Raw genomic sequence first — 144,179 nt, 5'->3', positions numbered from 1 at the left:
GTAAGCAAGCGACCGAAAATGTCGAAAAACTAGTTTCTGATGCTCAAATCTTTCTTGATTCTCTTCAAGCTGCTGCTCAGAAGAATGCTCAAACAATGAATGCTTCTGTTGATAATCTTACGTATTCACTAAAGGCTGAAAAGAAGCATTTTGAGGAAGCACGCCAAGCAATTCAGGCCGTTAACACTGAGCTTCACACTTCAGTTGATGCTCGTCTCACTCAACTTGAAGCTGAACTTGCTGTCGAAAACAGGATTGACAAATTAAAATCTGAGCGTGCAGTGGTTAAAAGTTCGGTTGGTGATGTGCATTCCATTCTTCTACACCTTCTGGAAGCCCATGACTCGATCCTTACCATCTCAATTCGACGCCACTTGGCTGAGAAATTGAGACCTTGTCTGGATATTTTAAGCAGGATTGAGGGTGTTCCGGAGCCCGTTGTCCCTCCGAAACAAGGGGGAGAAAATGTTAGTCAGGGCCAAGGTCAATCTCAACCACCTCCAAAAAGTAAACCTTTCACCCAACCGAAAGTCACTACTGAGCCAAAGGGTAATGAAGCTTCGGGCAGTATGAAGGACAAACGAAAGAAGAAGATTGGTGATGATGATGAGGATGAAAACGATGATGAAACTGATACAGGAGAAAAAGGCTCTAAAACCAAAAGTCTCAAAGTTGAGCCTGATGATCGAGAGATTGAGGCAAAGGTTCGAAAAGCGAAGGAAATGCTTGATAAAGAGAGGAAAGCGAACGAAATGCTAGAACAGAGGAAGTCTATGTTTCCTCTATGGTCTATGGAAACGCTTCAGAGGGAGGTAATTGAAGCTCCAAGCACTCATTGGCTCGAGCGCTTGAGAATTCTAAGGACTCACAATTTGATATGCCAATCACCCGAAAGGCATTCATTTTTCATTGTTTTGAGTCAACGGCTGGCATTTCTTCCCCGGACCCGAAAGTTGATCGAGATCTGCTTAATTATTATCTTGAGTCCGCTCAGCCTCAGTACCTGACTTGGAGTAATCAGAAAATCACAACTGTCAAGGTGTTGAAACCCACATGAACATGGAAGTTCATCAACATTAAGTTTAAAGTGACCCGAGGCTTTGATAGTTCAGTTCATATGATTTCCCAGGCTGATCTGCCAAATTTAAATCCTCATGATTGGATTCTCCTGAACAGAATCTTGAAGACTAATCAAAAGGAGTATGAGCCTATTATAGATCACATCAAGCGAATGCTGGTGTGTTACATTCTTCAAGTCGCAAAGATGGATCAGGAAATCGCCTCTGCAATAAAGAAGAAGCCCACTATGAAGCCAATTGGGAAGGCAAGCGACATCAATGTGATGGTTAAGGGTAAAATTGACCCCAAGTTTCATACGGTCATGTTCATTAGGGGCGAAGGTCAAAAGTGCCTGTTCGCTCTTATTGACAAACACATGTTCTCCACTGCTTGCTTGGAGCATATTCTCGATATTATACACGGGTGTAATTAGAACAGTGAAGCCGACAAGAAGATGTTTAATGATATGCTTCGGTGGTATATTATTTTCTGTCAAAATCTTCTTGCTATCATCCCCAAGCTGTTCAAGACTGTGAGGAAACTACAGTTACTCAATCGAAGTAGTCTCTCGCCTCAATTGGCGCAAAAGAGGGAGATTGTTGGGTTTAAAGGGTTGCGCCATTGGGCCTTAGTAGTTCGGTCCATTATGTACTCTCGGTTTGGGCCTGTCCAACCGTGCTTATCTTTCTAGGGTTTAGTATATAAGGTGCATGCATGCATCCTTGTCATCAACGCTATTATTGATTATCTCATTGATTGTACTGTAACCCTAGCACACCTCTATAGAGGAAGTTCTTAGTCGAGCTCTTATGATGTGTGACTATATTTTAATCATTCCACATACGGATTGATTCATTGAGTGTTTCAGTATTTGTTAATCTTATTGTTTTATCTGTTGAAGGTCTAATCGATCTAAAGAGTTCTCAACTGATCAAGATTGATGATATGAATTGCTTTATTTGATTATTATGATTAATTGAACCAATGATGTATGTGTTTTGATGCAGTCCATAATTTGTCCTCAACTTATGGATTACCAAAGGTCTTTTTTTTAAAAGAGTAGTTAAAGAAATCATAGGTTATAGAAATGAAGAGTCTTCATTTTAATAGGCCATTAAACTCACAAGTTATGGAGTTGAAAAGTTTTGAAGAGTTTCAAAACTTGCACTCAAGTTTTGGAATTTGTAAAGTCTCATACACTAATACTTTATTTCCAATCCCTAGAATTTTAAAAGTTTAAAATTCAACCCTTATACTATTATAATATTATAAGTTTGATAATATATATATATATATATATATATATATATATATATATGTATATATATATATATATATATATATATATATGTATATATATATATATATATATATATATATATATATATATATATATATATATATGTATAAGAACAAGTCAGTCTTACCGTTAATAGGCCTCATTCATGAAGCCGGTCTATAAGGGGGTATAAGGTTGTTGCCTATAAAATGACAACTTAATTGGTGTCCACTCACACCCACCGCTTCCTTGACTGGTGGAGGGTCGGTAGCCGAACGAGTAGGACAAAGACTATAATTCTCATTAAAAGTATAATGATAAATATAAAGTAACTAAACCTTTTATAAATTCCCGAGCTTAGTTACTTTTGGAAAATGTGAATTTGGTGCTAACCCATGAAATTATACTTTGCACCTTGTTAAGTCGTTAGTGGAGCGTGTGTGGTTAACCGTCAAACTAATCTGGGACTGAGAATGTGTGGCAAATGGTAGCTTGATGCTAATCATAGATCAAGGGAGCGTGTGTGGTTAACTGATATATTGATTAGATGGTTGTAACATTAAGTTTACCAAATTGATTTGCATGGTTATTCACTCCTTGTTTGTGATCCTCGGCATCCCAGTCACAAACTTTAAGGGCACAATCGAGATTTAAACATGCCATTGAAATGTTCAATGAATCTCAAAAGTATCTAGGAATTTCAATTCATTTAAAAATTAATGATATTTCGTTTTCATGGTGGAAATCGGTAAATCGTCATTTACCTACCTTCAAATATTTTGTGGCTTGGATTACGACATACCACTTCCAAGTTATAGAATATTTTGTTGGGTCCTAGCCTTAATATTTCATATTGGGTGTTATATTAAGGACTTAAATCAACTAAACTTGAATTTCTCCCTCATAGATGTCTAGTTATGACAACTATGGTATTCCTTATCCTTTTGGATAAAGCTATCCTAATGAAGATGACATCCCAAATGGCGATCATGGTGAAAGATTAATCCATTTGATATGCATTAATGGGACTGGAAATCATACTTCACTTCCTCCACCTCCTCCAATTATTCTCCCTAACCCACAAGTTCTTGAAAAGTGCAAGGTCACTCAATCCCTATTGGCAAGCAATGTGTATATGTGCTCACATCTTGGAGATGAAGTCACATATTGACAAGGTGGGAGAGTTGGGTGTTGAAGTCTCGAGGAAGTTGGCTGTTGACAGGGTTCTTCAATCACTTCCTAAGTCATATAGCGGGTTCTTTGAAGGACTACTATGTGACAAACCACAACATGACCCTTATCGATCGTACTTATTTACTTGTTGTTGCTCAATCATAAATGATTTGGAGCACTGGTAAAGCAAGTTTGATTGGAAGATCTACCTCCCAAAATTTCATGGACATTGACAATGGAAACATTGGTAGTCCAGCAAAGTCTTCTCTTCCCAATGGAAATGGATCGGCCATAGTCAACCCGGTTGACCAAATGGTAAAGAGAAAGGCTAAGTCTGAGATAGTCTCATGTACCATTACTAAAGAGTCCATATGTTTCTATTGCCAAAGGAAGGGGCACTGGTTGCGAAACTGCCTTATTTACCTGAAAGTTCACTAGGATGGTAAAAGTAAAAAAATTTGACTATGCTTCAGATAAAGTCCACTATCTAACTCTATTAAGTTTCTATTTGGAGATTCTTATTACATGATATGACTAGGTCGCATTTTGATGTTTTGTAGAATCGAAAAGGGAGAGAAAGCTTAGAAAAAAAGTATGCTGAATCTGATCGTGAAGATGGATTTCGATCGCATGATTCGAAGATCAGAATTTTGAGCTGCTGCTTGAGAGTTATGATAGATTGCTTAGGAATAGATAACAACATAGTTTTCATATGTATTTTCATGGTAAAGATAAGTTTTTCAGCAATTTTAAAATAAAAGGAAAATTTTTGATTTCATTTATTTTAAGTATCCTTACAATGGGATTTGTGAAAATTGTTGTTTATATGATTCCATTAATAACAATATTGGAAAATGGATTTGATTCTTTCGTTTGTGGTAGTGTCATAATTTACCAAATAAGGAAAGATTCTCATCACCCAAATTTCAGTTGGATAGAAACATGGAATCACGCAACTTGTATTGTATGATGAATGAACATTTTAATCTTTGGGAAATTAAGACTAATTCCTTGTTCACATGTATATGTGAGTCAAGTGAAGTACTAGGAAATCGAGTACACTTGGTTGTGCGCTGATCAGGTCCACCACAAAGAACGATAAGGCTATTCATCATGATTTACTAAAGTTTAGTAAATATGGTTGTGCTTACAAGTTTAAGTATAATTCTGAAACATTGGAAAAGTTTCAATGTATGGCAGGACGAATGAGAAGAATCAAATTAGACAGAAAGATAAAAGTTTCTCCAATCTGAAAAGATAGGAGAGTACTTCAGTATCATGTTTTATGATCATCTTAATGATTATTTAAACCATATCACAATTGATCCTCTAAGGACACCTTAATACACTTGTATGGCTAAGAAGAGGAATCAAGAATTGTTGAAATGGGTAAATCAATTAAGGTGAATCATACTTCGTTCAAAAATCAAGTCTTAGAGTCATATTCCAAGATTGTACCTTGAGTGACATAATCTTAAGAAAGGTTTATAACACTTATCAAATGTAGAGTCTAATGTTTTCTACTTTTGTACATTTGAAATTGGTAAGTTGTGCTGTCTTGGATAAGACAAAGACCAACTAAGACCGATTGTGTGAAGTGTTTTTCTTGATAAGTAATTGCACTAACTCTTGAATATTTGTTTGTCAAGTAATGTCTCATGAAAAAAGATAATCTTATATGTCAAGAGGTCAGTGTGAGTCTTAAAGATCATGAAGAGTTTCAAGAACTAATCAAGAGTAAAGCAATTGTTTATCACTGGCACACGACTTGAGGTTTATAACCTATCGTGTTGACATATTCTTGTTTCTGTGCCCATTCGAGTTAAAGTTGACTATGCATGTGAGTTTTATGAGTTCTCAGTTGTTTGCATAACTACTTGGAAGCAATGGTAGGCCCTTGTGCTGCCAGGTGGGAAGAAGTTAAGATTGAACAAGTTCAGTCCATATGAGTTTGGATTTGTCACTAACCACCTCTTGTGGTTATGTTTTTGACAAATTCACATGGATAGGAACACATACACTATAAAATCTAAGTGTCATAAGGTTTCTCTTCGATTCATGAAAATGATGGTGAGGAAACGCTTTCACTAAGAAGATCTTAAGGAGATAGAAATTGTGATATTTGCATTCTCAAATTTAATTATGATTACGACATCCCTGTTAATAATTCGAATTTTGAGCAATGGCAAAGGTCTAAACATTTGAGACTATGATTACGACATCCCTTTTCATAGTTCTAAAATTGTTTAGCACAGATGTGAGCTATCTAAGGAAAGGTGTATGATTTTGGGAAGCTTAGATAAAGTCTTATCGAAGCATCTCGTATCAGAAACCTGAACTTTGTTAATGAAACTCAATACAATATTGATTTCTAGAAGTCCAGTTGATTTATGGTTACATGTCAAAGCTAGTGGGAGCATAAGTGTGAAGGGTTTTGAGCATTCTAACACTCCTATGGTGTACATGCAACCCTATGAACCTTGGATCTATGTTTTCTCCATTATACATGAAAATATTCAATATTCCAAGGTTTCATCCTAACTAGCATAATAAGAAGTATATACAATACAAGTATCTAGTAGAATGACATACCTTTTGATGAAGCTTGAAGTCTTGAACCTTTAAGAGCCTAGTGCCTCAAGTGTTGCACCTCAAATGGTTCACACAACACCAATAACCCTTGGAATAACTTATGAATAAGGATACTTAGGTTCACACTAATGAAATCGGTTTTTGCCCTCTTTGTGTATACACACTCTAGTTCCTAGCACTCAACACCCATTTCATGAACCATAGACCTCTTTATATAGTGTGGAGGATTAGGGTTACATTCATGTAAACCCTAATACCCATGACCTTTCATTTCCATAGGATCCATGGGTTAAACACTTCATGGACAATCCATGAAAGCTTAGCCCAACCTAAATGAACTTGGCCCACCACACATATATATATATATATATATATATATATATATATATATATATATATATATATATATATATATATATATATATATATATATATGTGAGTTCATATTTAATTAGTTCCTTTTTTATCACTAAATTAATTCTAAATTAATTCTTGATCAATACTAATTATATAATATGATTTCATATTAATATATTAGAACCTATAATATATTAATATAAGTCACTTAGTATCCTTTTTCTCATTTTGTCTATCCAATTGTTCCGATGCCATGCAACCCAAATGGACCATGCCAAATCGGGTCAAGTACATACCAATTATAGTTATGGACTTAGACACTAATCCAACAGTCTCCCACTTGGATAAGTCTAAAACTATTATTGCTTTTGACTCCAAAACCCGACTAGCAATCGTAGCTCTTAAAGCCGCTGTCGAACTCTGACCTAGTTAATGACTTGTCCATTAGATAAGGGATCATATATTCCTCCATTCTAGATATCATATGGACTGAGACATGGATTATAATCATTCTCTCTGTCCATTTGTTGTTTCCCGATTTCCGATTTATGACGACTAACTAATTGAACAAATCAAATCAGTCCAGGCTTGGCCAAGCACTTTGGGGTGTCATCACTAAAGCATCGAGGGGCCCACAAATATCGCTTTTATCCCTCCAAGGGTAAAAGGAATGGATAAAATTCGACTCATATGCTTGTTCTACTACTTGTTAAATCATACACAAAGGCACGTTTTATAACATCGAGTTACCAACGCGTTTTCGTACAATCAATGTATAACCAACTCATAGTCAACAACTCATATCTCTAGGTTTGAAGAATATAAGATATTATCGTCTCATGATTCACTCGTGATAAAATCCATGAAGTGATTCAAATGAGCATGGGTTGAATCCAATACTCGAATCTCATTCCAGGAGCACTCATGAATGTTGTAGCAACTCTTGCTATGTCCAACACCTTAGACATCAACATACCCAATTCATGACATTCTTGCCTTAATACCTACTTCTAACGTATTATCGACTGTTGATGGTTTGAATAACTTTGTCATCCGGGAAGAATGACCTAGTTATTCTGGAAGTCAAAACATGCAAAGTGAAACACAGGAATAATCGAATCCAATATGGTCTCAGAACTTATGAATATAAATAGAACACCTTTTATTTATCACCATATTGATTACACATTATTCATTGAATAAGTTTCGAATAATCAACTTAATACTTGAATTAAAACAATAGTCATGCCATGCTCTAAGCATGCACACCATGTTTGTCCAAACAATAGCTATGCCATACACCAAGTATGCACACTATGTTTCTCCATGATCCTTACTTTTGTGGAATAGATCAATTTAACATAATTTCAATGATTCTCATTTCACAATCCCAAAACCTTACCATAAATGTAAGAATTCCAAATTCCTGCCATTTACTGAAATCTGTTAGATTCTAAACTTATATGCATTGATCCTCTCGTAATGACTATGCACAAAGTCACAAAGACTTGTCAACAGACATTGTAGAGTATTCCAATGGAGATCAGTTCCATGGAAACGAAGTCTCAAATTCAAAGTACATTGCTTTGAACATCCTTCTTGCATTAAGTTTTTCTAATCTTATACAGATTTAATGGATAACTTCCACCTATGAAAAAATTTCATATTCCCATTCTGACTATCACTTATGAACAAGATCTACCTCTTTTCAGAATATGTCAATATGGTCCTTTTCCAAAAATCTACACCATACTTCCAACTGTCCATGAGCAACCAATCTTTAGTAAAACCTCAGATTGTCCTCAACAATTGCTTAATAATTTTAGTCATATCCACTTCTAGACCTTTTCCCCTCTTAATGCCCTAGGCATTAGGAAAATTTAGAAAGGATGAATATTATAGCACATGGAATCGATCCTATATCCGAAGCATATGGGACACGATTCGTGATGTCTCACATAAAGACATGATACTAGACCAGTCTTTTGCTATAATATTTCTATTTCTATTTTCCATGTTCTCATAATTCAGATTATGAAAAGGGATGTCGTAAACATAATCGAGTTTTAGAACGCAAATAATGTTCCTATATATAGAATTTCCTTATGTTGAACCATTCCAACATAACATTCATATAAACTTCACTAAATTTGATTAAAATCTCACGATCTAAGCTTTTAGATTTGAAATGAAGTATAATTTCCTCTCCCTTAATTATAGCAAAACAACTTTTCCCAATTGAAACTTTTGTTTTCTATAATTAACATTTCTAACTTGCAACACTTACCGTAACTGATTATGCTCCCACCAGCATAATAATTACTAGCATAACAATTATGCTCCCACTAGCTTTGACATGTACTCAAAAATCAGCTGGACTTCTAGAAATCAATACTTTATTGACTTTCTTACCAAAGTTCAGATTTCTGATACGAGATGCTTTGATAAAACTTTATCAAAATCATACACCTTTCCTTAGATAGCTCACATGTGTGTCTAAACAATTTGTAGAACTATGAAAAGGGATGCCGTAATCATAGTCTTAATTGTTTAGACCTTTGCCATTTTTCACAAGTCCATGTTAGTGTGCCGGTTAACCACACACACTCCACTAACGACTTTGAGAATGCAAATATCACAATTGCTATCTACTTAAAATCTATTAGTGAAAGCGTTTCCTCACCATTATTTTCATGAATCGGAGAGAAACCTTATGACACTTAGACTTTATGGTATATGTGTTCCTATCCATGTGAATTTTTAAAAACCATAATCACAAGACAAGGTTAGTGACAAATCCAAACTCATATGGAATGAACTTGTGCAGTCTTAACTTCTTGCCACCTGGCAGCATAAGGGCCTGTCATTGCTTCCAAGTTGTTATGCAACCGATTGAGAACTCTCAGAACTCATATGCAAAGCCAACTTTAACTGGAATGGGCACAAAAATAGGAATATGTCAACACGATAGGTTATAAACCTCAAGTCGTGTGCTAGTAATATACTATAGGTTTTTATTCTTGATTAGTTCTTAAAACTCTTTCAGGATCTTTTAGACTCCCACTGGCCTCTTGACATATAAGACTCTCTTGCCAAGAACCATTCCTTGACAAAAATAAATATTTAAGAGACAGTGCGGATTCTTATCAAGACAAACACTTCACACAATTGGCCTTAGTTGGTCTTTGTTTTATCCAAAACATCACAACTTACCAATTTCAAATGTACAAGAGTAGAACACATTTTACTCTTACATTTCACAAGTGTTATAAACCTTCTTTAAGATATGTCACTCAAGTTACAATCTTGGAGTATGACTCTTACGAAGTATGACTCATCTTCTTGATTTAACCATTTCAACAATTCACGATTCCTCTTCTTAGCTATAGGAATGCACTAAGATGTCCTTAGAGGACCAATTGTGATATGGTTTCTTAATCATTAAGATGATCACAAAACCATGATACTAAAGTGCTCTCCCATCTTCTCAGATTCGAGAAACTTTTATCTTTCTGCCTAATTTGATTCTTCTCATTTGCTCCGTCATACATTGAAACTTTTCCAATGTTTCAGAATTATACTTAAACTTGTAAGTATAACCATATTTACTAAACTTTAGTAAATCATGACGAATAGTCTTATCGATCTTTGTGGTGGACTTGACCAGTGCACAAGAATGTGAACTCGATCACTTAGTCCTTCACTTGACTCACATATACATGTGAACAAGGTATTAGTCTTAATTTTCCAAAGATGAAAATTCTCATTCATCATACAATACAACTTGCATGATTCCAAGTTTCTGTCCAATTGAAACTTGGGTGATGAAATCTTTCCTTATTTGGTAAATTATGACACTATCACAAACGAAAGAATCAAATTCATTTTCCGATATTGCTATCAATGGAAACATATAAACAACAATTTTTCACAAATGCCATTGTAAGGATACTTAAAATAAATAAAATCATAAAATTTTCTTTTATTTTAAAACTTGTGGAAAAACTTATCCTTACAATGCAAATGCATATGAAAAACTATGTTGTTATGAATTCCTAAGCAATCTATCACAACTCTTTAAGCAACAACTTAAAATTCTGATCGCCGAACCATGCGATCGAAATACTTCTTCGTGATCAGAATCAGTATATACTTCCTTTAAGCTTCCTCTCTTTTCTTTAATTCTTAAAACATCAACATGTGACCTAGTCACATCATGTAATAAGAATCTCCAAATAGGAACTTAATAGAGTCAGATAATGGACTTTACCCGAAGTAGAGTCAAACTCTTTGACTTTACCAACCTTATGATCCTTCAGGTAAATAAGGCAGCTTTGCAACCAATGCCCCTTCCTTTGGCAATATAAGCATATGGACTCTTTAGTAATGGTACACCGAATAATCTCAGACTTAGCTTTTCTCATTACCATTTGGTCAACCGAGTTAACTATGGCCGATCCCTTTCCATTGGGAAGAGAAAGCTTTTCTGGATTTCCAATGTTACCATTGTCAATGTCCATGGAATTTTGGGAAGTCGATCTTCCAACCAAATTAGCTTTACCAGTGCTGCAAATCATTGCTGATTCAGCAAAATCAAGCAAATAGCTAAGATCATTAAGGGTCATGTCATAGTCTGTTACATAGTAGTCCCACAGAACTCACTATGTGACTTAGAAAGTGATTGAAGAACCTATTCAGCAACCAACTTCCTCAAGACTTTGACACCCAACTCTCCCGGCTTGTCAATATGTGACTTCATCTCCAAGATGTGAGCCGACATAGACTTTGCTTGCCAATTGGGCTTGAGTGACCTTGAACTATTCAAGAACTTGTGGGTTAGGGAGAATAATTGGAGGAGGTGGAGGAATTGAAGTATGATTTCCATGAACCAACCACGAAACATCATCTTCATTAGGAAAGTTTTTTCCAAGAGATTTGGGAAGATCATAGTTGTCTAAACCAGACATCTACAATGGGATAAATTCAAGTTAGTTGATTTAAGTCCTTAATATAACACCCAATATGAAATATTAAGGCTAGGACCCAACACAATACTTTATAACTTGGAAGAGGGATGCCGTAATCCAAGCTATAAAATATTTGAAGGTAGGCGAATGACGATTCACCAATTTCCACCATGAAAAACGAAATAAATTATTAGGTTTTTAATTGGCTTTGAAACTCCTAGATCTTTTGAGATTCATTTAACTTTTCAATGGCATGTTTAAATCTCGCTTGTGCCCTCTCAAGTTTGTGACTGGGATGCCGAGGATCACAAACAAGGTGTGAATAACCATGCAAATATACTTGGTACCCTTAATATTTATCACTTAATCGATGTGACGGTTAACCACACGCGCTCCACCGATCCTATGATAAACATTAAGTTACCCTTTGCCTACCTTGTTAAATCTAAGTTAGTGTGCCGGTTAACCACACTCACTCCACTAACGACTTAAGCAAAGTGCAAAGTGTAATTTCATGGGTTAGCACCAAATTCACATTTTCCTAAAGTAACTAAGATTGGGAATTTATAAAAGGTTTAGTTACTTTATATTTATCATTATACTTATAATTAAGGAAGAATTAGAGTCCTGTCAAACCCGTTCGGCTAACGACCCTCCACTAGTCAAGGAAGCGGTTGGTGAGAGTGGACACCCATTGAACTGCCATTTTATAGGCAGTAACCACTACTAGAAAAACAGCCTTTTACGACGCTCATTGCGCGTCGTAAAACACTCAGACGACGCGCAAATGCGCGTCAAGGAAGGCCGTATCATAAAGAGAGACGACGCGCATTTATGACGCGCATTTATGACACGCAATGCGTATCATTAAAACCCCTGTCAAGAAAGGCCATGTCATAAACGAAGATGACACACATTTTTGCGTATCGTAAATTTAAATGTTTAAAAAAAATATATTTATATATTTCTTAATTTTTAAATTAAATTTGCATTTAATGTCTCATAATAGAAATAAAATACCATATAGAAAAAATACAATCCATTGCATAATATAAAATAAAATTTCATACTAAAAAAATAAAATAAATTGCACAAATTATAATATGTCATACAAAGAATCATTCAAATGTTAAGCAAAAATAATACATTGCTAACATGGGTTATACATTCCTATAAAACTAACGAATAATCATCCATGTCCAAAGTCGGATCTAGCTTCCTAATTTGTATGTATAACAAAGACACATATGTTAAACTTGTTACCATTAACATCTGATCGTATGGACTTGAGTGTTAAACTTGTTACCATTTACATCTGATTCATATGGTCCACAGAAAGTCATGTGTTCTTCACCTCTAATTCAACAAGATTGTTACCAACATAAATGAAAACAAACAGGAACATTAATAGCCCAATTATAAACAATTTCACAGGATGCCATATCATGTATTACCAAAAATGATGATCATTAATAAATCCTTTCAAGGATAATTTGGTCTGGATAGAAGATTAAACTAAATACAAATTATAAAGATTCTAAAAAACAGTCAACTGCATTGGAACAAACTTACAGTAATCAGAAACCAGAGACAAAACATTGGGGTAATACACCTGATCAACCAACAGACCATTGCGCTGCCTCACTTTGTCAACCACTTCCTGAGCTGCAGCCTTCATCAAATTTCTCTTGATAATAAAGAACAAGATGTTAACAGATAGCATATTCGATGTACCTTGAGCTGTACATGAAATAGGAACCAAACACAGACCTCTACTCTTAGTATCTAGCTTTGTATCTCCTTTATCAAAGTCTTAGAATTTAATTCAAAAAGTATCAAAGTCTTACAACAAAACTTGTTATAAACTGTAATTGGTTGGTGAATTTTAAAAAGTGTCAAAGAGAGACATGGAAAAAAATATGATATGCACAAAATCTCAATCAAATTCCACTAACAAACCAAATCAACTTACCAAAAGAAAAATTCTTGGTGAAGACAAAAATTACCTCTTGACTAGCACAATAACCACTATATTGTTGAGTGACTTCACAGCTTGATACCTTAGTTGATCAAGCAACAAACCTAAGTTCCTACTTGAATTATTATGACCATTTCACAGTTTGATACCTTAGTTGATCAAGCAACAACTATTTGGATATATTATAAAGGGTATTAAAGTAATACTTGTTCAAGTTTTTATCCTTATTCAATGAGCTTTGACTTTTCTTCTCATCTTCTGATGGAATGCTAATAGCTTTATAAGCTTCTAACATTTCTGCATGGTTTGCCAACATATATAAAATAGAATTTTAATCGAAATTAATGTTTAATTATAAAACCAAAATTAAGGTGCTAAAATATTTATTCCTACCTTGCTCATTAGCCATGTCAAAGAAAGCTTGAAGCTTCAACGCCCTTCTCTAGTACATCATCCCTCTAACTGAACTGGTGGATAAAGGAAAAGCTTTTGCAAGAAGGTAGCTTACGAATATAACAAGCAGCCATAAAGAATTCCTAACAAAAAAAAGAATTTAACATCAGTGGAAGTGAGAATAGAAGACTGGTTTTATTTAATCTAAAAAGACGAAAATAACCTCATTCATCTGCTTAATCAAATCACTGGCAAACGTAACCCCTGCTATTTTCCTCCCTCTCACTATCACTAAAAGACGTTTTTGTCCATTGAAAACGAAACCTTGCTAATACCAAGTCCCTGTTTTCCAGAAGTTGCTTTATCCTGCAAAAACAAAATATGTCAATTTTGTAGATTTTTCTACAATACTATAATAGGAAAAAGTAGAAGTGTAATAAACAATTTTAACATTTGCAAGTTCCACCATCAGAGTGACCATCCCTACAATGACAAAAAAACTGGTTCGGAAGACAGTTCACTTTTATGGTCAAACATGTTACAACATTAATATATAAATACCTTAACCTCTCACAAAGACGAACCAAAGCATCTGAACTAGTTCGATATGAAACATCTTCAATCATAGAAGCATTTCATGATGTCACACAGTCTGGAATTTGAAACTCACACAACTCTTTCAATGAACACACATCTATTAATACAGCAGAGTGGCCCCCACCAGCTGCTAGCTTCCTTACTTCCCCCAAACACCTGTTTCGATTATTCATCAGTCAAACCTTCAAGTCAAATGAGATAGAGAGAGAGAGAGAGAAAAAGAGAGATATACCAATCAACTGGAGATGGGTACCAAGTATAAGTGCATTTCTGGTTAGCTGCTTGGCCATAGCTGTTATAACCCCAACTATGGATTCTACCATCTTGTGTGCAGATAAGTTTGTGAGAATGTCCACAAGCAACCTGTTTTACACCAAATGGCAGTTTCGCCCTTTGCTGATTTCCTGATTTTGATCGGACACTGAAGAGCTGTAATCTAATCCCAGTTTCCAAAAATTCAAACAAATTTGCAATCAAAGCGAAGGGAGGTGAAGAAAAGTATAACGAACCTGAACAGTGCAATCATCGAGTTATGATTCGTAAAAAACGAGATATATTGAAAAACCTAGATACCTTCTTTTTGGTGGTGAAAGCGGACTGAACGAGAATCATGAACTGGGTAGCAGTATGTGCACCACGTATCTTCTTCTATAATATTTATTCTCTCTAATTCTTACGAAGTAGCTAGAGGAGGTGTGACCCTGGGGAGGGTCGACGGTGGCGTGCTAGCGATGGTGGGCGAAGGTGGGTTTGTCTCAAGGAAAGTGGGTTGGAAGCGGGAAAAAAGTGTGTGCTGAGAGGGGAAACAGGGTAGAGCAAAGAATAAATCCGGCGATGACAAGCATGTTGTTGCCTTTATGGATGCCGACAACCGGAAAGAGAAGGCGGTGGCGGTCGGAGTACGAGCGAAAGAAGCAGCGGCAGTCGTTGCCGATTACGGAGTCAATCCAACTTCCTTCCACACAATTCTATTAGGGTTGATGGGGTTCGATGGCCCAGCTGTCGATTTCATCAGATGCATTCCGAACTCGTAGAGATGATGGGGTTCGATGCTGGTGGTGGCGGTTAGGGCTTCCAAAGGGAAGGGATAGAGAGTGCATAGGTAGAGGAAGAGGGGCTGCTTCAAAAGGATTGACAGCCTCACAATTCTATTAGGGTTCATTGGTAGAAGGAGAAAAAGGAGATACATGGCGGGGTGTTTAATTTTTTGGGATTTCATTTCCCGGCTATTAAAAAAAATGGAGAATCGCGCGCCTTCCTAAAAAAATATAAAACAACACCTTTAGAGGACACGCTTTTTTCCTTAGGTGCCCTCCGTGTTTTTAATTTTTTTTCTTGAGACAGCAATTTAAGGGCACGTAAAAATGTGTGTCTTCTATCCTTCAGTTTTTGGTAACCTTACATTATTTTTAAGGACGCACACAAATGCATATTATAAATCTGCGAGTGTCATTGTTTGCGCGTCATTAAAGGGTATTTTTCTTGTAGTGAACCTTATACCCCCCCCCCCCCTTATAGACCGGCTTCGTGAATGAGGCCTACTAACGGTAAGACTGACTTTGTTCTTATACATATATATAACTATTAACTATTAATATTATAATAGAATAAGGGTTGAATTCTAACTTTTAAAATTCTAAGGGTTGAAATTGGAATTAAAGTATTCATGAGGGGAACTTTATAAATTCCAAAACTTGAGGGCAAGTTTTGAACTATTCAAAAACTTTTGGATTTTCATAACTTATGAGTTTAATTAAGGTTTTAAAACCTTTAATGAAGAGACTCTTGAACATCCATAACTTGAGGACAAGTTATGGAGTTCATAAGACAAAAGACACTTCAATTTTGCAACCTATGAATTTTAATGGATCTTTAAAAGAAATGACTTTTGGTAATCCATAACTTGAGGAAAAATTATTGACTCCATTAAAAAACATTTAGATCAAGAATTAACTAACAACCAATTTGCAAATAATTCCTATGATCTACCAAAACTCATAAGTGTATGAACAATCATATCAACAATTTCAAGAATTACATAAACACACATAAAATTTGAAATTTTGATAACAACCTTGAAATTGGTTTACCATAATCATTACCACATCAAAAAATAGTTTTTGTAAGTCCAAAACAGTTTAAGGTAATGATTATAGACCAATTTCAGCCTTAAAACTCGAAGATATGCTGTCAGGGGGTCCAACTCGTCGAGTGCATGAAGCAACTCGACGAGTTGGATGAATTTAGGCATGGAATCATCGAGTCCCTTATTGGACTCGGCGATTCACCTGTCCAGACAACTTACAAACTTTGATTTTTAGCAATTTGCATCAAGTATAAATGAAAACAAGCCTAGGCTCTGATACCACTAAATGGTTTTGAGCATTCTAACACTCCTATGGTGTACATGCAACCCTATAAACATTGGATCTATGTTTTATCTATTATACATGCAAATATTCAATATTCCAAGGTTTCATCCTAACTAGCATAATAAGAAGTATATACAATACAAGTATCTAGTAGAATGTCATACCTTTTGATGAAGCTTGAAGTCTTGATCCTTTAAGAGCCTAGTGTCTCAAGTGTTGCACCTCAAATGGTTCACACAATACCAATAATGCTTGGAATAACTTGAGAATAAGGATACTTAGGTTCACACTCATGAAATCGGTTTTTTCCCTCTTTGTGTATACACACTCTAGTGCCTAGCACTCAACACCCATTTCATGAACCATAGACCTCTTTATATAGTGTGGAGGATTAGGGTTATATTCATGTAAACCCTAATACCCATGACCTTTAATTTCCATAAGATCCATGGGTTAAACACTCCATGGACTATCCATGAAAGCTTAGCCCAACCTAAATGAACTTGGCCCACCACATATATATAAGAGTCCATATTTAATTAGTTCCTTTTTTATCACTAAATTAATTCTTGATCAATACTATTTAAATAATATGATTTCATATTAATATGTTAGAACTTATAATATATTAATATAAATCACTTAGTATCCTTTTTCTCATTTTGTCTATCCAATTGTTCCGATGCCATGCAACCCAAATGGACCATGCCAAATCGGGTCAAGTACATACCAATTATAGTGATGGACTTAGACACTAATCAAACAAAGTGTTGTGCTGATAAGAAGATAATTATCATGTTAGTGGGAGCATGATTATTATGTTAAGTGTTGCAAGTTAGCAATGTTAATAATAGAAAACAAAAGTTTCAATTTGCAAAGTTGCAGGGTTTGAAAAGTTATTTTGCTATAATTAAGGGAGTGGGAATTATACTTCATTCCAATTCTAAAAGCTGAAATTGAGAATTTAATCAAATTTAGTCAAGTATATATATATGAATGTTATGTTAGAATGGTTCAACATAAGGAAATTCTATATAAATATTAATTGTGTTCTCAATATTCGATTATGATTACGACATCCCTCTTCATAGTCCAAATTTTGAGAACATGGCTAACAAAAAAAATATTATTATAGCAAAAGACTGGTCTAGGATCATGTCTTTATGTGAGACATTATGAATCGTATCCCATATGCTTCGGGTATAGGATCGATTGCATATGCTATAATATTTCTATGTGTTCTGAATTTTCCAAATGCCTAGGGCATTAAGAGGGAAAAAGGACCAGAGCTGTATATGACTAAAATGATTAAGCAATTGTCGAGGACAATCTGAGGCTTACCAAAGATTTGTTACTCATGGACAGTTGGAAGTATAGTGTTATTTTTGGAAGGACCATATTGACATATTCTGAAAAGAGGCAACTCTTGTTCAGAAGTGATAGTCAAAATGGGAATATGGAAATGTTTCCATAAGTGGAAGTTATTCTTTAAATCTGTGTAAGATTAGAAAACTTAATGCAAGAAGTATGTTCAAAGGAATGTACTTTGAATGCGAGACTTCGTTTCCATGGAATTACTCTCCATTAGAATACTTTGTAATCTCTGTTGCCAGTGTTTGTGACTTTTGTGCATAGTCAGTACAAGAGGATCATTGTATATAAGTTTAGAATCTAACAGATTGGCAAAGAATCTTGTTTTCTTACATTTGTCATAAGGATTTGGAATTGTGAAATGAGCATCATTGAAATGTTTTGAATTGATCAATTCCACAAAGAAAGGACCATAGGTAAATATAGTGTGCATGCTTGTAGCATGGGACTGTTGGATTAGATGTCTAACCCCATAACTATTATTGGTATGTACTTGACCCGAGAGTAGCATGGTCCATTTGGGTTGCATATCATCAGGACAATTTGTTAGGATGGACTTTTGAGAGAAGGTTATTTATGGTTTATTAATATATTATAAGTTATAATATATTAATACGAAATCATATGTTTTAATTAGTATCGATCAAGAATTAATTTGGAATTAATTTAGTGATCAAAAGAGACTAATTAAATCTATGGGGACTAATTATGATAATTAGTTATATTTATATGTGTTGGGCTTATGATCCTTGTTGGACCAAGTTTATGTATGGATACATAAAGAGTTGGGCCACATGAACCATGGATCATAAAACCCATGGGTATGGATTATGGGTTATACCCATGACCCTTGGAATCCTACATATAAATAGGTTACTCCATTGCCAAAATTACCACTTCTTTTCTTAGAGAAATATGGAGGTGTTTTGGTGCATGGAATTCTCTCTCAAGAGCCACCTTTGTCATAGGTGTGCTGTGATTCCATTTGAGGCATTTCATACTATTGCTGCTAAGCTCTTAAGGCCAAATACATCAAGACTTCAAGCCACATAAAAGGTATGTTTCCCTAACTAGTATATTATATGGTTTATGTCAAATACATGCTAGTTATAGGTTTAATGCCTTGGAAACCATTTGCATGTATAATAGAGAAAACATAGATCCAAGGTATTTAGGGTTGTATGTACACCATAGGATGTTGTAGTATACTAAAACCCAACAGGGACAACTATTGTTTTAGTTGAAGTATTAAGTTGATTATTTGAAACATTATACAATGAATAATGAGTAATCAGTATGGCTCAAAAGTTTTGGGGCCATATAGGATTAGTATTATTCTTGTGTTTCACTTTGCATGTTTTGACTTCCAGAATAATTATATTATTAAAACTTTCCACAGTCAATCATACTTTGGAAGTAAGTATTGAAATAAGACTGTCATGAATTGGGTTTGATGATTTTTCTGAATTGTATTAGACATAGCAATGGTTGCTACAACATTCACGAGTGCTCATAAGTTCTGAGTATTGGATTAAACCCACGCTCACTTGTATCACTTCATGGAATTTATCTCGAGTGATCGTGAGACGGTAATATCATATAAGTCTTCAAACCTATAAATATGAGTTGTTGACTATGAGTTGGTTGTACATTGATTGTACAAAAACGCATCAGTAAGTTGATGTTATAAAACGTGCTCTTGTGTATGATTCAACAAGTAGTTAGTACAAGCATATGAGTCGAGGTTTATCTGTTCCTTTTAGTCCTTGGAGGATTAAAAGCGATATCTTGGGCCCCTCGATGATTTTGTTTTGACCTATGTGCTGGGCCCAGTCAGAACTAAATTGATGTGTTCGATTAAGTTCTATGTCAAACAAATCGGAAATCGGGAAACAAACTGTTGGACAATAAGTATGACATTGTTCGATGTATTTGTCCGGCTGATATCTTGCGAACGGAGGATTATGTGATCACTTATCTAAAATGGCACTTCATAGTTCGACAAGGTTTTAATAGCTACGATTGTTGGTCGATTCCTGAAGCCATAGTTGCAACTATAGTTATTAGACTTATCCAAGTGGGAGACTGTTGGATAAGGTGTCTAAGTCCATAACTACATTTGGTATGTACTTTACCCGACCCGGCATCGTCCATTTGGGTTGCACTTCATCGAAACAATTTGTATGGATAGACTTTTGAGAAGAGTATATTTATGATTTATTAATATATTATAAGTTATAATATATTAATATGAAATCATATTATATAATTGGTATTGATCACGAATTAATTTGGAATTAATTTAGTGATCAAAAGAAGACTAATTAAATATGGACTCTTATATAGTATGGGCCAAGGTTTATTTAGGATGGGCTAAGCTTACATGAAGTCCATGGATAGTCCATGGAGTTTTAACCCATGGATCCTAAGTAAATGAAGAGTCATGGGTATTAGGGTTTACCCTAATCACTCTAGACTATATAATGAGCCCCAAGACTACCATTTTCGGGACTAGAAGTGTGTGTAGTGAGCATAGAAGAAAATAGTGTGTGTTATACTCTCTCAAGTATTCCAAGATTGTTGGTGGTGATTTGTGATTCCACTTGAGGCATTCACATTATTGGTGCTAGGCTCTTAAAGCTCCAAGCAATCAACTACAAGAAAAGGTATGTATTTCTATCTAGTTTTTATTCTATAAGAACCTATGATTATATGCTAGATAGGACAATGCTTTGGAAATCAATTTTTCATGTGTAATAGAGAAAACATAGTTCCAACGATTTAGGGTTGTATGTGCACCTTAAGGTTGTTAGGATGCCCAAAACCCATCAGCTGCAACCAAGCATGGTACTTCTGTTCACCCTCATCATCCGAACCACAATTACTCCAGTGACTCTACCGGATCCTCAACCGGCAAGTATATCGATCCATTTTCCCTCTTGGAAATTCAGGAAAATGTGTTCGGAACCATGAAGAAGGTGGAAACAATCGAAGCCTCTGTCTCCGGACTCAACTCCAAGATTGAAGAAAAGGTTTCCAGACTGGACTCCAAGCTAGATCCAATTCTCCAGTCTTCATCAAGTCAGTTCGGACCTTCGGTAGCTAAACGAGAAGCCCAACTAGATCAACTGATCTCACTCCAACTTAAACATTCAATCGAAGAAGTGGAAGCGAAATATGATGCCTCCGTTGATCAGTATCACGATACAATCACCCAGATGCTCAAAGTCCATGATGACTTGGTTACTGCTACCAATGAACTCATCAAGCAGACCCATGTCCGTCATGAGAAACAGATTCAGAGACTGGAGAAGGAGATTAAGAAGAAAGACGAGTGAACTTGATTATCCAACAAGTCCTCATTAAATTGCTCCGATCCACTTGGAACATTGTTGATGTTCCGAATCGCAAGTTTGATGAGATGCTTGCCATCCTTGGACACTTATTTAATCATCTCGGATCTCAGGCGCTTACTGTTGAAGCCTATGATGCTCCCACCCTTCAACTCAACACAGTTCTTCAAAAGGTGTTTGAGGAGTTTTCCGATATGAAGGAATCGTTGATGCTTGCACCGGTTTCCAAGGCCACCGATGCAAGAGGGGGAGAAGGCCCAAGCACAGTATGGAAACCTGCCTTGGAGTTCACACTCTGGGATGAAGATGAAAATGATGATGATGATCTGAAGATTCTTTCGGACTCTCCTCGTAAAATTTTTGGTGAAAGAGAAAGCGAAGCTTCAAAGGAGAAGACTGAAGAATAAGACAGTGAAGAAGAGGAGTATGTTACTAATGGAGTTATTGGTCTTGAAGCTCCAAGGAAGCTTTTCCCAAAGGTGATGACCGAAGAAGAAAAGAGGATCTGGTCTGACGTTTCTTGGCCATCCTCTTTACCTGATGTTCTTCAAAGGGCAATCAAAATGGCTAAGGCAAAAATCTTTATCACCGCTCAAGCCTTCCGAGCCACCCCTTCAATGTTACCTCCAATTCCGATCCCAAAAGTTGATCCTATTGACCAGGGTTCTCCACTCCGGATCGCTGATGACATTCTGGAAGAACCTCTTCCGGCACCCACTTCGGAACTTATTGTTGATGAAAACATGAAGCAAGTGCTTGCAGCACTGGATAAAGATAAGGGCAAAAAGCCTATCTTTGAAAGTCATCAAGCTCATCCCTCCGGACATCCTTCAAAGAAAAAGTTCGGATGGTCTCAGGAGGAAATCAACCAAGATCTAGAGGACAGCATCTGGATCCAAGCGCTCAAAGACAATCCTGGTCCGATGCATGGTATCTCTCCTCTCTGCCGTGAAGGTATTCTTAAGGATGTGGATATAGTACCCGTCATGTACTATGACATTCCTTCTAATGATTCGGAACAACTTGATCTGCCCCTCTCACCCTTCAACAAATTTTACATCAAAGTTGCTCCTCTCCATCCCAATGACAATCCGGAAGTCACCATCCAGACAGAGCGTGAAAGATTAAAAACCTTCTATGCCAAGAATACACTTCCTCTAAAGGAAGTATGGACGAGGAAGAAGATTACAAAGATCTCTGGGTACGGAAGGAAGATCATCACATAATTTGAACTCAGTTGTCCACTATTCCGGTACCATGTCAGAAATAAACCAACTTATAAAACCATCACTGATGCCGATTTTCCCGCAATGAATCTGAACGATATCCTGACTATAGTTGCACACTTTCGGACCCTTCAAAATGATGATATTAGTATGGGTGCTTATCATGATGCCATAAACTTTCTCAAGGACTATGTCGCAGAATTTTGTCGACGCGACTACGAGTTAGCAAGATTGTGCGGAACCCAAGATTTCGTTCGCAAAATTGAATATGTGCTGCCAGAAGCCGAACTGCTAGCTGAAGGTCCCATTGATGATCCGGTTCTAGGTTTTGTTTACAAAACCAGGAAGAAAAACAAGAAGGACTTCTTCCGAGTCCTTGATAAACACCTAGTTCCGACAAGAGACCTCAACATGTTCATCAGTCGAGCATCCAGGTCCGAAGCCCCTGAGCCTGACCAGATTGCTAAGTTCACTTAGGGGGAGATCGTTGGAACCTGAAAGTAAACCTCTAGCAATCTCAATCCCTTTTGAAGATCCGAAGTTAGTCAAGATTCCAAAGTAATAAGTTGGTGCAGAATTAGTTGGATTCCGGAAGTCAAGCCAAGTCCGGAGCTGATGAGTAGAAGGCATTCCGGAATGAATATTAGGACCGGAATGTTTGTGTTTCCGAATCAGTACCTTTTTCACTATGCATTAATTGGTTTTGTCACTTAGCATGATTAGACATTTCATAGGACTTAGTCTGTTTGTCAACTTGGACAATCAAAATGTCAGAAACATATTTTTTATCCAGTCCTATGTATGTATCTCAGTTTGTACCTTGTATCATGCTCTCCTATTTATAGGAGCTTTTAATGCAAATCTAAATGACGGATCATTCACTCAAATATAGAAATACTCTAGTTACTTCATCTCTCTAGTTATTCTCTCAAACATTCTTCCTGTTCTTCATTTATTAACTTTACCTTGATCATTATCATCTCTCTTCATTTATAGCTTGAATATTTGTTGAATACATTAACTCAGACTTGACTAGTCTATCCAGTCTTGAGTAGAACATTCATTAGCAAGCAGACATTGATCTTAAGTATTAACTCAAGGTTTCCGTTTTCAAACCTTGTCCCTGCACATCAAATCAATTTGTTTTCACAGTTTAAGATTTGGCTTTGGAGATTTTATCTCCTGACGGCGTGTTGTTCTGTTTTCCAGTGCATGGTGGTGACACGTTACCAAAACGTAGTGATTATTTGTGACCACGACGCGGGGCTGCAATGCACATATAATCCTTAGTTTCAGGCTTTGGGCAATATTTTAAAAAAAGGGGGCTAAGGTTTCGACTACCCTAAGCATCCACCACCCCGGAAGCATCCCATTGTTAATGTATCCTTCTAGGAATACATTAAAGATAGCAGAAATGCTATCTTTAAGACGACCTAGTTAACGGTTGCTGCTCTGCCTAGTGCCGGACCCGGGCCCTCGCCCTTGTGGTATTGCACTAGGACCTTGGCGCTCTAGCGCCTAGGTCCACTTCCAGACGATAATCTCCGATCTATAATAAGCCAAAACATAGCTCGTCACCTCTCAGGGCGACAAGTGTAACGCTCAAAGCGCTGCCCCTAGTCTCATCCGCACCAATAGAAGATGACCACTAGTGGTGCACGATGCACCAATAGGACCCCTCCACGTACTGTCGGTCCAGACGGGTAAAGGATACTGTTGGGATCATGCTTAAAAGAAAACAAGTATGAAAGAGAACCCTCTCTTCTAGAGGAAGGGATCACTTTTTCCTATAAAAACCCTAATTTTTGTATTCCTCCATACACCTATACTAACTAGACCATCAGAGCTTCGTCCCTGTACCACCTCCCGGACGTCGACTAACATTCATTCTTCATTGTCGTGATTATAGGGCTCAAACTAGTCAGACTCATCAAGTGACGACATTAAGCCCCAAGCACATATCACAACATTTGGCGCCATCTGGGCTTGTACCCAGAATTACACAACCTTGAAGGATCTTGTATGCTGAAGAATCATATTAAAATGATATTGCTAATTAACATATGATACTAATGGGTCACACTAAAATCTTGATATAATTGATTATTTGTTAGAAATTTATTTTAATAAATATTCAATATAGTCTTATAATTAAATTGGAAATTATTTATTTCTAGGAAATAATAATTTTCATCAGAAAATAACATTATATTTCATATGGTATGAATTATTAAGTCATGTACAACATTTTGAACCATAAGGACTTTTTTTTGTCTTTTACCAAAAGGTTTAGGTTTATATTTTATACAAGAGTTTATAAAAATTGCCAAGTTTGACTACTTTTTATATACAAAAATCATGAGCATGCTTGCATGGTGCAAGTGATGGGTTTTTGATTATTTAAATGAAAAGAAACCAAGCTTTGTGGAATATGGGAGTCAAGTAGAGTATAAGACACATAATATTCTTAAAGTGTTAAGGACTAATGGTCAATGGAATAACTTTATGAATGTCTTTATGGGGCTTTCACTTGGACACTCTCTCGGACACACTAAAATCGTAACATGCTCTCTACCATGGGCTCTCTCTCTTTTCTTCTGAAATCTTGAAGATTACTTTCTTCTTATGTTCTCTTTCTGTTCTTATTTTGATAAGAACATTAAGCTTAAGAGTCTTAAGAGTTTTATACAAAAGAACTAACATTCTACAATAAGTTGATTCATTGTTGGTGTCTCTAAAGTTCATCATTATTCATCAACTTCCAAGCCTCCCAAGAGGACCCAATGAACTACAAAGGTTGTTATTGATATATTTTGAGCAAAACAACAATCCTATGGTGTACATGCAAACCCTAAAGCTTTGGATCTAGTTTTTCTAATTGTACATGCAATAATCATCCAAAGATTGCAAACCCTAATCTAGCATACATAAAATCGAAAGCATAACTAAAAACTAAGTTAGGATGTTACCTTTCAATTGTAGCTTGAATTTTAACCATTGAGAGCTTTAGTATCACAAGTGTAATACCTCTAATCGATCACAAACACCAAGAGCAAGTTGGAGAATATGAGAGAGAGGAGGAGGAGGCTCACAATCGGCTCTAAGATCCTAGTAGGGTTTCTGGTAGCCGAAAATGTGATGCCAAGGGGTTCCTTATATAGCTGAAGAATTAGGGTTTCAGTCAAAGACCTAATCTGGTTGCTTAGGCTCTAAGCAGCCCATAAGATCCTTCCAGAATCCTTATCATGGACGAATTCCTTATGAGCTATCCATAAGATTTTGTCCACCCCTATCCATAGGGATCCTCAGCCCATTTTGCAATTATCACATAATCACAATATCAGTCCCCTTACTTTAGTTAATCTCTTTTGACCACAAAATTAATTCTAAATTAATTCTTGGCTAATATTAATTAAATAATATGATTTCTCTTTTAATATATTATTCACATAATATATTAATAAATCATAATTAACCTCTTTCTCCATAATTCATCCAGTCAAGTTGCTTTGGTGAAGGTAACCCAAAAGGGCCATGCTACTATCGGGTCAAGTACATACTAATTATAGTTATGGACTTAGACACCTAATCCGACAGTCTCCCACTTGGATAAGTCTAATAACTATAAATGCAAGTACGACTTCAAAATCCGATTAGCAATCGTAGTTCTCAAAAGCCGCTGTCGAACTCTAACACGTCCTTTAGATAAGGGATCGTATAATCCTCCGTTCTCAAGATATCGTGTGGACAAATACATGGAACATAATCATAATTATTGTCCAACAGTTTGTTTCCCGATTTCCGATTCGTCTGACATATAACTTAATTGAACACATCAACTTATGTGACAACCATCAAAATTCGAGTCGGTTCTAGATTTGACTAAACTTAGTTGCACATATAGGCATGACACATACTAGACTTAGTAACTAGAAGCTAAGTTATAACCTACTAAAAGCTAGGAAACCATTAGAAATGATGGATAATGTACTTAGATTTCACATTGATATATGAATTCTACAACTACTTAACTGTAATGACTATCCATATTCGGGTCGCTCTTTGACTCGAACACCTTTTCATGAATCATATACACACATCATGCACTTGACCTAGTGGTATAAATTAGGTCTGAGTCTCGTAGGAACTTAAGTTAAAGTTGAAAACTAGGGCTAGTATACTTGATTCTTCAATTTCACTTGAGTTTCGAAACCACTACATAGAATCCCAATAAACGGATAAAATAAATTACAAACATTATTTATATCTATAAAAGGGTTATAATACCACAATATAATTTGAAGTCTCAAAGATTCTATTTATTTTGATATCCAAAGATTTACAAACTCTCAAAACCCTAAAAAGCCCTAAAAACACATATTTATAAACTTTAACCTTAAAAATTCTACAAAAATAATTATGAAACTTATAATATTATCTTAAAATAGTTAAAATTATGAAAATGCATTCAAGGAAAATAAAATTTAAAGTATCAACATTTATTCCTAATTATCAAGTTAAATCAATAATTTTATAAAACAAATCATGACTTAATGCATTATTTATAAAAAAATGGGAAATTTTATAAAAATTGAGGGAAATTTATATAAAATAAATGGAAGAGATGGGGGTCTCTCTCCTCATTTAAAATCCGGATTGCTCTCCTCATATCTCTCCTCTTCCAACACAACATCATTTTTCTCCACTCTCACACTCCATCTTCCCTCATTCTCTCTCATTTCTCTCTCACTCTCTGACACTCATTTTCTCTCTTCCTCCCTCTAAGAACCACGAAATTTTCCAGAAAACAAACCCAAGAACACTCCTCAAAGTCGAAATCTTCATCATATTAGGGTGTTCTTGAAGGTAAAATCGATTTCTACTTCACTATTCCTTCAAGTTTTACTATTTCTTCTTCTCCATAAACACTTTTCTTTGAGATTATTCACATGCATGTTCATAACCATGATTTTTATGATTATGGTGATATTATTTCACCCAAAAACCAACATGCATGTGATGATCTTTAAGCTTAGAGGCTTGATCATCAAAGTTGGTTGTTAAAAACCTTTCAAATAGGTTCATAAAGGATTTATTCCCAAATAAATATCTAAAACTTCTTTTCTAATAAAATCCAATTTTTCCCAGAACTCCACCAACAAAATGAGATGTTATACAAATTTTCAGAAAATAATTCATTTTTCTAGAATTATTAAAATTATTGCAAGAAAATAGGGCAATAATTCATATAAAATACTTTATGAGGTCTATAAATCCTAGGTAAATTCGTGGATGACCCCTAACGTGAATGATCACATCTCAGTGAGTTTCATCGATTTTGGTTGCTGTTTAGTATGATTTTTAATTTTCTTTTTATTTAGTTCCAATAAATCATAAAACCACTTTAGGGAATGTGAAAATATCATCTCTTATTTTTTGGCACCTTCTACCCTATGTTCAAGACTCAGAAAAATATTTTGGGACTTTTGCAAATGTATATCTATTTTTCCATGATTTATGTGTTTATAATGGACTAAACACAGGAAAAATAGTTTCACTCATCCAAAATTCATTAAAATGTACCAGACACTCTTATAATATGTTAGGATACGACATAAAAATTATGATGATTTGTCTCTTCTATATGCTATTTCTCTTCTAATTTCCCAAGATTTAATACACTTAAATCCACAAAAAACATAACGTTAGATTAAACAGTTTAGAAATCCATTTTTATATTTTTCCCAGCTTAAGAATGTTTAATAACAGTAATACAAAAAGTTTGGGTAATTTTGGAACTGGTTTCTATTTATCCCCATTTTTATTCAAATAAATTCACAAAAATCATATAATTGGGGTACGCATTTTAGAAATCCATTATTATATTTTTCCCAACTTAAGAATGTTTAATATCAGTATTACATAAAGTTTCGGTAATTTTGGAAACTATTTTCTATTTATCCCCATTTTATTCAAATAAATGCACAAAAATCATAAAATTGGGTTAAAAAGTTTAGAAATCTATTTTTATGATTTTCCCAGCTTAAGTATGCGTAATGGAAGTATTATAAAAAGTTTGGGGAATTTTTGTAACTGATTGCTATTTTTCATGAATATTTATCTATTTAGAGAATTAAATATAAGAAAAATGGTTATGCATATCTATAATCCATGAACATTTATCTGGAAGTCGTTTAATGCAGTTAGAACCAAAATCTAAAATTTGGTAATTATTATTAACTTTTTAGTATTTTTGATAATTTTATGGTTATTCAAGAAATTAAAATGGTGAAAAATAGCTAGACATATCAAAAATGCAAGAAAAATTATCTTAACATCCTTGACTTCAGTTGAAACTAAAACACAAAGTTTGGAAAATTTTAGAACTAAACTACGTTAGTTTTTCAATATTTAATCATTGGAACACCTCTTAAAATGTTAAATATTAGCATTTCATTAATGAGAATTTTTCCACTTAAATTGTTATATAACAATTGATTCATTGAAATTTAATTTTCACAGAAAAATAGTTGTAACTTATCAATATTAAATTTTGACACAATATTGGCATAATTCTATTGTAGTAGTAAGTATATACTAGTGTTAGATTTCGATTAGAGACTCACTAGTGAATACCATTATTGTAGGAAAACGATAGTGGTACGAGTGGAGCGTAGTTCAAGGCACCATTTGCATCATCTTAATGCATTGTGAGTATTCACGTATTCCTCTATTTTCGGTTTTTATGTTTTGGGGTGGAAAAGCATGTCCGAAAAACTGTTTATTGTTCGTTGTACTTAAATTGATTTGTATCAACCTTGATTGCTATATTTTGCTATGTATGTCTATGCAACTTGAAACATGAGGCCTTATAATCTTAAATCCCTTCCCTTACACTTTACTCCAACCATTAACTCTTTGAGCCAATGGTCATTATGGATAGCGCTATAAGGAATTTACAACTCCTCACTCCCCCGATTGCTTGAGTACATGATACCATATTAATCTATGGAACGATAAGCATAGATCTTAATAGGGCATCATACATAGGCTTGGTTGTGAACTCATTGTTTGCTCATATACATACAAACTTGTTATTTATTATGGCAATAAACTTGTTATTTATTATGGCAATAAACTTGTTTATTAATTATGGCAATAAACTTGTTATTTATTATGGCAAGAAACTTATATACATGTTTTAGCAATGAAATTGTTTGCTCCTTGTAGCAACGAACTTGATTGCTCATTTTAGCAATGAAACTTGTTTACTCGTTTGAGTAACGAACTTTATTTCCCATGAGAATATGAACGTTGCATCTCATTTGGGCAACATACTTTATCTCTCATGATGACAACGAACTTTGTTTATACAAACTTATTTACTCATTCTAACAATATACTTTTATTTATGGAAATCTTTATCAAAAAATTGATTTCGATTCATGAAACCAATATTATACTTTTTTATCTGTGAGTACTCACCAACTATTTATATAGTTGACGCTCATTTTACATGTTTTTTTAGGAATCATCGAGTAAGTGGCACTTAGGGACACTTCACTTTTAGGAGCATTCGCGTGTGTTGTATTTCAGTTTACATTGTAATTTCTTTTAAAAATTTGTTCAAACTCATTGTAAATTTGTAATGATTTTTAATACTATGGTTGGTGTTGTGTTTTAACTTTTGCTATGATTAATAATGTTTAATATCAGTATTACAAAAAGTTTGGGTAATTTTGGAAACTGTTTTCTATTTATCCCCATTTTTATTCAAATAAATGCACAAAAATCATAAAATTGGGTTAAACAGTTTACAATCTATTTTTATATTTTTCCCAGCTTAAGTATGTGTAATGGCAGTATTATAAAAATTTTGGGGAATTTTGTTAACTGATAGCTATTTTTCATGAGTTTTTATCTATTTAGAGAATTAAATATAAGAAAAATGGTTATACATATCTATAATCCATGAAAATTTATCTGGGAGTCTTTTAATGAAGTTAGAACCAAAATCTGAAGTTTGGTAATTTTTATTAGCTGTTTAGTATTTTTCATAATTTTATGGTTATTCAAGAAATTAAAATGGTGAAAAATAGCTAGACATATCAAAAATGCAAGAAAAATTATCTTAACATCCTTGACTTAAGTTGAAACTAAAACACAAAGTTTGGGAAATTTTAGAACTAAACTAATTTAGTTTTTCATTATTTAATCATTGGAACACCTCTAAAAATGTTAAATGTAAGGTCCTAGAAACAAGATCTTAACCAGTGATCAAGCAATCTAACAATCAAATAAGATGAGAATTGAGTAGAAGAAGAATGAACCAAAGCTTGCACACGTTTATATTCAGAAAACGTCTGGTACAACTTTGACAATGACCGTAAACTCTGTGGATCATCAACAACAACTGACAGACACAGACTCATCTTATATATAGGGGAAAAGACAAGGCCGTAAACTGGACTTGGCCGTAAACAGGTTTACGGCCGTAAACAGGTTTACGGCCGTAAACACACTCTTGGCCGTAAACACACCAAAATAATTCTATTACAAGACTCAAAGTACGAATGTCCTATACATCCAAAAGCCTAGCCCAAACCACAACTTAGACCCTTCAATCTCCCCTTTGGTTTGGGGCTAGCTGTGACTCAGTCTTTCTCAATTATAAGTACATCGGACCCTCCCATTGCCCCTTGCCACATCTCCTTTGCAAGAGATCCATCACTGAAGGTCTGCAATACTGGAATTTGTCTAACTTGATTTGTTGCCGGCCACATGACAGTCTGAAAGGGCTCATTTGTCTTGGGATCCAGCACGTTAGGGAAGCGTTTGATGAAAGACTCAGCAATCTTCATGCCAGGGAATCCCTTCTTTACTTGATCCTCCAAGAATAGCTTGAAATACGTAGCCCGTGGATCACCTGCTGGATTGGCAAAAGGAGCACTGGACAATTCTGAGAGATCAACCCTTGTCCAGGAATTGAAGTCATGGAAATCGTTGTAATACTCCACATTTTTGCTTTTGCGTTTCATGATCCACATGTTCAGCCTATCATGAAAGCCCCATGAGACAATTCCCGTTCTATCACCGTACTTGTGACCAAATTTTTTCTGTTCAAGATCAGTGGCGGTGATAGTGCGTTTATTTCCAGGAGCATTCTGATCAGAGGTTTTCTTGAATAGAAGTTGCTTTTTCTTGTCGGAAGCTGCTAATTTGGCACGTTTGAGTGCAATAATGCTTGGCGCTTGAACTGGTTCCTTTTCAAAGCGATCGACAATCTGAGTTCATCTTTGAGTGGACCGGTCAACAGGGGGGTCTTGAACATGTTGAACAGAAGACTGGCCAGCATTGAAATGTTGAACTGAAGACTTGAATTTGTCGCCAAATTCTTATGCCAGCTTCTTCTTAAGGTCAAAGTAACTTACAGTTAAGGATCCCAAATGGGTTTGCAGATCAGAAATTTGCTGAGATTTCAGAGTTTTATCCGCTTCAAGATCTGCAACCTGAATTTTAAGTTGGGCCTTTTCAGCTTCAAGATCAGCCACCTGGATATCAAGCTCAATATTCTTCTGATTAAGCACGCTGATTTCCTTTTGAAGTCCAGTTATGGTGGGATCATCCTCTTTTGAGTGGCCTTCCTCAATGAAAATTCCCTTAGCTCGGGAGGAAGGCACTGAGCTTTATTCGTGGGCCAAATGTAGAGCAAGCCTCTCAGAGGCAACATCATGATAAGGCCTAAGAGGAGATTATCCCGAAGGAACTGCTGAACCTCCAGCTTCATAAAAGGTGCTCGGTCCTTCATGGGATGGAGTAGGTGAAGTAGAAACAGAAGTAGTTATTGGTGGAGTCGAAATGCCTTGAGATAGTTCTGGCACAAAAACACCCGGTCTAGGATCAAGTCTTCTCATCTTCAATGCAGGCGAGGAGGTCTGAGTTGTTAGTGGTTCACTCACTGTTGGCTCAATAGTAGGAGTAACATTCTCAGAGGGAGGAATCTCTGAATATGTCTTCATAGGAGTTGAAGTTTCAGCCATTTGTTTTGGAGAAGCAGGTTTAGTCTCAAGAACGTCTTCTGACTCTCTGATCTCCATTGCTGGATGAGCAACATCATTGATAGTGTCAAAGAAAGTGTCAAGATCCTCATTTGACAAGAAATTTGCATTGCCTCCAAGATTCAAGGGAATATCATCCTTCTCAAAACCGGTAAGATCCAAATCATCAAAGGAATCATTTTCTTCGTTCTTTGTTGCATCCTCTGTTGTTCCCTCGAGGAAATCACTCTCAACATTTACAGAGTGTAAATCATGCTCTTCAGCTACCATCACAACAGGAGTAGCTTCAGCATCTTCGTGATCGGAAACCGGAATAACATCATCTTCAGAAAAGATATCATCTTCAGAGGTCACACGGTCAGATGATACATGAGACTCAGATGCCTCACAAGAATCGGCAAACAAGCCAAACTTCATTAAGGGATACTTTCCTTGAAAAGTAATTTTTCCCTTTTTGTTTTGCTTCATTAAACCGATGGTGTTTGGCCCAAGAGACTTCATATCGAGGACTTCTCCATCTTTAGCCATTTCAGGAAATTGTTCATCAATGAGCACTTGAATGAACCTAGGGTACAACAAGAACTTGTCCCTAGTTTTTCCTTGGATGTTTGCAATCAGTTCATCAAGAATAAACTTGGAGAAATTGTAGTCCAATCCCGCAGCTAGAGAGATGATGGCACCAGTGTTTCTTAGAGAAATCTCATCTACGCCAGACTTTCTTCCGGAAATGCAGCTCACGAAGACATGAGCTAAGAATCTCCAGAACGGTGGCAGCAACTTCTTCATGGTTGGAGGGAAAACACCTTCATATCCCATTTTGACAAGAAATTCTTCAAGTTGGGAAATCTCGATCTCAGAGGAAAAAGTTGATTGATCGTCAATTTTGAGAACATCCCTGATGAACTGTTCCGTGATGATGATTCTGCAATTTTTGACGGAAGCCACAACAGAAACAACTCATTTCCTTTCTTCACCTTTGCTGACCTCCAGAATTCCTTGAGCAAGCCATGATAGATATCTGGATTAACATTCAGAGCAGTAGATAGGCAACACTCTTGCAGTCCATGCATAATTGATTTGAATTCTCCGTGAGCAGCCGGAGGATCAGCCAAAATGATAGCCAGGTTGTGACTGTCAGCAAATTTGAGTTCTGCCATTTCAATCTGTATTAAAACAAGCCAAGTGAGAAAACAATCTATTTAAACATTCAAAATTAATGTTTTACTCATGTTTGCAGTTCAAATTGGCTTTTAAGTGAAACACACAAAGAAAAATCAATTTTATTGACCAAAATGGAGTTCACGGCCGTAAACAGCCTGACCGTAAACTGCCGGGCCGTAAACAGCCTGGCCGTAAACAGCCTGGCCGTAAACAGCCTGGCCGTAAACAGCCTGGCCGTAAACTGTCTGGCCGTAAACGTTCTGGCCGTAAACGCCGACAGTTGATTTTTCTTCGATTAATCCTTGAAAACATGTCGATTTGATGCGAAAATAGCATATTCTTGGTCGGAATCAGCATACCATTGAAACTAACGGATCAATTTCACTAAATTTCACGAATTTTTTTTAGAGAGAAAGAGAGAGAGAGAGTTTGCGGCCGGAAATTTGAAAATGAGAAGTGAAAAAGGGTTCACGACTATTTTTTATTTATATACTTGGTCCAAAAATTAATGGGCCGCAATCCACAAGGATAAAGTCCAATACCCGAAAAACCTTTTAAAAATAAAACATTTTGAGGACAAAAATAGAATAAAAATAAATAAAAATAAATAAAAATAAAAATAAAATAAAATATAAAATTAGAAGTAAAATTAAAATTAAAATGAAATTAAAATTTAACGGAAATTTAAAACTAATTTCACCTCTTTCTAACTAAAAATAATTTTGTGATATTGGGATCAAAGTTGTTAGACAACCATAATCCACTTATCGATACTTCTGTATTCATGTCCACGTCTGGTCGATCGCCGGTATTGTGGTCCACTTAAACACGAAAGGTTTTGATAAATTTTTGTACATACTATAAGTGACAAGTCATTGGATCTTACAGCTGACAACGACCAAAGGTATTGTTGTCCACCTAAATTGAACAGCGAGATCTACAGACAATCTATAAAATGTTCAATTTTAATTGTATTAGAATGCGTTTCCCATTTCCTGATATACCCCAGTAATCAAGTTCTTTCAGAATACTCCTTACATCAGATGAGCAGACAATTATTAAGGAAGAAGTTAGATTTAGAATGCATATGTTATACACTCAGGTCGGATCTCTTCCAATCACGCAGAGAGTGAAACATATGACTAACTAGAGTTTAGAGGGATTGAGAAGTAGAAGGTTGCATATGTTGTGTACCCAGTCGGATTGCTAATCACGCAAAGGAGACAACATATGGCTTACAAGTAGAAAGAATTGCATAGATAGAAGTTGCATTCCAGGTCAGATCTCTTCCAATCAGTAGAGGAAGCAACATATGACTAACAGATAGAAAGAAAGAAAATAATTTTCTACAGACCTAACTTAACGGAATTCCCCAGTTGCCCCGTCAACACCGGAATTAAGAACAGAGTCCGCATATCGAGGAAAGGTTAATCCACAGTTCTAGATACATATCTTTTAATGTATCCGCAGATTCTCATGTATATCTCTCTGCTCAACCTACCCAAGCGACGTATTGTCAGCCCAAATGGAACTATCTAGGTTAATATTTGTCGGGTCTCTAGATTCCTTAAGTTCATCTAATCCTAGTCAAGTCCATTTTAAAAACTTTCGTGCCTACCAGCGCATCGAACACAGAGCTTAGACAATTAAACTTTTGGCATCTTACACAGATTCAGATTGTCTGTTATCACTTGATTATATCACTTCCCAAAACATCACCTACAAACAAAAACTGTTAGCAACATATTTTTTTTTTGATTTTTTGATTTTTTTAATTTTTTTGGATTTTTAAATTTTTAAATTTTTGTTTATTTCTCCCCCTAAATTTGTGCATCGGTGAGAATGAAATTAAAATGTGCAAATTTAAATTAACCAAAAAAATTAGTCCTCAAAACGAATCATTTTCAAAAAGCTCACAAGCACATCAAATCGAGCTTTGTTAAACGACTTTGTGAATATATTCGCCACATTATTAGCAGTGGGAACCTGTTCCAGCCGAATGAGGGAACACTCATAACAATCTCTGATGAAATGAATTTTGATGTCATTGTGCTTGGTTTTCGAATGCTGGAGTGGATTTTTAGCAATCTGAATTGCAGCCTCATTATCACAGAAGACAGGGGTTTCTAAGTAATTCAAACCGTAGTCCAACAGCTAATGTTGGATCCATATAACTTGAGAACAACAAGCAGAGGCAGCAACATATTCCGCTTCTGCTGTTGAGGTTGAGACGGTGTGTTGTTTCTTGCACTGCCAAGAAACTAGCCGGTCACCAAGGAATTGACACCCCCCGACGTAGATTTCCTGTCAAACTCACAGCCTCCATAATTACTGTTAGCAAATGCATATAAATCAAATTCAGAATTTTTCGGATACCAAAGACCCAATTTTGGGCTGCCTTTGAGGTACCGGAAGATTCTTTTGACAGCAATATGATGTGAAAGTTTAGGATTAGCCTGATAGCGTGCGCATTGACAAACTGCAAACATGATGTCTGGTTGGCTTGCAGTTAGATACATCAACGAACCGATCATTGATCTGTAATGAGTTTGATCTACGGATTCGTCATCAGTATCTGGAGTCAGCAGGGGTCTTTCGGCCATTGGCGTCAAAGCAGGTTTTGCGTCTTGAAACCCGAACTTCTCAAGTATATCGACCACATACTTTGCTTGATGGATCAGGATTCCGGTTGATCTTTGTTGGACCTAAAGCCCCAAAAACATGGTCATCTCGCCTAACGAGCTCATATTGAACCGCTTTTTCATCACTCCTTCGAACTCTTTGCAAAGCTGTGGACTTGTAGACCCGAAGATAACGTCGTCAACGTAGAACTGGACTAGAATCTGATCATTACCCACATGCTTGATAAATAAAGTTTGATCGATAGTGCCGCGAGAATATCCATGTTCGAGCAAGTGCTTTGTGAGAGTTGCATACCATGCTCGAGGAGCTTGATGTAACCCATACAACACCTTGTCCAACTTGTAGACATGATTGGGAAGCTTCGAGTTAACAAACCCATGGGGTTGATCAACGTAGATTTCTTCTTTCACTTTGCCATACAAGACGGCTGTCTTGACATCCATCTGATAAACAGTGAAGTTCATGTAGGAAGTGTATGCAAGGAAGATACGGATAGCCTCCAAGTGCGCCGCCGGAGCATAAACTTCAGTGCAGTCAAGACCCTCAATCTGTCTAAACCCACGAACCACCAATCTCACTTTATTACGCACTATGACTCCAGAATCATCTTGCTTATTGCGGTATACCCAACGAGTGTCAAGAGACATTTTGCCTTTAGGAAGTTCAACCAGCTTCCAAACCCCAAGTTTTTCAAATTGATTTAACTCTTCATGCATAACATCTACCCAGCTGGGCTCATTCAATGCCATTTCAACATTCTTTGGCTCTATTTGAGAGATAAAGCAAGAATAGAGACATGTATTGACATCTCCACTCTGGCTTCTTGTTTTGACACCATCACCCAGCGGGCCAATGACATTATCGATCGGATGATCGCATTGAATGCGTGAAGGTATCTCCTGGCTGATGTCATTGAGTGAAACAGGAAGATTGTGAATGTTGATAACTCCATCATTTGCCGAAGGATCCACGTCAGACGAACCTATCTCATTAGTAGGATCTGCCACAAACTCATTTGCAATTTGCTCAGGAAAGAGAAGTTCCATAAAAGTTTGAGTAACAGCGGAAGCATCTTTGGTCATGAACTCTCTTTCATCAGGAGTAAGAGGTGTAGCATCAGCATCTGGATCATGTTGTTGGCTTGGAGATTCTGGACAATTAATTGGAACAGATGACTCCACCAAAGGAATCGCAGAAGAAACTATCGGCGGTCTGTAAACAACTTCTTCGTCTTCATCTTCAGGTACAATCTTCGAACCAGAAATAGAACCAAATAAACTATCTGAACACATATTGAACGATTTGAACAATGATGTGTAATCAAACAGCCAATCAGGACCCACTCTAGCATCTGTTTCATTCTCCTCCAGCCAGCGCACATCGAAGGATTCTATAATTTGCTTTGTTCTTTTGTTGTAGACCGTGTACGTAGTGCGAACAACATACCCCACAAAGTAGCAGTCATCAGCTTTGGCATTAAACTACGCGTTGGACTCCAGGTGAAGAAGGGTACAAGGGTAGCCCAATACACAGAAATGGATGACAGATGGCTTGTGACCGTATAGAATTTCATACGGAGTCTTCATCTGAGCTTTGTTGATCAAAACACGATTCTGAACATAGCAAGCAATGTTGATCGCCTCAGCCCAAAAGAAAACTGGTAAACTTTGAGTCACACATCATCGTCCTTGCAGCGTCTTGCAGCGTTCGATTCCTCCGTTCAGCAACACCATTTTGTTGAGGTGTGCGAACAGAACTGTATTGACGCACAATTCCCTTTTCTGCGCAAAAGTGATCAAGAACTGCATTCTTGAATTCCGTTCCATTATCAGTTCGAAGCGCCTTCACCCGATTATTTGTTTGGTTCTCTATCATTACGATGAATTTCTTGATCAGATCAGATACCCCGACTTTTTTGGATAAGAAGAAAACCCACGTGAAACGAGAGAAGTCATCAATCACAACTAGACAATATGAATTTGTATTGATGCTTAGGACATTGACCGGACCAAATAAATCCATGTGCAACAACTGGAGCACCTGACTGATTGAATTGATTTGCTTTGGCAGGTGTGGTTTCCTGTGATGCTTTCCTTGGGCACATGACACACACTTTTCAAATGTTATGAAGTCTCTGACAGGCAGGCCACACACCATTTAGTTTTTAGCAAGACGATTCAGATTCTTAGCGTTAGCCTGACCGAGTCGTCGATGCCACATCATAGCATTTTGTTCTGAGAATTTTGAAAAGAGGCAAGTGACTTGCTCAGGTATGTTTCTATTCATGTCTATAATGTAAGCATTTCCATCCCGCTTTGATTTAACAAGAATCCACTCATCCGGGATGACAATGTGTGGCTTTAAGATCAGACACTCTTTATCAGTAAAATGTGTTGAATAACCCTTGTCGCAAATCTGAGAAACGCTCAACAAGTTGTACTTTAACTCGGGAGCATAGTTGACATTCTCGAAACTCAGCACACCGTTTGTTACAGTTCCTCTCTGCGTGATTTTCCCGCCTTCTCCACCCGCAAAGGAAACGAATACCCCATTAAAAGTCTGAATGTCGTTCAATTGGGAGATGTCTCCTGTCATATGCCGGGAGCAACCACTTTCGACATACCAAGGTCTGACGAAATTCCTCCGCAACTGTCCCTGCAAAAACGAGCGGGATCATTTAGATTTGGGGACCCAGGTCATTTCTTTCCTGGGTTGACCCTTTACAATCATAGATTTATTCTTTAAACTTTTGGATTTTGAATCATCATGTAAAACACTTTCAGAGGATGATGATGAGTGGTAGGAATATAATTTGGGCACCCAATGGTATTTAGGTTTCTTAAAACTCACGGGTGATTTTGAAGCATTTTTCTTTTCAGTTTGCTTTGAGCATTTGGATTTTCTACCAGAAGTGGTTGAAGATCCATATTCACTCTTTGACGAAACCGACCTTGGTTTAGCCGAACTCGATTTTGGCAAACTGTTTGTGACTTTGTTATTGAAAACCTGTTTGTTCTTTTCAAAAACTGCCCTTTTCTTGTTTTGATTAGCCTTCCAATCATCATCTCGAGGACGAGATCTCGAGGACTTTCTAGTTAAAGACCTTCCTCGAGACTCGTTCTTTCCTCTTTGAGACGAAAAATGCACAAATTCCCTATTAGGACAATTCCTAGCGATGTGACCGGCAGTACCACAGTTAAAACAAATCTGCTTATTATTATTGTAACTGGTACTGCCTTTGTCTGATTTGCTTTCTTTACTGACGCTCTTACTTTTTCCAAAAGAACATGTGCAAGAATCAGATTGTGTGATAGGTGGGGGTGAATCCGATTGTGTGATTGGTGAAGTGGATGTGCTTGAAACAGGAACATCAAATTCAGGAACATCAGAATTATCAAACAAATCATCAAATATGTCAAAAAATTGGAATCAACATGATCCGATGCAGAAGTATCACAAGAAGTAGTATTGATTTTAACATCAGAAACAAAAGAGTCCTTTTTTGAAACAAAAACATCAGGTTCAGAAACATTTTTATTTTCAGAAACATATCCTTCAGCTTCTTGCTTTGAGTGACTTAAACATTGATCTGCATGGGAAGTAGAAACATTAGTATTTTTGAAATTAATACTACCTCCTGACACAAATCCATATTTAAGAAATGGCTCTCTGTCTATTTCCTCTTTTGTCAAAGGGTTATTAGTATAAGTATGATTAAAAGGAGGAGGCACTTTTTCATATCCTAAACCCTTTGACTGATTATTTTTAAATTGCAAATTAGTTTCTATCATGGATGCAACTACTTCACTTGACACATCAAATTTTCTAAAAGTGAAATCTGCATTTTCAAATTTGTTTTTCAATGTGTAAAGCTCAGCAGTTACCTCAGGAAGTTGTTCAGTCACATATCTATAATGTGCACTCTTAGTGCTATACTCTTCCTGAAGTTTTCTAAAGTCTTTGGTTTTTGCTTCTAATTCAGCCTTCAGGGTTTTCTGTCCTTTCCTAAGTTGATACCCTTCATATCTCAAGTCCTCGTTCTCTCTATGTAATAATTCTATATGCTCAAGAAGATTTTTATCTTTATCAATGCATGTTCGAGAACAAGAAGTTTGACTTACCTCATTCTTTTCATGTTCTGAAGTAGAATATACCATGAAAACAAATTGCAACTCCATCATCTCTTCTTCAGGATCAACTTCAGCTTCTTCCACAGGACTATCATTGATTTGAGCCAAGTGATCATTTTTAGGTCCTGAAATATTTAGTGCCTGAATCTGGTCCTCCCAGTCAAAGGACTGAGCAACCACTGCTAGATTAGCAGTTTCACTGTTGACAGCAGCATTTCCGCGACCATTTCCCAGTGGAACCATTGTTCGATCACTACTTAATCTTCTGTCTGGTTTGGGACACTCACGAGCAAAATGACCCGACTCGTGACAGTTGTAGCAACGTAAATTTCCCTTGTTAAACCCTACTTTCTTATCCGCATTCATTCCCCAATTATTCTTTCCGGTCTTTTTAGCAAATTGCTTTGCCCTGAACACTGCCATAGCTATCTGCCAAGTAATGTCCATTTCTTCTACATCCTCTGGATGAATTTGATCCTGGTCAGCAAATGAGAGTTGAGGTGGAAGCTCTCCAGCTACAAAAGCATTGTAGAAATTGACAAGTCCAATGGCAAGAGCTAAGTTTTCATCGTTTTCTTTGGAATGGGGAGCAGGAACCATAACTGGTGCGATTGAGGAAGAAACAACTTGAGGAACAGCGTAAGACTGACTTTGTGGATGAGAAACAGATGCTGAAGCAACATGTGGATGAGAGACAGATGCTGAAGCAACAAATGGTGCAACTGATGGAGTAATAAAGGTTTGATTTTGAGGTTGTTGAACAGAAAAAGCTTGACTTGGAGAAGAGGTATAGGATGAAAAAGCATTATTTGAGGAAATCCCAAGATTCGCAGTCGAGTAGGAATTCACATGATTAATCTCTCGTTGCTTGTCATCAAGATCACAGACTTTGATGATCGCCATTGTTTCAGCAAGACTAAGACGATTGAGATCTTTTGTTTTCTTGATGACAGCCACATTCATATCCCACAACTTCGGAAGTGAGTTCAGCAACTTTTTGTTTATCTCAGACTTAGTCAAGTAAATCCTAGTTGTACTCATCTCAATAGTAAGTGCAGTAAATCGCTGCAACTAAGCTTCCAGGGTTTCTCCAACGATATAATTGAACATGTTGAATTTTTGTCTTAACATATCCTGACGGCTTTCCTTCATATCTTCATTTCCTTCATATCGGGAGATAGAGCCATAGTCAAAGTAGCCATTGCTCTTTATTGTTATTCAACCTTTTCAAAATCTTCATTAGTGTAAGCGGCGTACAATTTGTCAATTACTTGTCCAGTTGGAAGATTTGTAGTGATTCTGACTGGTCCTTTGAGAATGCTTCTCAAAACCTTAAAATCTTTCATTTTGATGTATTTCTCGATTCTGTATTTCCATTCTGCGAACCCTTCTGCAGATAACAATCGGGGAATGCGAGTGGTAGTTCCCATGATGGAATCCAATTCATGATGAAGTGCTTGACCTTTAGAATCCATTTTTTAAAATTTTCAGTTGAAAATGACTTGAAAAATAAACTAAAATGCCAAAAAGGTAGTTTGCGGTCACACGATTACGGTCGTAAACACGAGTTTACGGTCAACGTTTACGGTTGAGGTTTACGGTTGGAAGTTCACAGTTGAGTTCACGGTTGAGGTTTACGGTTTGTGTTCACAGTTGAGTTCACGGTTGAGTTGAGTTTATGGTTAAGGAGAGTTTACGGTTGAGGAGATTTTACGGTTGAGTTCACGGTTAAAGGGAGATTACGGTTAAGGGTAGTTTACGGTCAATGAAGATTACCTGTTTACGGTTATTGAAGATTGCCTGTTTACGGTTGTGAATGCGAGTTTACGGCCATAAACTCTTGACCGTAAATGCCCAGAACTTGATTGAAACACGAATTTAAAGCATATCTGATCCCCTTTAGCCACGAAAACACCAAATCCAGTCTCGAACAATGATGAAACTGAGCTCCTTTGACCGAAAACGAGATTGAAAGATGATTTGACACCGAATTTGCTCTAATATCAATTGTAAGGTCCTAGAAACAGGATCTTAACTAGTGATCAAACAATCTAACAATCAAATAAGATGAGAATTGAGTAGAAGAAGAATAAACCAAAGCTTGCACACGTTTATATTCAGAAAACGTCTGGTACAACTTTGACAATGACTGTAAACTCTGTGGATCACCAACAACAACTAACAGACACAGACTCATCTTATATATAGGGGAAACGACAAGGCCGTAAACTGGACTTGGCTGTAAACAGGTTTACGGCCGTAAACACACTCTTGGCCGTAATCACACCAAAATACTTCTATTACAAGACTCAAAGTACAAATGAGCTATACATTCAAAAGCCTAGCCCAAACCACAACTTAGACCCTTCATTAAATATTAGCATTTCAATAATGGGAATTTTTCCACTTAAATTGTTATATAACAATAGATTCATTGAAATTTATGTTTCACAGAAAAATGTTTGTAACTTATCAATATTAAATTTTAACAAAATATTGGCATAATTCTATTGTAGTAGTAATTATATACTAGTGTTAGATTTCGATTAGAGACTCAGTAGTGAATACCATTATTGTAGGAAAACGATAGTGGTACGAGTGGAGCGTAGTTCAAGGCACCATTTGCATCATCTCAATGCATTGTGAGTATTCACGCATTCCCCTATTTTCGGTTTTTATGTTTTGGGGTGGAAAAGCATGACCGAAAAACTATTATTTGTTCGTTGTATTTAAATTGATTTGTATCAAACTTGATTGCTATATTTTGCTATATTTATCTATGTATGTCTATGCAACACGAAATATGAGGCCTTATCGTCTTAACTCCCTTCTCTTATACTTAAATCCAACCATTAACTCTTTGAGCCAATGGTCATTATGGATAGTGCTATTAGGAATTGACAACTCGTCACTCGCCCGATTGCTTGAGTGCATGATACCATATAATCTATGGAACGATAAGCATAGATCTTGATAGGGCATCAGTCATAGGCTTGGTTGGGAACTCATTGTTTGCTCATACACATACAAACTCGTTACTTATTATAGCAATAAACTTTGTATATCATTATAACAACGAACTTTTGTTACTAAATACTTATTTACTTGTTTTAGCAACGAACTTGGTTGCTCCTTATAGTAAGAAACTTGTTTGCTCCTTGTAGCAACGAACTTGATTGCTCATTATAGCAATGAAACTTGTTTACTCATTTTAGTAACAAACTTTATTTCCCATGAGAATATGAACGTTGCATCTCATTTGGGCAACATACTTTATCTCTCATGATGACAAAGAACTTTGTTTATGCAAACTTATTATTCATTTTTGCAATATATTTCTATTTATGGAAACTTTATTACTCGCTTTAGCAACGAACTTCTATTCATGAAAACTTATGTATTTATTTTAACAATGAACATTTGTTTATGGAAACTGTTATCAATATTTAGATTATCATGAATTTCAAACTCGATTATGTTATAAACTTGTGAGTACTCACCAACTATTTTTATAGTTGACGCTCGTTTTACATGCTTTTTCAGGAATCATCGAGTAAGTGGCACATAGAGACACTTCACTTTTAAGAGCATTCGCATGTGTGGTATTTCAGTTTACATTGTAATTTCTTTTAAAAATTTGTTCAAACTCATTGTAAATTTGTAATGCTTTTTAGTACTATGGTTGGTGTTGTCTTTTAACTTTTCCTATGAAACCCCTTATACTGCCACGCCTCGTGTTTCTACTTAAGCGGGGTGTGACAACTTAGTCCTGACCGGGCCCGGCACATAAGTCAAACCAAATCATCGAGGGTCCCAAGATATCACTTTTACCCTTGTAGGATAAAAGGAACATATAAAATTCGACTTATATGCTTGTACTATTTACTCATCAAAACGTACACAACAATACGTTTTATACCATCAAGTTACTGACATGTTTACGCATTATCAATGCACAACCAACTCGTAAACAACAAATCATATATCTAGGTTTAAAGACTATATGATATTATCGTCTCACAATCACTCGTGATTAAATCCCATGAAGTGATTCATGTGAGCTCGGGTTTAATCCAATACTCAAATCTTATTTAACAAGCACTCATGAACGTTGCATCAAACTTTTGCTATGTCTAAACGCTTAGACAATCTATAAGCCAATTCATGACAGTCTTCTTTCATACTTACTTCCAACGTATGATTGACTGTGGATAGTTTAAATAATCTTATTATTTAGGAAGTCAAAACATGCAAAGTGAAACAATAGTAAATTATTAACACAAGACAGTAACATTACTTATAAATAATACTCCTTTATTTAATCATCAAATGTTAATTAAAATTTATATATTACAAGTTTCTAAAAGCTATCTAATCACTAAAACTAATATCGTCCTTCAGCCCAATACTCCTAGCATGATGCAAGTTCTTAACCCTACTTAGTCCCTTCATAAGGGATCTGCTGGGTTATCATCTGACGATACCCTCTTTACTAAGAGGAGTCACTCTTCTACCCGATGTCTAATAAAGTGGTATTTTCTGTCGATATGCCTGGATCTGTCATGATCCCTGGGTTCCTTGGTTAAGGCAACCACACCTTCTTTATCACATATAATCTCCATAGGCTCTTTTATGGCAGGTACAACTCCAAGGTCTCCGATGAAGTTATTTAGCCATATCTCCTCCTTTAACGCTTCACTTACTACTATGTACTCTGATTCGCACATTGAATCAGCTACGGTCTCCTGTTTGGAACTTTTCCAAGTCACTGCTCCTTCATTCAGGGTAAAGACCCAACCCGACTGAGAGCGGAAATTATATCGGTCGGTTTGAAAACTGGCGTCACCATACCCTCGCACTCTCAAGTCTTCACTCCCAACGAGGATAAGAACCCAATCCTTAGTCCTCCGCAGGTACTTAAGAATGTTCTTTACCGCAATCCAATGTGCTCTACCAAGATTCCCTTGATATATGCTGACCATGCTCAAAGCGAAGGCCACATCAGGGTGAGTACATGTCATAGCATACATGATTGAGCCAACTGCGGAAGCATAAGGTACTCGGCTCATCTCTGCTATCTCGGTATCGGTACTCGTACTCTGAGTCTTACTCAGCTTGGTATTGCTTTGGATTGGTAACTCCCCTTTCGTGGAATTCTCCATGCTAAAACGTTTTAACACTTTATCCAAGTAAATACTTTGACTAAGTCCTATTAGTCTCTTACTCCTATTTCTCAATATCCTTATCCCTAGAATATAGGTAGCTTCTTTGAGGTCCTTCATAGCGAAGCACTTCCCAAGCCAAGACTTAACTTCCTGCAAGGTTGGGATATCGTTTCCTATAAGTAGTATGTCATCCACATACAAAACGAGAAAGCTAACTATACTACCACTGGATTTGACATATACACATGACTCATCCTCGCTTCTCGAGAAACCAAATTCTTTGACTTTCTCAAAGAAACAAAGATTCCATCTGCGAGATGCTTGTTTCAATCCATAAATGGATTTATCAAGCTTACACACTCTATTTGGGTGTTTCACATTGACAAAACCCTCTGGCTGACTCATGTAAACATCTTCAGCCAACTTCCCGTTTAGGAAAGCAGTTTTGACATCCATCTGCCATATTTCATAATCATGAAATGCGGTTATGGCTAGCATCACCCTTATAGATTTAATCTTCGCTACTGGTGAGAAGGTCTCATCATAGTAAACTCCGGGAGTTTGAGTAAAGCCCTTCATAACCAATCGCGCCTTATATGTGTGTACTTTCCCATCCAAGTCGGTCTTCTTCTTGAAGATCCATTTGCACCCGACTGTCTTACGACCTAGCACATTTTCAACCAAGTTCCAAACTTGATTCTCATACATGGACTGAATCTCGTTGTCCATAGCCTCTTTCCATTTCGCAGACTCTGGGCCTGCCATGGCTTCCTTGTAGTTGTTAGGTTCATCCAAATTTATCAGTGCACTATCACTAATAAACGTATCACCCTCAGCAGTTATATGGAAACCATATAATACAGGTGGAACACTAACTCTACTGGAACGTCTTAAAGGTAGGGACTAGTCAATCGGTTCAACAGGAGTTTCTTCCTCGGGTTGAGCACCAATGTTAGAGGTTCCTTCATCGCTTGATTCTTGAAGCTCTTCAAGATCAATTTGCCTCTCACTGTCCTCTTGGCATATGAGTTATCTCTATCGGAAAACCCATCTCCTTGCAATGAAGACAACATTGTCACTCGGTCTATAGAAGAGATATCCAAAGGACTTTTGTGGGTAGCCGATGAAAATACACCACTCACTTCGAGATTCAAGCTTGTCGTGAGTCTCTTGTCTTACGAAAGCCTCGTAACCCCAAAACCTTGATATGTGCCAACGATGGAACCTTCCCTATTCACATCTTGTGAGGTGTACTGGCAACCTTCTTAGTTGGGACTAAATTAAGGATATGGGCGGCAGTCTCTAAGGCATACCCCCAGAATGAGATAGGTAACGAAGATCGACTCATCATGGAACAAACCATGTCCAACAAGGTTCGATTGCGCCTCTCATCCACACCATTCAACTAAGGTGTTCTGGGCGGCGTCAATTGCGAAACAATTCCACATTCCTTAATATAATCGTGGAACTCGATACTAAGATACTCACCACCTCGATCAGATTGGAGCATCTTTATCTTCTTGCCCAGCTGATTCTCCACTTCTTGTTTAAACTCTTTGAATTTTTCAAAAGTTTCTGACTTGTGCTTGATTAAGTAGTTTAACATCTGGTTCCTGGTACGTATTTAAACTCATGTAATGTTCCAATTTACTCTGGGACTCGGCGAGTTGGAGGCCCAACTCGTCGAGTAGATTCGACTTTTGATAGAGGGTTTAGGTGACCTACTCGACGAGTCGGGAGACCGACTTGACGAGTAGGAGCTGTCTGGACAAAACCCTAATATTTAGGGTTTGCACCCTATTTAAACAACTTAACTCGTCCCAAACCATCCTCCATCGTCCCTCTCACTTCCAGAAAACCCTAACTCGAAACCCTAACCATTATTGAGTGTTCTTGAGCTTGTGATGCCCTCCTTGTGTGTGTTTGAAGTTGGAGAAGAAGAAGGAAGCTTGGAAGTTCAAGTAGAAGCAAGCAGATTCAAAAGTTTTACTTCATTCTCAGCTCATTCAAGGTAAAAAGTTGGAACCTTGACCACTTATCTCTTGGATTTTGATTTGGGGCTATTTCTTCCCTTTTTATGAGTATAAAGAAGCAAAAATCGGATTTTGTGGGTGTGCTTAGAGTTGCACTTCGGATCTGGGCTATTGGGGGTCTTTATTGCATAAAGGTGCCAACTTTGTCGCCATAAACACCCCATGCATCTTGTAGACCTCATTTTATGGCTTTTTGAGCTAAAGGCCCCATGCATGTACATAAAGTTTGAAGCTTTACGTATAAAATGGACCCTAGGAGGCCAGATCTATGATTTTGACGCGTTAAGACCCATTATAATCGAATATTTAGTTTTGGTCATAGAGGGACTCGATGATTCGGGGTGTATTCTCCACCAAATCCTTTCTGTTTATGGACCATTTGGTAAGATCGAAGGTTCCCCCAGTTGTTCAGGTTCACTAAGGACCTGGAAATCATAGGACTCGGCGAGTGGATGAACAAACTCGACGAGTTCAAGGTAATTTCCCAGCCACATGAAGACGGACTCGGCGAGTTCAAGGGGAACTCAGCGAGTCATAGTCTGAAGATCTGCTTAGGGATGAAGATGAAGTCGGAGAGTTCAAGGACGAACTCGGCGAGTCGGTTGAAGATTGTCCGATGTGTTGTTGAAGGAGAACTCGTCGAGCTCTTGCTAGACTCGACGAGTAGGGATGGGATTATGGCATTTTGTGAATATGGGTACTCGACGAGTTGACGGGTCAACTTGGCGAGTCGAGTCAACCACATGTTGACTTTGACCATGGATTTGACTTTGACTTTGACTTGGATTTAGTGACCCTTGTAAGGGTTACGAATATGAGTTGATAACTTAGAATAGTTGTCGTGTAGGGATTGAGGAGTCGGGGAGAGTCGATTTCCACACCGAGATCGGTGCAGACACTACATGTCACACCCCGCTAAAGCGGAAACACGAGGCGTGGCAGTATAAAGGGTTTCATAGCAAAAGTTAAAAGACAACACCAACCATAGTATTAAAAATCATTACAATTTCACAATGGGTTTGAACAACTTTTAAAAGAAATTACAATGTAAATTGAAATACAACACATGTGAATGCTCCTAAAAGTGAAGTGTCCCTAAGTGCCACTTACTCGATGATTCCTGAAAAAGCATGTAAAACGAGCGTCAACTATAAAAATAGTTGGTGAGTACTCACAGATAAACAAAATAATATTGGTTCCATGAATTGAATCAAAGTTTTGATAAAAGTTTCCAATAATAAAAGTATATTGTTAAAGGAGTAAATAAGTTTGTAAAAACAAAGTTCTTTGTCATCATGAGAGATAAAGTATGTTGCCCAAATTTGATGCAACGTTCATATTCTCATGGAAGATAAAGTTCGTTACTCAAACGAGTAAACATGTTTCATTGCTAAAATGAGCAGTCAATTTCGTTGCTACAAGGAGCAAACAATTTCATTGCTAAAACATGTATATAAGTTTCCAGTAGTAAAAGTTCGTTGTTGTAATGAGAAATAGATTTCATTGCTATAATGAGAAACAAAGTTCATTGCTATAATGAGAAACAAAGTTCATTGTTATATTGAGAAACAAAGTTCATTGCTATAATTAATAAACAAGTTTATTGCTATAAGAAGTAACGAGTTTGTATGTGTATGAGCAAACAATGAGTTCTCAACCAAACCTATGACTGAAGCCCTATCAAGATCTATGCTTATCGTTCCATAGATGAATATGGTATCATGCACTCCAGCAATAGGGCGAGTGAGGAGTTGTCAATTCCTAATAGCACTATCCATAATGACCATTGGCTCAAAGAGTTAATGGTTAGAGATAAGGGAAGGGCCTTAGTACGATAAGTTCTCATGTTCCGTGTTGCATAGACATACATAGAGAGACATAGCAATAAAATAGCAATCATGTTTGATACAAATCAATTTAAATACAACATTCAAATAATAGTTTTTCGGGACATGCTTTTCCACCCCAAAACATAAAAACTGAAAATAGGGGAGTGCGTGAATACTCACAATATGCATTGAGATGATGCAAATGATGCCTTGAGCTAAGTTCCACTTGTACCACTATCGATTCCTATAATAATGGTATTCGCTAGTGAGTCTCTAATCGAAATCTAACACTAGTATACTTACTACTACAATAGAATTATGTCAATATTGTGTCAAAATTTAATATTGATAAGTTACAAACATTTTTCTGTGAAAATTAAATTTCAATGAATCAATTGTTATATAACAATTTAAGTGGAAATTTCCCATTATTGAAATGCTAATATTTAACAATTTAAGAGGTGTTCCAATGATTAAATATTCAAAAACTAAATTAATTTAGTTCTAAAATTTCCCAAAGTTTGCATTTCAGTTTTTATTGAAGTGAAAGACCTCAAGATAAATTTTCTAGAATTTTTGATTTGTCTGACTATTTTTCACGATTTTAGTTTCTTGAATAACCATAAAATCTTGAAAAATACTAAACAGTTAATAAAAATTACCAAACTTCCGATTTTGGTTCTAAATGTACTAAAAGACTTCTAGATAAATTTTCATGGAGTATGAATATGTATAACCATTTTTCATATATTTAATTCTCTAAATAGATACAAATTCATGAAAAATAGAAATCAGTTTCCAAAATTACCCAAACTTTTTGTATTACTGTTATTAAACATTATTAAGCTGGGAAAAATATAAAAATTGATTTCTAAACTGTTTAACCCAATTTTATGATTTTTGAGCATTTATTTTAATAAAAATTGAAATAAATAGAAAACAGTTTCCAAAATTGCCCAAAATTTTTGTAACACTTTTATTATACATTTAGAAGCTGTGAAAAATATAAAAGATATTTTTCAACTAGTCTTTCTATTTTTCTTTGTTTTATACTCTTAAATAATCATTAATTGGAGAATAATTATTAAACAGTTAAAGTAAATTACCAAACTTTTTGTACACTTCATTTTCAGAGTAAATAATCTGGGAAAAATACCAAATGTGGTTTTTATATACTGAAATCCGATTTTGTGTATTTAAGTGTATTTAATCTTAGAAAATAGGAGAAAAATAGTATACAGAAGAGAAAAATCATCAAAATTTTTATGTAGCCTCCTAATGTACTACAAGGTGTTCTGGTAAATTTGCATGAACTTTGGATGAGCAGAACTATTTTTTCTATTTTTAGTCCATTATAAATACAAAAATCGGAGAAAAATAGGAATACATTATGAAAAATTCTGAAAATATTTTTCTAAGTCTTATACCTCTGGTAGAAGCTGCGAAAATTGTTATAAAGCCTTTTCAACTTGTCTAAAGTGGTTTTATGATTTATTGGGGCTAAACAAAAAGAAAATTCAAAACCATATTAAACAGTAACAAAAGTCATTGAAACTTCATGGGAGATGTTTATTAACTTAAAGAATCATCCAATAATTTGTCCAGAATTTATTTACTAGTATAAGTATTTTATATGATTTAACACTCTATTTTCTTATTATTTTCATATAAAAATAAAGAAAATATATATTGAGCTGAAAATTTCCAGAATGCATCTTCATACCATTTAACAACAATGAAAAATTGTTTTCTTATTTTTGATGTTGAAAACCATGCCTAAAGGCTCAATAAAATGTATAGAGAAAACTTGGTTCTTGTGATTTATGTAAAGATTATTGATGTTACTTTGCAACATGTTACAAAGACTTTTGAATCAAGATCTTTTTGTTCCTATTAATACATGATATTAAGAGTTTAAAATAATTTTTGAATGATTTTTAGTGATGAATAAGTCCTTTGAACATGCAACACAAAACAAATGTTCATAAGGAAAGTGCTGTTTGAGCAACAGTTTTGTAAAAATTGGTAAAAATCGAAATATTGGAATTTTCCAGTGAGGTCAGATGGGTTTGAAAGGTAACTCAAAATATTATATTTCAGAAAAAGAATCACGAATTTTGGCTAAGAAATGAGTGAGATATGACAGTTTAAAGTCAGGTAAAGAAATCTGGCAGATTGCATGCATGATGATTGGTTAGAAAAGTGGGTTTTCATCATTTCCTTGAGTAAATCTTTTCAAGTATTTTAAATATATCATGATAAACTCATATTTTAGTCATGTTTCCAGAGATCAAAAGATTAAAACTTATCAAAATGTATACATGCATTTATGAACAAAATTTTGTTTCTCAAAAACTCTTAACTTGAGTTTGATGTTTTAATCCTTAAAATCGATTTTTGCACTAAGATCATGAACATGCAACATTGTTTATCATACATGCATGGTGTTAAAACACATCCATCATGTTGTAAAAACCATTTTAACAAAAAGAAAACAAGTTTTAAGAAGATGAAGAAGGAGAAAGTGTAAGAAAAAGAGCAAAACTTGAAGGAAAAGTGAAGTAGAAATCGATTTTACCTTCAAGAATACCACAAGATGATGAAGATTTCGAGTTTGAGGAGTGTTCTTGGGTTTGTTTTCTGGAAAATTTCTTGGTTCTTAGAGGGAGGAAGAGAGAATGGAGTGGTGTTTGGAGAGAAAAAGTAGAGAGAAGGTAGAGAGAGTTTTCTAGAGAGAGAAAGAAGAGAGATGTGTGTGTGTTGGAGAATGAGAGTGTGAGAGAGATATGGGGAGAGAGGGATCCGATTTTAGGGGAGGAGAGGCTCTCTCTCTCTTGTTTCTTTTATAAAAATTCAAATCTTTTATAAAAATATCCAACTTTTTATAAAATGTGCACCTTAACCTAGTTTTTATGCATAAAACTCTTGATTTTTGACTTATAAATCAAGGGTAAATGTTAATAACTAAATCTTTATTTTTCATTGAATTTTATTTCATAATAATTATTATGATAAGATAATATTATAAGGTTCATAATTGTTTTTATAGGATTTTTAAGGTTAAAGTTTATAAATATGAGTTTTTAGGGCTTTTAGGGTTTTGGAGTTTAATAAACTTTGTATATCAAAATAAATAGAATATTTGAGACTTTAAATTATCTTATGGTATTATAACTCTTTTATAGTTATAAATAATGTTTGTAATTTATTTTTATCGGTTTATTGGCATTCTATGTAGTGATTCCGAGATTCAAGCGAAATTGAGGAATCAAGTATACTAGTCCTAGTCTTCAAATTTGACTTAAGTTTCTATGAGACTTTGAACTAACTTCTACTTCTAGGTCAAGTGCATGATGTGTGTATATGATTCATGAAATGTTGTTCGAGTCAAAGAGTGATCCAAATATGGATAGTCACTACAGCTTAGTAGATGTAGAATTCACATATCAAGGTGAAATCTAAGTACACCATCCATTGTTTCTATCTGTTTCCAAGTTTCTAGTAGGTTATAACTTAGCTTCTAATTACTAAGTTTAATATGTGTTGTGCCTATATGTGCAACTAAGTTTATCAAATCTATAACTAACTCGAATTTTGACGGTTGTCACAGTCTCCCCCGGTTGAAAGAATTTCGTCCCGAAATTCAATTCGTGACACATTCTATTAGAACTCAGCCGAATACAATTGTATAATTGGAGAGATGATGTCTTGAAGAGCTCTTTGATTATTTTGGGTTAATTCCTCAAGGGAACAGCCCAACTCTTTAGCTATAATCAAATTAATGTTTCCCTAATTCGAGTTCTACAGTCTAGATTGCGAGAAATTAGGATCATGGAAATCATGATCCAACCATGGCGACCTAGTTGAAAAAGATTATATAGTTAGATATTATCTAACTTAAAAGAACGTTATAAGTTTTGCTGAAGCACCAACTACACTGAGCGTTAAATCCGCATTGATGCTTAAGTCGCATTCTAAATTAACACTAAGTGTAACTTCGCCGCTAAAAAAAAAAAGAAGAGATTAGGGACAATTTGTTCACTTTCGGGTTGGCTACTAAATCTGGAAAAGATATATTCCAAAATAAGAAGGGGTACCACGAATGAAAGAGAAGCGGTCGAGGGTAAGTTCCTAAAAATACGTAGTAAGGGTAGGCAACAAAGTTTTGGTACATCTCAAATGTAAAGGCTAATTAAGTGTCGTCGACAAAATAAATTACGAAATGATTGAGCATCTCCGAGGCTATAATTACTACTACGGTTACTCTTACAATAATAAAACCTTATTTGAAGAATAAATATATTTAGAGAGTCATTGTTGCAAATGGAAGCGATGAAAGTTTATGATAAGTTAAATCACATTGTGTAGATAGCATTTTAAGTGTTTAGAAGTGATAAAAATCTCACTGTTATCAAAATGTGTGTTTAAAAATGATAATTAATCTCACTATTATCAAAATGTGTAATAATTCCAAGATAATGAAGATACATGTGTGGCGATCCAACAAAGTAGTAAAATAATATAAAGATTAATTAAGGTTAAAGGTTTAAGTCGTCATTAAAGGAATTTGTATAGAAATATTTGTATTAAACTTTTGAGAAATTGTCCAATTGTCTAAGTCAGGACAAATTCAAGCTTACGGGTCAGACTATTTATGAAAACAAAGTTGAGAGTTTAGGAACTCACTGAAAATTGCAAAGTAAAATACTATTTTAAGAAAGGTGTAAAAATGTTAATCTTTGAAAATAGTGCATTCATAGTTTAGTGTTTCTACAAAACAATCATTTAGAGAATAGATAATCGTAAAATTCAAAAATTTTGATGTATTTAAAGAAAAGAAGAAACATAAGGAAATATATCCTTCACATATATTTTCCGGATATAGAAAAATTATAAGCATAAGAGTATTCATCTTGTGTATTACTTATAACGAAAAATACAATGAAACTTGCATTTTAAATCAAGTTTCCAAATTTAGAACAAAAGAGCAAATGTAAATAAGGATTACTTGTTTATTGTAGATTTCAAAATAAAAAAAAGATGTATGTGGAAAAAGGCATAATTGAATATATCAAAGTTGACTAAATCGAAGTTATGACTCACAACTATACACGTATTAATCGCTCAAAACGAAAGGGTAGACTTCTAGTCTATATGTGTACGAACATGGTACCAAGAGAAGCAAAATAAATAGAAACAAAGTTAGACAATGTATTATGTTAATATTATGGCGTGCGAGATCTAAAATCAGAAGGAGAGCGAGAAATAAAGTTTGGGGGAAAGAAAAAGGAAGGTAGCGGCGACAATGATTGTTATTGTTGAAATTATAAGAACAATACATATAGGTAGATTTAAAACCAGGTTGAGATATATTTCAAACTTCAATATGTGATGTATATTGATGATTAAATAGAAATGAAGAAGTTTTAAAGTGTTTTCTAAGGTTTGCTAAAAATTCACGAGTTATCTATTAAGTTAAACTCCATTTGTGAAAAAGAAGAAACACTAAAACTTGTAATTGAAAATCTGACAGTTTTGACCTTTTTGACTGGGGTCCAACAATGGTTAAAACGGATAATGTAAAGACTTAACATATTTAGATGAATAATCGTGCATTGTCAAAAGTACGTCGCTGGAAGTTTAAAAGTGAACACTAAGTTTTGCAATGCTGTAAGTTTTATAAACACAGATTATAAAACTAATTTGAAATAAAATAAACAAATGATGTGTGTTGGAAATTTAGGAATTAGAGATATCTTAGAAACATGTGTGAAGTAGAAAGTTGTGAAAATATCATGTTGGGATTCAAGAAAACACATTTAAGTAAGGTACAATGCCTAAATGAGAAAGTGGTCAAAAGAGTCAAAACAAAAGTGGTTTGAAAGATCCGAACGCCGCCGAAGTTTTCTTACATCCAGTGCTACATCTAGAGGTCCAGTCCCCTAGGTCATTTGATATCTCTAGTCCGAGTTCCGTTCAACAAGCCAGTTCTGTTAGATCGCTTACAGTCCCTGTAGTGTCCAGTAGCTGTCTCTTTTTCTTACCTTAACCTTAGGCAAGCGAAAGACAGAGGCTTGCTGCTAAAATCCATCTTTCCTCGATTCCTATGAGGGCGTGATAGACTTTGATCTGTATTTGAATCGTTTAGAGTGTTAGCAGATGGACTAAATTCATCCAGGTCCTGGTAGTTACACGAGAAAGCTTTCAGGCTTACTGCTCTACTGGTTTCAAGCAAGACCTAGCCTCTCCAGCTTATTCATTAGGGCGGTAGCGTTCGTGGTGGTGCTTCAGGATTCCAATGTACTGTGTCCAAGATCAGAACGAGCTTGCCGGCGGACCACTGCCGTCCCATTCTTGGTTCCGAAAAAAGTAGCCTACTTGAGAAAGAAGGGGCGGGCACTCTTGTCTTTCATTTCCCCTTTTCAGAATACCCACGGTAAGCATCCTGCTCTCGATCCAGAGCTACTGCTTCAACAATCAACTGAGCTTAGGAAGTCAGGTTAAGACGTCGACTTATAAGCTTTTACACATAATATGAACTTCAATGTCATATGTCTATGTTTTATAGCATAGAATTTAAACACTTTTATAAAAGAAAATGTTTCTAAGTTTTTCGAAAATGTGCCAAAATGGTAATCAAGGTTTAAAATGGTTTCTATGCCCTTAAAAGCACATTTATCCATTGAAATGGATTTGAAATGAAATTGAAATAGCAAGGTAAAAACCAATATTGGTTAAATTGAGTTTTGAAGAAAAGTGTTAAGTTAAAGCAAGTTGTCAAAAGATTTTTATCGAGAATATGGCTTAAATTGTTAGGAAAGGTCTAGTAAGTTGTATGAAGTGGTTATAAAGTATTTTATCGATGATAAATGAAACCGATGAAACGAAATAACTTTTCGATGGAAGATTAAGAATTAAGGAATAAGTAGATTAGTGTAGCTGATCGTACCTAAATACTAAGGAGAGTATAAGACGAGTATAAGGCGAGTACCGATGTCTTTTTCCTAAGATAAAGGACAAGAAAAATTGTTTGAAAAACATTTTATGGCGTCAATGCAGTTGACGACCTTTTATAGAGGTCAAAGGGATATCCTATGTTAAGTTTTAACCTCAAGGTGGAAACAACCTAGACCTAAATCGTAGCGTAGAAATAAGATCTCACATATAGGTTAAACCTCCGTGTCTCCTTGTGAGTCGAATCCGAAATGCCCGCCAATGGTATCAAAGTTATTACTTAGTGGCGACTCATCTACCTGCTTACACGATGCTCCAATTATCATTTGTGTCGGTATCGAAACGCTTTTTCCTAGTTGTAACTCTAATACGAAGACGATGAAGAGGTATTAAGGAATAATTGGCATAGGTTTCGACTTAAGATTATTACTAGTGTATATCTAGCTACTAACCTTACATCTAAAGTCAATAGCTACCGAGGAATACCCATTCTTAGTACTATGTGCATTGCTCCTAGAGTGGCTAGTGATATAACCTAAGTGGTTAACCTAGCACTTGATAAGGGACAAGAATTTCTAAATAAAGACATTGTGGTAAAAGTACACTTAGTTTCTAAGTGTACCTGGATGAATGCCTATAATATGCAATGCCCGTACGCACACCGAAAAACTTTGTTTTTCAAGAGTTTAAACTGAAAATCGTTTTGAACATAATTCTACTATAACCGTTTCAAGCCTCGCATTAAGTTTCCTTAATTAAGCATAGTTGGCCAGGCTATACTTAATTAAAGTCCAATAATGCGTACTCGAATTAGTTATACCAGTAGTATGTTCAGTATTTTTAAAACATTTTGAAATTTTTTGGCTATAGTTGTGGTTCTCCAAAGGAAAACCGGTATTCTCTATAACCTTCGGCTCTGATACCATTTTCTGTCACACCCCGCTAAAGCGGAAACACGAGGCGTGGCAGTATAAAGGGTTTCATAGCAAAAGTTAAAAGACAACACCAACCATAGTATTAAAAATCATTACAATTTCACAATGGGTTTGAACAACTTTTAAAAGAAATTACAATGTAAATTGAAATACAACACATGTGAATGCTCCTAAAAGTGAAGTGTCCCTAAGTGCCACTTACTCGATGATTCCTGAAAAAGCATGTAAAACGAGCGTCAACTATAAAAATAGTTGGTGAGTACTCACAGATAAACAAAATAATATTGGTTCCATGAATTGAATCAAAGTTTTGATAAAAGTTTCCAATAATAAAAGTATATTGTTAAAGGAGTAAATAAGTTTTTAAAAACAAAGTTCTTTGTCATCATGAGAGATAAAGTATGTTGCCCAAATTTGATGCAACGTTCATATTCTCATGGAAGATAAAGTTCGTTACTCAAACGAGTAAACATGTTTCATTGCTAAAATGAGCAGTCAATTTCGTTGCTACAAGGAGCAAACAATTTCATTGCTAAAACATGTATATAAGTTTCCAGTAGTAAAAGTTCGTTGTTGTAATGAGAAATAGAGTTCATTGCTATAATGAGAAACAAAGTTCATTGCTATAATGAGAAACAAAGTTCATTGTTATATTGAGAAACAAAGTTCATTGCTATAATTAATAAACAAGTTTATTGCTATAAGAAGTAACGAGTTTGTATGTGTATGAGCAAACAATGAGTTCTCAACCAAACCTATGACTGAAGCCCTATCAAGATCTATGCTTATCGTTCCATAGATGAATATGGTATCATGCACTCCAGCAATAGGGCGAGTGAGGAGTTGTCAATTCCTAATAGCGCTATCCATAATGACCATTGGCTCAAAGAGTTAATGGTTAGAGATAAGGGAAGGGCCTTAGTACGATAAGTTCTCATGTTCCGTGTTGCATAGACATACATAGAGAGACATAGCAATAAAATAGCAATCATGTTTGATACAAATCAATTTAAATACAACATTCAAATAATAGTTTTTCGGGACATGCTTTTCCACCCCAAAACATAAAAACTGAAAATAGGGGAGTGCGTGAATACTCACAATATGCATTGAGATGATGCAAATGATGCCTTGAGCTAAGTTCCACTTGTACCACTATCGATTCCTATAATAATGGTATTCGCTAGTGAGTCTCTAATCGAAATCTAACACTAGTATACTTACTACTACAATAGAATTATGCCAATATTGTGTCAAAATTTAATATTGATAAGTTACAAACATTTTTCTGTGAAAATTAAATTTCAATGAATCAATTGTTATATAACAATTTAAGTGGAAATTTCCCATTATTGAAATGCTAATATTTAACAATTTAAGAGGTGTTCCAATGATTAAATATTCAAAAACTAAATTAATTTAGTTCTAAAATTTCCCAAAGTTTGCATTTCAGTTTTTATTGAAGTGAAAGACCTCAAGATAAATTTTCTAGAATTTTTGATTTGTCTGACTATTTTTCACGATTTTAGTTTCTTGAATAACCATAAAATCTTGAAAAATACTAAACAGTTAATAAAAATTACCAAACTTCCGATTTTGGTTCTAAATGTACTAAAAGACTTCTAGATAAATTTTCATGGAGTATGAATATGTATAACCATTTTTCATATATTTAATTCTCTAAATAGATACAAATTCATGAAAAATAGAAATCAGTTTCCAAAATTACCCAAACTTTTTGTATTACTGTTATTAAACATTATTAAGCTGGGAAAAATATAAAAATTGATTTCTAAACTGTTTAACCCAATTTTATGATTTTTGAGCATTTATTTTAATAAAAATTGAAATAAATAGAAAACAGTTTCCAAAATTGCCCAAAATTTTTGTAACACTTTTATTATACATTTAGAAGCTGTGAAAAATATAAAAGATATTTTTCAACTAGTCTTTCTATTTTTCTTTGTTTTATACTCTTAAATAATCATTAATTGGAGAATAATTATTAAACAGTTAAAGTAAATTACCAAAATTTTTGTACACTTCATTTTCAGAGTAAATAATCTGGGAAAAATACCAAATGTGGTTTTTATATACTGAAATCCGATTTTGTGTATTTAAGTGTATTTAATCTTAGAAAATAGGAGAAAAATAGTATACAGAAGAGAAAAATCATCAAAATTTTTATGTAGCCTCCTAATGTACTACAAGGTGTTCTGGTAAATTTGCATGAATTTTGGATGAACAGAACTATTTTTTCTATTTTTAGTCCATTATAAATACAAAAATCGGAGAAAAATAGGAATACATTATGAAAAATTCTGAAAATATTTTTCTAAGTCTTATACCTCTGGTAGAAACTGCGAAAATTGTTATAAAGCCTTTTCAACTTGTCTAAAGTGGTTTTATGATTTATTGGGGCTAAACAAAAAGAAAATTCAAAACCATATTAAACAGTAACAAAAGTCATTGAAACTTCATGGGAGATGTTTATTAACTTAAAGAATCATCCAATAATTTGTCCAGAATTTATTTACTAGTGTAAGTATTTTATATGATTTAACACTCTATTTTCTTATTATTTTCATATAAAAATAAAGAAAATATATATTGAGCTGAAAATTTCCAGAATGCATAGAGAAAACTTGGTTCTTGTGATTTATGTAAAGATTATTGATGTTACTTTGCAACATGTTACAAAGACTTTTGAATCAAGATCTTTTTGTTCCTATTAATACATGATATTAAGAGTTTAAAATAATTTTTGAATGATTTTTAGTGATGAATAAGTCCTTTGAACATGCAACACAAAACAAATGTTCATAAGGAAAGTGCTGTTTGAGCAACAGTTTTGTAAAAATTGGTAAAAATCGAAATATTGGAATTTTCCAGTGAGGTCAGATGGGTTTGAAAGCCAACTCAAAATATTATATTTCAGAAAAAGAATCACGAATTTTGGCTAAGAAATGAGTGAGATATGACAATTTAAAGTCAGGTAAAGAAATCTGGCAGATTGCATGCATGATGATTGGTTAGAAAAGTGGGTTTTCATCATTTCCTTGAGTAAATCTTTTCAAGTATTTTAAATATATCATGATAAACTCATATTTTAGTCATGTTTTCAGAGATCAAAAGATTAAAACTTATCAAAATGTATACATGCATTTATGAACAAAATTTTGTTTCTCAAAAACTCTTAACTTGAGTTTGATGTTTTAATCCTTAAAATCGATTTTTGCACTAAGATCATGAACATGCAACCTTGTTTATCATAGATGCATGGTGTTAAAACACATCCATCATGTTGTAAAAACCATTTTAACAAAAAGAAAACAAGTTTTAAGAAGATGAAGAAGGAGAAAGTGTAAGAAAAAGAGCAAAACTTGAAGGAAAAGTGAAGTAGAAATCGATTTTACCTTCAAGAATACCACAAGATGATGAAGATTTCGAGTTTGAGGAGTGTTCTTGGGTTTGTTTTCTGGAAAATTTCTTGGTTCTTAGAGGGAGGAAGAGAGAATGGAGTGGTGTTTGGAGAGAAAAAGTAGAGAGAAGGTAGAGAGAGTTTTCTAGAGAGAGAAAGAAGAGAGATGTGTGTGTGTTGGAGAATGAGAGTGTGAGAGAGAGATATGGGGAGAGAGGGATCCGATTTTAGGGAAGGAGAGGCTCTCTCTCTCTTGTTTCTTTTATAAAAATTCAAATCTTTTATAAAAATATCCAACTTTTTATAAAATGTGCACCTTAACCTAGTTTTTATGCATAAAACTCTTGATTTTTGACTTATAAATCAAGGGTAAATGTTAATAACTAAATCTTTATTTTTCATTGAATTTTATTTCATAATAATTATTATGATAAGATAATATTATAAGGTTCATAATTGTTTTTATAGGATTTTTAAGGTTAAAGTTTATAAATATGAGTTTTTAGGGCTTTTAGGGTTTTGGAGTTTAATAAACTTTGAATATCAAAATAAATAGAATATTTGAGACTTTAAATTATCTTATGGTATTATAACTCTTTTATAGTTATAAATAATGTTTGTAATTTATTTTTATCGGTTTATTGGCATTCTATGTAGTGATTCCGAGATTCAAGCGAAATTGAGGAATCAAGTATACTAGTCCTAGTCTTCAAATTTGACTTAAGTTTCTATGAGACTTTGAACTAACTTCTACTTCTAGGTCAAGTGCATGATGTGTGTATATGATTCATGAAATGTTGTTCGAGTCAAAGAGTGATCCAAATATGGATAGTCACTACAACTTAGTAGATGTAGAATTCACATATCAAGGTGAAATCTAAGTACACCATCCATTGTTTCTATCTGTTTCCAAGTTTCTAGTAGGTTATAACTTAGCTTCTAATTACTAAGTTTAATATGTGTTGTGCCTATATGTGCAACTAAGTTTATCAAATCTATAACTAACTCGAATTTTGACGGTTGTCACACTACACGACTTCGAGGTGAGTTCCTTTCTAGTAGGGGTGGGTCTACGGCCACAATGCCGGCCCAGAAGTGAGAGTGTTGGATAAATGATTGTCTTTGTGATAATTATCTAGGATTGATATGTGATATGCTTATTGTGCTTGATATGATTAATGTGCTTGATATGATTATTGTGCTTAATATGTGTTGGCAGTAGTAGGGGTGAAATAGTCCCCGATTACCGGTTGAAAGATACCGAAGGGGAGGTTAGCTACCAGTTACCGGTTGAAAGATACCAAAGGGGAGGTTAGTTCCCAGTTATCGGTTAAAAGATACCGAGGAGGAGCCCAGCTCCCGGCTATGCCTGACAGTTACCGGTTGAAAGATACCTAGGATTATGCATTAATTGGTATGGTTATGATGGGGGAACTCACTAAGCTTTGTGCTTACGGTTTTTAGTTTTGGTTTCAGGTACCTCTTCATCTAAGGGGAAGGAGCCGACGGTGTAGCAGCGCATCACACATTTGTACATGATTTTCGCATTTGAGAAGCCTGGGATTTGTACTCTGATATTATACCATTCGTTGGAATGTTTTTGAAACTTATGATTTTTGATTTTGTGGTAAAAGGAATTGCAATGCTGTTTTCGATGAATATTCTTATAAGTAATATATTTTCAAACAAAATTTTTTGGGTCCTGATTTTGTGATGTTACAAGTAGATATACCCATATCTGCTATAATCATCTGTAAAAGTCACATAGAAGCGGTTCGCATCCCTTGTGGTGGATCTAAAGGGCCCACATACATCCGTATGTATGAGATCTAATAAACCCTCACCCCTTTCACAAGTACCAGTGAAGGGTGACTTGGTCATCTTTCCAAGTAAACAAGATTTGCACGTGTCATCCGACTTGAGGTCGAATGACTCCAAAACTCCATCCTTTTGGAGTTAGGCTATGCGCTTCTTCTTGACATGTCCAAGACGACAATTCCACAAGCATGCTTTGTCCAAACCATTGGACGAATCAATATGCAACACATTATTTCCTAAGTTATCTACAACATTCACAGTTTCATATAATCCATTACAAGGCAATGCTTCAAAATATAAAGTACCATTCAAGAAAGCATTAATAGAACCAATTTCATTATTAAACGAAAATCTAAAACCTTGTCTGTACAAACCATAAAAAGAAATAATGTTTCTCGCCATTTCTGACGAGTAGCAACAATCATTCAAATCTAAACCTAACCCACTACTAAGCACTAAAGAGTAAACTCCAATCTTGGTGACATATGATGCTTTCCTTTTCCCCGTGATCAGGTTCATCTTCCCATGCTCCACATCCCTACTTCTTCTTAGACCCTACAAATGAGAACAGATGTCAAAACCACATCCTATACCAAGGACCCAAGAACTAGCATGTGATGAGTTATTAGATTGAATAGTGTAAATACCTGCGAAGGTGGGCTTTATCTTCCCATCCTTGATGTCCTGCAGATACTTCGGACAACTTCGTTTCCAATGCCCTTTCTCATGGCAGTAGAAACACTCTGCTTCTTTTGGGTAGCAGAACCAGCTTTGGTCCGACTAGAATAGGATCCATCATGGGGCTTTCCTTTGTGGCTCTTAGAAGGAGCCTTCCTCTCTTTCCCATTTCCTTGCCCAATGGCCAAGATAGGGGCAACAATATTAGGAGCAGATGCAACAAATTTGCCTTTTAGACTACTTTCAGCAGTCCTTAGCAGGCCTTGAAGCTTGCTCAGAGTGACCTTCTCCTTATTCATATGATAGGTCATACGAAACTGGTCATAACAACGAGTGTAGAATGATATCTATGGCCAACTCTTCATCGAAGTTCACATTCAACTTCATCAAGCGGTCCGCAAACCTTTGCATTTTCTGCAAGTGGGCCGTGATGGACTCTCCATCCTTCATTTTGGTAGTGATCATTGAGGCGATGATCTCGTACCTCTCCTGCCTAGCACTTTGATGGTACCTTTCCGTCAAATCTTGGTGCATCTCGTATGGATAGTAGTCCTTGTAGGACTTTTGGAGTTCAGCAGTCATTGTCACGAGCATGATGCAATGCACCTTAGTAGCATCTATTCCATGAGCATCATACGCAACAATTTCCTCGGGAGTAGCAGTATTTGGGTTAACCTCCTTCAGCTCCTTCTCACGAACATACTCTTTGTCCTCGAAGCGAGTGACCATGTGAATATTGCGAATCCAATCGTTAAAATTGGATCCATCGAAGATCACCCTCCCACACAAGTTCATGAGTGAGAATGAGCCAGAAGCGTTGTTTGTAGTAGACATCTGAAAAAGAAAATGAACAAAGTTTAGATTATATAATAATCCACAATTAAACATCCAAATGAGAAATTAGCGCTAGGACCCAACACAATTATTCACAATTCAGAACAGGGATGCCGTAATCTAATTGCAAATAATTTGAAGGTAGGTAAATGACAATTTACCAATTTCCACCATGAAAAACAAAAAGGGATTTTAAGTCTTCAATGAATTGAAATTCCTAGATTCTTTTGAGATTCATTGAACTTTTCAATGTCATGTTTAAATCTCGATTATGCCCTTCAAATTTGTGATTGGGATACCGAGGATCACAAACAAGGTTTGAATAACCATGAAAATATGGTTGGTACTCTCGATGTCATTTATCACCTAATCAATGTGTCGGTTAGCCACACACGCTCCATCAATCTATGATAAACATCGAGCCACCCTTTGCAACTTTTTCTAGTCCCAAATTAGTGTGTCGGTTAACCACACACAGTCCACTAACGACTTGGCAAAGTTCAAAGTGCAATTTGATGGAATAGCATACATTTTCACATTTTTCCTAAAGTAACTAAGATTGAGAATTTATAAAAACATTTAGTTACTTTTTATAATCATTATACTTATTAATGAGGAATTAATTGTCCTATCCTACCCGATCGGCTAACGACCATCCACCAATCAAGGAAGCGGTGGGTGAGAGTGGACACCCAGTAAACCACCATTTTATAGGCAGTAACCTTATACCCCCTTATAGACCGGCTTCGTGAATGAGGCCTACTAACGGTAAAACTGACTCGTCTTACATATATATATATATATATATATATATATATATATAATTATTAATCTTTTAATATTATAGTATAAGGGTTGAATTTTAAACTTCTAAAACTCTAGGGTTTAGAATTTAAATATTTCAAAATTAAAACCTTTTTAATTAAAATTTAAATTCCAAAACTTGAGGGCAAGTTTTGAAACTTTTCAAAAACTTTCTAGTTCAAATTAAAATTATTTAATTAATCAAATAATTTGTCATTATCTAATTTGACCTAATTCAATTAATGGCAAGATAATTCACACCAAGTAATACAAATAATTATCTTTATCATATAAACTAATAATTATCTTATGGATTGACAATTATATTGTAACTGGATTAAGATATGCATTACCATAACAGATAAAAACGGATTTTTTAATTAGAAATTTTTTTTATGGTAATCCTCCAAATCCAATCTTTTCCAAAATCCCGAAAATTTGCATTCTGATTCGCCACCACGTCGTGGCAAGATTTTCCACGTCGTGGTCACCAGGCAGATGCAAAAATCGAATAAACTTTTTTTTGAATAAATAAGCATATCTTCAAATACAATAGAAAAACAACGTACGCTCTAATACCACTGATGTGTTTTGAGCAAAACAACAATCCTATGGTCTACATGCAAACCCTAAAGCTTTGGATCTAGTTTTTCTAATTGTACATGCGATAATCATCCAAAGCTTGAAAACCCTAATCTAGCATACATAAAATCGAAAATCATAACTAAAAACTAAGTTAGGATGTTACCTTTCAATTCTAGCTTGACTTTTAACCTTTGAGAGCTTTAGTATCACAAGTGTAATACCTCTAGTCGATCACAAACACCAAGAGCAAGTTGGAGAATATGAGAGAGAGAGAGAGAGGAGGAGGAGGCTCAAAATCGGCTCTAAGATCCTAGTAGGGTTTCTTGTAGCCGAAAATGTGATGCCAAGGGGTTCCTTATATAGCTGAAGAATTAGGGTGTGAGTCAAAGACCTAATCTGGTTGTTTAGGCTCTAAGCAGCCCATAAGATCCTTCCAGAATCCTTATCATGAACAAAATCCTTATGGGCTATCCATAAGATTTCGTCCACCCCTATCCGTAAGGATCTCTTTTGACCGCAAAATGAATCTTAAATTAATTCTTGACCAATATTAATTAAATAATATGATTTCTCTTTTAATATATTATTCATATTATATATTAATAAATCATAATTAACCTCTTTCTCCATAATTCATCCAGTTAAGTTGCTTTGGTGAAGGCAACCCAAAAGGACCATGGTACTATCAGGTTAAGTACATACCAATTATAGTTACGAACTTAGACACCTAATCCAACAATTATTTATTCATCCTTTCTTTGGTTGGTGTTTAAATTTTTCTATAATTTGCAAGATGAGTCTTGGTGGGTTTAATTTGTTTATGTTATTCAAAATTTATAAGTCTTCCATTGCCTAAATCTTATGTTTTTGAAACTATTTTTTTAATAAAAACCCAGCAATTGGTATCAAGAGCCACCTTGCAAGTTTGGTTAGATTTTTGGAAATATTAGTTTTTGGAGAATATGGATAACTTGGTTATGTATAAAAACAAGTTCATATATATATTTTCTATGACAACTTTATAATTGTTATTTTGATGTGACAAAAGTTTCATTCATCTTTTTTCATTTAAAGTTGTCTTAGAAAAACAAAGGTTGTTTAATGTGTATGTTGATATGTATAATGTGAATAAACTAGCCAATCACCATTGTGTTTCTTGTGTTGTTGTGTTTGTTGTTTTTATTATAAAATGATTATAATAATTTGTTTATTCATATGGTATGTAATAAATTAAATAGATTAGTTTTGTTGATTTATTTTGTATAAGTAGTAGATTAGTTGTTAGAAATAATTTATTTGTATAAAAATGTAACAAGAAATGAAGTTGAAGCCATTTTTTGAAGACCAAAGGGGAATTTTCAAGATTAAGAGCATGTTGAAAGTTAGTGACAATTTCTGAAGGGCTGTTGGACTTTTAGTGACAGTTGCTGAAATATCGCTTTGAAGAAGCTTTTCCAATCTTTTGCAAGCAGTGGTTGTTTTCTCAAGTGGGAGCTTCTACAACAACATTACAAGAAGATTTTTTTGGTCCCTTCAAATGTCCCTTTAGGAATGGACTTGACATTTTTCTGTTGGCTCACAGTTGGTTATGTTTATACACACATATTTTTTTATGCATGTTTGTGTTGTTTATTTTATGCAATTATTATGCGTGGTTGATAAATTAGTTTTTCACATGCTAAAATAATTTAGGACAAAATAAACATCACATGGAGTTTGGTTTTCAAAATTTATAATGTGGACATAAAATGTGACAAGTCATTGTTTTAAAATAATATATGGTTTTATAAAAACGTTAACAACGTCAAATTTTAAAAAACTCAATTATAAGTTTTAAATAGTGATTTTTGTAACTTATACAAACTCCATATATATAAGTAATAAAAAGACGTTTTATTAAAGATATAAAAAAAGATTCAAATGCATTCAAACTTAATACCGATTATTAAAATTGAATCGCGTTAAAATTATATAAAAACTAACTTTTTATATAGAACCTTTAAAATTGACTTTCTTTTGAAAATTAATACCATGGTTTACTTATATGCATGTAATAACCATGATATAATATGTTTTTAAAAGTAGAATTACAAAACATATAAAAGACCATTTCAAACCTCAAATCTGTGCAATCCATCTTTAAGAACACTCGCACATCTCTTGTATGTGTTCGGGTGCAAAGTTCTCCTTGGATGTGGCTTACCCTCTTGTGATGTGTAATGGGCTTAGCCTTTCTTATAAATAGGAAGTGAGTGGCTCCCATTTTATGTAAGAACCCATTTGGAGAGTTTAGTCTAGTGAGAGAATTTACATTACCCACTTGTAATATCTTGCTTACAACTATTTTATTTACTCTTTCTATTCTTGATGATTGATTGATTCACTTGATATTTACAATTTTGCATAAGTCACCATAACCGGGTCACTATAATTGGTATCGGAGCGGATGTTCTTGAAGTATGCTTGAATTTTTGAAGAATTTTATCCATGATGACAACATGATTTGGTGAATCTTAAATTGTTGTAAGTTCTTCATTTTTTAGAGTGTTTTTGATTCTAGAACTCAAATTGTTCTTTGATCTTGTTTGAAATTGGATTTTCTCTGTCTAGAATTCATGTGATTTTTGTTTTTTCTCTCTAGAATTCATGTAGAAATCACTTTCTCTCTCTAGAGATTTCATTCAAATTCACTTTCTCTCTCTAGAAATATCCAAGTTTTTGTGATCTTTTTGTTAATTAATCAAAGATGGTGTGTTTGGATTATGATTCTTGGATCGTGATAATTGAAGATATCAAATACAAAGTCAATGAGAAATTTTTTTAAGGATTATTGTTGAAAGGCAGGTTTATTACATGGGATTCTTTAATCTCTTATGGAAATAAGAAAGATGATTTTGGAAAATTAATATTTCAACGTCTTTGTAAGATTGAAAGTTTGGTTGAAATTTCCATGAATATTTTGTGTTGGTGTGGTAATCAAAAGGAAGGAGAAGAAAGAGAATTATTAAAAAAGGAACATGTTTCTCTTATTGAAGACCCAAATGATCTTAATTCTCTTGAGTTTGTTGAAGATGTTCTTGAAGAATTTCATCATGTTCATGATGTTCTTGAAGTTCAAGATAAAGGAATTCAATGTGATTCTCAAGAAGTTGAAAAAGTCTTTTGTTCAATTGGAGTTCAAAACGATTATTGCTTGAATTCTTGTGATTTGTTTGAAGGAATGGTGCCATATAGAAAGCCTTCAATCCAAGATGTTCAAATGTATCAAACTCCAAAAGATTTGATTCAAAGTTGCCATGTTTAAGTTGAGCAGAATTCTCTTGTTCTTGAATTCAAATCTTCAAGATCCAAAAAGATGAAGAAGAAAAAGAATAAGAAGATAAAAAACAAGAACAATTAGGTTTCTAAACAAAATTCTTCAAATGTTGTTTTGAAGTCGAAATCAATGAAAAAATTTGGGTACCTAAGAAATATTCATCAAATGTTGCAATGATTTCGAATTCCAAACCAAAAATTGTTGAAGATTCTCAAAATCGTGATGAAGAAGTTAGTTCTTGGAAAAACGAGCAGAAGTTCCATGGATTGTACAATGTGCATCATGGGTGGTACAATATGCAATTGGACAATTTTCCAATTCCAACCAAGGAACCGAGATCTTCCATGATCGATTCGAGTATTGAAAATGGAAAAAGGATTATCAAGAAGATTTCGCAAATTCTCAAATGGATTCCAAAAAATTCATGTTGAGATCGATACCTTGTTTTTGAATATCCGATGATGAACGATCCAGGTTTTCTCGAAATTCAAATTCAATCATATTCTCAATTCGTTCTTTCGTTATTGATTGGAAATGACTGTGATAGTTGTGAATATCGATTTTGGGATGAAAGGTCAAAAAGTGTTTGATTCGACTGTTGGTATTTTAGGTATGATAGTAGAACGAAATTACTTTGAGTTGATTGAGTCCAAGTCGAACGCAACTTGAGATACAGTGTCGAAGTCACATAGTCAAATTCTACATATTGAGGATAATGGTCGAAAGCCTTTAGCATGGAGTCGAAATAACTTGTTTGGAACGTATTTCAACTAGTATTGAATTGGAATTGTTGGTGTCAAACTAAAACTCGAATTCAAATGATATTGATCTTTTTTTTCATATTGGAAACGAATTGGGGAAGAAAACAACATTTCACATCTGGTCCCTAATCTTTCAACAATTTAGCACCTTATACCCAATTTCGATATGGGGGTATAATTTTGTGAAGTGGGAAGAGGTTTCGAACTGTTCCCTGAAGTTTATGCGAATTGTCACTTTATGCCCATTTTCGCATTTGGAGCAAAGTTTTGCATTTGATGCTGATTTTTCGCAACGGGTCCCTGCAGAATTTACAAAAATAACCGTTTTTACCCAGTTTTCGAATTTCTTGCAACTCTCACCCAAAAATCGAAATCTTTACAACTTTTGAAGATTTTTTCCTCGATTTTTTATGATTGTTTTTCGTGCAAGATTTTCGTGGTTTCATTTCTGTCACACATTGAGAGGGAGTTTCGTCATGTTTAATGTGACATCCCCAATTTCACGGCCAGAAAAGAGCGGTTTAATTTATGCTTTTAAAATAATTTCAGATTAATCATTTGATTAAAGGTGTTGTGGAATTTGTTCCCAGAAAAACATAATAAATATGTTATCAAATCATTTCCGAAGAAATGTATTTTACTCACTTAAACCATTGGGATGTCATTGTCAATACAAAAACATACGCATAAACAAAACTTACATTCATTTATAGTAGTGATCTACTTCTCTTTTAAATCTCTCAATGTAAAGCAACTTCGTATTGATACCTGTGATACAATTAAACTGAGTGGGTCAGGCTTCGGAGCCTGGTGAGCATATAAGGTTTTCAACCCACAATAAATAATTTATTATGCTTAAACATCAAACAATCAACCCAATTACCCAATCTCCATTGTCTTATTTATTTCTTAAGGATTTACCCTAAGAATCAACTATCACTCATTCCTAAGGATTCATCCTAAGGACTAGGCACGAAGTCCATCGTTGCCCAAGGCTTATACTACAAGCACTAACAACGTCGATCCCCACATACTGATCCTATACAATGATCTTACTAGATCTAGCCTAAAGGATCGATATGAACAACCAACTAACAAAACTGCTTCGGAAATCCCCTAGCAGCAAACAAGGATCGATAAAGATATCGAATGAATGAAATAAGTTTAACCACGAACCTTTGTTTGTAAAAGAAAGAACCACAAGACAATTAAGTCAGGGGTAGTTATCAATGCCTAGGCTGTGGTCTGAATATCGTGAGGTATGTAGCCCCCAGACGCACCCTATCCAGCATCGAACTTTGCCTAGGCTGTGGTCTGAATATCGTGAGGTATTTAACCCCCAGACGCACCCTATCCGGCAATGGAAACGCTGACTAATGCCTAGGCTGTGGTCTGAACCCCCAGACTCACTCCTATCTGGCATCGAAAATAAGAGTATAGGGAAAATACTAATAAAGTACTCAGGTACGTTCCCGTACCCCGACACATAATACTGTCAAAAAGAAGAACTATCGGATGAACACATAGTTCAAAAACACCTAATGAACATATAGTTCGAGAACACCTTATGAACATATAGTTCAAACATACTTACCGATTACAAGTCTGCTAACGTTCCACTGGACTATCTAAAATAGTCTGTAGCCGTTGTCTATACTCTGCTAGATGACTAGATCATTTTAAACATCGGTACCTCTCATTACTTTTATTTCATCACACATCATCTAATTCATCTACCCATGTTTTACCCAAGATATTTGTAGATAAAAATACATATACAGTTTAATACTTGTATAAAACATCAATTCAACAGTCACCTCAAATAAACAATTAATATATTTACACATAGCACGTATTTCAAGGTAAATACTTCATATCTATGTGTAAGGTGAAAGTAACTATACTCTCACCTGATTTAATGAAAATCGGGCAGCAATTCGTTTCCTAAAACGATCGTTTCTAATAAAACCGGGAGTTTTATTGAGAAACCGAGCTCTGCGAAGGTCGGGCTTCGAAACCGAAAAAATAAATTTCTCGTGCTTATCGGGCACTCTGGGACGTGTTTCAGGCGTTGGAAATGATCTCAGGGCATCGGGGGATGTGAAAATAGCCAAAATAGTGAAAAGGGGGCCAAAATTGCCAATTTTCCAAAAGTACCCGGAAGATCTCGCAAGCCTTCTATATATAGGCCCGAGGTTCGGACCCGAAGCAGCGAGAAGCAGACACGCGTTGCAGTCTGCGAGGCTCGGAGGCTAAGGCGGTGCGAGGCTCGGACCATCTGGGAGCTTCGGATTGGTCAGCTCCGGATGACTCACCTGCTTCGGATGACTCATCAGCAGATCAGACACGGGGGTGCACACGCGTCGGATGTGCGAGGGACGAGACTTCGGTCGAATCAGGAAGCGACACGCCTCGCCAGCTGGCCTCGGGTGACTCAGCAATTCGGACATGTGGCGCGCTACGAGCGAAGGTGACGTGGCATTTCCGGGTGAAGCTCATCCATGCGAAATTTCTCGAATTTTGTGCCAAAATCTTCTAAAATTCATAACTTTCGCATACGAGCTCCGTTTTTGACGTTAATTTTGACTTTAATTACGCTCTACCACTTTCGTTTAGACTTTGTCGACTATTTTTTACTTTAATTTTTTATATTATTATTTTTAACAGACCGGGACAGGAAATCCGTTAAAAATTCATAACTTCTTCATCCGACGTCCGGTTTTGTTTGTCTTTTTACCGTTGTGCTACAAATGACTAGACCTTCGATTCTCGTTTAGGTCGTGTCGGCTAAAAATCTCTCGATCTAAAATTCGAGTTTTTAGTTGTCTACTGCTAAGCTGAAACTTCGAAAAATCATAACTTCCTCATACGAAGTCAGATTTGGGCGTTCTTTTTGTACTCTCGGTTTAACGAACACTACGTGTTTCGTTTAGATGACTAAGGCTAAAAAGTAGTTTATCAAAAACTCACTTTTTACGAAATTCGGTACCGTGCCGGTTTATCGTGAAACTTCGACAGGTCATAACTTCTTCGTTATAACTCGGATTTCGGCATTCTTTATATATACGTAATCCTTGTCACGCCCACCACAAGTTTCTTAATAGATATCGACTTTATCTAATATTTAATTTTGACGCTCATTTTTATTCTTAATTAATTAAACCCTAATAATTAAGCATACAACACATAATTCACATAATATTCACATAATTCCTTTTCATTTCTTCTAAATGAGTTACAAAGGTTAACCTAGACCATTATGTCAATATTTATGCCTAGCCTAGAAACACAGGCGTTACATTTATTCATCGAGCGCTTCTCATACCCTTGTGGGGTTTATAATAATTTGTTGATTATAAAAAGGGGGAGAATGTTGAAATGGGTATTCGAAGATAATTGGATATTCTTTTTCAGAGCAGATTTGAAGACCGATGTTACTTTGAGGGGGAGTTGGGCTTTGATCGCTTGGAGTTCGTTTGGAAATTAAAGTCGGGACATTCAATCCTGACTTTGATGGGGAGAATTTTAGGGTGCAAAGTTCTCCTTAGATGTGACTTACCCTCTTATGATGTGTAACGGGTTTAGCCTTTCCTATAAATAGGAAGTGAGAGGCTCCCATTTTATATAAGAACCCATTTGGAGAGTTTAGTCTGGTGAGAGAATTTACATTACCCACTTGTAATATCTTTCTATTCTAGTGGAGCTTAAAACGATTGTATTTACTCTTTGTGTTCTTCATGATTGATTGATTCACTTGATCTTTACAATTCCGCATAAGTCATAATAACCAGGTCACCACAGTATGCACTAGTAGGATAAATGTCACCTAACCACTTAGTGTTATCTTTTGATGGACGAGGTATCTTCGCGATTTCTATAACCAAGTTATTGGCCGATTACACATGTTTTTCAAATTGGATGATTTGATCGAAAATCTTTTATGATAAAGGTCACCTAAGCAAGACATAGATGGGATCAAACATGTCAAATTAAAATTTTTATTAGCGATCTCATAAATCTAGGAATTATATAGAAAGATATAATTGATAATCGATATCTAACGGATTGGATTCAAATATATGGGGTAAATGTCACCTAACCATTTATTCGTTTTGCAACTTGGGTCCTAGACTTTGATAATTAATGTTTTTGGAAACTAAATGGGTATTAATTATTAAAGAGTTTAAATATTGAAAATACTAAATGAATTTTGTTAAAAATTTGTAGTAAAAAAAATCCACTCTCATTACCATGAATTGTCATTTTTATTTAATGATTTAATAAAACAATAACATTCATTAGATACAACTTCAATGTGTGGGTTCATATCTTAAGAGATAATCTCATGAGTGATATGAAATTATATACAGTTAAAGGTCCTAGTCCTAAACAATTTACTTTGGGTAATAAGCTTGAACATGATACCTTGTAAAGGCATCGCTGTGATGCTAAAGATGTTTCTAACATCAAACTAGGAATAGTACATGGCCAAAAAGAGTCACCTTGTGTGATCTAGGAGGACCATGTTTTATGGACTGAACACCTTTAAGCCCAAGAAATCCATTAAGGGCCACATAGACGGATCTTGTTTCTTTTATGGAGAACCTGGACAATGGAAGAGGATCTGCTCCTCTTATCTGGAAAGAAAGTCTGGAAGAGACTAGTACTTCAGGTATCTACTAGATAGAACTCATACTTTTCATGTAACACTTAGGTACTTGGTATTTAAATGTTAATCTAATATTTGTAAATGGCTTGTAGATATTTATAGAAGAGTAACCAGCTGAGCACAATCAAGTTGAAACTACACTCTCGGAGTTTAGTTTACTTGTAATATAAAACAATGTTTGTTTTAGAACAATGTTTGTTTTAGAACAATGTATGTTTTAATTTAGCTTGTCTAAATATATGTCTCAGTTATTTTAATTTATGAATGATTGACTATTTACTTAAATCGTTTTTCATAACGATCACCTTCATATTCGAAACTTATTAAACTTCTGATTATGAGACTAGATCTCTTAATAAGAATTATAAAGTAAATATCAATGTTTAAAAATAACAAGTTATACATGGAAAATATTTTGACTTCAACTTGTTTTAAATCAAACTCAACTTTGACATTGTTATCTTTATTATATAAATGTAATTAACATATTCCAACTTCAAGAAAGGGATCCTCGAAGGCAAATAATGTTGCTTATTTGACATATGTAAATCTTATTTATATATAAAAAATTCCTAATGATATTTTCACTAAGTAATAGAAAAAAATAATTATTAAGGAACTATACACTATGGTGTATGACTTACTTTCTAATGAATGTCTAAGATTTAGCTCAAGATACCAAATCAACTTTATTAACAACTATATGTTAAAACATAATTGTGAAATATTTGTTGAAGGTTTCAAATATAAAGTGGAGATACTAACTAGTAAGAACTATCTAAGGCCTTAATAATAATAAAGGATAAATTAAATCTTACTTGGTATGATTTACTTTCTAATTGGTAGAAATGTCCTCCTTTTATTTCCTTGGGATAACACATATAACACTATAAATTGCACCTTGAGTACAAATACCAAGTAATAAGTAGATATAAAATTTTCTTTATATGATTTTGTATGGAAAGGATTCATCCCTATCTTATTAAATGTTTTGTGGATTTGAAACCTATGTTGGACAAAAGCTTCTAAACCCTTTGCTTAAAACTATTTTATTCACTCTTTGTGTTCTTCATGATTGATTGATTCACTTGATCTTTACAATTATGCATAAGTCATCATACACATTTAAAGCAAGTATGGTCTTGATTAATATTTCTATCTATAGCAAGGCTAGAAGGAGTAAGTAATTCTTTTAGATAGAATACATTACATGAATAACCATACACATTTAAAGGAAGACTTGTTATAAAAGGATTTTCTAATGCCCGTGGCATTGAATATGGTCTTTATCATACTCATGAAATTGACTATGATCAGACCTTTTTCACAAGTAGCTATGCGTAGATCAACAAGGACATTATTTACTATAAATTCATATTTTTAATATGACATATAGCAAACAGATTTCAAGAAAGACCGCTTTCCTTAACAAACATCTACTAGAAGAGCTTGAGATTCGATTATAGATATAAAGCAAACATCAAAATGTTGCAATCATCAATTTAATATGAAACCACAAGCTATGCTTTTATATAAAAATGAATAGAACATGTGAATTTACTAAGAACTAGTGGGAGCATAGTGACATTCCTAATCTTGGATGAATGAGACATACTTAATCATAAGAAATCACATTCTGACCATGCCAGACTTTTTCACCTTGACTCGAAATGTGTTTCTAAAATGAAATACTAAGGAAAAACAAGATACATTATGGGAATGTAAAATCTATAGGGATAGATAAAAGGAATGTTGAAAGTTTTATTTCTTTATGCATATATTGACAACATCTTAAAAGAGATCAAGATAGAAGATTCCTTTGGATGAACCTTAGCATTATCACATGGCACTGAATTTGAGCCAGGCTTAAAACGACCTAGCTCATATGTTAGAACTAGCTGAAATGATTTATATTCGATTTGATTGGCAAATGAATCCATCATTTATTCCATATTATGCATAAGACCTGGTATATGATCTTGCTATGAGCATATCATAATGTACCAATTCAATACACGGTTAAGTCACCGCATGACTATAGGAACATTCGAAGAGTACTTTAGAAGAACTAAGATAATGTATATGAGATAATTAGTTTAGAATAAAATCATCATGTAAAGAGCTACATAAGATTCCGATTTCTAAGCAAATGTAGATAAATATGAATTATAATTGGATTATAACTTATGTAGATGTCGAATATTGTTGTGAGGTGTCAAAGGTCATAGATAGTTTCTATATTTTGTTATTTTATTATAAGGGCACTTTATGTATCGAAAGTTCCAGTGTTTAGTCCCTTGTATTTTTTATGTGCTTTCGTGATCCCTATAAATATGTGATGTGTACTAGAGATAGATAAGAACTTCCGTGATTTTGTCTGAATACTCTCTGTACTTCTGAAAGCATAATTGAGCCAAACAGGATTTATTTAGATCTCGTGTTCATCATTCTTACTTTACTCTGATCTTATAATTCATACTCGATTTCATTACTACTACATTTGGTATCAAAGCAAGATTCATACAGAATTGTTCTGATTTTCTGAGTTTTGCAAAAGTTTTGAGTCTCATTCTAGATTTCAATTTTCCGCCCTTTTGCTTCAGAAAATCATATTAGATCTTTTGTTGTGAGTCGATTCTGCGTTCTAGTTGTTAAATCGAGTGTCCGGTTGTTGAATTCTGAGTGTTTTAGCTGTTTGATCTTAATATGATTTGAGATTTTCTCAAAAGTTTTCCCTATAACAATGGCAAACTTTAACATGAACACGATGAATTCTTACTCTCATCTACTTGGTTCATCAATAAAGATTCTGATGCTGATTCTTGGGTTCTACGATTAGTGTGCTGATCGAATGGATGATTACTTGAACGGAATTGATTAAGAACTCTGGAAGTGTATTCTCGGTGATGTTCGTCCTCCTGTTGCTGTTCAGAGTATTGTAACTTCTTCTAACAATCAAAATGTCAATGAAAAGACTGAAATATTGTTGAAGAATGAAAAGAAGTGTATGAGAGAACTCAGAGGTGCTCGTCCGCCTGTTGTTTACAATTACGTGCGTAGATGTAAGACTGCAAAAGAGATTTGGGATAATTTGAAGGAAAAGTATCAAGGAAGTGAAAAAACTAAAATCAGTTCAGTAAAACATTGTCTGGTGGAGTTAAGAGAATTTAAACAGAAAGAAGGTGAATCCATCGAATTCTATTATGACCGTCTGAATGAACTCATATACAAGTGCAATAGATATGGGATCACTAGGTCGACAATGGAGTTCAATCTCAAATTCATGATGGGGCTTCGCAAAGAGTGACGAAATGTTAGTCTGATGGTGAAGACTCAACAAAGATTCGATTATTTTTCTTTGAATGATCTTTACAATCTGTTGAAAACTCATGAATCCGAAGTAAATGAAATTTCTGAAGAATCGAAGATCAGTCTGGGTGGTCGTCTTGCTTTGGTTCTGAAAGTTACTGGAAGGGACGCATAGAAAGAGGTTGTTGAGAAGGAAAATTCAGAAGATGATGGTCTGATCGTCAAATCTGATGACAAAGCTATTGCATTTTACTCTAACAATCGAGTAAAGAAATTCTTCTTGAATCATTTCAATGCAAAGTCGAAAACAAGTGATGTGAAGAGAAGTTTTGCTGAAAAATTTGGGAATGAAGAAAAGAAAGTTGAGAAAAAGGAAGTTCATGATGAGGAGGAGAAGAAAGAGAAAAAGCTGAAAGGTGATTCTGGATTCGACTACCATTACTGCAATGGGGAGAATCATATGGACAATGACTGTATGTTGCGAAAGCGAGATGAAAATAAGAAAAAGATCAAAGACAAAGCTTATTACGTTGAGATATTTGAAGAGGTGCGTGCAAAGTCGAAGGGATTGTCTCTAGTGGCCAAAGGTGTGGATGAAGAAGATGGAACATACCAGATTTGGTCATCTGGTTCTGACGACAATGAGATGTGAAACCCTACACACGGGGCTATGTTCGCGATGCATGAGGAAGAAGAGGAAGAGAAAATTACTGGGAAGTGCTTTGTTTCGACATCATCACACAAATCACCAATGACTTCTTAAGTACGTTCTCTTTTACAATCTTTTAATATTCCCTCTAGTGAATATGATTCGATTCTATCTGAGTTTGATGCAGCTATTACTTATGTTAATGATCTACTTATTTCTGCTTGTAATGATGCTAAGAAGTCGAATACACAACTCTGAGAAGCTCAGAGGATGTTGGAATCGAAGAAAGTGAAAATATAATACTTAGATATGCAAATAAAGAATCTGATGTGTGATAGGGATAGTTTAAGTGTTGATGTTAAATTGTTGTTAAAACAAAGAAATATCTATTGTAACTCAGCCAAACGTTTATATGGTAAATTGACAGTATTGCATCATTCATCGGATGTTAGCAAAGACCAACATAGGAAAATTTTGCCCTTTTTAGCATTCGAAATGGAGTAATTTGAATATGTTTCCTATGATTGTGAAAAGACAATTGCTCAATTTGATAGGGTTCCAGATAATAGATATGCATATGGTATAGTGAAAATTGATGAATGTATGGATGCTAATGAATTAGTTGATATTGTAAATGAGACCTTGACTAAAAATGAACAAATAAAGATTTTGAAAAGAACTGAGAATTCAAAAACTGACCCTCAAAATAATTTTGTTGATATCGAAGATGATTCTGATGATATTAGTGAAATTGAAGAGGAGGGACTTATTGATTGTTCTCAGTTGTATGACATTAATGTCACATCAATGGATAAAGGCAAAGAAAAATGTAATGTTTCATCGATTAAAGTTGACAGTGACAAACCCTCAACTTCGTAAGTTCATGATCGTAACCATGTGACTGTCGAAGATAGTCAAACAGACAGTGATGATGACAATGATGATGTTCCGAAAGAAACAACAATTCCAATGGTTGTAGTTGCTCAGGTTTTTGACAAAACTGAGAAATTCGACACATTTATGAAGGAAAAAGGATCTCTTTACCTTGAAACAAATACATTTGTGTATCCGAATTTCAAATGCTCAGACGAGGTTATCTTTCCGAATCAGGTTTTTGTCACAACAGGAAATAGTGATAATGTTAAACCTGAGTTTAATAAAATGATTGAAGAAGATAACAAGAAAGCATCAAAAGAAGGATTTTTCTCAAACCAAAGTACCGTCGAAAACAATCTAACAAAGAATTCTTAAACTTTTCAACGACAAAAACCACAATGAATTTGGGTTGAAAAATATGAAAAATCAAAAGATGTTTCGAAACAAGATGACATTGTTTCTCAACATGTCAAAATTAATTCTCAAGAGTTTAAGGAACAAATTGAAAAGATTTCGAAAGAAAGTTGTATTTCAAAGAGAGAAGCAAGAAAGAATGCTTTTTGGAAAACCATTGAGTCTCGAAAGAAACCAAATGTTATGCTAAATAAATCATCTGAACAGAAAATGTCTAAATCAATCCAGACTTCTTCTCAAAGGAAAGTTGAAAATAAGAAAAATCCCGCTCTAACTCAAAAAGATTTGTCTACAAATAAACCACAAAATGATTTTTCAAAGTTTAAAACTCAAGAGTCCAAATCAGATTCCCAAAAAAAAGGTCAAACATCAAATGAAAAGAAGTTTACAAATGTTTTCACAACAAACATCAACATTTTGAGACATCAATTTGAAACAACAAACAAGGTTTTCACAAAATCATTTTTCAAGACAAAACCGATTTTTGAATAAACCAACGAATGTTCAAAATCGTTTTTCTTCTCAAACGAAACCAGTGTTTTCAACTCAAACGTTTGATAAATTCCATTCTAAAAGAAATGTCATTTTCACACCAACACAACCAACTTTTCCCAATCCTCCTACGAAACAAGTTTCTAAAGTTCCGTATATAAAAGGAAAGTCAGATGTGAAAACATTAACCATTGGCTCGAAGGAAAAGGGAAATCATTTAAATCAGGGAAGTTTTCTCAACAACAAATCAAAGATGCTTATGAAAAGTATCTAAATGAATCTTCGAATGCAAGTTCATCATCGAAGTAATCGAATCCTTCAGTCAAACAATGGAGAGCTATTCCGAAAGCAAAGATTAATGAGAAACGAACTGAGAAGCAAAAGGCAAAAGTCAGTGATCATTCTAAACTAGTGAATGATTACATTTCTATGCCTTTAACTAACGAAGTTGACTTACTTGATAGTCTCAAATCTAAAGTTCGTAATTGGATCATAGGATCTTCTTTTCACAATGCTTTTAAATCTAATAACCAAGGACCCAAATAGCCTTGGGGACCTATATTCTTTCACTGATTGCAGGTTTTGAGTGACGAGCAATATGACGAAAAATGGTATATCGATAGTGGTTGCTCTTGCCGCATGACTGGAAAGAAGGAAAACTTGTGTGATTATCGAAGTCTAGATAATGCTGGAGTGGTGAAGTTTGGTAACAATAACAAATGTTATGTGAAAGGTTATGGAAAAGTAACAAATGGGAAATTCATAGTGAACACGGTAGCTTATGTCAAAGGTCTTCAACATAACTTGATAAGTGTTTCACAACTTGTTGTGGGCATTGGCAATCAAGTGGTGTTTAATGATGAAGGAAGTGTGATTTCGAACATAGACACAAAGGAAGTTTTGCTTAAATAAAAAAGAAAGGCGATATGTTTACTCTCGACATAAAACCAATTGTTGGGATTCCCTCGGTGTGCTTGCTTTCGAAAGCTTCATCTGATGTTAGCTGACTCTGGCATCGAAGACTTTCTCATTTAAATTTTCAAAATCTGAATAAATTGGTCGTAAATGATCTTGTTAGAGGTTTACCTGTGTTCAAATTTGATAATGATACTTTGTGTGCAGCTTGCGAACAAGGAAAGCAACACAGACAAGGTCATCCGATTGTGATTGATTCAAAGATTGTTGAACCTTTGGAACTTTTTACATTGATCTTTGGGGACCCTCGGCTGTTGAGACTCTCAACAAGAAGAGATACATATTGGTCATTATTGATGACATTTCAAGGTTTACTTGGGTATATTTTCTACGACTGAAATCCGAAACTGCTCAAGGAGAAATCGTTCACTTTGCGAAGCAGCAAGAACAATGCTCACATATGCGAATCTTCCTCAATATCTATGGGCCGAAGCAGTTTCCACTGCATGTTTTACTCAAAATTGATCTTTTATTCATCAACATTTTAACATCACTCCTTATGAAATTATCAACAACCGAAAACCAAATGTTAATTTCTTCCATTCTTTCGATACAGGTGCTTCATTATGAATCTCAAGGATAATCTTTCGAAATTTCAGTCAAAAGCTGATGAAGGTATATTCTAGGGATATTCTCATAATTCGGTTGCTTACAGGGTGTTAAACAAACAAACAAGGAAAATCGAAGAAACATTTAATCTTACTTTTGATGATTATTACGTTAAACAAGTTGAAAAGACCTTTGAACAACAACCGATAATGAATGAATCAAATAATGAATCTCAAACTTTGAATTCGTTAGATTTTGATTATGATTTGATTTTTGGTGTTCCAGATCGGGCTATTGATGCAGAAGTTAATGCTGATGATAATCAAGTTCCTGAAGCATCGAAACATTCTGATGATTCCATTCTCACACATGATAACAATGATTCGCTTTCATCAACAAATTCTTCAAGAAATAAAGAAATTCTGCCTATTCTATCGAATGTTCAAGTGGAGCAGGAGCACTTAAATTCGTCTGATCAAGTTGAGGGGGACCCTACTTTCGAGGGGGAGAGAGAAAGAATGAATGTCGATGTCGAGGGGAGCATCCTGATAGTAATCCAATTTTCGAGGGGGAGTAAGATGGAAATAATACAAATGTTTCGAATGATCAAAATGATGAATTTCTTAACATTAATGATAATTTGTCAAATGCAGATGAAGGATCGGATACTGAAGAAATGTTCGAAGATGCACCTTTGGACTTTGATCCTATATATCGTCCAATGGATAGATGGACTCGATGTCATCCAAAGGAACAAGTTCTTGGTGATCCTCATGATGAAGAGTGTTGATATTTGAAGTTACAACTGACGAACAAAGAATATTTTTTGAATGGTTTTTTCTCACTTGAAGGTGTTTATAGATGGATACTATGGTGCTTTGGCGTTAACTGATGTCGAATTGGCAAAAGCGTTGTGTTGAGTATATGGGTTGCGCCATTGGGCTTAGATAGTTTGGTCCATATGTATTCACGGTTTGGGCCTGTCCAACCGTGTATTGTTTTTAGGGTTTAGTATATATAGTGCATGCATGCATTATATTAATTACGCTTCTTGAATATTTCCTTTAACAAGTATTGTAACCCTAGCACGCCTCTAAAGTAGAAGTTCTTCATCGAGCTCTTCTGAGGTGTTGCTGTTTTAATCATTCGACACTCGTTTGATTCATAGTGGTTTTCATTGTCTTCTATTGATTGTTATTATATTATTGATATGTATTTGAATCTATCGATCTAAGAGAACTTTATTCTCATCAATTAGTATCAAAGCAGGAGGCTGTGTAAATCATACGCATCTCTTCTGTTTGACGAATTTTCGTAGGGTTTCTGCTTTTATTGGATCTGTTAAGCCGTCATTCCTTCATTGACGTTGTTCATAGATCTCGATATTACCCTATTCAATCATTACAATTCTGATTCTTAGCAGATATCTGAAAAAGGTCATCATGTCTCACGAAGACTCATAAACCAATCCGATCAATATCTCCAACAGCATTGGATCCACAACCAGAATCCCGATTCTATACACTCAAGATTATGAAGTTTGGATGCATCACTTTGAGGACTATGTCGTTGGTTCTGAAGACAATGGTTAATTCATTTGGGAAGCAATAACATTGGGTTATTTTGTTCATTCTGGAACAAATAGAACTATTAAGACTCAAAAGGAGTACAACAAACTCTTAACTGATGTGGAGAAGATTCCTCAAGATGAAAAAGATAAGTTGTTGTGTAATGTTAAAGCCATGAGAATGATCCGATTCGCTTTACAGTCCGATATTTTTCGTTTGGTAAGCCTATGCACCATGGCAAAAGAGATCTGGGATAGACATAAAAAGTTGTATTCCACTGATGAAGACCTAGAGCATTCTATCCAAACTCTACTGCTCTCTGAGTTCGGTGCTTTCCAACAAAAGCCAGATGAAAAACTAATTCAAGAATTCGATCATTTCAACCATCTTTTGAGCAAGATGATCAAGCACGGTATTGGAAGAGAAGTGATCGAACAGAAGGTCACGTTTATGAATGGTTTAAGACCCGAATGGATGGCTGTGGTATCAACTGTGAAGGCTCACGAGCAGTTTAAAACCTATTAATTGGCGAAGATGGTGGGTATTCTCAAGTCTCATGAATGTGTTGTGACAAAGGAAGCGAAGGTGGTGTCTGGTATGGGATCCTTGGCCCTTCTCTCTAAGGCGAAGAATGTGGTAGAAGATGAAGAAGAGTCAGAAATGTTAGAATGTGATCTGAAAAGCGAAGAGTATGAAATGATGGTTTCCAACCCGAAACGGTTTGCTCGCAAAAAGTTTCCTATTGCCAAGAACCAAAACTGGCAGGGAAGCTATAGCTCAGAAAAGACGAAAGAGGAGATCAAAAATACTCCTTAGAAAGAAGAGGAGAAGAAGGAGAGAAAACTGGTAGCAGACTCCGGATACGATTGCAACTTATGCCATGGCAAAAACCACTTTGCCAAAGATTGCATGTTAAGAAAGCTATCGGAGAAGAAGGAAGGTGAAGATGATGAAGCATACTACATGCGCAAGTTGGAGGAGATAAAGAAGAAGAAAGCCTCTAACAGTTCAATGAATGCTTTGATTGTGCAGGAGAACATTGTGGATGATGAGTTCGGTGGCGTAGAGGTCTGGTCTACAGACTCTGAAGATGAAGAAGTATGTAAACCCACGCATGGCAAGGCATTTGTGGCGAAAGAAGATAATACTGAGTTTGTAGGGAGATACTTGATGGTGACAGCTGGAGTGTCATAAATGAGGGGCTACACAACCGAAGGCGAGTATGAGGAGGCGAATCTGAAGGAAGATAAGTGTTTTGCTACCAAACCTATGAGCGAAAGGATCAACGACTGCGATCAGTTGATCAAGAAGGTACAATCCATTCTCGAATCACTTAAAATACCTGTAACAAACTATGAAAAGGAATTAAACGAATTAAAATTCAAATTTTCTAGTTTAAGTGACAGTCTAATGCAAACACGCCTCACAAATGCTAACCTAACCGATCAAATTAGCAGGGTGACATCCAAGAATGAGGAGCGAAGGATGTGGATAGAGAAGACGGAGTTAGAGTTAGTTAGGACGAGAGATGAAGTTATTTATTTGCAATGTGATACTTGAAACTTATGAAACAAAGAAACATTTTTTGCTTGATTGCTAAACGTTTATATACTAATATTACTCAATTGCATTTAGACTGTGAAATCGGCAAAAAGATTCACAAAATGATTTTGCCCTTCCTGGAGTTAAAGGAGGACGAAGTAGATATTGATGGTTATAACTGTGAATCTATTGTTTCTTCAGATAAAATCTCTGACGCCTATAGGGTTGGTCTGGATAAAATCGAGTCCTTTAACAAGTCCAAAGACCATAAGGACATGCTTAAAAATCTTTTGGACGAGAATGATAAATTGAAAATCAAGACCGAAACCATACAAAAATTTGACTCATTGAATGCCAAGTTAAGTTCGGAACACAAAATAAATGTTGATAACACCTCTAAATTTGACGAGGATGGTGATATGAGTGAAATTTCAGTAGAAGATGTGGTTGACTGTTCAGAATTTTTCAAGAGCAAAACCGAACCTACCAAAGGTCTTATATCTGAGAATTCGGTTGAGTTCGCTCGAGTGTCCCAAGACAAATCCAAAGTTCTAAAACTGAAAGCAGTGGTTTATCAAAAGGTACAGACTATACCAAATCAGGGGTTACTTAGAAACACACAGCCGAACTCAAAGTTATAGTAAACGAAGATAACGCAGGTGGCTGTGATAATTATTTTTGGTCCGCCCCAATCGACAATGCAGATGAGACTGTCGGTTTATCATAGAGAACCTCGTGGACGGTTAAAGGCAGAAATGTGGCAGAACCACTCAACAAGCCTACAAGCTTTGATGTACCAAGCACAAGTGGTACCATAGAAATTCCAAGCGAATCATTGAAGGCTGCAAGAGAAACATATTCATTGAAAAGCGAAACTCATGCTGAGAGACCGAAGCCAAGGGCAAACATATACAAGTATCAAAAGCAGCTTGCTGAACTAAAACGCCAGCGAAACAAAAGATATCAAAAGAATCTTAATGAAAGGAAGTAGTTTTGGTACTCTCAAAACTCCAATTATGTTCGCACAGAAAAGGCGTCAAATCTCAAGGCGAAAGCAGGATCAAAGAATAATTCTGATCCATGCACTCACTGCCAATCCTGCAGTCAAGCGAACCGAAAGCCCAGTTTTGGTCCCAGATCAAGTGGTGACAAGAACCGAAAACCTAGTTTCGGTCCCAAGACTAGCCTTGATAAGAACCGAAAGACAAGTTTCGGTCCTAAATCCTACCCTCCTCATTCTCAATCAAAGCAGAATCCTAACAAGGATGTCAAGGATAGCAAGGGAAAAGGGAAGCTCGTCTCTGAAGACAAAACGCAAACAAAGAAGACGTCAGCTAACCCTAGGATACAAGAAAACAAGTTTGTTAAGAATCTAAACAAAAATCCTCAATCTGATTTAAACAAACGTAAGATATTTACCATCAAAAGGAAAGACGAAACCACACTAATAAAAAGAACTTATATGGTTGATCTTTCTATCTCTATTCCCTTTTCTGTAAAAGGCTCACGTGGACCCAAGCAACTTTGGGTTCCTAAATCTGCTTGATTTTTGCAGGTTATAAGTGACGAGCAGTTCGACGACGAATGGTGGATGTGTCAAATACGGGAATAATTCATATGGCACGATCAAAGGTTATAGAATGATTACAAACGGTGAATTCTCAATCCGGAAGGTAGAATATGTAGAGGGATTGCAGCACAATATCATCAGTGTCTCTCAACTGGTAGTGGGAACTGGCTTGAAGGTTTTATTCGATGATGAAGGTTCGGAGATTGTTGAAAAGAAAACGAAGGCACACTCTGACGAAAGTTGGCTCTGGCACCGAAGGCTCTCACATCTCAACTTTAAGGATATCAACAAGTTGGTTATCGGTGATGATGTACGAGGACTTCCACTTCTCAAATTTGATAAGGAACACTTGTGAGCAGCATGCGAGATGGGAAAGCAAAGCCGAAAGAGACATCCCACAATTGTCAACACAAACATAATTGAACCTCTTCTGCTTCTTCACATCGATCTATGTGGTCCTTCGCCCATAGAAAGCATCGGTGGTAGTAAGTACATTTTGGTTATTGTTGATGACTTTTCACGTTTCACCTAGGTTTTCTTTCTTAAACAGAAATCAGAGGCAACTCTCAAAGCATTTATAAAGCAAGTGGAGCTTCAATTGCGAAAGGTGGTTAGAAATGTCCGAAGTGACAATGGGCTGTAATTCCAAAACCAAGAGTTTGAAGAATTTCTCGTTGAAAAGGGAGTGACTCACAACTTCTCTGCTCCCTATACTCCACAGCAAATCGGCGTAGTTGAAAGGTGAAACCGTTCGTTGTGTGAAGCGGCCCGAACCATGCTCAGTTTTGTTTCTCTACCTCTGTACTTCTGGGCTGATGCAATTGCTGCTGCCTGCTATACCCAAAACCGAACCTTCCTTAACAAGAGATTTTCCATCACTCCATACGAAATATTAAATAATCGCAAGCCAAACGTCAAGTTCTTCCATGTGTTCGGTTCAAGGTGCTTTATTTTCAACTCCAAAGATAACTGAAACAAGTTCGATGTAAAGGCAGATGATGGGATTTTTCTTGGTTACTCGCTAACTTCAAAGGCATATAGGGTTCTGAATAAACGCTCAAAGACACTTGAAGAAACCTACTATGTCACCTTTGATGATGATTACGTAAAGAAACTTCAATCTAGCAAAGGACCAACCGAGGAAATCTTTCCAAAATCAGGTCAAGTCTCGGTTCCTATTTCCAATCTATTTGAAGAATACATATTGCTCTTTGATGAACCAGAGAGAGCAATTCATTCTGAGGCAAAGGCAGCTGACAAGAAGATCGACAACTTGAAGAAAATTATCGATGAAGCAGCAAAAGAAATGCAAAGCGAACATCAAGGACCAACCGAACAGCCAGGTCCAAGCGAACCTCGCGATCAAGGCGAACCCCAAACTCCAAGCGAACCTCGTGATCAAGGCGAGCCCCAAAGCTCGAGCGAACATACTCATAAAAGTTCTACATTCCAGGTGGATAGTTCTTCTACACCAAGGCCACTTGATTTACCATTCCAGGGGGAGAACCCATCTCCAACAATGACCCATGAAAGTCCAATCAAGGGGGAGAATTCTGAAACGGATGTTGAGATTGTTTCGTCATTCGAGGGGGAGAATGACAATACAAATGACAAAGACTCTCAATCAGAATTCAAAGTAGAAATAAATGCTGAATTCGATCCTGCTTATGATCCAGACTACCACCCTCTCATAAAATGGACAAAAGATCATCCAAAAACTCAAGTAATCGGTGAAACATCTGAGGGAGTTCTTACTCGGTCTCAATTACAAGCGAAGCAAACTGTTCTGTTCTTTCAAGTAGAATTTTGCATGTTCATTTTGTTCGTCTCGAAAATAGAACCAAAAACGATTAGTATTGCACTCGATCACTCCGATTGGGTACAGGCAATGCAAGACGAACTCCACGAGTTTGAGCGAAATCGAGTCTTGAGACTGATTCCCACACCAAAGGATGCATCTGTGGTTGGATTAAAATGGGTGTTCAGAAAAAAGATGGATAAATAGGGGAATGTAATTTGCAAGAAGGCAAGGCTGGTAGTCAAGGGATATTGTCAGGAAGAGGGTATAGATTACGAAGAAACCTTCGCTCCTGTAGCAAGGTTAGAATCAGTTCGGATCTTTCTGGCATACGCTGCTCACAAGAATTTTGAAGTCTTTCAAATGGACGTAAAATGTGCATTCTTGAATGGAGAACTAGAGGAGACTGTACATGTTGAGCAACCACCGGGTTTCATGAACGAAAAGTATCCTGATCATTGCTATATTTTGGATAAAGCTGTCTATGGTTTGAAGCAAGCTCCTAGAGCCTGGTATGAAACCCTTACTTGATTTCTAAAAATGTCCAAGTTTAAACAAGGTTCGGTTGACCCAACCTTCTTTCACAAGAAAGAGGGTGACCACTTAATGATCGTCCAAATTTATGTCGATGACATCATCTTCGGTTCCACAAATCCCAGCCTCACAGCTGAATTTAGGAAGTTGATGGAGACTAAGTTTGAGATGAGCTCAATGGGTCCAATTAACTTTTTCCTTGGCTTGAACATTAGACAAGGACCCGAAGGCATATTTATCAATCAGGAGGCTTACACAAAGACCCTACTGGCTAAGTTTCGCATGATGGGAGATTCCAAAGTAAAGGTTCCTATGGCATTTGGAACGAAGTTAACACCATATTTGGAGAAACCGACTGTTGATATGACCCTCTATCGATAAATGATAGGGTCTCAAATGTATCTAATAGCTAGTAGACCAGATATTATGTTTTCTTTTTGTTATTGTTCCAGGTTCCAAGCTAATCCATGCGACCCTCATATGGTGGCTCTTAAGAACATTTTGAGATATTTGAAGTGAACCTCATCTCTCAGTCTATGGTATCCTGCTAAATCAGGATTTTTCGTTCAAGCATTCTCTAATGCTAATCTTGGAGGATGTGGTTTGGACCGAAAGAGCACTACAGGAGGATGTCAATTCCTCGATGGTAAACTCGTCAGCTGGTAGTCCAAGAAACAAACATGCGTTTCACTCTCTACAGCCGAAGCTGAATATATTGTTGCAACATCTTGCACTTCCCAGGTCATTTGGATCCAAAGCCAATTAAGAGATTATGGCCTAAATATGAAGAAGATTCCTCTTAACTGCGATTCTGAAAGCACAATCAGGATTTGTAATAATCCAGTGCAGCATTCCAAGACGAAACATATAGCACTGAGATACCACTTCATCAATGATCACGTTGAAGATGGTAAAATGGAAATCCACTTTGTCAGATCTGCTGATCAACTAGCTGACATCTTCACAAAAGCCTTACCTGAAGTAAGCTTTAATAAAATACTCCAAGGCTTAGGAATGATGGAAGCTGAATCAGTACCGAAAGTACTTTCGCCTCATTAAAACTGATCAAGCGAAATAGCGCGAACGCTCGGTCTATCTCGACTCCATAATTTTCGGGAACCGAAATGGACCGAACGCGAAATAGAGCGAACGCTCGGTCTATTTCGGCTCCTGATTTTTCGGGAACCGAAATGAACAGAATGCTCGGTCTATTTCGCTTCACTACCTTTAGGTGAAGTTTCAGTTGTATACTTTGTACACTATGTATTACTTTTCTTAATTCATTTCTTCTTATAAAACTCAAAAATATTTCCCTTTCTGTTTTTAATTCTTTTTCATAAAATTTATAAAACTCAAAAATATTTTCCTTTCTGTTTTTAATTCTTTTTCAGAAAATTCATAAAACTCAAAAATATTTTCCTTTCTGTTTTTAATTCTTTTTCAGAAAATTCATTACACTTAAAAATATTTTCCTTTTTGTTTTTATTTCTTTTTCAGAAAATTTATAAAATCCAAAAATATTTTTTTCTTTTTTCGTTGTTTTTTATAAAAATCAAAAATACAAAAAATACTACCGAAAGGTATCATCGATCATTCAAATGATGGAGCTGGGACAGGTATATATTTCTTTATCTTTGTACTAGCTAAGTGTCCCTAGAAGCATGCTGCTGTATGTTCACCAAAGCCTCAAAGACTTCAAATGTTGCTGTATGTTCACCAAAGCCTCAAAGACTTCAATGAGGCTGATAAAATCACTTATGTCATGAGCTACCTTACTCATCTCACATTGAGTTAAGAGTTGTCTGCTCGGTCCTTACTATATAGCAGAGGTACTTTCGGTTCTTTAACCCCCTTATCACTTTTCTCCATCTCATTTCGGCTCATAATAGTAACCTTTTAGACTCTCAGTATTTACCACTGAGGTTTATGGTTACATAGCATCTGTGTTAATGATCTTAGCTTCGTTTCACCACGTGCTAAGTGAAACCCAAAATCCAACACCAATAACGAATTGACGGTGAACAGTCAAATGTTCTAGTTTTCACCCACGTTTTAACGAAACCACATTAGTGGAAGGTACCAAGAAATATCTTTTTAATTTTTGTGCGATCTTTATGAAATTGTATGACACCAAGTCTTTTCGTCCCAAAAGATCCAATTTATGTTTTTGTTTTTGAGATTTCTACAATTATCACCAAGTCACTAAATATGTTATCTAACCTACTTGTTTAACAGGCCACGTTGGTCTCACAAGTACTTCATCCACCTTTCGGTCTTATGTCAAGTACTGAAGTTCGGTTGAAGTTGAGCCACCCCTTATAGTTTAAATTTGAAAAGATGCCTTTCAATGTTTCTTAATAAACATTTGATCGTATTATAACGGGAAACCACACAGACACTTCTAAGTCTTTCTTGACTTTGAAGGAAGCGATTCATGCCCTGGATCCATAGTTTCGTGTCTAAATAGACATCACTTAAAATCCCACAAATACTTTGCTTTATTTCTTTTCTATTGGCACACTCTTGCACGAAGATCGTTATGATTTTCCCAATTCTTGTTCGAGGTACTTATCACAATTTTTCAGATTTGATGCTTCGGTTGTAAATGCTATGGTGGTCTACAATGTATAGGCGCGAACATTGCCAGCCTTATATGAAGTGAAAGGGGTTGTCACAGTTTGAAAAGGAATTTGAAAAGTTTTCGAAGTTGAAACAGCGGTAACAGGATAAGATTTGCAACGGACGTGTGAATTTGAAACGGTTCCTAACATCACGCCTGATGACGTCTTCCTAGGGAAACACAACTGTCAAATCGCGCTTTTTCAGGCGCCGATTCAGAAGATCGTCGAATCGTTACTGTGGATTCAGAAGATCGTCGAATCGTTACTGTGGATCAGATGGAACGTAGTCAGAGTCACTTGAAGAAAGAGAAGAAGGCACACAAGCCGAAGGCTCCTTCTCTTTCTTCAAGTGACTCTGACTACGTTCCATCTGATCCACAGCCCGAACTAGAGTCCAGTGAAGATGAAATTTCTCAGCACGAAACTCCGCCTCGAGGTAACTCGCCTCCACCCTCACCAACTCATGAAGATAACCGAAACTCAGCTCCTCCTTCTCCTACACGTTCGATTCCTATTACCATTGCTTCGTTCCCACCTCCCATATCTTCTTCAACTACAAATTCAATTCCCATTCCTACCCCTTTATTCACCAAAGTTACCACAACTACTACTCATACAACCGAATCTAATGTTCGTGTCAACGTATCTGATACGGGGGCACCTACTTCAGAAACCGAAACCCCAGTTACCTCAAAACCTCAATCCCCACCTCCCTCATACGAATCTGACACTGTTCTTGGAGGCGCATAAATGGATTTTGATTCTGTCTATATTAGCCCATATCGAGTACGGAGCGAGGATGATGATGACGCTCCAGTCAAAAAGAGGCACATAAAGGATCTGAATAACAAGGTTGACCAACTGCTTTCTTCCTCTTCTCCTTCAAGTAATGCATACTTTGAAGCAGCTACCAAGACCCTATTGGCAACCTTTGTAAAGGAGCATGACACTTCCATTTCCAATGCTATCAAAGCTATTGATGCTTCCACTTCCACATGTCAGAAAGCTTCTAGTGCAGTTGAAGAATCATCCAAAGATTGCAAGAAAGCGACCGCAAACGTCGAAAAACTAGTTTCTGAAACTCATATTTTTCTGGATTCTCTTCAAGCTGCAGCTCAGAAGAATGCTCAATTAGTGAATGCTTCTGTTGATACTCTTACCAGCTGGCTTCAAGCTGAAAAGAAGCACTTTGAGGAAACACGCAAAGCCATTCAGTCTGCCAACACCGAGCTTCACACATCTATTGATGCACGGCTTACTCAACTTGAAGCCAAACTGGCTATGGAAAGCAAGATTATGGATGAGCTGGATAAACAAACTTCTCAGCTCAAAACTCAGAACTTAAAGCTCAAGATGGCCACCAAGGAAATTGAAGAACTTAAGTCTGAGCGAGCAATCGTCAAAAGCTCTGTTGGTGATGTGCATTCTATTCTTTTACATCTGCTGGAAGCCCATGACTCGGTCCTTACAATCTCGATTCGACGCCACTTGGCTGAGAAATTGAGACCTGCTCTAGACATTATGAGCAGGATTGAAGGTGTTCCAGAGGCCGTTGTCCCTCCGAAACAAGGGTGAGAAAATGTTTCCCAGGGTCAATCAAAACCACCTCCAAAAAGCAAACCCATCACCCAATCGAAAGTCACTACCGAACCGAAGGGTAATGAAGCTTCGGGCAGTATGACAGACAAACAAAAGAAGAAAATTGGTGAAGATGATGATGACGAAATCGATGATGTGGCTGATACAAAAGAAAAAGCTTCAAAAACTGAAAGCCTCAAAATCAAGCCAAATGATCAAGAACTTATGGAAAAGGAACGTAAAGCAAAGGAAGAAGTTGACAGGGAGAGGAAACAAAAAGAAGCGAACGATGTATTAGAACATAGGAAATCTATGTTCCCTCTGTGGACTATGGAAAAGCTTATGAAGGAGGTAATTGAAGCTCCAAGCACACATTGGCTCGAACCGGTCCTTTCATTCGATCTTGAGAATTCCAAGGATTCTCAATTTGATATGCCAATCACCTGAAAGGCATTCATCTTTTATTGTTTTGAGTCAACTGTTGCCATCCCCTCTCCTGACCCGAAGGTTGATCGAGACCTGATCGAGTACTATCTTGAGTTCTCTCAACCTCAATACCTGACTTGGAGTAAACAGAAGATCACAACAGTCAAGGTGTTGAAACCCACTCTGACAGGGAGGTTTATCAATATCAAATTCAAAGTGACCCGAGGCTCAGATAGTTCGGTTCATATGATCTCCCTTGCTTATTTGCCAAATTTGAATCCCCATGACTGGATTCTCCTGAACAATATTTTGTTGACTAATCAAAAGGAGTATGAGCCTATCATAGATCACATCAAGCGAATGCTGGTGTGCTATATTCTTGAAGTCGCGAAAATGGATCAGGAAATCGCCTCTGCCTTGAGAAGGAGGCCCACTATCAAACTAATAGGAAAGGCAAGCGACATCAACGAAATGATGAAGGGTAAAATAGACCCACAGTTTCATACAGTCATGTTCATCAGGGGCGAAGGTAAAAAAATGCTTGTTCGCTCTTGTTGACAAACACCTGTTCTCCACTTCCTGCTTGGAGCATATTCTCGATATCATACAAAGGTGCAATCAGAACAGTGGAGCATATAAAAATAGTTTTTTAGATATGCTTCGGTGGTACATTAACTTTCTTCAAACTCTTCTTGCCATCATTCCTAAGCTGTTCAAGACTGTGAAGAAAACCACCGTTACTCAACCGAAGTGATCTCTCGCCTCAATTGGCACAAATGGGGAGATTGTTGAGTATATGGGTTGCGCCATTGGGCTTAAATAGTTCGATCCATATGTATTCATGGTTTGGGTCTGTCCAACCGTGTATTGTTTTTAGGGTTTAGTATATATAGTGCATGCATGCATTATATTAATTACGCTTCTTGAATATTTCCTTTAACAAGTATTGTAACCCTAGCACGCGTATAAAGTAGAAGTTCTTCATCGAGCTCTTCTGAGGTGTTGCTGTTTTAATCATTCGACACTCATTTGATTCATAGTGGTGTTCATTGTCTTCTATTGATTGTTATTATATTATTGATATCTGTTTGAATCTATCGATCTAAGAGAACTTTATTCTCATCACGTTGGACAAAGAGATCACAATTCCTCAAAGTATGCTTATGAGTAAGGCTAGTTTGAATTTTTTTTAAGATGGAGAGATTTGCTTGAAACCTCTAGGAATTGTGTTTGTTGGAAAAATTTGTTGGATTTGGTGTCTAAGCCCATACCTATAACTGGGATGTACTTGACCCGATTGTAGCATGGTCCTTATGGGTTGCCTTCACCAATGCAATTTGAAAGGATGGACTTTTGAGAATAAGGTTATTAATGATTTATTAATATATTACAAGTATAATATATTAATATGAAATCATATTATTTAATTAGTATTGATCAAGAATTAATTTGGAATTAATTTTGCGATCAAAAGAGAATAATTAAATATATGGGGATCGATTGTGTAAATCAATGATTCTAATAGTGGGCTAATGATCCATGGTTATTTTGGATTGGCTAAACCAATGAGATAATCCATGGATAGTCCATGGAGGTTAACCCATGAATCCTAGGTAATATGCACGGTCATTAGGGTTTACAAAGTGTAACCCTAGGATTTGCCACATTATAAATTGAACCCCTTATAGCCAAAATCGATGACACCATCTTGCCACAAGTTTTCTTTGAGAATGATATTGATTTTGTGCAAGTAACCTATTCTCTCAAGCCTCCTCTTTCATATTGGTGTTTGTGAACCATTAGAGGCATCACACTTGAGGTGCTCACGCTTTCAATGGTCAAGAACTACAAGTCCTTCTAAGAGGTAAGTAATCTAACTAGTTGTATTGTTCATTTCACAATTTGTATTCTAGTTAGGAGAATGCTTTGGACAAATTCAAAATGCATGTATAATTAGAGAAAACATAGATCCAAAGAATTTAGGGTTGCATGTGCACCATAGGGTGTTTGTTAATCTAGGGTTGTTTTCTATTATATTTGATGCTTGCAAATTTTTCAAAGCTGAAAAAGTCGATTTTCTTGCACCTGACTGGTGAACTCGCGAGTACATGAACTGACTCGAAGATTCCACTCAGTAACAGAGCAACTCGGCGAGTCAGTTCATGCACTCGACGAGGTGAAGGCTTTGTTTGCTGAATTTTGAGTTTTCTTGGCCTGGATTGGATTGGGAACACTACCACAAACTGTTTTGGATCATTAAAATGTTTTTTTTCTAATTTGGTAATGCTTGTACTCATCCAACCACAATATAATTGTCAAAGTTTTGAGAAATTTGTTGTTTTATATGATAAACAAAGTTGCTTGTAAATTGTTGACTTGGAATTATCTTGTTTTTGAGTTTAGTTAGATCAATCATGAATTATGTGATATTTTAGTTGTTAGAAAATTGATCTAAATGAATTTTAATGACCTCCATAACTTCTCCTCAAGTTATGGAAAATGAAAGGTCTCATCCTTAAAATTGCATTAAAACTCATAAGTTATGAATATGAAGAGTTTTGACAAGTTTCAAAACTTGCCCTCAAGTTTTGGAATTTGTAAAGTCTCATTAATGTAACTCTAATTCCAAACCCTAGAGTTTTTAAAAGTTAAAATTCAACCCTTATACTTTATAATATTATAAGTTTAATATATATATATATATATATATATATATATATATATATATATATATATATATATATAAGACAAGTCGGTCTTACCGTTAGTAGGCCTCATTCACAAAGTCGGTCTATAAGGGGGGGGGGGTATAAGGTTACTGCCTATAAAATGGTAGTTTAAGGGTGTCCACTCTCACCCACCGCTTCCTTGACCGGTGGAGGGTCTATAGCCGAACGAGTAGGATAGGCCATTAATTCTCCATCATTAAAAGTATAATGATAAATATAAAGTAACTAAACTTTTAATAAATTCCCAATCTTAGTTACTTTAGGAAAATGTGAAAATAGTGTTAATCCATGAAATTACACTTTGCACCTTGTTAAGCCATTAGTGGAGCGTGTGTGGTTAACCGACACACTAATCTGGGACTGAAAATGTGTGGCAAAGGGTAACTTGATGTTAATCATAGATCAATGGAGCGTATGTGGTTAACCGACACATTGATTAGATGATTTGTATCATTGGATGTACCAATCTAAGTTGCATGGTTATTCACACCTTGTTTGTGATCCTCGACATCCCAGTCACAAACTTGAAGGGCACAATCGAGATTTAAACATGCCATTGAAAATTTCAATGAATCTCAAAGGATCTAGGAATTTCAATCCAATTAAAAGTTAATAATCTATTTCGTTTTTTTATGGTGGAAATTGGTAATTAAATCGTCATTTACCTACCATCAAATATTTTACTATTGGATTACGGCATCCCTTTTTGCATCTTTCAAAGACTGGATTCGAAACATCTGAATGGCTATTCTTTATGAGGACAAATAATATATCCTAGATAAAGAGCTTAAGGAGATTGATGTCACAACTGCTACTCTTGAACAAGTCACTGAACATACTACTCATTAGAGGGATACGACAAAGGTGTCGTATCTAATGATTGCTACCATCACTACTGAGCTGCAGAAGTCCTATCAGGACTACTATCCTTTTGAAATGTATATAGATTTGTTGGAAAGATACCATCAAAGTGCTCGGCAGGAGAGGTATGAGATCATTTCCTCCATGATCACAACCAAAATGAAGGATGGTGAACCCATCACGACCCACTTGCAAAAGATGCAAAGATTTGTGGACCGCTTGCATAAATTGAATGTAATTTTTGATGAAGAGTTGGCCATAGATATTATTCTACACTCTTACCTTCTTGTTATGATCAGTTTCGTACGACCTATCATATGAACAATGACGAGGTCACTCTTAGCAAGCTTCAAGGCCTTCTGAGAACTGCAGAAATCAACTTGAAAGGAAAGTCGGTTGTGTATACTCCTACTACTACTCTTGCCCATGTTTTGGCAATTAGACATGGGAAGGGAAAGAAGAGGAAGGATCCCTACAAGAGTCGCAAGGGCAAGTCTCTTGATGGATCCTCTTCCAGTGGGACCAAAGTTGATTATGCTAAACCCTCTTCCAATTCGAAGGAAGCAGAGTGCTTCCACTGTCATGAAAAAGGGCACTGGAAACGAAGCTACCCTAAGTACTTGCAGGACATAAAGGATGGCAAGATCAATCCCTCCTTTGCGTGTATATACACTATTCAATCTAATAACTCATCACATGCTAATTCTTGGGTCCTTGATACAGGTTGTGGTATTCACATTTGTTCTGATTTGCAGGGACTAAAAAGAAGTAGGGATGTGGAGCACAAGAAGATAAACTTAATCATGGGAAATAGGATAGTGTCGCCTGTGACCAAGATTGGAGTTTATTCTTTATTTCGTAGTAATGGTTTAAATTTAGATTTGAATAATTGTTGTTACTCGGCCAATATGGCGAGAAATGTTATTTCCTTTCACAGCTTAAATAAACAAGGTTTTACCTTTTCTTTTAATAATGAAAATGGTGGTATTTATGATTATTGTAATGGTGTTTTTTATTTTGAAGCATTACGTTGCAATGGTATATATGAAACTGTGATGGTTGTAGATAACTTAGTAAATAATGTGTTGAGTATTGATTCTTCCAACGATTTGGATAAGGCATGCATGTGGCATTGTCATCTTGGACATGTCAACAAGAAGCGCATAACCCAACTCCAAAAGGATGGAGTTTTGGAGTCATTCGACATGAAGTCGGATGACACTTACGAATCTTGTTTACTTGGAAAGATGACCAAGTCACCCTTCACTGGTACTTGTGAAAGGGGTGAAGGTCTGTTGGATCTCATAGACACTGATGTGTGTGGACCATTAGGAACTGCCACAAGGGATGCTAACCGCTTCTATGTGACTTTTACTGATGATTAAAGTAGGCATGGCTATATCTACTTAATAAAGCACAAGTCAAAAACTTTTGAAAAGTTCAAAGAGTTTAAGCAGGAAGTGGAGAATCAATTGGACAGGAAGATAAAGATGTTGTGATCCGATCGAGGAGGATAGTATCATAGTATCAAGTTCCTAGACTATCTTAAGGAATGTGGAATTGTTTCACAATTGACGCCACCAAGGACACCACAACTTAATGGTGTGGCTGAGAGGTGAAATAGAACCTTGCTAGACATGGTTCGTTCCATGATAAGTCGATCTTTGTTACCTATCTCATTCTGGGGGTATGCCTTAGAGACTGCCACCCATATCCTTAATCTAGTTCCTACCAAAAAGGTTACCAAAACACCTCACGAGATGTGGACAGGGAAAGTTCCCACATTAGACCACATCAAAGTTGTTGCGAGGCTTTTGTGATAAAAGAAACTCACGACAAGCTCGAACCTCGAAGTGAGAGATGTATTTTCATCGGCTACCCACATAAATCCTTTAGATATCTCTTCTACAAAACGAGTGACAATGTTGTTTTTGTTGCAATGAGAGGAGTCTTTCGTGAGAGAGAACTCATAGGCCAATGAAACAGTGGGAGGCAAATTGACCTTGAAGAAGTTCAAGAGTCAAGCGGTGAAGGAACCTCAAACACTAGAAATCAACCTGAGGAGGAAACTCTGGTTGATCCAATTGACGAGTCCTTACCTCTGAGGCGTTCCAGTAGAGTTAGAAATACACCTGAGTTTTATGGTTTCCATATTACTACTCAAGGTGATACATTTATCAGTGATACCACACTAGTAAATCTGGATGAACCTAATAACTACAAGGAAGCCATGGCAGGCCTCGAGTCTGCAAAATGGAAAGAGGCTATGGACAACGAGATTCAGTCCATGTATGAAAATCAAGTTTGGAACTTGGTTGACAATGTACCGAGTCGTAAGACAGTCGGGTCCAAATGGATCTTCAAGAAGAAGACCGACATGGATGGGAAAGTACACACATATAAAGCGCGACTGGTTGCAAAGGGCTTTACTCAAACTCCGGGAGTTGACTATGATGAGAACTTCTCACCAGTAGCGAAGATTTAATCTATAAGGGTTATGTTGGCCATAGCTGCATTACATGATTATGAAATATGGAAAATGGATGTCAAAACCGCTTTCCTTAATGGAAAGTTGGTTGAAGATGTTTACATGAGTTAGCCAGAGGGTTTTGTCAATGCAAAGTACCCTAATAGATAAGCTTGAAAAATCCATTTATGGATTGAAACAAGCATCTGACAGATGGAATCTTTGTTTTGATGAGAAAGTCAAAGAGCTTGGATTTTCGAGAAGCGAGGATGAGTCTTGCGTCAAAGCTAGTAGGAGTATAGTGAGCTTTCTGGTATTGTACGTAGATGACATACTGCTATTAGGAAACGACATCCCAACCTTCGCTATGAAGGACCTCGAAGAAGCTGCTTACATCCTAGGGATAAGGATATTTAGAAATATGAGTAAAAGACTAATAGGACTTAGTCAAAGTACATACTTGGACAAGGTGTTGAAGCGTTTCAGCGTGGAGAACTCCAAGAAAGGTGACTTACCTATCCAAGGCAATGCCAAACTGTGTAAGACTCAGAGTACGAGTACAAAGGCTGAGATAGCATAGATGAGTCGAATACCATATGCTTCCGCAGTTGGCTCGATCAGGTATGCTATGACTTGTACTCGCCCTGATCTGGCCTTTGCTTTGAGCATGGTCAGCAAATATCAAGGGAATCCTGGTAAAGCTCGTTGGACCGCGGTTAAGAATATTCTTACGTACCTGCGGAGGACTAAGGAAAGGGTCCTTACCCTCGGTGGGAGTGATTACTTGAGAGTGACAGGCTACAGGTGACGCCAGTTTTCAAACCGACACATATAATTTCCGCTCTCATTCAGGCTGGGTGTTTACCCTTAATGGAGGAGCAGTAACATGGAAAAGTTCTAAGCAGGAGACTGTAGCTGATTCAACGTGCACATCAGAGTACATAGCAGCAAGCGAAGCATCGAAGGAGGCGATATGGTTGAAAAACTTAATCGGAGACCTTGGAGTAATTCCATCCATAAAGGAGCCTGTGGAAATTTTCTGCGATAATGAAGGGGCAGTTGCCTTAACCAAGGAACCGAGAGATAATGGTAGATCCAGGCATATCGACAGAAAGTACCACTTCATAAGACATCAAGTAGAAGAAGGACACCTCGTGGTAAGGGGATATCGTTAGAGGACAACCCAGCCGACCCCCTTACAAAGGGACCGACTAGGGTTAAACACTTGTAGCATGGGATGAGCATTGGGATAACGGACGATATTAGTTTTAGTAATTAGATAAATCAAAACTTGTAATAGCTAAATTGTAATGGACATTTGATGATTAAATAAAAGGATTTTTATTTATAAGTAAAGTTACTGTCTTGTGTCGATTATTTACTATTGTTTCACTTTGCTTGTTTTGACGTCCATAATAACAAAATTATTCAAACCATCCACCGTCGATCATACGTTGGAAGTAAGTATGAAAGAAGACTGTCATGAGTTTGCTTGTAGATTGTCAAAGGAGTTAGACATAGCAAAAGTTTTCTACACCATTAATGAGTGCTCCTGAAATAAGATTTGAGTATTGGATTCAACTCGCGCTCACTTGAATTACTTCATGGGATTTATCACGAGTAATTGTGAGACGATAATATCATATAATCTGTTGGGTTTAGGTATAATACAACATCTTATGGTGCACATACAACCCTAAATACCTTGGATCTATGTTTTCACTAATTATACATGCAAATGCTTTCCAAGGTATTGAACCTATAGCTAGCATGCAATTGTCATACAAACTACATAAAATACTAGATAGAGTAACATACCTTTTGTGTGGCTGGAAGTCTTGATGTATTTGGCCTTAACAACTTATCCCCAATAGTGTGGAAGCCTCAAATGAAGTCACAACACATCAAGTACAAAGGTAGGACTTGAGACAGAATCTCCATGCACTCTAAAACCTTCATGAACTCCAAGAACATGCATACACACTAGTGGTATCGGTGTTTAGGTCATAACATATGTATTTATATGTGTTGAAGTCTACGAGTCATGGGTATAACCCAAACCCATACCCATGGGTTTTATGATCCATGGTTCATGTGGCCCACCTCTTTATGTATCCATACATAAACTTGGTCCAACATGGATCATAAGCCCAACACATATAAATATAACTAATTACCATAATTAGTCCCCATAGTTTTAATTAGTCTCTTTTGATCACTAAATTAATTCCAAATTAATTCTTGATCAATACTAATTAAAACATATGATTTCATATTAATATATTAGAACTTATAATATATTAATAAATCATATATATACTCTTCTCTCAAAAGTCCATCCTAACAAATTGTTCTGATGATATGCAACCCAAATGGACCATGCTACTCTCGGGTCGAATACATACCAATAATAGTTATGGGCTTAGACACCTAATCCAACAGTCTCCCACTTGGATAAGTTTAAAACTCTTATTACGTATGACTCCAAAACCCGACTAGCAATCGTAGCTCTTAAAGACGTTGTCGAACTCTGGACAAATCAATGACGCGTCCATTAGATAAGGGATCATATGTTCCTCCATTCTAGATATCATATGGACTAAGACATGGATTATAATCATTCTATCTGTCCATCTATTGTTTCCCGATTTCCGATTTATGATGACTGACTAATTGGACAAATCAAATCAGTCCAGGCTCGGCCGAGCATTTACGTTTTTCATCACTAAATCATCGAGGGGCCCACAAATATCGCTTTTATCCCTCCAAGGGTAGAAGGAATGGATAAACTTCGACTCATACGCTTGTTCTACTACTTGTTGAATCATACACAAAGGCACGTTTTATAACATTGAGTTACCCATGCGTTTTCGTACAATCAATGTATAACCAACTCATAGTTAACAACTCATATCTCTAGGTTTGAAGAATATAAGTTATTATCGTCTCACGATCACTCGAGATAAAATCCATGAAGTGATACAAGTGAGCGTCGGTTTAATCCAATACTTGAATCTCATTCCTGGAGCACTCATGAATGTTGTAGAAACTTTTGCTATGTCCAACAACTTAGACATCTACAAACCCAATTCATGACAATCTTTCCTTAATACCTACTTCCAACGTATTATCGATTGTGGATGGTTTGAATAACTTAGTCATTTGGGAAGAATAACCTAGCTATTCTAGAAGTCAAAACATGCAAAGTGAAACACAAGAATAATCGAATCCAATATGGCCTCAGAACTTATGAATATAAATAAAACACCTTTTATTTATCACCATATTGATTACACATTATTCATTGCATAATGTTTCAAATAATCAACTTTATACTTGAATGAAAACAATAGTCATGCCATGCTCCAAGCATGCACATTATGTTTATCCAAACATTAGTTATGCTATACACCAAGTATGCACACTAACTTTGTCTATGATCTTTTACTTTGTGAAATAAATCGATTGAACATAATTCCATTGATTCTCATTTCAGAATCCCAAATCCTCATTGTAAATGTAAGAATTCCAAATTCCTTCCATTTACCGAAATCTGTTAGATTCTAAACTTATATGCATTGATCCTCTCGTAATGATTATGCACAAAGTCACAAAGACTTGTCAACAGACATTAATGAGTATTCCACTGGATATCAATTCATGGAAACAAAGTCTCAAATTCAAAGTACATTACTTTGAACATCCTTCTTGCATTAAGCTTTCTAATCTTACACAGATTTGAAGAATAACTTCCACCTATGGAAACCTTTCTAGATTCCCATTTTGACTATCACTTCTGAACAAGAGTTGCCTCTTTTGAGAATATGTTAATATGGACCTACCGAAATTAAAAATATACTTCCAACTGTCCATGAGCAACCAATCTTTGGTAAACCTTAGATTGTTCTCGATAATTGCTTAATCATTTTAGTCATATCCAATTCTAGACTTTCCCTTCTTAATGCCCTGAGCATTTGGAAAATTTAGAAAGGATGAATATTATAGCACCTGCAATTGATCCTATATCCGAAGCATATGGGACACGATTCATGATGTCTCACATAAAGACATGATACTAGACCAGTCTTTTTACTATAGTATTTCTATTTCTATTTGCCATGTTCTCATAATTTAGATTATGAAAAGGGATGTCGTAATCATAATCGAATTTTAGAACGCAAATAATGTAATCATGACTAAATTCGATCAAAATCTCACAATTTAAGCTATTTAGAATTTGAAATGAAGTATAATTTCTTCACCCATAATTATAGCAAAACAACCTTTTCAACCCCTGCAACTTCACGAATTGAAACTTTTGTTTTCTATAATTAACATTGCTAACTTGCAGCACTTATCATAATTATCATGCTCCCACTAACATGATGATTATTAGCATAACACTCATGCTCCCACTAGCTTTGAAATGTATCCAGAAATCAGTTGGACTTTTAGAAATCAATACTTTATTGACTTTCTTACCAAAGATCAGACTTCTGATACAAGATGCTTTGATAAAACTTTATCAAAATCATATACCTTTCCTTAGATAGCACACATGTGTGTCTAAACAATTTCAGAACTATGAAAAGGGATGCTGTAATCATAGTCTCAATTGTTTAGACCTTTGCCATTTCTCACAAGTCCATGTTAGTGTGCCGTTCAACCACACACGCTCCACTAACGACTTTGAGAATGCAAATATCACAATTGCTATCTACTTAAAATCTACTTAGTGAAAGCATTTCTCACCATCATTTTCATGAATCGGAGAGAAACCTTATGACACTTAGATTTTATGGTGTATGTATTCCTATCCATGTGAATTTATCAAACCATAATCACAAGACCAGGTTAGTGACAAATCCAAACTCATATGGATCGAACTTATGCAATCTTAACTTCTTGCTACTTGGCAGCACAAGGGCCTGCCATTGCTTCCAAGTTGTTATTCAACCAATGCAAAACCAACTTTAACTGGAATGGCCACAGAAATAGGAATATGTCAACACGATAGGTTATAAACCTCAAGTCGTGTGCTAGTGATAAACTACAGGTTTTTATTCTTGATTAGATTTTGAAACTCTTTCAGGATCGTTTAGACTCCCACTGTCCTCTTGACATAAAAGACTCTCTTGCCAAGGACCATTCCTTGACAAACAAATATTCAAAGGATAGTGCGGATTCTTATCAAGACAAACACTTCACACAATTGGCCTTAGTTGGTCTTTGTTTTATCCAAAACATCACAACTTACCAATTTCAAATGTACAAGAGTAGGACACCTTTTACTCTTACATTGACAAGTGTTAATAAACCTTCTTTAAGATGTGTCACTCAAGTTACAATCTTGTAGTATGACTCAAAGACTTGTTTAGGAACGAAGTATCAGTCATCTTCTTGATTTAATCATTTCAACAATTCATGATTCCTCTCCTTAGCCATAGGAATGCACTAAGATGTCCTTAGAGGACCAATTGTGATATGGTTTCTTAATCATTAAGATGATCACAAAACATGATACTAAAGTACTCTCCCATCTTTTTAGATTGATAAACTTTTATCTTTCTGCCTAATTTGATTATTCTCATTCATTCTGCTATACATTGAAACTTTTGCAATGTTTCAGAATTATACTTAAACTTGTAAGTATAAGAATATTTACTAAACCTTAGTAAATCATGACGAATAGTCTTATCGATCTTTGTGGTGGACTTGACCAGTGCATAAGAATGTGTACTCGATCCCTTAGTCCTTCACTTGACTCACATATACATGTAAACAAGGAATTAGTCTTAATTTTCCAAAGATGAAAATTCTCATTCATCATACAACTTGCATGATTCCAAGTTTCTACCCAACTGAAACTTGGATGATGAGAATCTTTCCACATTTGGTAAATTATGACACTACCACAGTCGAAAGAATCAAATCCATTTCCCAATATTGCTATCAATGGAAACATATAAACAACAATTTTTCACAAATGCCATTGTAAGGATACTTAAAATAAATAAAATAAAAAATTTTCTTTTATTTTAAAACTTTGCGGAAAAACTTATCCTTACAATGCAAATGCATATGAAAAACTATGTTGTTATGTATTCCTAAGCAATCTATCACAACTCTTTAAGTAACAGCTCAAAATTCTGATCACTGAATCAGGTAATCGAAATCCATTTTCGCGATCAGAATCAGCATATTCTTCCTTTAAGCTTCCTCTTTTTTCCGTTTGCTTCTTAAAACATCAACATGTGATCCAGTCACATTATGTATAAGAATCTCAAATAGGAACTTAATAGAGTTGATATTGGACCTTACCTGAAGTAGAGTCAAAATGGTAAAGTTGGGCAGCTTTGCAACCAATGCACATTCCTTTGGCAATAGAAACATATGGACTCTTTGGGAATGGTACACGGGACTATCTTAGACTTAGCCTTTCTCTTTAACATTTGGTCAACTGAGTTAACTATGGTTGATCCCTTTCCATTGGGAAGAGAAAGCTTTTCTGGATTTCCAATGTTACCAGTATCAATGTCCTTGGAAGTTTGGGAAGTCGATCTTCCAATCAAAGTTGCTTTACCAGTACTCCAAATCATTGCTGATTCAGCAGCACCAAGCAAATATGTAAGATCATTAAGGGTCATGTCATGGTCTGTCATATAGTAGCTCTAAAGGAACTCACTATGTGACTTAGAGTGTGATTGAAGAACCGAGTCAACAATCAACTTCCTCAAGACCTTGACACCCAACTCTCCCGGCTTGTCAATATGTGACTTCATCTCTAATATGTGAGCACACATAGACTTTGCTTTCCAATAGGGCTTGAGTGACCTTGAACTTGTGGGTTAGGGAGAATAATTGGAGGAGGTGGAGGAAACAGATTTGGAAAGATCATAGTTGTCTGAACCAGACATCTAAAATGGGAGATATTCAAGTTAGTTGATTTAAGTCCTTAATATAACACCCAATATGAAATATTAAGGCTAGGACCCAACACAATATTTTACAACTTGGAAGAGGGATGTCGTAATCCAAGCTATAAAATATTTGAAGGTAGGCGAATGACGATTCACCAATTTCCACCATGAAAAACGAAATAATTTATTAGGTTTCATTTGGTTTTGAAACTCCTAGATCTTATGAGATTCATTGAACTTTTCAATGGCATGTTTCAATCTCGATTGTGCCCTATCAAATTTTGTGACTGGGATGCCGAGGATCACAAAACAAGGTGTGAATAACCATGCAAATTCACTTGGTACCCTTAATATTATCACCTAATCGATGTGTCGGTTAACCACACACGCTCCACCGATCTTTGATAAACATTAAGTCACCCTTTGCCACTCTTACTAGTCCATGTTAGTGTGCCGGTTACCCACACACGCTCCACCAACGACTTGGTAAGGTACAAAGTGTGAATTTCATGGGTTAGCACCAAATTCACATTTTCCTAAGTAACTAAGATTGGGAATTTATAAGTGTTTAGTTACTTAGTATTTATCATTAATACTTTTAATGAAGGGAGAATTATAGTTCTATCAAACCCGTTCGGCTAACGACCCTCCACCAGTCAAGGAAGCGGTGAGTGAGAGTGGACACCCATTAAACTGCCATTTTATAGGCAGTAACCTAATACCCCCCTTATAGACCGGCTTCGTGAATGAGGCCTACTAACGGTAAGACTGACTTTGTTCTTATACATATATATAACTATTAAATATTAATATTATAATAGTATAAGGGTTGAATTTTAACTTTTAAAACTCTAAGGGCTTAACTTGGAATTAAAGTATTCACGGGGGGAAACTTTAAAAATTCCAAAACTTGAGGGCAAGTTTTGAAACTATTCAAAACTATTCAATTCCATAACTTATGTGCTTAAAGTAGTTTTAATTCAAAAAAACTCTTCAAGTTCCATAATTTGAGGACAAGTTATGGAAGACTTTAAACTATTAAAAGAATATGACTTTTCTTTATTCATACCCTATGCAAATATTTATGAGTTTTATGAATCTTAAATGTGAATTTTCATATAACTTGAGGACAAGTTACAAAAACACATTTTAGAACCAACTCTTAGATTAATTTTGATTGAAAACAACAATTTCACATAGCTTTTCTATTAATCTAAGCAACGCATAAGAACAAGATAATTCAATCAAACTTTTTCATGTAATTAGCCTAACCATTAAACTAATACAAAACATGAATCTATTAACAATTATCTTTGAAATTGGATTAGAATGAAAATTACCACATCAAAAACAGGTTTACCAGTTCAAAAACAGCTTAGGGTAATGTTTCTAGTCCAATTTCAGCCTTAAAAGTCGAATATATGATGTCAGGGGGTCCAACTCATCGAGTGCATGAACCAACTCGACGAGTTGGATGAATTTCTTCATGGACTCGGCGAGTCCATTGCCCAGACAGCCAAAATTTTCGATTTTTCAGCCATTTCAGCAAGTATAACATGAAAACAAGCCTTGTCTCTGATACCACTGTTGGGTTTAGGTATAATACAACATCCTATGGTGCACATACAACCCTAAATACTTTGGATCTATGTTTTCACTAATTATACACGCAAATGGTTTCCAAGGTATTGAACCTATAGCTAGCATGCAATTGTCATACAAACTACATAAAATACTAGATAGAGTAACATACCTTTTGTGTGGCTGGAAGTCTTGATGTATTTGGCCTTAAGAACTTAGCCCCAATAGTGTGGAAGCCTCAAATGAAGTCACAACACATCAAGGACAAAGGTAGGACTTGAGAGAGAATCTCCATGCACTCTAAAACCTTCATGAACTCCAAGAACATGCACACACACTAGTGGTATCGGTGTTTAGGTCATAACATATGTATTAATATGTGTTGAATTCTAAGAGTCATGGGTATAACGCAAACCCATACCCATGAGTTTTATGATCCATGGTTCATGTGGCCCAACTCTTTATGTATCCATACATAAACTTGGTCCAACATGGATCATAAGCCCAACACATATAAATATAACTAATTACCATAATTAGTCCCCATAGTTTTAATTAGTCTCTTTTGATCACTAAATTAATTCCAAATTAATTCTTGATCAATACTAATTAAAACATATGATTTCATATTAATATATGAGAACTTATAATATATTAATAAATCATATATATACTCTTCTCTCAAAAGTCCATCCTAACAAATTGTCCTGATGATATGCAACCCAAATGGACCATGCTATTCTCGGGTCGAATACATACCAATAATAGTTATGGGCTTAGACACCTAATCCAACATAATCTTCAAACCAAGATATATGAGTTGTTGACTACGAGTTGGTTGTGCATTGATGGCTTGAAAACGCATCAGTAACTTGATGTTATAAAACGTGTCGTTGTGCATGATTTGATGAGTAGTTAGTACAAGCATATAATGTCGAAGTTTATCTGTTACTTTTATCCTAAGAGGATTAAAAGCATTATCTTGGGCCCCTCGATGATTTTCTTTTGACTATGTGTCGGGTCCGGTCGGAACTAAATTGATGTGTTCAGTTATGTTATATGTCAGACGAATCGGAAATCGGGAAACAAATTGCAGGACAATAAGTATGAATATGTTCCATGTATTTGTCCGCATAAATATCTTGAGAACAGAGGAGTATATGATCCCTTATCTGAAGGACGCGTCACTGACTAGGTCAGAGTTTGACAATGGCTTTTGAAAGCTTATGATTGTTAAGTCGGATCCGGAAGTCGCATTGGAAGCTATAGTTATTAGACTTATCCAACCGGAAGACCGTTGGATTTGATGTCATAGCCCATTACTATAAATGGGATGTACTTGACCCGATTGTAGCATGGTCCTTTTGGGTTGCCTTCACCAGTGCAATTTGATAGGATGGACTTTTCAGAATAAGGTTATTTATGATTTATTAATATATTACAAGTATAATATATTAATATGAAATCATATTATGTAATTAGTATTGATCAAGAATTAATTTGGAATTAATTTTGTGATCAAAAGAGACTAATTAAATATATGGGGATTGATTGTGTAAATCAATGATTCTAATAGTGGGCTAATGATCCATGGTTATTTAGGATGGGCTAAACCAATGAGATAATCCATGGATAGTTTGTGGAGGTTAAACCATGGATCCTAGGTAATATGAAAGGACATTAGGGTTTACAAAGTGTAACCCTAGGATTTGCCACACTATAAATAGAACCCCTTATAGCCAAAATCGATGACACCATCTTGCCACAAGTTTTCTTTGAGAGTGATATTGATATCGTGCAAGTAACCTATTCTCTCAAGCCTCCTCTTGCATATTGGTGTTTGTGAACCATTAGAGGCATCACACTTGAGGTGCTCAAGCTTTCAATGGTCAAGAACTACAAGTCCTTCTAAGAGGTAAGTAATCTAACTAGTTGTATTGTTCATTTCATAATTTGTATGCTAGTTAGGACAATGCTTTGGAAAAATTCAAAATGCATGTATAATTAGAGAAAACATAGATCCAAAGCATTTAGGGTTGCATGTGCACCATATGAGTGTTATAGTGCTCAAAAACCAACAAAAATAAGAAGGACAACAACTCAAAATTTCTGTTTCAAGTGTGTGATGTCGAAAGGTATACTACGCCTCATTACACAAATCTCATCGTACGAATGAACAGTTGTGCCAAGAACAACAAAAAGGAAAAGGATAAAATTCGAAAGGTGGTCAATTGGTAAGGGTTATTTACCAAGTTGTGAAGATGTTGATGTCCTGATTCGTCACTGCTCACAAAGGGGGAGAATGTAGATGTCGAATATTGTTGTGAGGTGTCGAAGGTCATAGATAGTTTTGATAGTTTGTTTTTTATTATAAGGGCACTTTATGTATCGAAAGTTTCAGTGCTTAGTCCCTTGTATTTTTTGTGTGCTTTCATGATCCATATAAATATGGGATGTGTACTAGAGATAGATAAGAACTTTCATGATTTTTTCTGAATACTCTCTGTACTTCTGAAAGCATAATTGAGCCAAACATACTTTATTTAGATCTCGTGTTCATCATTCTTACTTTACTATGATCTTATAATTCATACTCGATTTCATTATAACTACAACTTCGTTATGGGATGAAGAGTAAGTTTATTCGGAATGAGGTCCAAGGAAAACATAATGACACAATATACTACAAAATAAGAATACGCTACTTTAAAAGTTGAAATCTAATATGATTGCATGAATGAGTTCATTGAAAAACAATGTTGATTTCTTCCATTCAAGGATCACATAGAAATGTTTGTGTCATCGAGTGTATACTTAATCAAGCTAAGAGACTCTATGCCATGAAATAACACCAATCATATACTCCAAGATATTAAACTATACCTAGAATAAAGATAAATATGGAGATGATTGTATTCACAAAATTCACACAAATTAAGTTTAGTCGAACCCATTAATAACGTCCTTCTTATTATCTGAGTATGAATGGTCACACTTCAGCTATAAGACTTCATTATTCTAGAAATGGTATTTTGGTATGGATTTTGTATTTGGATATTGGAACATTGTGATGACAACTATTATATAATGTTTTGATATACTGAGATATCGTCATAACATCAATACTTGTTGCATTCTATATTAACATGTTTAAACCATGAATAATCTTATTATTCTAAAAGTTCATAGTCGGTTATAATTATGGGAGCAATTATTAATTAAGAATAATATGAATTCAATTGGTTTACTTTCACCGGATCAAGTTAGGCAATGGGTTGTAACCATGTTTCATAGGTAGTTTTCAATGAACTTGTAACACCCCAAATTGTTCAAAACTTTTCCAAATGAAATGCTTATAAAAACATTTGGGTATTAACTCCCATTTAACATAAAACGGGTCCCACAAAAACAAATACAGTTAAAACCTTGGGTGTTACCATTAAGCATCATACAACCATAGCCTAGTATATCCGAATTACATCAATAAGATTAAATAAGGAACTTAACAAGTTCCAATCCATTCTCTATCTCTTAATCTTCTAACTTCCATCTATCAATTTTCTCCTTAACTGCAACCTGGAATACATGACATTAAAAAAAGATACGTAAGACAAAAATGTCTTGTGAGCTAGGTGGGTTTGAGTCCTAAACCATTCATCACTATTTCATCAAAAACGTTTCATCTTTGCAAAACATAGTTTTAGACCGTAAATCTATTTCAAGCATTTTCAAGGAAAACTCGATTCATACGCATCATAAATATCATTTAATTTCATTTCATATCTTATCATTTCATTTCAAAAGACATATTTCCATATTCCATTATATTTTATCATTAAGGGTTAATTTCGGTATTAAACCGTTGCCATTTTTATACATACGGTCTACGTCCAATAAAGGAGCCACTCCCAAGTCTAGACCAAGGTGGAAAGAACAAATCAATCCACCAAGGCATTATTTCCATTACGACATCTATCTCGCGAAGGGTAGGTGCCACCCCGATAGATTCCGCTAGTGCCTCTTACGAGGTATCATGGGCATGGCAATTTTCTTTTCATTACTTTCTGATTCTTGTCATTACTTTTCATTTCTTTCCATTTCTTGTGATTACTTGCCAAGCTTTACACATTTCATATGTTAGTATCAAAATACTCATTTCAAAAGTAAAGCATCTATATTTCAAAACATTTCAAACACCTTTTCAAAACATTCGATCTTCAAAAAGATTCTTTTCTTTCAAAAACATTTTTGGCTTCATGGCATTCTTTCAAATTATCCTTTCCAAAAACATTTGACACTTTCAATTAAAAACATTTCATATATCAACATTAGTGTTTCATTATCATAAAATCATTTTTTCCGTGTACCCCAAAGTGGGAAAATGCCAACACGTACTCACCTAGTTCTCCAATGTAGATTATATTGGGTTTTAGTATACTACAACATCCTATGGTGCACATACAACCCTAAATACCCTGGATCTATGTTTTCTCTATTATACATGCAAATATGAAGTTTCCAAGATATTACCCTATACTAGCATACAAATATCATATACTTGGGTAATAAAATAGATAGAATACATACCTTTTTTTTTATGTAACTTGTCTTCATGAAGCTTGAGTGCCTAGTGCCCCAAGTGTGACACCTCAAATGGTTCACACAACACCATGAACACTTGGAATAACCTTGAGAATAAGGATACTTTGGTTCTCTCTTGTGAAATCGGCCTTGCCCTTTTTGTGTACACACACTAGTGCCCATTTCACCAACCAAGGACAACTTTATATAGTGTGGAGATTAGGGTTAAACCCTAATACCCATGACCTTTCATTTCATATGATCCATGGGTTAAACACTCCATGGACTATCCATGAAAGCTTAGCCCAACCTAAATGAACTTGGCCCATCACACACATATATCTTAGAGTCCATATTTAATTAGTTCCTTTTGATCACTTAATTAATTATAAATTAATTCTTGATCAATACTAATTAAATAATATGATTATATATTAATATATTAGAACTTATAATATATTAATATAAATCACTAGTATCCTCTTTCCTCATCTTGTCTATCCAATTGTCCCGATGCCATGCAACCCAAATGGACCATGCCGGGTCGGGTCAAGTACATACCAAATATAGTTATGGACTTAGACAATAATCCAACAGATTAACTAGACATCTTGTAGTTCCTTTTCTTAGATCAACACTTATCAAACACCACCTATATAGTATAAATGTGAAGGTCAACAAAATGACCAAAATACCCTTCTAAGATTTTTAACATTTCGATATTCCTGTAAGCTTATTTACTTCGTATTAGCTTATATATAAAGTTTGAGGACAGTCGGTGGTCGTTTACTAGCTTTTCCACGAAAAACATACATTTCACAGAACCTTTGACACGGCCCCATGCCATTTTGACACGCCCTCGTGTCAAAACTGGTTCACTATTTTGAGCAGAATTTTGCTAAAAGCTTTGTAACTTGTTTCCTAAACCTCCAATAGCCACCAAACATTACCAAATGGTTATTAAAGACAAAATAAAGGTTATCAACGTATCAAATTCTCAATTAACCCCTATATTCATGAAGAATTAATCATTAAGACCTTTATCAAAATGCTAAGTTCATAATACTTACAAACACTCAAATGAAAGGGTTAAGAGGTCAAGTTGATCAACAAAACTCTTTAACCAATATGACTTACTCCCTTCATGATTCCACCAAGTTCGTGTATGTATCATGTGCGTATAATAGTATGGGCCCTATACTATTGTAACCACATCATACATAACCGACCTTGACTTCACCATTTTGGAGGTTCTGATACACTAGTTTAGATTATCCATACACTGGTATTACTTCCATTGCTCACTATAGAATCATGTAATACATCATTGGGTGCTGTAAGTTCTTAACATTACACAAATCTCATGTTAATTCCTTAATGGAATTATGGAATGTCCAATTCCATTCCAACTTTCCCATTTTACTCTTATGCCCAATAACTCCATATTTTCAACTAGGAATCATTCAAGTCTTCATGTTATTGCATTCAAATCATGTTTGTAGTATCAACTCATGTTTATGAGTATTATACACTTATCAAATGCTCACAAACAAAAGATTCCATTGTTTTCATCACATTTCACTCAAATCCATTCCAATTCTAGCATATACATGACTCTACCGTCATGGATGTGTTTGAGCATTCCAATTGGATTTATTGCTTCTAAACACCATATAGGTCATTGAAAATCTCTTAATCCTAAAATAACAACATCAAATCTACGAGTTGGATTTCTAGGGTTCATGAGGGTTTTCACCCAAATCCTCATATCCATCGATGGGATGATTGGATTGAGATTGGGATCATCAAAAAAAGCCAAGGGAGGTTAGAAATCAATACCCAATTCAATGAATCAAACTAATTTCGACATTGGGGCTTTCCCCACACCTTGAATTCGAAATATAGAGTTAGAGGATGAGAAATTATACCTCTCGAACTTGATGTTACTTCATATCTTCAATTCCTAGCTTGATTCCTCAATAACTACTCTAAATCTTCCTTTGTCTCATATAAATCTCCATTTCCTTCTTCCTTTCTTTTAATCACGTTTCTCCTCTCTTCAAATGATGAGAACCCCATCTAATTAGTGACTACTTTCGACAATTGGCAGAAATGATCACTAACCTTCCTTGTTCTTATATTTAACATCATTTGATCAATAAATAAAAGGGAAATTACATCTTTCATACTTTGACCCAAAAATAATTCATTTTATCTAATTAGTCAAATGACTATGTTAACACTAGTCACAAACTTTACAACTTTTGTCAAATTTACCATTACTTCAATTATTTTTACATTTATATAACAGGTTGACATAACAACTCCTCCTCTATACATTCTATGAATTTAGTAGTCCTTTCCACTAACTGAGTCAACCATTTGGTCAACTAACTTCGCATTTTTTACACTTTTACACCTTTAACTTTAAGATGTTACTATTTTCACTTATAACTTTCAAAACTTCATATCACCATTGATACAATTAAATCCTTTATTGTTTAACTATATAAATCATCTTTCATTTATTTACTTTATTAATTTAATAACCTAGTCTTATATTTTAGGATGTTACAGTTATCTACCCCTTAAAAGGAATCAGTCCTCGGAATTACTTCGCGGCCAATAACATAAGAATTTCATCCCGTCACTTTTTAATTTCTTCTATGACCATACCACCTTGGTAATTTTTTCACAATTATAATCCGTTCTGATAATTAATAATACATCATTAGGGGTTATCAAACCTCTTATACACTCTTAACCTTTTGTCCCTTTTTGAAATTTTAATAACATCATGCAATATGGTTATCCAACCTTAAGTCTGTTGGGTTTTGAGCACTATAACACTCCTATGTTGCACATGCAACCCTAAATGCTTTGGATCAATGTTTTATCTAATTATACATGCATTCTCAATTTTTCCAAAGCATTCTCCTAACTAGCATACAAATTGTCAAATGAACAATACAACTAGTTAGATTACTTACCTCTAAGAAGGACTTGTAGTTCTTGACCTTTGAAAGCTTGAGCACCTAAAGTGTGATGGCTCTAATGGTTTGGCGCCGTTGCCGGGGATTGGTTTATATTTAATCAGTTTGTTTCTCTATGCCTAGATCTCATTGTGCAGGTACTCTAGTTTAAAACTAAAAAAATTGAAAAAAAAAATTATGCTTCAGAAGTGAACACTCCTTGCATTGAAGATAAACTTTCTGAGCTAGCTCAGTTAGTTATGATGATTGAAAGTGACCAAAGTGTGCAACCCTCGCCTCTTCTTTGCGATAATTGCGCCCAAAATGGACATCATTCCGATATATGTCCATATTTACAAGGAGAATGGGAAGAAGTGCAAGAGAAGGGAAACTACTACTGGTCAAACCAATGGATTTATGATCAACCTCAACATGATCAATGGTGGGACAACAACCAAGCTTGGGGATACAACCAATACCAAATCCCATACCAAGCTTGGAGAAATGACCAATACCAACCAACTACACAATTCCAACATCCATATCCTCCACCTCCTCAACAACCTGAAATTCCAAGCATGTCCTTAGAGGACATTGTGAGGAGCATTGCCACATCTACCCAAATTTTCCAAGAAACAACCCAAGCTAGCCTCAAAAGCTTAGAGAAATAAATAACACAAATTTCTCAAACAATAAGTATAATGGAAGCTCAAGACAAACTACCGTCTGAAGAGAGCCCAAGGCATAGCACATGTGCCATTCCTTTGAAAGATGAGAAAAGTTTTGATGGCCCAAGAGTGTTATGTGGAGAAGAGGAAGAAGGAGTAGAAATGGAAGAGGCTGTCAAGGAGGAAGAAGAAATTGAGAAAGATGTCAATGAAACTATAGAGGACGTGTTGGGGGTTAACGAAAGAGAGTTTGAGCCACCCACTACCATTGATAAACTAACTCCAGTGGTAGACAAACCACAAGAGCCGAAAACGATAAATCTGTCGAACCCTTTAAATGATACATATCCCGAGAAGGAAGACACCCAACCGGTCACCAACTCGACCGCTATGTCGAATATGGAAGAGTTGGTCACCTTACTAAACAAGTACAAGAAAGAATATGGTTGGATTCTTTCTATTATCAAAGGTCTAAGTCCGGTATGGTTTTTCCGTAAAAAGAAAGTCAAATACAAGAAAAGAGTCCCAATGGAGATGTGGAAATTAAAAAATGTTGACACGGGGCAAGTTTTCAAGGTTAATGGACATTGGTTGAAGCCATTATATGAAGGTTTTGATTCAAATGTCCAAGATGTCGTCCATTTGGACGCCCCAAAGTGTTAAAGTGAAGTTTGGAGGCGTCTCGCCGAAGACGTTAAAGAAGGGCATTTTTGGGAAGCATTGTGCTTTCGTCTTTTATAAAGCGAATAAAATGATTTTGAAAATGTTCATTTTTGAAAACTTTCAAGCTTTATTCTCACCTTTCGTCCAAACTTTTGTTGTGTTTTTGAAACCCGGGATTTTGCGGGAATCATTTTGGCCAAAAATCAAGTTTTTAGAAAAATTTTAAATTTTGAAGTGCAGGAAGTCACGCGGCCCGCGTGAAATTCCACGCGGCCCGCGTAAGGTCTTGTGCGGCTTATGTGCGGCCCATTCCTTGCCCGCGTAGAAGAATCACCTCCAACCCTGTTCAGCACACGCGGCCAGCGTGCGGGTTCCACGCTGCCCGCGTAAGAGTTTGTGCGGCCATCGTGCGGGTTCCACGCGGTCCGCACAGATTTCCGATTCTTTGCCATTTTCAAGCTTCAGGTCCCGCGGCCTCCGTGCGACCAGCCCGCGGCCCGCGTGAAAGGTCAGAAGAATCAGTGGGATTTCGAGAAAACTAGATGCGGCCAACACGCGGCCCGCGCCTTACCCGCAAAAACTCAATTTCCCAGAGATCTACCGGTCAGAATCCCGCGAGACCACTGCCATTCTTCACCATTTTTCCTCCTCTACAAACCCCTATGCTCTGCCCGACCCTCCGATTTAGGTCATTTCCGCCCTTTCCTTAAACATTGAGGACAATGCTTGTTCTTATGCTTGGGGTGGGGCATTTCCCTTTTCTTTTACTTTTTCATGCATTTTTTTTGTTAGGTTGCATTTCATTTTAGTTTTAAGCTAATTTGCATTCAATATTTTTTATTTTATATAAAATTCCAAAAAGATTTTATTTTCTTCTTTTCTACTTTCTATTTTTGCATAACATTTAGCTTAGGGCATTAGCATTCATGCATTTTTGTTGTCTGTTTATTCTCACCCCCCCCCCCCCCTTGGATGCCATGGAACAGGTTCATAGTTATTGTATCATTATTGGTCCAGGATCTTGTTGCTATCTCACCCATCGAACCGGGACCACTAGCTGCAGTTTGGGATTTCATACTTGGGATCAGATGCTGGAAGCTTAAAGGGGTAAGTGATCATGACCAGGTAGTTTCATGAAGAATTATGCATACAATACTAACAGCTGTAGGATATACTATAGCAATGGATGTTCTTACCCTTGCGGTCACTACCGCTGAGAGGATCACACTTGATCATGTTTGAACCGTTAAGATGAAGCACTGGTGCTTGTCCCCGAGTAGAATCCATATCCGGTCTCTTTACATCACCATATCTTTTTGCGATTTTCTTAGGATCTTAGAGAGTCTTTTAGTCCGCATATGGACATTTTCATTATTTTTGAAAAATTGCAAGTTTGAAAAGGAGCTTACATTACATCTTTATGCTCCACACATGGTCATTTTCACATTTAGACCATTCGGATTATATTATTACCCTCTCGGTTCCACTTACATACTCTTGGGAACCAAATTTTGAGTCAAAAAGTTTTCTTTAAAAAAAAAAAAAAAAAAAAAAGAAAAAGAATAGCATGCGAATTTCCAGCTGCAATAATCGTAGATAGGTGACCGGTTCAATTATTGAACAAATTTTCCTACATTTTGGTCACCCGGCGTTTGATATTCATTTATTTAGGATTGTCTTATTGTATATAGATCGAGTTGTTGTTTTTTTCGCAAATTGATGATGTTAGAGAGACTGTTGAGTCGAATACTACGGGAGGTTTGGGCCAACACTAAGTGAACTGATTCCTACAACGGTGCCCGAGCGATGAAACCCAATCACACTTGAGAGAGGCCGGCAGACGTGAGATCAGAGTGTACACTTAAAAGAAGAGCTCCACACCAGCCCATCCAACTGCTTTCTCCCTACTACAAATGTTCTTCATTGTATGTATGTTCCATTGGGCTGCGACTGCTCATCCCTCCTTACTCACCTAAAGGAGTTGTCCTGGCTGTGGTTTATGGTCCCATTGTCATCGGATGAAAAATTCGTGAGGTAATAGCAAGATCAATTCTGACCATGTTGACTAACGGTGATCAGGTTCCGCGGTTCTATCCATTCTTTTTATTTTCCCTAGGATAGTTCATCCCGAGTTCATTTTAGTCTTGTCTTACTTGAGGACAAGTAAGGTTTAAGCTTGGGGTGATTTGATAGCTTCATTTTATTTACTTCTTTTTATAGTTTATTTTAGCATCATGTATTAAGAATCTCCAAAAGAGACATAATAGAGTTAGATAACGGACTTTACCTGAAGTAGAGTCAAACTTTTGACTTTACCATCCTTATGAGGTTTCAGGTAAATTTGGCAGCTTCACAACCAATTCCCCTTTCCTTTGGCAATAGGCACATATGGACTCTTTGGGAAGTCGATCTTCTAATCAAATTTGCTTTACCAGTGGTCCAAATATTGCTGATTCAGCATCACCAAGCAAATAGATAAGATCATTAAAGGGTCATGTCGTGATCTGTCATCAGGGAGTGACTGAAGAACCATGTCAACAGCCAGCTACCTCGAGACTTCAACACCCGACTCTCCCCTCTTGTCAATATGTGACTTAATCTCCAAGACCTAAGCACATATAGACTTTGTTTGCCAATAGGGATTGAGTGACTTAGAACTTATCAAGTCTTGAAACTTGTGGGATAGGGAGATTTATTTGGAGGAGGTGGAGGAAGTGAAGTATGATTTCCAGTCCCATTAGTGCTCAATAAAGGGATTAGTCTTTCACTTTGATTGCCTTTTGGGATGTCATCTTCATTAGGAAGCTTGTTCCTAAAGATATGGGAAGACCATAGTTATCTAAACTAGACATCTATAAGGGAGAAATTCAAGTTAGTTGATTTAAAATCCTTAATATAACACCCAATATGAAATATTAAGGCTAGGATCCAACAACATATTTATAATTGGAAGAGGGATGCCGTAATCCAAATTATAAAATAGTTGAAGGTAGGTAAATGACGATTTACCAATTTTCACCATAAAAAACGAAATATAATTAAGTTTTAATTGGATTTGAAACTCCTAGATCTTTTGAGATACATTGAACTTTCAATGGCATGTTTGAATCTCGATTGTGCCCTCTCAAGTTTGTGACTGGGATGCCGAGGATCGCAAACAAGGTGTGAATAACCATGCAAATTGACTTGGTACCCTTAACTTTATCACCTAATCGATGTGTCGGTTAACCACACACACTCCACCGATCTATAATAAAGTCAAGTTACCCTTTGCCACTCTTACTAGTCCTTATTAGTGTTTCGGTTAACCACACACGCCACTAACGACTTGGTAAGGTACAAAGTGTAATTTCATGGGTTAGCACCTATTCACATTTTCCTAAGTAACTAAGATTAGGAATTAATAAGTGTTTAGTTACTTAGTATTTATCATTATACTTTTAATGAAGGGAGAATTATAGTCCTTTCCTACCCGTTCGGCTAACGACCCTCCACCAGTCAAGGAAGCGGTGGGTGAGAGTGGACACCTATTAAACTGCCATTTTATAGGCAGTAACCTTATACCCCCCTTATAGACCGACTTCGTGAATGAGGCCTACTAATGGTAAGATTGACTTTATCTTATACATATCTATATAATTAAAATTATAATAATAGTATAAGGGTGTATTTTAAACATTTAAAATACATGGTGGTTTAATCTATTAATTAAACTATACTCTTAATTTAATTAAACTTAAACCATGTCTTTATGGAATTATTAACTCTTTTAATTAAACACTTTAATTAATTTAATGAAGTCCATAAAGTTTGAATTTTAACTTTTAAAATTCTAAGGGTTCAATTTGGAATTAAAGTATACATGAAGAGTAACTTTACAAATTCCAAAACTTGAGGGCAAGTTTTGAAACTATTCAAGACTTTTCATTTCATAACTTATGAGTTTTATGTACATTAAAATGAAGACTCTTCATTTTTATGTAACTCCTTATCTTTTAATGACATCTTTTAAAGAAGTGACTCTTTAACATCCATAACTTGAGGACAAGTTATGGAGTCATAATACTATTTAATGAAAAAGACTCTTCACTTTTATGTAACCTATGACACTTTTATGAATTTTAAGATTCATAAATATGACTTTTCATATAACTTGAAGACAAGTTACAAAAACATATTTTATGAACTAACTCTAGATTAATTTGGATCAAAAACAACTAAAACACAATTTTTTTTCATTAATCTAAACTAACTCACAAATCAAGGAAACATAAAAAACTTTTGGTAATCCATAACTTGAGGACAAGTTATGGAGTCCATACAATTTCATTGAGATCAAGAATTATACTAACAAACAATTTGCACATAATTCCTATGATCTACCAAAACTCATAAGCATGAATATTCATAATCAACAATTTTTCAAGAATCACATAAACATATATAAAACTTGAAACTTTGATTATAGCATTGAAATTGGTTTAACATAATCATTACCACATTAAAAACATGTTTTATAAGACCAAAACAATCAAAGGTAATGATTCTAGACCAATTCCAGCACCAAAACTCGAAGATATGCTGTTTGGGGGTCCAACTCGTCGAGTGCACGAACCAACTCGGCGAGTTGGATGCATTTTGTCTTGGACTCGTCGAGTCCTCTGTTCAGACAGCACAAAATTTCGATTTTTAAGCAGTTTGCATCAAGTATAAGTGAAAATAGGCCTAGTCTCTGATACCACTGTTGGGTTTTGAGCATTCTAACACTCCTATGGTGTACATGCAACCCTAAATACCTTGGATCTATGTTTTCTCTATTATACATGCAAATATAAATTTTCCAAGGTATTGTTCTAACTAGCATAATATAAAGTACACATAATATAAATTCTAGTAGAGTTACATACCTCTTGTTTGGTGCTTGATTCCATGGAGCTCAAGAGCCTAGTGCCCCAAGTGTGACACCTCAAATGGTTCACACAACACCATGAACATTTGGAATAACCATGAGAGAAGATATTAGTCTTATATCTCTATGAAATCGGCTTCCCTCTATGTAATACACTAGTACCGATTTCACCAACAATGGGGTCTTTATATAGTGTGCACATTAGGGTTACTGTTGGGTTTTGAGCATTCTAACACTCCTATGGTGTACATGCAACCCTATAAACCTTGGATATATGTTTTCTCTATTATACATGCAAATATTAACTATTCCTAGGTTTCATCCTAACTAGCATATTATGAAGCACCTATACTACAAAGTTCTAGTTAGATGACATACCTTTTGATGTAGCTTGATGTCTTCAAGCTTTAAGAGCTTAGCCCCAATAGTGTGGAAGCCTCAAATGGAATCACAAATCACCAAAACACCTTGGAAGAACTTGAGAGAATATGTATGCACACTAAAATCGGCCCACTCTTATTTTCACACACTTGTGCCAATTTTGTGAGCCAAGGACCCCTTTATATATTATGGAGGATTAGGGTTACATCCATGTAAACCCTAATACCCATGACCTTTCATTTACATAGGATCCATGGTTTAAAAGCTCCATGGACCATCCATGAAAGCTTAGCCCAACCTAAATGAACTTGGCCCATTCCATATATATAAGAGTCCATATTTAATTTGTTCTTTTTGATCACTTAATTAATTCTAAATTAATTCTTGATCAATACTTATTAAATAATATGATTCCATATTAATATATTAGAACTTATAATATATTAATATAAATCATAAATATACTATTCTCAAAAGACTATCCATATAAATTGTGCCGGTGAAGTGCAACCCAAATGGACCATGCCGGGTCGGGTCAAGTACATACCAAATATAGTTATGGACTTGGACATTAATCCAACAGTCTCCCACTTGGATAAGTCTAAAACTATTATTGAGTATGACTTCAAAACCTAACTGGCAATCGTAGCTCTTAAAGCCGTTGTCGAACTCTGACCTTGTCAATGACTTGTCCATTAGATAAGGGATCATATATTCCTCCATTCTAGATATCATATGGACTGAGACATGGATTATAATCATTCTCTCTGTCCATTTGTTGTTTCCCGATTTTCGATTTATGATGACTGACTGATTGAACAAATCAAATCAGTCCTGGCTTGGCCAAGCACTCACATGTGTCATCGCTAAATCATCGAGGGGCCCACAGATATCGCTTTTATCCCGAAGGTAAAAGGAATGGATAAACTTCGACTCATATGGCTTGTTCTACTACTTGTTGAATCGTACACAAAGGCACATTTTATAACATCGAGTTACCAAATGCGTTTTCGTGCAATCAATGTATAACCAACTCATAGTAACAACTCATATCTCTAGGTTTGAAGAATATAAGATATCATCGTCTCATGATCACTCGTGATAAAATCCATGAAGTTATTCAAATGAGCGCGGGTTGAATCCAATACTCAGAACTTATGAGCACTCATGAGTGTTGTAGCACCACTTTGTCCACCAACTTGGACCTCTACAAACCAACCCATGACAGTCTTGATTCATATCTACTTCCAACATATGACCGACTGTGGATGGTTTGAATAACTTAATCATTCAGGAAGAGCGACTTAGTTATTCTGGAAGTCAAAACATTCAAAGTGAAACACAAGAATAAATGAATCAAATATGGTATCAAACCCTATGAATATAAATAAACACTTTTATTTATCACCATACTGATTACTCATTATTCATTGTTTCGGTTTTATCAACTTTATACTTGAATTAAAAACACTAGTTGTCCCATGCTCCAAGCATGTACACTATGTTTTTCTTAAACAATAGCTTTGCCATACACCAAGTATGCACTCTATGTTTGTCTATGATCCTTACTTTGTGAAATAAACCAATTGAACATAATTTCAATGATTCTAATTTCACACTCCCAAATCCTTATCGAAAAATGTGAGAATTTCAAATTCCTATCATTTATCGAAATCTGTTTAGATTTTAAACTTATATGCAGTGACCCTCCTGTAATGAATATGTAAAAAGTCACAAAGACTTGTCAACAGTCATTATAAGGTATTCCAATGGAGATCAACTCCATGGAAACTAAGTCTCATATTCAAAGGACATTGCTTTGGACATGCTTCTTGCATTAAGTTTTCTAATCTTACACAAATAACTTCCACCTATGGAGACAACTCCATTTTCTCATTTTGACTATCACTTCTGAACAAGAGATACCTTTTTTCAGAATATGTCAATACGGTCCTTCCAAAATTAGCACTATACTTCCAACTGTCCCTGAGCAACCAATCTTTGGTAAACCTCAGATTGTCCTCGACAATTGCTTAATCATTTTAGTCATATCCAATTCTAGACCTTTTCCCTTCTTAATGCCTCTGGGCATTTGGAAAAATTTAGAAATGACAAATATTATAGCACATGCAATCGATCCTGTACCCAAAGCAAATGGTACACGATTCATGATGTCTCATATAAAGACATGATTCTAGACCAGTCTTTTGCTACAATATTTTTATTTGCCATGTTTTCAAAATTTGACTATGAAGAGGGATGCCATAATCATAATTGAATTTTGAGAACGCAATATATAGAATTTCCTTAATTTGAACCAATCCAACATGAAATTCATATATATATTCTTGACTAAAGATGATTAAGGTGTCAATCTAAGCCTTTAGAACTGAAATGAAGTATATCCTCTCCCTTAATTATAGCAAAACAACTTTTTCAATCCCTGCAGCCTCACAAATTGAAACTTTTGTTTTCTATAATTAACATTTCTAACTTGCAACACTAACAATAATTATCATGCTCCCACTTACATGATGATTATTAGCATAACACTTATGCTCCCACTAGCTTTGACATGTACTCAGAAATCAGCTGGACTTCTAGAAATCAATACTTTATTGACTTTCTTACCAAAGTTCAGATTTCTGATACGAGATGCTTTGATAAAACTTTATCAAAATCATACACCTTTCCTTAGATAGCATGCATGTGTGTCTAAACAATTTCAGAACTATGAAAAGGGATGCCGTAATCATAGTCTCAATTGTTTAGAACTTTTGCCATCTGCTTCAAATCTACTTGGTGGAAGTGTTTCCTCACCATCATTTTCATGAATCGGAGAGAAACCTTATGACCCTTAGATTTTATGGTGTATGTGTTCTTATCCATGTGAATCGTCAAAACCATAGTCACAAGACAAGGATAATGACAAATCCAAACTCATATGGACTGAACTTATGCAATCTTAACTTCTTGCCACCTGGCAGTACAGGGCCTGCCATTGCTTCCAAGTTGTTATGCAACCAATTGAGAACTTTCAGAACTCCTATGCAAAGCCAACTTTAACTGGAATGGGCACAGAATATGTCAACACAATAGGTTATAAACCACAAGTCGTGTGCTACTGAAGAACCTCAGGTTTTATTCTAGATTAGTTCTTGAAATTCTTTTTAGGATCTTTAAGACTCCCACTATCCTCTTGACATATAATACTATCTTGCAAATATTCAAGAGATAGTGCGGATTCTTTATCAAGACAAACACTTCACACAATTGGCCTTAGTTGGTCTTTGTTTTATCCATAACATCACAACTTACCAATTTCAAATGTACAAGAGTAGGACACTTTTACTCTTACATTTGACAAGTGTTTTAAACCTTTCTTTAAGATATGTCACTCAAGTTACAATCTTGGAGTATGACTCTAAGAATTGTTTTGGAACGAAGTATGACTCATCTTCCTAATCTAACCATTTCAACAATTCATGACTCCTCTTCTTAGTCATAAGAATGCACTAAGATGACCTTTAGAGGACTAATTGTGATATGATTTCTAAATCATTAAGATGATCACAAACATGATACTAAAGTACTCTACCATCTTTTCAGATTTGAGAAACTTTTATCTTTCTGCCTAATTTGATTCTTCCCATTCGTTCTGCCATACATTGAGACTTTTCCAATGTTTCAGAATTATACTTAAACTTGTAAGTATAACCATATTTACTAAACTTTAGTAAATCAAATAGTCTTAACGAGCTTTGTGGTGGACATGACCAGTGCATAAGAATGTGTACTCGATCCCTTTAGTCCTTCACTTAACTCACACATCCATGTGAACAAGTAATTAGTCTTGATTTTCCAATGCTTGATGGTTCTCATTCATCATACTATTCAACTTGCATGATTCCAAGTTTCGGTCCAATTGAAACTTGGGTGATGAGGAACTTTCCTGATTTGGTAAATTTAGACACTACCACAAATGAAAGAATCAAATCCATTTCCCAATATTGCTGTCAGTGGAATCATATAAGCAACAGTTTTCCACAAATGCCATTGTAAGGATACTTCAACTAAATAAAATTAAACAATTTTCTTTTATTTTAAAACTTTGCGGAAAAACTTATCCTTACAATCCACATGGAAAATTGTTGTTTTCTATTCCTTAGCAATATATCATAACTTCTTCAGCAACTGCTCAAAATTCTGATGCGATCGAAATCCACCTTCGCGATCAGAATCAGCATATACTTCCTTTAAGATTTCTCTCTATTCTTTGATTCTTAAAACATCAAAATGTGACCCAGTCACATCATGTAATGAGGATCTCAGAATAGAACTTAACAGAGTTAGATAATGGGCTCTACCTGATGTAGAGTCAAACTTATTGACTTTAACATCCTTAGGTAAATTTGGCAGCTTTGCAATCAACGCCCCTTCCTTTGGCAAAATAAACATATGGACCCTTTGGTAATGGGACTATCTCAGACTTAGCCATTCTCTTTACCATTTGGTCAACCGGGTTGACTATAGCCAATCCCTTTCCATTGGGAAGAGAATGTTTTTTCTGGATTTCCAGTGTCACCATTGTCACTGTCCATAAAGTTTTTGGGAAGTTGATCTTCTAATCAAATTTGCTTTACTATCGTTCCAAATCATTGCTGATTCAGCAGCACCAAGCAAATAGATATGATCATTAAGGTTCATGTCATAGTCTGTTTCATAGTAGTCCCAAAGGAACTCACTATATGACTTAGAAAGTGATTGAACATCCAACTTTCTCAAGACTTTGACACCCAACTCTCCCGGCTTGTCAATATGTGACTTCATCTCTAAGATGTGATCACACACAGACCTTGCTTGCCATTAGGGCTTGAGTGACGTTGAACTTGTGGGTTAGGGAGAATAATTGGAGGAGGTGGAGGAAGAGAAGTATGACTTCCATGAGCCAAACTCGGGAAGTCATATTCATTAGGAAAGCTTGGTTTGGAAAGATCATTGTTGTCTAAACCAGACATCAACAATGGGAGAAATTCACGTAAAGTTGATTTAAGTCCTTAATATAACACCCAATATGATATATTAAGGCTAGGACCCAACAAACTATTTTATAACTTGGAAGAGGGATGACGTAATCCAAGCTATAAAATATTTGAAGGTAGGTGAATGACGATTCACCAATTTCCACCAAGATAAACGAAATGTATTATTAGGTTTTAATTGGTTTTGAAACTCCTAGATTCTTTAGAGATTCATTGAACTTTTCAATGGCATGTTTCAATCTCGAGTGTGCCCTTCAGGTTTTGTGACTGGGATGCCGAGGATCACAAAACAAGGTGTGAAGTAACCATGCAAATATACTTGGTACCCTTAATATTTACCCCTCAATCGATGTGTCGGTTAACCACACACGCTCCAACGATACTATGATAAACATTAAGTTACCCTTTGCCTACCTTGTTAAGTCCAGGTTAGTGTGCCGGTTAACCACACACGCTCCACTAACAGCTTAAACAAATTGCAAAGTGTAATTTCATGGATTAGCACCTTATTCACATTTTCCTAAGTAACTAAGATTGGGAATTTATAAGTTTTTAGTTACTTAGTATTTATCATTATACTTATAATGAAGGGAGAATTATAGTCCTTGTCCTACCTGTTCGGCTAACGACCCTACACCGGTCAAGGAAGCGGTGAGTGAGAGTGGACACCCATTAAACTGCCATTTTATAGGCAGTAACCTTATACCCCCCTTATAGACCGGCTTCGTGAATGAGGCCTACTAATGGTAAGACGACTTGCTCTTATACATATAATATATTAAACTTTTAATATTATAATAGTATAAGGGAGTATTTTAGACATTTAAAATACTTGGTGGTTTAATCTATTAATTAAACTAGACTTTTAATTTAATTAAAGTCAAACCATATATTTATGGATTTAATAATACTCTTTTAATTAAACGCTTTAATTAACTATTAATAAAGTCCATAAGAGTTAATTTGAACTATTCAACAAAACATCATAATTCCAATTATTAAACTCAAAATTAAAACCATTTAATTAATTGTTTAAGTTATGAACCCAAGAGTTTTAGAATTCAATTCTTTTTTTTCAAAAAAACTTTTCTCAAATTCCAAAACTTGAGGGCAAGTTTTGTAATTCTTGAAAACCTTTGGATTCCATAACTTATGGAATTAATGGTGTTTTATGATGAAACTTTCCATGTTCCATAACTTAAGAACAAGTTATGGAATTCTTTAAAACATTAACACCAAATTTTGTAACTCCATAAAAACTTTGAATCAATATTTTTTTTTTTTTTTAAAAAAAAAACTTTCATATCCATAACTTATGGAAGTTTCAAAAACCCTTAAGATCACAACTTTAAAAAAATAACTTTTGAGCTCCAAAATTTTATGACAAAATATGTAACTCCTTAAAACATTTAGATCAAACTTTTAAAACTAATAAAATAATCATATCATTTTATCTTTTACTAAATTTGACCTAATTCAACTCATATAACAAATGATTCAAATTTTACAAATAATTCGTTTTTCACAAAACAAGTAATTATCTTAAAATTTGACAAACGTCATGTTTTTTTTTCCTTTTTTTTCAACTTGAAAATAAAACATTTGCATCAATATAACAGAAAACAACCCATGGCTCTGATACCACTGTTGGGTTTTGAGCATTCTAATACTCCTATGGTGTACATGCAACCCTATAAACCTTGGATCTATGTTTTCTCTATTATACATGCAAATATTAACTATTCCTAGGTTTCATCCTAACTAGCATATTATGAAGCACCTATACTACAAAGTTCTAGTTAGATGACATACCTTTTGATGTAGCTTGATGTCTTCAAGCTTTAAGAGCTTAGCCCCAATAGTGTGGAAGCCTCAAATGGAATCACAAATCACCAAAACACCTTGGAAGAACTTGAGAGAATATGTATGCACACTAAAATCAGCCCACTCTTATTTTCACACACTTGTGCCAATTTTGTGAGCCAAGGACCCATTTATATATTATGGAGGATTAGGGTTACATCCATGTAAACCCTAATACCCATGACCTTTCATTTACATAGGATCCGTGGGTTAAAAGCTCCATGGACCATCCATGAAAGCTTAGCCCAACCTAAATGAACTTGGCCCATTCCATATATATAAGAGTCCATATTTAATTAGTTCTTTTTGATCACTTAATTAATTCTAAATTAATTCTTGATCAATACTAATTAAATAATATGATTCCATATTAATATATTAGAACTTATAATATATTAATATAAATCATAAATATACTATCCTCAAAAGACTATCCATATAAATTGTGCCGGTGAAGTGCAACCCAAATGGACCATGCCGGGTCGGGTCAAGTACATACCAAATGTAGTTATGGACTTGGACATTAATCCAACAGTTACACCATATAACCCATGACTTAACCCATTCCTTATGCTCCATGGGTTTTAACCTCCATGGAGTATCCATGGGCCACCACATGGGTTAAACCCAACATAAGGAATCATGGATCATGAGCCCACATATATAAGAATCTATGATTTACACAATCAATCCCCATATATTTATTTAGTCTCTTTTGATCACTAAATTAATTCCAAACTAATTCTAGATCAATACTAATTAAATAATATGATTTCATATTAATATATTAGAACTTATAAGATATTAATATGTCACAAATATCTTCTTCTCATTTAAAAGGTCTATCCAATTGTTCAGATGTCATGCAACCCAAATGGACCATGCCGGGTCGGTTCAAGTATATACCAATTATAGTTATGGACTTAGACACTAATCCAACAGTCTTCTCAAAAGCTTCGGGAGTGTACCTGTCTACTGGATTCCTAAGAATACAAGTTATTTGGAAAGAGTAGATCAGCATTTAAGCTGGTTAGTTCATAATTATTTTAGTTCTGTTAAGTATACTCTAAGTTCTTTGGAAAAGTTCACTGGTTCCTCCAGAAAATCCTATATTTCCTGAGGTGATAGATTGATAACCTCAATAGTTTCCCTCTATAATTACTTAGTTTATACTAATTATATATAACCCAATATCAAATAGACAGTTAAATGGGTGTATCTGCCCTAAGCCCACAACCAAACAAGGAACAGGAAGTAAGGCGGAAGTCACACATTTCACTTTCAATCGGATATTACTTATGTATAACTCTGATGTAAAAACTAAGGAATTATAGAATTAACCACTAAAGGTCCTTTATGTTATACTAGTTTACAGAAAGTGAATGACTAAGTTCCCATTTGTAAAAGTGGTTTAATCCCATAAACCGTTTCATTTATAAAAGTGGTTTAATCTCATAAACCGTTTCCTTTGTAAAAGTGGTTTAATCCCATAAACTGTTTCATTTGTAACAGTGGTTTAATCCCATAAACCGTTTCATTTGGAAAAGTATTCTTAGTTATATCCGTTTTACAGTAAAACCTTAGTATTAATCCTGGAAAATATTATATTATCCATAATACTGCCTTGTGGTTTTAAATATTCAAAAACCAGAAGTACAAGTATATTTACCATACTTGATTTCATGATAAGTAGTTTTTACTGTAAGTAAAAACTAACAGAAGGTATATTTGCTCAGGATGTAATTATCTTTTCTTACTGTTTTAAGAGAAGTATATTACTTAGTAATTTGCTCGTTGTTTTATCCATGTGAGTTCTATTCACCATACTGATATGACTGATATGCCTGCTGCGACGTTCTTCAGGCGTCGGAAACGATATGATATTTGACACCCTAGGCATGCCGGCCAAAATGTAGCGAACAGTAAAGGTGCGGGATTGTCAGTCCCATATAGATCTATACACAAATTCACGCCCTCCCTACAGGAGATTCTGGTTAATAAGTCAGGACTTAAGGTCATACTTAGATAAGTACACCATGAAGAGTCTCACAAATTTATTGTCTCAACGAGATTTACGATGTATTATTACCCCGTGATTGCTAACCCTGGTACTCTGTATTGTACCTTTGTTAATGCAAACCCGGTATGATGTATTATTAGTTCTTTAATATGTTGTTCATATATTAAAGGTATTATACATATCCTGGTATAGTTAAATGAATTTTGGTAATTTCCTTGGAAAGTATACAATCGTGAATCATACTTGTATATTTAGTTTTGAATCATAAATTATACCTATTATAATTTATATGTTCTATCTGATTAGCATGATTTCTCGTGGATGAACAGCTTTGCTCAGCATGATACAAAGGTAATGATACCGAATGAAGTAACCTTTTATATACATATATGTATAATATATATATAATTAAGAAGGAAACGACCTTCAGACAAATAACACCACCTTAATTCCACATCCAAACAAGGAAAAGGAAATAAGATAATTCATTAGTCCTAAGCCCTTCAAATATTATTTATATACTTATACATATATAAACATGATTTTGGCATTTATAATTAGAAATAGTTTATTAAAACCTTTTTCAAAGAATTTAACGGAGTTTACATGACTTTAAAGATTTAACATGACTTTAAGTCATTTTGGAAGAATTTGGTAATCCTTAAAAGCATAAGGAAACCCTTTGTGTGATTATTATCACATACAATTATTAACATAATTTTAAATTGTGTTCAACTTGTATTCCCCCCCCCCCCTAAAAAGCATTTAAAAACCATTAAAAAGGTAAATTATAGGGGTATGAACTCACTTTGATAAGTGGTGATTTGGGCAGCGTTTCATTTCTATAGATGCTCTTTCTCGAAGAAACCGTGAGTTTTTGATTAAAAACTGGCTTTATACGGGCAGCACTTCGACTGGAAAGAGGTTATCTTCTCGAGAATTCCGGGGCTCCGGGGCTTGCTTCGGGTTTTAGACACGATACCGGGGCCTTGGGGGTTGTTTGTGAAGTTATGGAAGTGAAAGAGGTGAAAAAGGAGCAAAAATGGTGTAAAAAGGGGTTAAGAACCGGAGGGTCTCGCACCTCCTATTTATAGTCCGAAGTCTCGGACAGGTGGCGAAGGGAAGGAGGAGTCAGCAGCCACGCGTCATCAGCTGCGAAGGCCACGAGGCCGAAGTCTAAGGCGGTTTGCAAAGCTCGGATGCAGGACCCGGTGCGAGGCACGTGTTGGCTTCTGAGTGGACCGAACTTCGGTCCAATGGGGAGGTGCCACGAGGGTCCGAAGGGTGTCTCCTGCGAGGATGTTCGAAGGTAAGTGGACCGCGGCTTTGGTCGAATCAGAAGGCACCACGCGAGACTGCGGTCCAATCAGAAGATGCCACGTAACAGACACATGACATGACGGAATTTATAAAAACATTAGGATAGGATTATACCTGAATGATGCGTTGGGATGGATTGATGATGAATTGTATGAACGATTATATGAATATGTTTGGATAGGGCTCTGCTATTTAGAAATAGAACAACGATTTCAACAGAGGAAGAACTTTGAGATCAACTCAAGTCTTAAACACTCAAACTTAACTTGTTTATTTCATATGGGCAAAGGCCCTATTTATAGGCTCAAAGGAGCCGGTTACATAATTGAATTGCAATTGTATGATTGCAATATGACAAGCAGATTTACAATATAGCCCCCTAAACTATTGAGGGACTAACACTTTATGTTACATCACAACTAACACTTAATAATTATCCAACCGACACTTTTAAACAATTACATTAATAAAAATAACAATCCCTTCCATATTGAAAGGACACGTGTCTTCAATAATGTCTTCAATAATGTTGGCTGAATATATGTCATTGCTTGCGTTATTCCTCCCGCCACCGAAAGGACAGATATTTCTGAATGATGTGTGCTTTGGTCATTGCTAACGTTAGTTTTTCATGAACTGTGTTTCTTCCATATTTGAGTAGGAATGTTTTTAGTTGTTTCTCTATGATGGCTTCCATTCTCTTGTCAATGTGTCTGCTATATGATTGTTGGCGCTTTTGATATATTTGAGGTATGGATGAAATTGATGTAATTGTAATTGCCAACGAATCAATCGTCCACGACAATAATCTTCTTGTAACTTATATCGCCAAAAGCCAAGTACATACTTGGAATCTGTGTGTAATTCGAATCTGGTTTGAAGTAGCTCGACTTTCCATTTTTTCAATGTTCTGAGACATGCTAGTGTTTCTCGTTCATGTGTGCTATAATTTTTCTCCGTTTGGGAAAATGTTCCCGATATATACTTGCATAGTTTTTTCTCATATTTATCTATTTTTAATACTTCAGATGATACATCTGTATCAGTGTATGCTTTTGGTGATGTTTTCATATCAATGTATACTTTATCATTGTTTACTTCGGATGGTATTTTCATACCAGTGCATGCTTTATCATTGTATACTTTTGATGAGTTAGATATGAGGTTTCCCTCACTATCTAATCCCAATAATACCTTTCCACGTATAATTGCTTTTAGGCATCATGCCCAAGTGTCTTGTGATGCATCTGTCTCCACAATTAGAAAATCGTTGATTTTTGCATTATATAAAGTGGGGAGAACTTGAATTTTTTGTTTTATACTTTGTACCAAAATAGTATCTTTATTGGTCCAAGACCAAGGTATTTTTTCTGATATTTTCTTTTGTAAAACTTTTCTTTCTTTTGCTAAGTTTTTCAAAAATCATTGTTCTGCAATATAATTTAAACAACCAAGAAATCGTTGTATTTGATTTCTATTTTCATGTTTATCAGGAAACATATTTAATTTTTCTCGTATATTGTCTGTTAACGATAATTGACCATTTTCTCCAATTTTTAAACCGAGATATTCAACTGTAGATTGAAAAAGTTTTGATTTCTTTTTTGATAAAACTAAACCCTTTTCTTTAATTCTTTGTAAAACCTTGATGACTGCATCAATGTGTGTTTGTTCATTTCCTTTTGTAAAAACAATTATATCATCAATATATGCAAGACAAATATGATCTAAACCATTTAAAGTTTCATCCATTAATCGCTGATATATTGCTGGTGCCTGTTTTAAACTGAATGGAAGAACATTCCATTCATAATGCTTCTGAGGAGGACATGAAAAAGCGGTTAGTGGTTTCGTATTTTCATGTAAGCATAATTGCCAATATCCGGATTTTGCATCAAATGTACTAAAATGTGTATTTCCTTTTATTTTTTCTAAAATATATTCTTTTCGTGGTAATTTATATGAGTCTCCTATAGTAGCATCGTTCATTTTTTTATAATTAATCACCATTCTTCGTTTGCCTCGTTTTATTCCATTATTATTTTCTACATAGAATGCAGGTGCAGAATGAGGACTCGTGCTAGGTCGAATGATTCCTTTTTCTAATAGTTCAGTGCATTCCTGTTTGAATTCAGAAACATCTTTTATACTATATGGAATTTTATTTGGAACATTAACTTCATCATTAGGGTTTTTTAGTAATATTATTATCTTTTGATTATTTTTGTTTTTTAAATGATCTAGCGGGTTTTCACTACATACTTCTTCAAGTTGTTTTTCAGCAATTTCTTTAGCAAATGTTAGTAATATGCGTAGTTGAAAACCAACTTCTTGTTTGATTATCTTAATAAGATCAAAATGTTTGATAATTGCAGTTTTTATAATGCCTTTTGTTGGATGATTGAGACTTATATGATCATTTGTTTGTATAAATGGTTGATATAATTTAAGGAAATTATTTCCTATTACTAAATCTATTCCTGAATCATGTTGATATATAGTTGGAGTTTTAAATGGCGCTTTTTCAATTACTATATCTATGTCTCTTCCTACGAACCAAATTTTGTGAATTGATTTATCAGCAATTGTAATTTTTAATGGTTTTTCTAATTTTTCCCAATTTTTTAATATCTTTCTTCTTCCAAAACATAAAGTAGCTCCTGTATCTATATACGAAACTAGTTCTTTATCTTGTATTTTAGTTGTAATAAAGGTACAGTTTGGGTTAATATTTGTTTTTCTTTTACTCATTAGAGTTAGTTTATAAATTTCTATATCTGTGTTTTTATTTTTTCTTGCAAAGTTTCCATATTCACAAGTTGTTTTTGTTAGTATAGTTGAAACATTGTGTATTGTTTCTAAATTACGATTTTGTGATTTTTTATATTTCTTAATTCCTTCTTTTAATCGAGATATCTTTTTTAATTGTTTATTATATTCTTCATTTACTGATTGTAATTTTAACAAATAGTTTTCTTCATATGATAAAACATTTTCTAAATGTTGAATGGTATTAGAGATATTAGAATTTATTTTCCAATGGTTTTTTAATATATTAGTCCAAATCATGTTATCTTTTGAAGAATTAATTTGTACTTTTGAATTCATTTTAACAAATTATTAAGGCGTCTGAAAGAAAATTAATTGAATTGTTAATGTCTTTTATTACTATTTTAAAATGATTAATTTGAGTTCTTAATCTTCCAATTTTAATTAAATGATATGCAGTATAATTCTTGCTTTTAGAAATTAGTTCGTGTACTTCAGATTCTTTTTCTTTTAAATGTTTTGTGGAATTTTCTAAATCTTTCCATAATTTTTTAAGTAAATTAACTTTATATTTATTATCGAAATTACAATATATTTGAGGTTTGTTGCTCATTATTTATTTTTACCATGTAAAAGGTGGTTTAATAGTGAGTGATTCTTGTTTAATTGATTCTTTTTTAAGTGGTTCTTCTTTAATAGTTTTTATTTTTAAATAATTTTCAAGTAATATTTTCTGTTGAGTTAAACTTTGTAATAGTTCAGGAATTTGTTTTAATACAAGTAAACTTTCTACTTCTATAATATTATTTAATTTTTGACTAATTATATTTAATTTATCTCCTATTGATTTATCTTCTTCAGAATTAAGACCAATATTATATATTGTTCCTTGTGGTAAATTTTGCGGTGTTTCTATAGTTATTTCTTTATCTGGTATGCATGGTTTTGTATTTTGATATGAACCTTCAAGTGTTTTAAAATATTTTAAAGAATTACTAGATGATTCTGTCATATTCTTAAACTTAATGATCTAATCATTTCTTTAATATCTTCTAATTTTTCATTTTGATTTTCAGTGGATGTTGTAGGTTGACATTCCGAGATGGAGGATCTACCTGTTATGGTTGAAATTGGAGGTTCTATAATTGGACTTCTTTTTATTAACGGAGTAGTTATTATTGGTTGAAAATTAGTTTCATTAAATATTATGTTATTAGTCATATTTGGAGATTCAAGTGACAATAAAGGGGTAAATAATTTATCTATATAAATTCTATCTTCTGTTTTAAATGTAATACTATGATGAGAATTTGTTAATGCATAATTTATTTGATATGTAATAGTAAACTGATGATTACCTTTTAACATAAAATTTAGTCTTAATAATTTATATCGTACAGTAATACTATTACTTAGATTTTTATCTTTAAGACTTAATCCTAGTTGAATATTAATATCAAATTTTATTTTTCCTTCAATTAGATTACCTTTTCCTTTTGCAATAATACTTTCTTGATTATAAATTATACGATCATCTCTGATTTCTAATTCTATTGGTGTATCTAAGTCACTAAAAGTACTTTTTAATATTACTTGAATAGTTGATATATGAATATAAGCAATTTTTATTCTATCTACTTCTTTAATATTAGATAATCTATTTCTAATTTGTTGTTTATTTATTATGGGTATAATAATATTTCCTTGAGTTGATTCTATAGGTATTGCCTCTTCTCCTGTAATTTTTCTATAATATATAATATTTTTCCTAGAAAAGAAATTTTTTAATGAGTTATTTTTAAAATTATGTTTTTCTGATAGTGTAAAATTTGATTTTCTTATAGCATCTTTATTGATATTATTTTTATTAATTAAAGCATCAAAAATGTATCCAGATTCATTTTCTTCGTTATTAATAGTTATTGGTGAATTTTCTATTTCTTGAGACATATTTAATAAGTTATAGCTTTAAAAATAGAAGTGAAGTTTATTATGAGTATAACAAATGATATGCATTAATGTAATAATATTTATAATGATGTATGATGAATATTTTTTCTTATGAACGAAAGATTGAATATTCAAAATAATAATAAGAACGTTACTTAGCTCTGATACTAATTTGAACGACATGACGAAATTAATAAAAAGATTAGGATAGGATTATACCTGAATGATGCGTCGGGATGGATTGATGATGGATTGTATGAATGATTATATGAATATGTTTGGATAGGGCTCTGCTATTCAGAAATAGAACGACTATTTCAACAGAGGAAGAACTTTGAGATCAACTCAAGTCTTAAACACTCAAACTTAACTTGTTTATTTCATATGGGCAAAGGCCCTATTTATAGGCTCAAGAGAGCCGATTACATAATTGAGTTGCAATCGTTTGATTGCAATACGACATACATATTCACATTATAGCCCCCTACACTATTGAGGGTTACACACTTTATTTCATTTCTAACCGACACTAACTTTATGACACATCCAAACAATAATTATACAACGACAAATATAAATAATTCTACCGACACAATATTTATATTAATATAATCCCTTCCACATTGAAAGGACAAGTGTCTTCAATAATGTCTTCAATAATAATGGCTTTTTACGTCATTGCTTTCGTCAATCAATAATAATGGCTTTTTTCGTCATTGCTTTCGTCATTCCTTTTCTGATAGTGTAAAATTTGATTTTCTTATAGCATCTTTATTGATATTATTTTTATTAATTAAAGCATCAAAAATGTATCCAGATTCATTTTCTTCGTTATTAATAATTATTGGTGAATTTTCTATTTCTTGAGACATATTTAATAAGTTATAGCTTTAAAAATAGAAGTGAAGTTTATTATGAGTATAACAAATGATATGCATTAATGTAATAATATTTATAATGATGTATGATGAATAGTTGTTCTATTCAGAATAGTTGTTCTATTCAGAATAGTCATTCAATAATTATGAGTATAACAAATGATATGCATTTCTGAATAGTTGTTCTATTCAGAAATAGAACAACTATTTCAACAGAGGAAGAACTTTGAGATCAACTCAAGTCTTAAACACTCAAACTTAACTTGTTTATTCCATATGGGCAAAGGCCCGATTTATAGGCTCAAAGGAGACGGTTACATAATTGAATTGCAATCGTATGATTGCAATATGACAAATATATTTACAATATAGCCCCCTAAACTATTGAGGGTTACACACTTTATGTTACATCACAAATAACACTTAATAATTATTCTACCGACACTTTTTAAACAATTACATTAATAAAAATAACAATCCCTTCCACATTGAAAGGACATGTGTCTTCAATAATGTCTTCAATAATGTTGGCTGAATAATGCGTCATTGCTTACGTCATTCCTCCCGCCTTCGAAATGGATTGTTACGTCATTCTTACGTCTACTATCACTATTATTTTTAAAACTATAAATTTTTATCGTAACTTTGATCCAAAACACAACTAAATTATTGTTCTTATAGAATTATAATCATGAGTTTTTCAAGTCTAGATACAAATAAACAAGAATTAAAATTTTTTCGTAAAACACTGAAACAATCTAAAAAATTTCTTTTAAACCTAAAAATAGACTCTAATATATCGATAATAAATTGAATTTCTAATATTGAACCAATACATATAATAGATAATAGTATAAATTGGAAACAAGAACAAATAAAAAACCTTGAAGATAAAATAACAAAATTAATTTGTTAAATATGTTTCAAAAAATAGAAAAATCACTAATAATAACTACTCCACTAGTAAAAAGAAACTAAAGATTTCAATTACAAAATACACACAATTTATTAATATGGAAACTTTACAAGAAAAAGTAGAAACATTAACTAAATTATTTGCAGCATTAGAAATTCCATCCGAAATTCAAGAAAATAATACAGAAATAGAAAATAATTCAGATAATAATAACACAGAAGTAATATATGATTTTTCATCCGATGATGAAAACCCATATTCAAATCCATATAAAAATTCACAAAATAATTTTGGATTAAAACGAAAACAATCATATGTTGAAGATGATTATCAAAGTCAATATATTTATGGACCACCTTCATTTGAAGAAAATTTTTTATATAGACAAGGAATGATTAAAAATAAACAAAATAAATGGGAAAAAATACCTCCTCAATGCATACCTAAATTATTTTCATTTCCATAAAATTCACATATTCTTTTTATTGATTGTGATCAAAATCCTGAAACGAAAATTCAAGAATGGAGTAATAAAATGGGAGTACAAATTCAACTAACTGAAGAATTAAGAAATTTACACCCAACACATTTTCTTAATTATATCATTCATAAAACACAAGGTAACGCATGTCGTTTTCTCTCATCTCTCGATGAAACCGAAACAATGATGATAGCTACTACTGATGCTATGGAAACATTTAAAAATGTATTAAGTCGTCTTATTCAGGACTTCATAGGAAAACAAATTGAAGATAAAGTATCACAAGAAGCTTTTCAATTAGAATCATTATGGCATTTAACTAATCTACGAATTTGTAATATGTGTTATCTAGATCCGTTTATATGCGAATATTCTGAACATTATTATAATTTAGATCCCACTAGAAAAAAGGTAGCATTAGATATGTTTTATCAAAAACTACCATCATTAGTAAGCCAAAGTGTAATAAAAGATTTTCAAGAAGCTTTACAACAAAATAAAATTGCAGACACACTAGAAGCACAGATAAGTATATTAAAAGCATGGATGCAAAAGAAATGCTTAGAACAAAAAACAACACAAGACGCAAAAATTGATTTATGTTGTGACATCCTCTAATAGAGTTAATCAATATGGTTGTAAAGATAATAAAAGACAACAATATAAAAAGAAAATTTGGAAAAAACAAACTTATTAATCTAAATATAAAGAATATTATAAACAAGGAGAAAGAAAATATTTTCGAAATAGAAAACAATATAAACAAAAATATCAATCTAAAAAAAAATTATTGCCCATCGAATAAAAAAGATTGTAAATGTTGGATATGTCAAGAGGACGGACACAAAGCTTATGAATGCCCAAAAAATACTAAAAAAGAAAAAGAAACAAACCTATTAAAAATTGCATATGATCTTGGATATGAACCGATAGAAGATTCAGATATAGATTCAGACATAAATATTTATGCATATACAAGTGATTCTGATTCAGATGCAGATAGATGATCCTATGGAAAAAGTATTATTGGGATTAGAACTTGAGGGAGACCTCATATCTAACCCATCCGAAATATACATTGCTAAAGCATACATTGGTATGAAAATACCATCTGAAGTAAACAATGATAAATTATACAGTGATATGAAAATATCACCAAAAGCATACATTGATACGAATGTATCATCTGAAGTATTAAAAACAGATAAATATGAGCAAAAATTATGCAAATATATACGGGAACATTTTCCCAAAGGGAGCAAAATTATAGCACACATGAACGAGAAACACTAGCTTGTCTAAGAACGTTGAAGAAATGGAAGGTCGAGCTTCTACAAACAAGATTCGAGTTACGAACAGATTCCAAGTATCTACTTGGATTTTGGCGTTATAAATTACAAGAAGATTATTACCGTGGACGATTGATTCGTTGGCAATTACAATTACATCAATTTCAGCCATACCTCAAGTATATCAAAAGCGCCAAGAATCATATAGCAGACACATTGACAAGAGAATGGATGCCATCATAAGAGAAACAGCTAAAAACATTCCTACTCGAATATGGAAGAAATACCTTTCATGAAAAGCTAACGTCAGCAATGACCAAAACACACATCATTCAGAAATATCTGTCCTTTCGGTGGCGGGAGGAATAACGCAAGCAATGACGTATATTCAGCCAACATTATTGAAGACATTATTGAAGACACGTGTCCTTTCAATATGGAAGGGATTGTTATTTTTATTAATGTAATTGTTTAAAAGTGTCGGTAGGATAATTATTAAGTGTTAGTTGTGATGTAACATAAAGTGTGTAACCCTCAATAGTTTAGGGGGCTATATTGTAAATATGTTTGTCATATTGTAATCATACGATTGCAATTCAATTATGTAACCGGCTCCTTTGAGCCTATAAATAGGGCCTTTGCCCATATGAAATAAACAAGTTAAGTTTGAGTGTTTAAAAAAAAAAGAAACAGATAGATGATCCTGTGGAAAAAGTATTATTGGGATCAGAACTTGAGGGAGACCTCATATCTAACCCATCCGAAATATACATTGCTAAAGCATACATTGGTATGAAAATACCATCTGAAGTAAACAATGATAAAGTATACAGTGATATGAAAATATCACCAAAAGCATACATTGATACGAATGTATCATCTAAAGTATTAAAAACAGATAAATATGAGCAAAAATTATGCAAATATATATCGGGAACATTTTCCCAAACGGAGCAAAATTATAGCACACATGAACGAGAAACAGTAGCTTGTCTAAGCACGTTGAAGAAATGAAAGGTCGAGCTTCTACAAACAAGATTCGAGTTACGAACAGATTCCAAAGTATCTACTTGGATTTTGGCGTTATAAATTACAAGAAGATTATTGTTGTGGACGATTGATTCGTTGGCAATTACAATTACATCAATTTCAGCCATACCTCAAGTATATCAAAAGCGCCAACAATCATATAGCAGACACATTGACAAGAGAATGGAAGCCATCATAAGAGAAACAACTAAAAACATTCCTACTCGAATATGGAAGAAATACCTTTCATGAAAAGCTAACGTCAGCAATGATCAAAACACACATCATTCAGAAATATCTGTTCTTTCGGTTTCGGGAGGAATAACGCAAACAATGACGTATATTCAACCAACATTATTGAAGACATTATTGAAGACACGTGTCCTTTCAATATGGAAGGGATTGTTTTTTTTATTAATGTAATTGTTTAAAAGTGTCAGTAGGATAATTATTAAGTGTTAGTTGTGATGTAACATAAAGTGTGTAACCCTCAATAGTTTAGGGGGCTATATTGTAAATATGTTTGTCATATTGCAATCATACGATTGCAATTCAATTATGTAACCGGCTCCTTTGAGCCTATAAATAGGGCCTTTGCCCATATGAAATAAACAAGTTAAGTTTGAGTGTTTAAGACTTGAGTTGATCTCAAAGTCTTCCTCTGTTGAAATAGTTGTTCTATTTCTGAATAGCAGAGCCCTGTCCAAACATATTCATATAATCATTCATATAATCCAAACAATCCATCGTCAATCCATCCCGACGCATCATTCAGGTATAATTCTATCATAATCTTTTTATTAATTCCGTCATGTTGTTAAAATTGGTATCAAAGCATGTTTATATAAATTTGGTATCAGAGCATGTTTATATAAATTTGGTATCAGAGCATGTTTATATAAATTTGTCAAATTTATATAAACATGATTTGATACCAAATTTATATAAACATGACAAATTTATATAAACATGCTCTGATACCAAATTTATATAAACATGCTCTGATACCAAATTTATATAAACATGCTTTGATACAAATTTTAACGACATGACGGAATTAATAAAAAGATTATGATAGAATTATACCTGAATGATGCGTCAGGATGGATTGACGATGGATTGTTTGGATTATATGAATGATTATATTAATATGTTTGGATAGGGCTCTGCTATTCAGAAATAGAACAACTATTTCAACAGAGGAAGAACTTTGATGTGACAACCCGAAATTTCTATTATGTACAACCATTCACTTCAATAGAAGTCAGAACTATTTCTGCTAACTTTTGAGCTGTGTAGAGTCAGTTTGAGTGTTTTAAAGCTTAGTACTTCAGGAGATAGCCGGAGAGAGGATGCTCTAGGGTTTATTGTGCATCAGTAAGGTCTCAACACTCCAAGAGTTTGGAGTTTACGGCCGTAAACTCCAAAGAGTATAAATATGACACTTAGTCATTTTACTCATTTTTTTCACACTTTCAAAAGCTAGAACATCAAATCCTCTCAAGTATCATCCGATTTTCCTTCTTGATCTTCAACTTTGTAAGTGTTTCTTACCCTAATTAGTTGATATCTTACTTAATCTAGTGATCTTACATGATTTCATCCGTGAAATCATTCCATATGTGTAGATCTTCAAGTGTTCTTAGTTTCACCAAGAACACCAAGAACACACACTAGTGTTCTTGGACTTTTAACACCCTTTCAAGCTCCTTTATTGTAAGTACTCTTACTCTAGTGTGTTATAAGGCTTGTTACACTTCTTAATCAACTAGTAAACACAAAGAAACACAAGATAAAAGGTGTTTACGGTCCAAACATGTTCTTGGACCGTAAACCCTAATGAAAGGGCCATTGTGTGCCCTAGTCCCTTACCAAGCCTTGGATACTAGTCTAGATCATATCCTTGAAGTGTATATGAACCTAAACATCGAAAACATCAAGGACCATTAGAGTTTACGGCCGTAAACTCATGGAGAAATGTTTCATGGGCCGTAAACTCTACAAAGGGGTGAAATGTTGCCACAATCACTTCCTAAGGCTTAGACTTGAAGTGATGATGCTTCATTATGACTTTTAGGACTTCAAAACACAAAATGGTAGAAGCACCATGAATTTACGGCCGTAAACTCATGGGTTTACGACCGTAAACTCCAAGGGAGTTGGTCCCAAAACTGTAAACTCATAAAGAGCTTACCCTTGGACCCTAAACTCAAAAGCCAAGCCCTACAACCCTTAGATGCAATCCTAAGTACTTATAGCACTTAAATCAAGTGTTCTTCATGTCCTAGGATGTCTTAACTTGGTTAATTAGTTGTTAAATGACTAATTGGATACATATATGTGTTATTATATGTTAACTAGGATCCTTGTGTGTGTTCAAGTCTTCACTTGACACTTAGCATCCTATCCCATCCGTTCATCCAAACCACTCGCTACAGGTGAGTTCATACCCCTTAATCAACCTTTTAAATGATTTTA

The sequence above is a fragment of the Lactuca virosa genome, chromosome 8, assembly GCF_052849685.1.
Source record: "Lactuca virosa cultivar CGN04683 chromosome 8, Lactuca_virosa_CGN04683_v6, whole genome shotgun sequence".
In the NCBI taxonomy this organism is placed as follows: Eukaryota; Viridiplantae; Streptophyta; class Magnoliopsida; order Asterales; family Asteraceae; genus Lactuca; species Lactuca virosa.
Note: the sequence above shows the minus strand (reverse complement) of the source record.